Raw genomic sequence first — 144,179 nt, 5'->3', positions numbered from 1 at the left:
CTGTTGATAAGCGACTGCTTGCTAACGTTACAGTTCGTGTTAGGGTTAGAATAAGAGTTCAAATCAAATCAAATCAAATCAAATTTTATTAGTCACATACACATGGTTAGCAGATGTTAATGCGAGTGTAGCGAAATGCTTGTGCTTCTAGTTCCGACAATGCAGTAATTACATTTACATTTAAGTCATTTAGCAGACGCTCTTATCCAGAGCGACTTACCCAACAAGTAATCTAACCTAACAATTCCACAACTACTACCTTATCCACACACAAGTGTAAAGGGATAAAGAATATGTACATAAAGATATATGAATGAGTGGTGGTACAGAACGGCATAGGCAAGATGCAGTAGATGGTATAGAGTACAGTATATACATATGAGATGAGTAATGTAGGGTATGTAAACATAAAGTGGCATAGTTTAAAGTGGCTAGTGGTACATGTATTACATAAAGATGGCAAGATGCAGTAGATGATATAGAGTACAGTATATACATATGAGATGGGTAATGTAGGGTATGTAAACATTATATTAAGTGGCATTGTTTAAAGTGGCTAGTGGTACATTTTTACATAATTTCCATCAATTCCCATTTTTAAAGTGGCTGGAGTTGAGTCAGTATGTTGGCAGCGGCCGCTAAATGTTAGTGGTGGCTGTTTAACAGTCTGATGGCCTTGAGATAGAAGCTGTTTTTCAGTCTCTCGGTCCCTGCTTTGATGCACCTGTACTGACCTCGCCTTCTGGATGATAGCGGGGTGAACAGGCAGTGGCTTGGGTGGTTGTTGTCCTTGATGATCTTTATGGCCTTCCTGTGACATCGGGTGGTGTAGGTGTCCTGGAGGGCAGGTAGTTTGCCCCCGGTGATGCGTTCTGCAGACCTCACTACCCTCTGGAGAGCCTTACGGTTGTGGGCGGAGCAGTTGCCGTACCAGGCGGTGATACAGCCCGACAGGATGCTCTCGATTGTGCATCTGTAGAAGTTTGTGAGTGCTTTTGGTGACAAGCCGAATTTCTTCAGCCTCCTGAGGTTGAAGAGGCGCTGCTGCGCCTTCTTCACGACGCTGTCTGTGTGGGTGGACCAATTCAGTTTGTCCGTGATGTGTACACCGAGGAACTTAAAACTTTCCACCTTCTCCACTACTGACCCGTCGATGTGGATAGGGGGGTGCTCCCTCTGCTGTTTCCTGAAGTCCACAATCATCTCCTTTGTTTTGTTGACGTTGAGTGTGAGGTTATTTTCCTGACACCACACTCCGAGGGCCCTCACCTCCTCCCTGTAGGCCGTCTCGTCGTTGTTGGTAATCAAGCCTACCACTGTAGTGTCATCCGCAAACTTGATGATTGAGTTGGAGGCGTGCATGGCCACGCAGTCGTGGGTGAACAGGGAGTACAGGAGAGGGCTCAGAACGCACCCTTGTGGGGCCCCAGTGTTGAGGATCAGCGGGGTGGAGATGTTGTTACCTACCCTCACCACCTGGGGGCGGCCCGTCAGGAAGTCCAGGACCCAGTTGCACAGGGCGGGGTCGAGACCCAGGGTCTCGAGCTTGATGACGAGTTTGGAGGGTACTATGGTGTTAAATGCTGAGCTGTAATCGATGAACAGCATTCTCACATGGGTATTCCTCTTGTCCAGATGGGTTAGGGCAGTGTGCAGTGTGGTTGCGATTGCGTCGTCTGTGGACCTATTGGGTCGGTAAGCAAATTGGAGTGGGTCTAGGGTGTCCGGTAGGGTGGAGGTGATATGGTCCTTGACTAGTCTCTCAAAGCACTTCATGATGACGGAAGTGAGTGCTACGGGGCGGTAGTCGTTTAGCTCAGTTACCTTAGCTTTCTTGGGAACAGGAACAATGGTGGCCCTCTTGAAGCATGTGGGAACAGCAGACTGGGATAAGGATTGATTGAATATGTCCGTAAACACACCAGCCAGCTGGTCTGCGCATGCTCTGAGGACGCGGCTGGGAATGCCGTCTGGGCCTGCAGCCTTGCGAGGGTTAACACGTTTAAATGTTTTACTCACCTCGGCTGCAGTGAAGGAGAGCCCGCAGGTTTTGGTAGGGGGCCGTGTCAGTGGCACTGTATTGTCCTCAAAGCGGGCAAAAAAGTTGTTTAGCCTGTCTGGGAGCAAGACATCCTGGTCCGCGACGGGGCTGGTTTTCTTTTTGTAATCCGTGATTGACTGTAGACCCTGCCACATACCTCTTGTGTCTGAGCTGTTGAATTGCGACTCGATTTTGTCTCTGTACTGGGACTTAGCCTGTTTGATTGCCTTGCGGAGAGAATAGCTACACTGTTTGTATTCGGTCATGCTTCCGATCACCTTGCCCTGGTTAAAAGCAGTGGTTCGCGCTTTCAGTTTCACGCGAATGCTGCCGTCAATCCACGGTTTCTGGTTTGGGAATGTTTTAATCGTTGCTGTGGGTACGACATCGTCAATGCACTTCCTAATGAACTCGCTCACCGAATCAGCATATTCGTCAATATTGTTGTTGGACGCAATGCGGAACATATTCCAATCCACGTGATCGAAGCAGTCTTGAAGCGTGGAATCAGATTGGTCGGACCAGCGTTGAACAGACCTGAGCGCGGGAGCTTGTTGTTTTAGTTTCTGTTTGTAGGCTGGAATCAACAAAATGGAGTCGTGGTCAGCTTTTCCGAAAGGGGGGCGGGGGAGGGCCTTATATGCGTCGCGGAAATTAGTATAACAATGATCTAGGGTTTTTCCAGCCCTGGTAGCACAATCGATATGCTGATAGAATTTAGGGAGTTTTGTTTTTAGATTAGCCTTGTTAAAATCCCCAGCTACGATGAATGCAGCCTCAGGGTGTGTGGTTTACAGTTTACAAAGAGTCAGATAAAGTTCGTTCAGGGCCATCGATGTGTCTGCTTGGGGGGGAATATATACGGCTGTGATTATGATTGAAGAGAATTCCCTTGGTAGATAATGCGGTCGACATTTTATTGTGAGGAGTTCTAGATCAGGTGAACAGAATGACTTGAGTTCCTGTGTGTTGTTATGATGATCACACCACGTCTCGTTAATCATAAGGCATACCCCCCCGCCCCTCTTCTTACCAGAAAGATGTTTGTTTCTGTCGGCGCGATGCATGAAGAAACCAGCTGGCTGCACCGACTCCGTTAGCGTCTCTTGAGTTAGCCATGTTTCCGTGAAGCAGAGCACGTTGCAATCCCTGATGTCTCTCTGGAATGCTACCCGTGCTCGGATTTCATCAACCTTATTGTCAAGAGACTGGACATTGGCGAGTAGTATGCTAGGGAGTGGAGCGCGATGTGCCCGTCTCCGAAGCCTGGCCAGGAGACCGCCTCGTTTGCCCCTTTTACGGCGTCGCACAGGGTCGCCGGCTGGGATCAGATCCATTGTATTGGGTGGAAGGCAAAACACTGGATCCGTTTCGGGAAAGTCATATTCCTGGTAGGAACGATGATGAGTTGACGTTAATCGTATATTCAGTAGTTCCTCCCGACTGTATGTAATGAAACCTAAGATTACCTGGGGTACCGATGTAAGAAATAACACATAAAAAAACAAAATACTGCATATTTTCCAAGGAACGCGAAGCGAGGCGGCCATCTCGTTTCGGCGCCGGATGTTTTTTTAGGGGACGGGGGGACGGGTTAAGTTTAGGGTTAGGATAAGGGCTAAGGTTAGGGCTAGGGCTAGGGTTAGTAGATCGTTAGTTGAAATGTTACTGATAGTCTGTAGAGCATCTTCAGATGGACTATCCAAATAAAGATTTACCAAACTGACACTTGAAGGCAACCAAACCACGGATGAATTATTTCTAGTGATATTATGCATATTTAGAATGTATCAAACTATTCAAGAGCAAATCCAACATGTTTCAGTAAAAAGATAATGATGCTAACAAGCTAACAGTGATAAGCTAACAGTGACAAGCTAACAGTGATACGCTAACAGTGATAAGCTAACAGTGACAAGCTAACAGTGACAAGCTAACAGTGACAAACTAACAGTGACAAGCTAACAGTGATAAGCTAACAGTGACAAGCTAACAGTGATAAGCTAACAGTGACAAGCTAACAGTGATAAGCTAACAGTGACAAGCTAACAGTGATAAGCTAACAGTGATAAGCTAACAGTGACAAGCTAACAGTGACAAGCTAACAGTGACAAGCTAACAGTGATAAGCTAACAGTGACAAGCTAACAGTGACAAACTAACAGTGACAAGCTAACAGTGACAAACTAACAGTGACAAGCTAACAGTGATAAGCTAACAGTGACAAGCTAACAGTGATAAGCTAACAGTAACAAGCTATCAGTGATAAGCTAACAGTGACAAGCTAACAGTGACAAGCTAACAGTGACAAGCTAACAGTAACAAGCTAACAGTGATAAGATAACAGTGATAAGCTAACAGTGACAAGCTAACAGTGAAAAGCTAACAGTGATAAGCTAACAGTGATAAGCTAACAGTGACAAGCTAACAGTGACAAGCTAACAGTGACAAGCTAACAGTGAAAAGCTAACAGTAACAAGCTAACAGTGACAAAATAACAGTGACAAGCTAACAGTGATAAGCTAACAGTAACAAGCTAACAGTGATAAGATAACAGTGATAAGATAACAGTGATAAGCTAACAGTGACAAGCTAACAGTGACAAGCTAACAGTAACAAGCTAACAGTGATAAGATAACAGTGATAAGCTAACAGTGACAAGCTAACAGTGATAAGCTAACAGTGATAAGCTAACAGTGACAAGCTAACAGCGATAAGCTAACAGTGATAAGCTACAGTGACAAGCTAACAGTGATAAGCTAACAGTGATAAGCTAACAGTGATAAGCTAACAGTGATAAGCTAACAGTGACAAGCTAACAGTGATAAGCTAACAGTGATAAACTAACATCATCAAGTTACACTGCCAGGCAGACTGACACATTTACATTACATTATCAAGTTACACTGCCAGACAGACTGACACATTTACATTACATCATCAAGTTACACTGCCAGACAGACTGACACATTTACATTACATCATCAAGTTACACTGCCAGACAGACTGACACATTTACATGACATCATCAAGTTACACTGCCAGACAGACTGACACATTTACATTACATCATCAAGTTACACTGCCAGACAGACTGACACATTTACATTACATCATCAAGTTACACTGCCAGGCGAACAGCTACAGGATCATATGTTTTTAGAGCACATCTAACTGTTACAGAGCTCTGATGTCTCCCCTTGATGGGTAGTATTTGGGCAAATGGAATGTTTCCCTCAGACATGGCTTTGGCTTGTATGTCATACAGAACCGTTTTAAAGCCCTCAAGATCTAGGGAGGGAGACTGGGAGTTGCTGCAGCTTTGATGCTGACCCAGAAGTTGAGTTAAGCTGCTCTAAAGTAATACCTCTCTGCCTCTACAGCCTTGGAACTTCTGACACCGAAGCTAATAATTACATTTATGTTGATTCAGGTCTACCACACAAATATGAGTTCCTTACAGAGAGAGAGATGGAGCAGGGAGGTTGGAGGGTCGGATTAGTTCCTTACAGAGAGAGAAAGAGAGAGGGGGGGGAGGTTGGAGGGTTGGGTTAGTTCCTCACACAGAGAGAGAGAGAGAGAGAGAGAGAGAGAGAGAGAGAGAGGGGGGAGGTTGGAGGGTTGGGTTAGTTCCTCACACAGAGAGAGAGAGAGAGAGAGAGAGAGGGGGGAGGTTGGAGGGTTGGGTTAGTTCCTTACAGAGAGAGAGAGAGAGAGAGAGAGAGAGAGGGGGGGAGGTTGGAGGGTTGGGTTAGTTCCTTACAGAGAGAGAGAGAGAGGGGGGGGGGGGGGTTGGAGGGTCGGATTAGTTCCTTACAGAGAGAGAGAGAGAGGGGGGGAGGTTGGAGGGTTGGGTTAGTTCCTTACAGAGAGAGAGAGAGAGAGAGAGAGAGAGAGAGGGGGGGGGGGGGTTGGAGGGTCGGATTAGTTCCTTACAGAGAGAGAGAGAGACAGAGAGGGGGAGGTTGGAGGATTGGGTTAGTTCCTCACACAGAGAGAGAGAGAGAGAGAGGGGGGGGGGGAGGTTGGAGGGTTGGGTTAGCTCCTCACACAGAGAGAGAGAGGGGCTCTGGGGGTTCTGATCAATATTAGTAGCCTATATAGGGAATAGGATGCTATTTCAGATGCACCTCTAGGAGTGTAGCATTTATGTAATGTAATGGATGTTCGAGCCTGTGACTTCATTCTGAGATATTTAGCTGGAGTTTAACATAAACTGTGCATGTTTCTTTAATGCCAAGGGGGAAAAACACCCAGACTGTAAAGTAATACCTCTCTACCTCTACAGCCTTGGTAATAATGAGATGTTTATTCAGGTCTACCACACAAATATTTGACTGAACACAGGAGGTCTTGCCAAATCAACCAAAGCGACCATGGAGCGTTAGTTCCTAGAGGGTTTCAGGAAGACTGACTGAACATAAAGCTAAACCTCAGTCCAGTCAGTCAGACACGCTTTAGGAATCATTTCCACTCAGCTGCAGGACCTGTAGCCTCCAGGGTGTGTCAGGTCTGAAGGGGGACCAATAAATCTACAATACCAGTCTCTAAAAGACCTCTCTTGTTTCCCTCCATACCGTTATAATGCTCCATTGACCATGTGGTATTTTGTACTAGCTCACTTCCACACAGACAGACAGACAGACAGACAGACAGACAGACAGACAGACAGACAGACAGACAAGACAGACAGACAGACAGACAGACAGACAGACAGACAGACAGACAGACAGACAGACAGACAGACAGACAGACAGACAAGACAGACAAGACAGACAAGACAGACAGACAGACAGACAGACAGACAGACAGACAGACAGACAGACAGACAGACAGACAAGACAGACAAGACAGACAGACAGACAGACAGACAGACAGACAGACAGACAGACAGACAGACAGACAGACAGACAGAGAAGTTGAAGGGTCAGGGGTGGGAGAGAGAGAGACTGTTGACAAACAGACCCTCAGAGCCCCAGGACAGCAACACAATTAGACCCAACCAAATCATGAGAAAACAAAAAAGATAATTACTTGACACATTATAAAGAACAGAAAAACTGAGTAAACGAGAATGCTATTTGGTCCTAAACAGAGAGTACACAGTGGCAGAATACCTGTCCCACTGTGACTGACCCAAAATTAAGGAAAGCTTTGACTATGTACAGACTCGGTGAGCATAGCCTTGCTACTAAGAAAGGCCGCCGTAGGCAGACATGGCTCTCAAGAGAAGACAGGCTATGTGCACACTGCCCACAACCTCCTGCCAAATGTATGACCATATTCAAGACACATATTTCCCTCAGATTACACAGACCTACAAAGAATTCGAAAACAAATCCAATTTTGATAAACTCCCATATCGATTGGGTGAAATATCACAGCGTGCCATCACAGCAGCAAGATTTGTGACCTGTTTGCCCCAAGAAAAGGGCAACCAGTGAAGAACAAACACCATTGTAAATACAACCCATATTTATGTTGATTTTTTTTCCTTTTTTTCCTTTAACTATTTGCACATCGTTACAACACTGTATATAGACATAATATGACATTCAAAATGTCTTTATTCTGTTGGAACTTGTGAGTGTGATGGATGTTGTAGCATGTGACTTAATTCTGAGATATTTAGCTGGTGTTTAACATAAACTGTGCAGGTTTCTTTAATGCCAAGGGGGAAAAATACCCAGACTTTGTAACAATGTAGCAATTACTCAGAAACAGTCGAACCCAGCAGGTATACAGGATGCTGCGTGGAGGGAGTCAGGTTAATACACTCCACCCGGTCCCACGTCTACCATCATCCCTTAGATTACACAGAGCTGTGGAATACTGCTAATTCAACTCATTCAGAAGCCACATCTTCAGGATAAGGACTACGGTGCACTGTTTGAGACCCAAGGTTCATTGTTGTAGGTGTGCTACAGTATATATCATTATTTATGTGAACTCAACCTTCCTGTCTATGTGTTATAGGGTGACTTTCTCTACCTTCCAGTCTATGTGTTCTAGAGTGGCCTTCTCTTCCTTCCTGTCTATGTGTTCTAGAGTGACCTTCTCTTCCTTCCTGTCTATGTGTTCTAGAGTGACCTTCTCTTCCTTCCTGTCTATGTGTTCTAGAGTGACCTTCTCTTCCTTCCTGTCTATGTGTTCTAGAGTGACCTTCTCTTCCTTTCTGTCTATGTGTTCTAGAGTGACCTTCTCTTCCTTCCTGTCTATGTGTTGTAGAGTGACCTTCTCTACCTTCCTGTCTATGTGTTCTAGAGTGACCTTCTCTTCCTTCCTGTCTATGTGTTCTAGAGTGACCTTCTCTTCCTTCCTGTCTATGTGTTCTAGAGTGACCTTCTCTTCCTTTCTGTCTATGTGTTCTAGAGTGACCTTCTCTTCCTTCCTGTCTATGTGTTCTAGAGTGCCTTCTCTTCCTTCCTGTCTATGTGTTCTAGAGTGCCTTCTCTTCCTTCCTGTCTATGTGTTCTAGAGTGACCTTCTCTTCCTTCCTGTCTATGTGTTGTAGAGTGACCTTCTCTTCCTTCCTGTCTATGTGTTCTAGAGTGACCTTCTCTTCTTACCTGTCTATGTGTTGTAGAGTGACCTTCTCTTCCTTCCTGTCTATGTGTTATAGGGTGACCTTCTCTTCCTTCCTGTCTATGTGTTCTAGAGTGACCTTCACTTCCTTCCTGTCTATGTGTTGTAGAGTGACCTTCTCTCCCTTCCTGTCTATGTGTTCTAGAGTGACCTTCTCTTCCTTCCTGTCTATGTGTTCTAGAGTGACCTTCTCTTCTTACCTGTCTATGTGTTGTAGAGTGACCTTCTCTTCATTTCTGTCTATGTGTTCTAGAGTGCCTTCTCTTCCTTCCTGTCTATGTGTTCTAGAGTGCCTTCTCTACCTTCCTGTCTATGTGTTGTAGAGTGACCTTCTCTTCCTTCCTGTCTATGTGTTGTAGAGTGACCTTCTCTTCCTTCCTGTCCATGTGTTCTAGAGTGACCTTCTCTTCCTTCCTGTCTATGTGTTGTTGAGTGACCTTCTCTACCTTCCCGTCTATGTGTTCTAGAGTGACCTTCTCTACCTTCCTGTCTATGTGTTGTAGAGTGACCTTCTCTTCCTTCCTGTCCATGTGTTCTAGAGTGACCTTCTCTTCCTTCCTGTCTTCTGTCCTCATGCTACTAGACCTTAGTGCTGCCTTTGATACCATCGATCACCACATTCTTTTGGAGAGATTGGAAACCCAAATTGGTCTACACGGACAAGTTCTGGCCTGGTTTAGATCTTATCTGTCGGAAAGATATCAGTTTGTCTCTGTGAATGGTTTGTCCTCTGACAAATCAACTGTACATTTCGGTGTTCCTCAAGGTTCCGTTTTAGGACCACTATTGTTTTCACTATATATTTTACCTCTTGGGGATGTAATTCGAAAACATAATGTTAACTTTCACTGCTATGCGGATGACACACAGCTGTACATTTCAATGAAACATGGTGAAGCCCCAAAATTGCCCTCGCTAGAAGCCTGTGTTTCAGACATAAGGAAGTGGATGGCTGAAAACTTTCTACTTTTAAACTCGGACAAAACAGAGATGCTTGTTCTAGGTCCCAAGAAACAAAGAGATCTTCTGTTAAATCTGACAATTAATCTTGATGGTTGTAAAGTCGTCTTAAACAAAACTGTGAAGGACCTCGGCGTTACTCTGGACCCTGATCTCTCTTTTGACGAACATATCAAGACTGTTTCAAGGACAGCTTATTTCCATCTACGTAACATTGCAAAAATGAGAAATTTTCTGTCCAAAAATGATGCAGAAAAATTTATCCATGCTTTTGTTACTTCTAGGTTAGACTACTGCAATGCTCTACTTTCCGGCTACCCGGATAAAGCACTAAATAAACTTCAGTTAGTGCTAAATACGGCTGCTAGAATCCTGACTAGAACCAAAAAATTTGATCATATTGTCACGCCCTGGCCTTAGTTATCTTTGTTTTCTTTATTATTTTAGTTAGGTCAGGGTGTGACATGGGGGATGTTTGTGTGTTTTTGTCTAGTCGGGGGTGTTTGTATTGTCTAGGGGGTTTTGGTAGAGTTTATGGGGTTGTGTTCAGTGTAGGTGTTTAGGTATGTCTATGGTTGCCTGAGTGGTTCTCAATCAGAGACAGCTGTCTATCGTTGTCTCTGATTGGGAGCCATATTTAAGGCAGCCATAGGCATTAGGCAGGTTGTGGGTAATTGTCTAGGTCTATGTTGCATGTGTGCACGTAGTTTGTATAGCTTCACGATCGTTTGTTGTTTTTGTATTAGTTTGTCAGTGTTCTTCAGTTGTCGTCTTCGTTATATTAAAAGAAGATGTATTCATATCACGCTGCGCCTTGGTCCACTCATTCACCTAAAGACGATCGTGACACATATTACTCCAGTGCTAGCTTCCCTACACTGGCTTCCTGTTAAGGCAAGGAATGATTTCAAGGTTTTACTGTTAACCTACAAAGCGTTACATGGGCTTGCTCCTACCTATCTTTCCGAGTTGGTCCTGCGGTACACGTACGCTACGGTCACAAGACGCAGGCCTCCTAATTGTCCCTAGAATTTCTAAGCAAACAGCTGGAGGCAGGGCTTTCTCCTATAGATCTCCATTTTTATGGAATGGTCTGCCTACCCATGTGAGAGACGCAGACTCGGTCTCATCTTTTAAGTCTTTACTGAAGACTCATCTCTTCAGTAGGTCATATGATTGAGTGTAGTCTGGCCCAGGAGTGTGAAGGTGAACGGAAAGGCTCTGGAGCAACGAACCGCCCTTGCTGTCTCTGCCTGGCCGGTTCCCCTCTCTCCACTGGGATTCTCTGCCTCTAACCCTATTACAGGGGCTGAGTCACTGGCTTACTGGTGCTCTTTCCTGCCGTCCCTAGGAGGGGTGCGTCACTTGAGTGGGTTGAGTCACTGATGTGATCTTCCTGTCTGGGTTGGAGCCCCCCCCCCCTTGGTTTGTGCCGTGGCGGAGATCTTTGTGGGCTATACTCGGCCTTGTCTCAGGATTGTAAGTTGGTGGTTGAAGATATCCCTCTAGTGGTGCGGGGGCTGTCTTTTGGTAAAAGTGGGTGGGGTTATATCCTTCCTGTTTGGCCCTGTCCGGGGGTATCATCGGATGGGGCCACAGTGTCTCCTGACCCCTCCTGTCTCAGCCTCCAGTATTTATGCTGCAGTAGTTTATTTGTCGGGGGGCTAGGGTCAGTTTGTTATATCTGGAGTACTTCTCCTGTCTTATCCGGTGTCCTGTGTGAATTTAAGCATGCTCTCTCTAATTCTCTCCTTCTCTCTTTCTTTCTCTCTCTCGGAGGACCTGAGCCCTAGGACCATGCGTCAGGACTACCGGGCATGATGACTCCTTGCTGTCCCCAGTCCACCTGGCCTTGCTGCTATTCCAGTTTCAACTGTTCTGCCTGCGGCTATGGAACCCTGACCTGTCCACCGGACGTGCTACCTGTCCCAGACCTGCTGTTTTCAACTCTCTAGAGAACGCAGGAGCGGTAGAGATACTCTTAATGATCGGCTATGAAAAGACAACTGACATTTACTCCTGAGGTGCTGACTTGCTACACCCTCGATAACTTCTGTGATTATTATTATTTGACCATGCTGGTCATTTATGAACATTTGAACATCTTGGCCATGTTCTGTTATAATCTCCACCCGGCACAGCCAGAAGAGGACTGGCCACCCCTCATAGCCTGGTTCCTCTCTAGGTTTCTTCCTAGGTTTTGGCATTTCTAGGGAGTTTTTCCTAGCCACCGTGCTTCTACACCTGCATTGCTTGCTGTTTGGGGTTTTAGGCTGGGTTTCTGTACAGCACTTCGAGATATTAGCTGATGTACGAAGGGCTATATAAAATAAATTTGATTTGATATGTGTTCTAGAGTGACCTTCTCTACCTTCCTGTCTATGTGTTGTAGAGTGGCTTTTTCTTAACCAAGCGTTTCCCATTAAATGTTTTTAACGTTTAATGACTTGCCTGGTATGTGTGCTGTCTACGTTTGTGGGGCTCAGTTTTTTTTACTGTCTGGTTTGTAGGAGGGGGAAAAACAAACATTCAAATTCTTTAAAAGGCATTTCTCAGGGAGGGGTGGGTCAGAGTAGAGGTGGACATCATCAGGGAAGACTGAAATGTTGTGATCCCCTGAGACCTGTACAGGCACACTGTTACCCTCCTCAAACAAACAGAGAATCACTACGTTTGTGTACAGTTATTTAGCTCATACTTTTTAAATAATGGACAGGAATCAAAGTATTTGATATGTCATTTCTCACATTTTCAAAGTGTAAGCTATATACACTGCTCAAAAAAATAAAGGGAACACTTAAACAACACAATGTAACTCCAAGTCAATCACACTTCTGTGAAATCAAACTGTCCACTTAGGAAGCAACACTGATTGACAATAAATTTCACATGCTGTTGTGCAAATGGAATAGACAAAAGGTGGAAATTATAGGCAATTAGCAAGACACCCCCAATAAAGAGTGGTTCTGCAGGTGGTGACCACAGACCACTTCTCAGTTCCTATGCTTCCTGGCTGATGTTTTGGTCACTTTTGAATGCTGGTGGTGCTTTCACTCTAGTGGTAGCATGAGACGGAGTCTGCAACCCAGACAAGTGGCTCAGGTAGTGCAGTTCATCCAGGATGGCACATCAATGCGAGCTGTGGCAAGAAGGTTTGCTGTGTCTGTCAGCGTAGTGTCCAGAGCATGGAGGCGCCACCAGGAGACAGGCCAGTACATCAGGAGACGTGGAGGAGGCCGTAGGAGGGCAACAACCCAGCAGCAGGACCGCTACCTCCGCCTTTGTGCAAGGAGGAGCACTGCCAGAGCCCTGCAAAATGACCTCCAGCAGGCCACAAATGTGCATGTGTCAGCATATGGTCTCACAAGGGGTCTGAGGATCTCATCTCGGTACCTAATGGCAGTCAGGCTACCTCTGGCGAGCACGTGGAGGGCTGTGCGGCCCCACAAAGAAATGCCACCCCACACCATGACTGACCCACCGCCAAACCGGTCATGCTGGAGGATGTTGCAGGCAGCAGAACGTTCTCCACGGCGTCTCCAGACTCTGTCACGTCTGTCACATGTGCTCATGTGCTCAGTGTGAACCTGCTTTCATCTGTGAAGAGCACAGGGCGCCAGTGGCGAATTTGCCAATCTTGGTGTTCTCTGGCAAATGCCAAACGTCCTGCACGGTGTTGGGCTGTAAGCACAACCCCCACCTGTGGACGTCGGGCCCTCATACCACCCTCATGGAGTCTGTTTCTGACCGTATGAGCAGACACATGCACATTTGTGGTAGATAGTGTGCTCTACAGATTATCATGAGATACTCTCCCTCGGGCGAGCACTAGCTCGAGACTTCTTTAGATATCGTGCACTAGCTGTTATTTACAAAAGTACAGAGTCCGCCGCTCCTTGTCTTACCAGACGCCACTGTTCTATCCTGCCGGAGCAGCATATGACCATCCAGCTGTATGTTGATAGTGTCGTCGTTCAGCCACGACTCCGTGAAGCATAAGATGTTACAGTTTTGAATGTCCCGTTGGTAGTTTAATCTTGCATGTAGGTTATCGATTTCATTCTCCAAAGATTGCACGTTTGCTAGCAGAATGGAAGGAAGTGGAGGTTTATTCGATCGCCTACGAATTCTCAGAAGGCAGCCCACCCTTTGGCTTCTTTTTCTCCGCCTCCTCTTCACGAAAACCACGGGGATCTGGGCCTGTTACGGAGAAACTGTTATATCGTTCACGTCGGGCTCGTCAGACTCGTTAAAGGGAAAAAAGGATTCTGCTAGTCCGTGGTGAGTAATCGCAGTCCTGATGTCCAGAAATTATTTTTGGTCATAAGATTATTATGTACATAATAAGTAAAAAAAGAAGTTACAAAAAACGCAAATAAACGAACAAAAAAGCACAATCGGTTGGGGACATTTAAAACGTCTGCCTTCTTCTCCGGCGCCATTCTTTTCAGCAATTCGACCATGAAGGCCTGATTCACACAGTCTCCTCTGAACACTTGATGTTTAGATGTGTTTGTTACTTGAACTCTGTGAAGCATTTCTTTGGGCTGCAATTTCTGAGGCTGGTAACTCTAAGGAACGTGTCCTCTGCGGCAGAGGTAACTCTGGGTTTTCCTTTCCTGTGGCGGTCCTCATGAGAACCAGTTTCATCATAGCACTTGATGGTTTTTGCGACTCCACTTGAAGAAACTTTAAAAGTTATTGAAATTTTCCAGATTGACTGACCTTCATGTCTTAAAGTAATGATGGACTGTCATTTCCCTTTGCTTATTTGAGCTGTTATTTTCATAATATGGACTTGATATTTTACTAAATAGGGCTATCTTCTGTATACCAACCCTAGCTTGTCACAACTGATTGGCTCAAACGCATTAAGAAGGAAAGAATTTCCACAAATTAACTTTTAAGAAGGCACACCTGTTAATTGAAATGCATTCCAGGTGACTACCTCATGAAGCTGGTTGAGAGAATGCCAAGAGTGTGCAAAGCTGTCCTCAAGGCAAAGGGTGTCAACATTGAAGAATCTCAAATATAAAATATATTTAGATTTGTTTAACACTTTTTTGGTTACTACATGATTCCATATATGTTATTTCATAGTGCTGATGTCTTCACTATTATTCTACAATGTAGAAAATAGTAAAAATAAAGAAATGCCCTTGAATGAGTAGGATCGTCCAAAATTTTAACTGATACTGTATATAAACTCTGCAAAAAAAGAAACGTACTCTCACTGTCAACTGCGTTTATTTTCAGCAAACTTAACATGTGTAAATATTTGTATGAACATAACAAGATTCAACAACTGAGTCATAAACTGAACAAGTTCCACAGACATGTGTCTAACAGAAATGGAATAATGTGTCCCTGAACAAAGGGGGGGGGGGTCAATATCAAAAGTAACAGTCAGTATCTGGTGTGGCCACCAGCTGCATTAAGTACTGCAGTGCATCTTCTCCTCATGGACTGCACCATATTTGCCAGTTCTTGCTGTGAGATGTTGCCCTACTCTTCCACCAAGGCACCTGCAAGTTCCTGGACATTTCTGGGGGGAGTGGCCCTAGCCCTCACCCTCCGACCCAACAGGTCCCAGATGTGCACAATGGGATTGAGATCTGGGCTCTTTGCTGGCCATGGCAGAACACTGAAATTCCTGTCTTGCAGGAAATCATGCACAGAACAAGCAGTATGCTGGTGGCATTGTCATGCTGGAGGGTCATGTCAGGATGAGCCTGCAGGAAGGGTACCACATGAGGGAGGAGGATGTCTTCCCTGTAACACACAGCGTTGAGATTGCCTGCAATGACAACAAGCTCAGTCTGATGATGATGTGACATACCGCCCCAGACCATGACAGACCCTCCACCTCCAAATCGATCCCGCTCCAGAGTACAGGCCTCGGTGTAACGCTCATTCCTTTGATGATAAACGCGAATCCAACTATCACCCCTGTTGAGACAAAACCACGACTCATCAGTGAAGAGCACTTTTTGCCAGTCCTGTCTGGTCCAGCGACGGTGGGTTTGTGCCCATAGGCGACGTTGTTGCCGGTGATGTCTGGTGAGGACCTGCCTTACAACAGGCCTACAAGCCCTCAGTCCAGCCTCTCTCAGCCTATTGCGGACAGTCTGAGCACTGATGGAGGGATTGTGCGTTCCTGGTGTAACTCGGGCAGTTGTTGTTGCCATCCTGTACCTGTCCCGCAGGTGTGATGTTCAGATGTACCGATCCTGTGCAGGTGCTGTTACACGTGGTTTGCCATTGCGAGGACGATCAGCTGTCCGTTCTGTCTCCCTGTAGTTTTGTCTTAGGTGTCGTGTCTTTGGCATCATTAAATTGAAGACTGTTATTTTATCAAATCAATTCTCTGTAATTATTATTACGTGATTAAACCAATCATGTAAATGTAATTAACTAGGAAGTCGGGGCACCAAGGAAAATCTTCAGATTACAAAGTTATAATTTTCCTAATATAACTCTTCAGATATTTTAATATCTGATCATTTAGTCTTCTAATTAATGAATTATTCTTTACCTCACGTTAGTCTCATTCCAAACGTCGTAAATTGTTGGTTATCTGCACAAACCCAGCCTTTACTATGAATCATCCATACACCAATTGTCTTAATAATTTATTTACTAACTTACTAAATAATCACAGAAATGCATAAACAAACAAACAGTAGATATGGCTAAAAGGAAATGATAGGGGAGGTTCCCTAGTGGGCTAAGCCGATATGACGGCTTGGTGGACAAAGGGAAGTGGGTGTGGACTGAGAAAGGCGGGAAAGACAAAAGAGTCACTACACAGTTGTTAATTATATTAACGGAAATGCTAATCCTTTGCACATGAACGCTCACTCTTTTGGGAATAATTGCAATCAATATATATTTACGCCCAGTGTGTCATCGTGATCTCTGTTGGAATCATCAGTACTTCTGTTGGAAAGTTCATCCGAGCGTCTCTCTGCTTCCCTGAAGTCTTTCGTGGTTAGATTGAAAACTTCAGAGTACCATTCAGAAATGTTCTCATAGAATAGATGTTTCGGCGGTTGTCGGTCTTCGCATCCCAGGTTAACAATTTCTAGCTGCAGACTAGTAATTAGTATCTAAGATATGCTCTTTTTCTGTCGGGATCAATAGTCTCAGACCTTAACCATTTCCATCCGTGTAGCCAATGCTCCACGTGGTATGGTTAGGAATTCAACAACCATTACAACCGTAGCTTATACTGCGTTTTTGTGGTCTCTACTCAAACCTTCGCCCCCTCAGCTGACTGAGGTACGCATGGTTTGAAGAGTATTTCTTCAGGTGGGGTTTTTATTCGTAACAGTAGAAAAGGGCTGTCCCATGAGCCAGATCATGTCTGTGCTCATGGAGGCGGGCCAATGACTTAGTTAAACTTTAAAGGGAATACAATTCTCTCACATTAACAGTTTAAACTCACATTACATCATTTCACAAATAGTTTAATCTTTACTCATTCATTTTATGCAATAATTAGACGCAAACCTCATAACGGAGGGTCCTGTATAAACAGAGTTATGGTAATGTGGCTGTATTGTCTCTCATGAGGTCACAAACATGAAACAAAACGGACCGAGTCGTAGCTGGCTTATCCACCGACCGTTTACACATTCTCCAAAACATGGATATTGTTCAGTTCTCAAGTTCTGTGATATAGAAGAAGTTCCTTTGTTCTACTGTGAAACTCTCTCTCTATATACTGCATCGCCAGGAGGAGAGAGTTTCCTCCAGGGATTTATGACCTGAGATAACAGAACCTGGGTGTAGGAGAGAGAGAGAGAGAGGAATGCCACGATCTATACCCAGAAAGGGCCACGTCATGACATAGGCGTCTCAGAGTACAGACATTGCAATATATTGCCCTGGCCACATCTGCAGTCCTCATGCCTCCTTGCAGCATGCTTAACGCACGTTCACGCAGATGAGCAGGGACCCTGGGCATCTTTCTTTTGGTGTTTTTCAGAGTCAGTAGAAAGGCCTCTTTAGTGTCCTAAGTTTTCATAACTGTGACCTTAATTGCCTACTGTCTGTACGCTGTTAGTGTCTTAACGACCGTTCCACAGGTGCATGTTCATTAATTGTTCATGGTTCATTGAACAAGCATGGGAAACAGTGTTTAAACCCTTTACAATGAAGATCTGTGAAGTTATTAGGCTATTGTTATCATATGGCAACTTAATTAGATATTGTACATAATATTAGCATCAACATACACTATTGTTTAATTTAATTTCACATATATATTTTATTGTTTCCAATTTATTTATTTTTTTGTGACATGTAATCTTTTGTTTCAACCATAATGCATAATAAGGATCATCAACAGGGGGAACATACTGGGTGTACGCTGATAAGCTAGAGAAAGAATATATTCATTTATAAGACGGGGTTATAAAGAGAAGAAAGAAAGAATTGTTCATATTCAGACCACTAGGGGGTCAATGTTTTTAGACAGGATATCCTGTAGGCCTCCCTCTGTAGTAGTAGGATCTCCATGTTACCTCCTCTCCTTTAGTAGAGCAACATGCACAATGCCTGTGTATTTGAGGGAGGAGATGGGATGGTTAGCTTCAACAAGGTGAGCTGCTACTGGATAGTCATTGTTCTTACACCTGATTGAGCTGCAGGGTTCAGCTATGTGTTGTTTTAACTGTCTTTTCAGTTTGTCCTACATAGGCTTTTCCACATGAACAGGTGATGAGATAGATGACTCACTTTGTCTTGCATGAGATGATATCCCTGACAGGGATTTTTCGACCTGTATGTGGGTGTCTGAAGAAGGATGTTTTCATAGTTCTATTTCACTGTGCGCATGAGCCACGTTTGTAGTTCCCATTTGGAATGGGTGTCTGAGTGAGCTCAGGGGGCAGGTCAGATCTCACCAAGCTATCTCCTATAGTATCTGACTGGGCTCAGGGGGCAGGTCAGATCTCACCAAGATATCTCCTATAGTGTCTGAGTGGGGTCAGGGGGCAGGTCAGATCTCACCAAGCTATCTCCTATAGTATCTGACTGGGCTCAGGGGGCAGGTCAGATCTCACCAAGCTATCTCCTATAGTGTCTGAGTGGGCTCAGGGGGCAGGTCAGATCTCACCAAGCTATCTCCTATAGTGTCTGAGTGGGCTCAGGGGGCAGGTCAGATCTCACCAAGCTATCTCCTATAGTGTCTGAGTGGGCTCAGGGGGCAGGTCAGATCTCACCAAGATATCTCCTATAGTGTCTGAGTGGGCTCAGGGGGCAGGTCAGATCTCACCAAGCTATCTCCTATAGTATCTGACTGGGCTCAGGGGGCAGGTCAGATCTCACCAAGATATCTCCTATAGTGTCTGAGTGGGGTCAGGGGGCAGGTCAGATCTCACCAAGCTATCTCCTATAGTATCTGACTGGGCTCAGGGGGCAGGTCAGATCTCACCAAGCTATCTCCTATAGTGTCTGAGTGGGCTCAGGGGGCAGGTCAGATCTCACCAAGCTATCTCCTATAGTGTCTGAGTGGGCTCAGGGGGCAGGTCAGATCTCACCAAGCTATCTCCTATAGTGTCTGAGTGGACTCAGGGGGCAGGTCAGATCTCACCAAGATATCTCCTATAGTGTCTGAGTGGGGTCAGGGGGCAGGTCAGATCTCACCAAGCTATCTCCTATAGTATCTGACTGGGCTCAGGGGGCAGGTCAGATCTCACCAAGCTATCTCCTATAGTGTCTGAGTGGGCTCAGGGGGCAGGTCAGATCTCACCAAGCTATCTCCTATAGTGTCTGAGTGGGCTCAGGGGGCAGGTCAGATCTCACCAAGCCGTCCCTAATATTGTGACCAAGCTAATAGATCATCAGTGGGGGTTCCTTGAAGAGGTGTGTAATTTTTGTTTGTCTGATTGCAGAATATGCCAGTGCTTTTTTCAGGATTGCTTTCATTTTCTCTGAACACTTGTTGTATTGTTGCGTTGTTTTTCTTCTTTGGTTTTAGTTTTTAGAAATTCCTCTCTTGAGTTTTTGAGACATTTTCATCATTTCAACATCAAGAGTTTTGTCCTTGTAGCCTCTCATTTTGAATGTATCTGTCATTTTTTTATAGCATTGCTGTCAAAATCTGACTGGTGAACACATAACTGACTGTATGGTAGACCATTCTTGAGGGGAAGGGGATGCACACTGTCCCTCATGTAAATGTACTGCGGTCTGTGGGCTTTGTGTATAAGTCTGTGTGTAACGCCTCGTTCTTTTTGATGATCCATAAATCCAGGTAGTTTATTTTTCTCTCATCAGTCTGCATGGTGAATTTGAGGTATTCAGAGTTCTCGTTTAGTAGAGTTTGGAATTCATTTTGTTCCTGCTGACTTCCTTCCCAGAGCACAAACATCTATGTATCTCTTCCATAGAAGGATTTTAGAAAGTAGGGGGGGTGTCTCTGTTTTGTAAATGAGTGCTTCCTCAAATTGTCCCACATACAGGTTCGCATATTTGCGGGAAAAGAGGGAGCCTATACGCTCCCCGAATTTGAAGGAAAAAGTCTGACTCAAAGACAAAGTAGTAATTGGATAATACCAGTTCATTGAGTTGCAAGATGCAATCATTTGATGGAGAAAGGGTAGGGTCTCTCTGCTGAAGGCGGTGTTGCAGCGCCTGCAAGCCTCCAGTGTGTGGGATGTTAGTGTACAGTACAAGCTCTCCACATCAAAAGTGGCCAGCAGGGTCACATTTTCAAAGTAGCACATACAGATGCATAGACACTGTACACAATCTTATCTGAGAGAGTAGTTGTTGGGATCGCATTTCTTCTGTAGTTATTGAAAGAAGACAGAGATGAAATATGACAGGTTACCTTGTGGACAGTCATCTGTTTCTTCTATCAGAGTTTTATGGCCATGTCCAACAGGAGTTACCATGGAGCCTAGAGCTGAAAAGTTAACTATACCGCTGCCCTGGGGCCTAGCTAGAGCTGAACAGTTAACTATACCGCTGCCATGGGGCCTAGAGCTGAACAGTTAACTATACCACTGCCATGGGGCCTAGAGCTGAACTTACTATCAACACAGAGAGAATCAAACAGAGCAATGGAATGATACACACTTTTCATTTAATTTGTTTATTTGCATAGGGACATACATTTCAAAGATTTTGAAACCTTCAATACACAAGTAAGTATGATTTTATCATCACATTTTAGTTTAGGTTCATGTCCAGTGCTTGTCCCTAGATGAGCTTACAAGTATATATCTCTTTCTAATCTATTTAACTGTTAATTTGAAGATGTTTTTTTTGGAAGTGAAACAGGATGAAAATGTGGTTTATTTTTCCCCAACTTGTATTAGTTCCGGCAACTTGTTCTACCTGAGGGAGGCCCAGTGGAAGTTGTATAGCCTCCCTCTATGTGGACCAAATACTTCTGAGTCAATCTGGGGCTTGAGATCAATGATTTGTCTGGTGTTACCTTCCTTCTCTTTTCTAGACTTCCTTCCTTCCTTCCTGACTGAACAAGCAGTGTGACCTTGCTGCTACCAACTTGCTCCGCTGACTTCCCGCCACCCTCTTCACCTTTAAATTTTTTTTTTTAAAGGAGAGGGAATCTCTCTGCTTTAAAGTTTGTCTGTCTGTTGCTACACGCCTGCAGCATGTTCCACACCAGTCACATTGTATCTGGGTTTTCTACTGAACAGCTGGGTTCAAATACTATTTGAAATCTTTAAAATATTTTAATAACTGGCTTTAGCATGTCTTGAGTTTCAGATGCCTGCCTGGAGGTTTGCAGTTTTTGGACTACTCTTTTGGTACCAGGGGAGGACCATCCTCCTCAGTGAATTTTAATAAAAATACAAATTGTGAAACATTAAAAAGGTTAGCTTTTTTAGGTTATTAAACTATATTAAATATATTCACGTCACCAAATAATTAATTAAAACACACTGTTTTGCAATGAAGGTCTACAGTAGCCTCAACAGCACTCTGTAGAGTAGCACCATGGTGTAGCCTGAGGACAGCTAGCTTCCGTCCTCCTCTGGGTGCATTGACTTCAATACAAAACCCCTTCCATAGACAGTAATTATGAAAACTTCCGGAGGACGTCCTCTAACCTATCCGAGCTCTTGCAGCATGAACTGACATATGTTGCCCACCCAATCAAAGGATCAGATAATTAATCTAATACTGAAAGCATAAACTAAAGCAAGCTGCAGTGCATAAAATGTGGTGAGTAGTTGATTGGAAGAGAGAGACAATAGTTTAACAGTTTTGAACAAATTAAATTCTTCAAAAATGAAGGAAGAGAGAGAGAGTTGTATTTTTTTCTCGCTTTCACTTACTTCGCTAGCGAATGCAGCTAGCTAGTTTACTCTACTCAAACACCCGGCGCAAACAGAGAGGGATGCTACGTTAGCTGGCTATGGTTATTTAACACTGGAACTCTTCCAAGTCAAGGTAAGCTTTTGGTTTTATAAATGTATTGCCACCGGGGCCCGCCGGTGTAACTGCTAAACTGCTTGCTGACTGTACACTGTACTGCATGATTGTAGCTAGCGGGTTCACTAACCTGTTAGTTCTAGTAGATATGTTGACTAGCTATAACGTTAGCAAATATGGTGACATTAACCATGCTGGCCTTGTGTAGCGGTTACCAGTTACGATATGGGGTTTTACGACTGGTCACAGACAGCTGATGTGTTGTGTGCACTGAAGTTCACAAGCGAATGGAAAAGGTGACAGGAGAGCGGGTAGGTGCAAAAAGGAATAATCCAACGATCAAAGGCATCATGCTGTTTGTATGTTGCTGCTATGAAAGTGAACTGTGTTTGCGTTTGATCAGAGGTGTATTCATTCCACCAATTCTGGTGAAAAACGTTTCTTAAATGGAAGCAAATTGAACTAAAAATGGGGATAAACATACCTGAATTTGTCCAGTAGAAACTCTTGTTTGCAACTGTTGGACTGATGATTACACCCTAGATCAGCTAGATGCAGGTAAGAGTGTGCAAGGTGGTATTGAATGTGTCACTGTCTGTCAACTTGATTTTTCACATTTCTCGACCTGTGTGCACCTACGTTGTAAACTTTCATTACATAGGCTAGGTTGTAGCAACCTCATGATGGATATAGGGAAAATTTGAGTATCATGTAGTAGCCTAAACCTATTGATGTTACATTGAGCTGGATGAATGGAAAATTAATTACAGTCATCCAATATGCTGTAATAGAAAGACATAAGGCCATGCTCATAAACAAAATTATCCCTCATCTTAAACGGCACCAACCGCCACTGACTGGTTCCATTAAACCAATCAACCACAGATTAAGTATTTGGAATAATGATTTTTTTAATAGTATCTGAACCCATGTGTGTTTGTGACTGTGTTTTCCCACTCTAAACCAGCAGCTGTAGAGAGAATAGTATTTGAACCCATGTAGCTGTGTTTTCCACTCTAAACCAGAATAGTATTTGAACCCATGTAGCTGTGTTTTTCCACTCTAAACCAGCAGCTTTAGAGAGAATAGTATTTGAACCCATGTAGCTGTGTTTTTCCACTCTAAACCAGCAGCTTTAGAGAGAATAGTATTTGAACCCATGTAGCTGTGTTTGTTTTCCCACTCTAAACCAGCAGCTTTAGATAATAGTATTTGAACCCATGTAGCTGTGTTTTCCCACTCTAAACCAGCAGCTGTAGAGAGAATACTATTTGAACCCATGTAGCTGTGTTTTTCCACTCTAAACCAGCAGCTGTAGAGAGAATAGTATTTGAACCCATGTAGCTGTGTTTTCCACTCTAAACCAGCAGCTTTAGAGAGAATAGTATTTGAACCCATGTAGCTGTGTTTTCCCACTCTAAACCAGCAGCTGTAGAGAATAGTATTTGAACACATGTAGCTGTGTTTTCCCACTCTAAACCAGCAGCTGTAGAGAATACTATTTGAACCCATGTAGCTGTGTTTTCCACTCTAAACCAGCAGCTTTAGAGAGAATAGTATTTGAACCCATGTAGCTATGTTTTCCCACTCTAAACCAGCAGCTGTAGAGAGAATAGTATTTGAACCCATGTAGCTGTGTTTTCCACTCTAAACCAGAATAGTATTTGAACCCATGTAGCTGTGTTTTCCCACTCTAAACCAGCAGCTGTAGAGAGAATAGTATTTGAACCCATGTAGCTGTGTTTTCCCACTCTAAACCAGCAGCTGTAGAGAGAATAGTATTTGAACCCATGTAGCTGTGTTTTCCACTCTAAACCAGAATAGTATTTGAACCCATGTAGCTGTGTTTTTCCACTCTAAACCAGCAGCTGTAGAGAATACTATTTGAACCCATGTAGCTGTGTTTTCCCACTCTAAACCAGCAGCTGTAGAGAGAATAGTATTTGAACCCATGTAGCTGTGTTTTCCCACTCTAAACCAGCAGCTGTAGAGAGAATACTATTTGAACCCATGTAGCTGTGTTTTTCCACTCTACACCAGCAGCTGTAGAGAGAAAGTGTTTTTCCTAGCTCCTCTCCTCAGGGTTAGGACAGGTCTCCTCACTGTCTGCCACTACTTCCTGTCTACCTCTTTGCCACACATGTTAAGGTTCACTTCAACTACAAAACAATCCGTGGTTGTCATGGGTACGGCACTAGCTGTAGACAAAACAAAACTTGGAACACAAGCCACCCCCCCCCCCTCCCCCATCCCCTGACTGTGCTCACGTCTCACCGTATCACTGTCCACCACACATTCTGCAACTACACCGACATGCAATGTACCCCCAAAGCTAATAACCGATTTAAGGAGAAAGAGGATCATGACAAGTTGGTCCAAAATGTAGATGTTTTCTTATGGAAAGATGTGTTTAATCACCCAGTAAAAGGTACAAAAGGACAGTTAATATAAGCGGGCATGCGTTGTGGTATTAGTGAAGGTGGTTTTGGCGAGTGGAAGCAATAGCTAGCGACTCAGCAAGAAAACATTCAGAACAACAACAATGGTTACTTTAAAAAAAAAAAACAGAGAGAGAGAGATCCTCAGTTCAGACAAAACAGGTGTCTTTGTGTATAAAGACAAAGATGATGTAGTGGTTACGTAAGTTCTTCAGAATCTCTCCTGTAAACATTCTCAGAGTCATACATCTGAGTCATAAGAGCCATCCAACCTCTTATACTCTACAAACCTTTTTGAAACAAAGTAGCCGGGACTAAATATTGGTCAATTGGTCACTCCAACCTCTTTAGGAATGGAATAAATAGTATAAATATTATTTTTAAGCTTTTTTTTCTCTAACACTTTTTTTTGTCTAGTGTTTAATCAGTTTGCCACTGTATCTCACTGGCAAAGAATGCATTAGACCTTCCATCAATCAAGGTCTCAGATGACGCAGGAGCGTTAAGAAGAACAGGTTGTGTAATCTGTTCCGTTTCAAAGTAGCATATGGTCATTTAGGTGAAACGGCTATCATACTAGTGTAGCTTTGTGCTTGTAGTTCGGGTCGTATTACCAGAGCAGATGTCTTGAAAGTGACAAGGGTCAGTGGCTCACAAAAGTGCTCTGAGCCATGTTTACTGCAAGCTCCCAATGAACTCCAATGACCTGTTGCCTACCTGTAGACTCACAAAGCCTGTGGCCTCCCGTAACTGTATTAAAGATGAACAGCCTTCCCTTTTAAAGGGAAACCATTTGTCCCCTGGAATCCAATATCATCAACCATTGAGGTTGTGGTCAGGTTTTGTTGTTAGGGCATTATCATCATCATCATCATCATCATCATCATCACTATTATCATTGTTATTATTATCATCATTACTATCATTATAGTCATTATCATATCCTCATTATTATCATTATTGACATCATTATCATCATCATTACCATCATTATTGTCATCGGTATCATCATTATCTGTCACACCCTGATCTGTTTCACCTGTCTTTATGCTTGTCTCCACCCCCTCCAGGTGTTGCCCATCTTCCCTATTATCCCCAGTGTATTTGTACCTTGTTCTCTGTTTTTCTGTTGCCAGTTCGTTTTGTTCCGTCAAGCCTACCAGCGTTTGTCCAGTGCTCCTGTCTTTTTCTAGTTCCTGTTTCTAGTTTTCCCGGTTTTGACCATGTGCCGTTCTGTACCTTGTCCCACCACCCTGGATTACTGACCTCTGCCTGTCCTGAGCCTGCCTGCCATTCTGTACCTTGTCACACCACCCTGGATTATTGACCTCTGCCTGCCCTGACCCTGAGACTGCCTGCTGTTCTGGACCTTATGGACTCTTGATCTGGATCTGCCTGCCATTGACCTGTCATTTTGCCTCCTCCTGTTCTAGTAATAAACTTTTGTTACTTCGACACTGTCTGCATCTGGGTCTTCTCCTGAAATGTGATAGTACGATCTGGCCATGATTGACCCAGCAGACTCGGACCATCTCCGCAGCACCATCTCCTCCCAAGGAGCCACCATTGGAAGGCACGAGGAGTTGCTTCATAGTCTTATGGAAGGGTTCCAGACCTTGGCCAAAGGCCATGACTGAGCGTTGAACACATTGCTGAGGCAATTCCACGGGTTGTCTGTTCGGCAGCCTACCATGACGGTAACCTCACAGCCCCTCAGTAACCCGGCTGTTAGCAGCGCCGCCTCCCTGGAACCCCACCTACCGCCCCCGGAACGCTTTGATGGAGAGTCTGGCGTTTCTCGCTCAGTGTTCCCTCATCATCGAGCTGCAGCCCTCCTCCTTCCCCTCGGACCGCTCTAAGATAGCGCACCTCATCACACTGATGTCTGGGAGGGTTCTCGCCTGGGCTACGGCAGTATGGGAACAACAGTCGGCCATATGCTTCAGTCTAGAGGAGTTCGTGGTGGAGGTGAAGACAGTTTTCGATGCTCCATTGTCCGGGAGAGAGGCTGCCCGGAAGTTACTGCAGCTTCGGCAAGACTCCCGCAGTGTGGCAGGCTATGCGATGGATTTCCTCACTTACGGCAGCTGACAGTGCCTGGAACACGGAAGCACTGTTCGACATGTTCCTGTACGGAGTATCGGAGGAAGTAAAGGACGAGCTTGCAGCCCGGGAACTACCGACGGTTTTCGACTCGCTCATCGCCTTGACCATTCGGATCGATGGGCGACTACGGGAGCGAAGGAAGGAGAGGAGGTTCGATTTCCCTTGCACGCCTAAGGCTTCCACCTCGCCTCCGGGATGTCCCGGAGGTCCCCGACGGCTCTGTTGCAGAGAGAACCCCAGAGAGAACCAGAGGCTACCCTCGAGAGTCTCCAAAGTCTGCCAATTCACCTCTTCCCGAGCCGATGCAACTAGGCAGAGCTAGGCTGTCCCCAGCTGAATGGCTATACAGGCTCCACACGAAGAGTTGCATGTATTGTGGAACTACTAGTCATTTTGTGGCCACCTGTCCACTAAAAGACCAGGCTCACCGGTAAGAGCGAGCACTCTGATGGGCCATACAGAGAACTTTTCCCCTACCCTTACTCGCACCCCTTTTCATGCCATTTTGCTGTGGGGGAATCAGTCGAAATCTCTCTGGGTACTCATCGACTATGGACACTACCCTGGCGTCCGAGCTGGGCATCCCCACTCAGCCCCTCTCCATTCCTATGGACGTTAGAGCGCTGGACAGGCGCTCTATTGACCGGGTCACTCACAATACCAGTCCCATCACCCTACGTGTGGCAGGGAACCACAGCAAGATGATCCTATTACTGCTTATTAAGTCTCCTCAGGTTCCCGTGGTATTGGGATGATCTTGGCTCCAGGGACACAATGCCCTTATTGACTGATCTGCTGGTGCCATCATGGGCTAGAGCCCATTCTGCCACGCTCATTGCCTGAAGTAAGCGCAGCCTGCCCCGGCACGTCTTCCTGGGGGCTCGGAAGTTGCCCCGGACCTCTCCGCCATTCCCGCGGACTACCAGGACCTGGTGTTCAGTAAAGCCCGGGCCACTTCGCTCCCGCCGCACCGACCCTATGACTGCGGGATTGACCTTCTCCCAGGCACCACTCCGCCCCGGGGATGACTGTAATCTCTGTCGGGTCCGGAGACCAAGGCTATGGAGACTTACATTGAGGACTCCCTAGCTGCAGTGTTCATCTGTCCTTCTGCCTCCCCCGCCAGGGCGCAGGGTTCTTCTTTGTGGAGAAGGACAAAACCCTGTGTCCATGCATCGGCTCCCGTGGCCTCAACAACATCACAGTGAAGAACCGCTATCCGCTACCACTCATCTCCTCAGCCTTCGAGCCACTCCAGGGGGCCACAGTGTTCTCCAAGCTTGACCTACGGAACGCCTACCATCTGGTGCGGATACGGGAAGTGGACGAATGAAAGACTGCCTTCAACATGGCCAGCGGTCACCACGAGTATCTGGTCAAGCCATTTGTCCACGCCCCTGCTTCAGGCTCTGGTGAATAATGTTCTCTGCGACATGTTGAACTGGTTCGTCTTCGTCTACCTCGACGACATCCTCGTTTTCTCCCGCTCCGTCCAAGAACACATGCTGGTTTACATCATCACTGCAGGGAGTGTACAGATGGATCCGGGAAGGTGAGAGCGCTGGTGGATTGGACCCAGCCTACGTCTTGGGATTCGCCAACTTCTATCGTCTCTTTATTCGGGGTTACCGCACCTTGGCTTCCCCACGTGTCTGCACTCACCTCTCCCAAGGTTCCGTTCATGTGGTCCCCAGCTGCTGACTGGGCGTTCAGGGATCGCAAACATTGTTCCACCACAGCTTCCATCTTGGTTCATCCTGACCCGTCCCTGAGGCCGATGCTTCAGATGTCGGAGTGGGGGCTGTCCTGTCCCAGCGTTCTGCCCTGTACCTCAAATTACATCCCTGCGCCTTCTTCTCCCATCACCACGGAGAGGAACTACGATGTGGGGAATCTTGAACTTTTCACAGTGAAGATGGCGTTGGAGGAGTGGAGGTACTGACTGGGGGGGGGCGGAACATCCGTTCATTGTGTGAACAGACCACAAGAACCTGGAATATCTCCGCACCACCAAGTGTCTCAATTCCAGGCAAAATAGGTGGGCCCTGCTTTTCACTCGGTTCAACTTCTCCCTCTCATACTGACCGGGATCTAAGAATGTCAGGCCGGATGCGCTGTCACACCACTATAGCCCCGCGGCTACACCTTCACAACCCAAGATCATCCTTCCCACTTCGCGCTTGGCAACGGCACTCAGCTGGAGAATAGGGTAGAAGGTTCGTGAGGCGCAGCGTTTCCAGCGAACCCCGGGGGGGGGGCCCAAATAACCGGCTGTTTATTCCTGACGCTGTCCGCTCATCTGTTCTGGAGTGGGCCCACTCCTCCAAGCTTGCCTGCCACCTGGGCTCCCATCGAACCATGGCCTTTGTGCGACAACGCTTTTGGTGGCCTACAATGGTTCCTGACATCTTCGCGTTCGTCGCTGCATGCACGATCTGTGCGCAGAACAAGACTCCCCGGCAAGCTCCAGCTGGTCTCTGCCTGTTCCTCAACCTCTGCCTGTTCCTCACCGTCCCTGGACTCATATATCCCTGGACTTTGTCACAGGTCTCCCCCCATCTGATGGCAACACCGCCATCCTGACAGTAGTGGAACAGTTTTCCAAAGCCGCCCACTTCATTCCACTCCCTAAGCTACCCTCTGCCAAAGAAGTGGCCCAGCTCATGGTGCATGCACGTCTTCTGGATCCATGGACTCCCAGTGGACATGGTCTCCGACTGGGGTCCTCAGTTCTCGTCCCAGTTCTGGAAGGCGTTCTGCACACTCATTGGGCCTGTCCTCCGGGTTCCACCCCAAGTCAAACGGCCAGTCGGAGCGAGCCAACCAAGACCTGGAGACAACTCTTCGCTGCCTGGTCCCAGCCAACCCCACCACCTGGAGCCAGCAACTTGTGTGGTTTGAATATGCCCGCAACACCCTTCCTTGCTCTGCCACAGGTCTCTCGCCCTTTGAGTGTTCCCTGGGTGATCAGCCCCTGCTCTTCCCAGAGCAGGAAGAAGAGGTCGGCATACCCTCGGCCCAGATGTTTGTCCGCCGCTGTCGCTGTACCTGGAAGAGAGCCCGGTCGGTTCTTCTCAAGACCACTTCCAGGTATCGACGACAAGCGGACCACCACCGGACTCCGGCTCCCTGTTATCGTCTCGGGCAGAGGGTATGGCTGTCCACCCGAGATCTGCCCCTCCGGGTGGAGTCCTGCAAACCTTCCCCCCCCGGTTTATTGGCCCTTTCCCAATCTCCAAGATCATTAGCCCCTCTGCTGTTCCTCTTCTGTTGCCCCGTACCCTCCGTATACATCCCACTTTTCATGTGTCTAGGATCAAACCCATGTCTCACAGCCCTTTGTCTCCTGTTTCCAGGCCCACCCCTCTTCCCCATCTCATCGACGGCCAACCGGCGTACACGGTGAGGTGTCTCCTGAAGGTTCGACCTCGGGGATTCCAGTACCTGGTTGACTGGGAGGGTTATGGCCCAGAGGAGAGGTGCTGGGTCACTGCTGTGGACATCCTGGACCCAGGCCTCGTCGCTGATTTCCAACGCCAGCACCCCGGTCAACCCAGCATTATTATCATCATCGTCATTATCATCATTATTATTATAATCATTATCATCATTATCACCATTATCACCATCATCATTATGATTATCATCATCATCATCATCATTATTATCACTATTATCATCATTGTCATTATACTCATCATTATCACCATCATTATTACCACTATTATCATTATCGCCGTCATTATTATCATCGTTATCATCATCATCATGATTGTTCTTCAGCTGGATGAGTGCCCTCTCATGGTAGGATGTCTCCTGAAAACGATTGTTCATACTTTCTGTAACATTTCAGGTGGCCACTAGTGGTTGTGCCAATGCAAAGCTGAAATAAAACCTTAAAAACACATCTAAAATCACAGTACAACAATTTAGGCTATTTTACAAAATATATAATATGCCTAATCTGTTGTAGCCTAAACCATTGTTGTTATTTACAGTAACTCATTAGTGCGCAGAGTGATGCGTTTAGATATGCAAAATGAATCAAATGTGATTATAAAGTGATTACAAATGTTTTTATAGTGTTATTACAACTTTATTACAGGTTGTTGGATAAATTGCAGCGCTTTTTCACCTGCCCTCACCAGCAGACAATTAGATCAAAGAAACACAGACGGAACGGAAAAAAATCTCCTCTAGTCTACATCATAAATCATGACACCTGATCTTGTTCATCTGTCAGTCTGACTGAATACTCGCCATGTTGTCTAGGACTACCGCACCTGAAATCGGGATATCGGTAACGTGACGCCTCTATCTATTTACCGTGCTCCACCACTATGACGACGTTAGGGGGTGAGAGCGTCAGGGGACATTAGTACGAAGTAGGTGCACCTGCTGAAAGTAAGTGCCAGTATCAACAGAACTCCGGACAAAAGTCCTCGTCAATTAGTCATAGCTCTACCATTAAATTCGCTTCTACTTGTTATTGGGAATTCAACTGAATTTCCCCTGGAAAGCACTTTGTGCTGACATCTACCATCACCATCAAACTCAGCATTGCAGTGGGAGTTAACAGAGATAAAGGAAGAAGGGGATTACCACTTTCTCTGTCTGTCGTCAATCTCCTACTGATATATTTGAACCACATCACAAGTAGGGTACAGGAAGATGCCCGTTCAGATTCCAGACGATACAGACTTTACCTCTTTCAAGGAACAATGTGAAAACCACGAAGGATGGACCGCGCGCTACAACAAGGGAAGCGTGACGGTGTGGTGCAGGGATGAAGAGTGTAAAACTATCCAGAAACTAAAGGCAAGTATGTCGCTACTACAGCATCCTTCTGATAGGTCTGGTGCAGTGCTTAAAGGGAAAGCACTGCACTGCGGAGAGGAGAGAAGACTGGAAGTGTGGAACTTGAGGTTTCCAAGAGAAACCCGACTACTGTAGCGCTTCTTAAGATGACAAAATATGATAATAACTGAACAGGTTCTAATCTAATGTGTGGAATCATAATGATACTTTAACCTAGTGTTTAAATCAACATAATCATCAATTAATACTGTATACAGCCTTATTCATGATATTGTGTCCAGAGTAGACTAGAGTAGCTAGACTTGAGATGTAGGTTTACCTTTGTGAAAATACCATGGCATTCAGTAATGACTAGGTAGGTCATTAATTACACCAGGGTTTAGGCTTTGTAATGCACTGGTGACTGTTAACATAGTCAACCATGAGTTATTATAATGTGTGCTGGTCTCTTAACCATATTAGTGGCACATAATGACAAATACTGTCAGTGTCCCTCCATCACTTGGGATGCATCTCAATAGTCTACAGTAGACTTAGAGACCCCTGGGGCATTCTATTACCCATACTGCTGTGTTTGAGACCCCTGTAGCATTCTATTACCCATACTGCTGTGTTTGAGACCCCTGTAGCATTCTATTACCCATACTGCTGTGTTTGAGACCCCTGTAGCATTCTATTACCCATACTGCTGTGTTTGAGACCCCTGTAGCATTCTATTACCCATACTGCTGTGTTTGAGACCCCTGTAGCATTCTATTACCCATACTGCTGTGTTTCTCTTCTGTCCCCCCCCCCCCCCTTAGACACCCCTGGAGCATTCTATTACCCATACTGCTGTGTTTCTCTTCTGTCCCCCCCCCCTTAGAGTCCCCTGTAGCATTCCATTACCCATACTGCTGTGTTTCTCTTCTGTCCCCCCCCCCTTAGACACCCCTGGAGCATTCTATTACCCATACTGCTGTGTTTCTCTTCTGTCCTCCCCCTAGAGACCCCTGGAGCATTCCATTACCCATACTGCTGTGTTTCTCTTCTGTCCTCCCCCTTAGAGACCCCTGGAGCATTCCATTACCCATACTGCTGTGTTTCTCTTCTGTCCTCCCCCTTAGAGACCCCTGTAGCATTCCATTACCCATACTGCTGTGTTTCTCTTCTGTCCTCCCCCTAGAGACCCCTGTAGCATTCTATTACCCATACTGCTGTGTTTCTCTTCTGCCCCCCCCCCCCCCTTAGAGACCCCTGAAGCATTCTATTACCCATACTGCTGTGTTTCTCTTCTGTCCTCCCCCTAGAGACCCCTGGAGCATTCTATTACCCATACTGCTGTGTTTCTCTTCTGCCCCCCCCCCCCCTTAGAGACCCCTGGAGCATTCCATTACCCATACTGCTGTGTTTCTCTTCTGTCCCCCCCCCCTTAGACACCCCTGGAGCATTCTATTACCCATACTGCTGTGTTTCTCTTCTGTCCTCCCCCTAGAGACCCCTGGGGCATTCCATTACCCATACTGCTGTGTCTGCTCTAATACTCTCTCTCCTATACTGTAACACTCACTAGATAAATAACTGCAGAGGTTCCTCATCTTGCAGCAAATGCTTGTTGATACGAGAGCGTTTATTCAGTCTGAGTTTTATGTCTCATTGGGTGTTTAGTGAATAGGGCTATATATATATATAAATATATATATATATAAATGAGAGAGAGAGAGAGACACAGAGACACATAGAGAGAGAGAGAGACACACAGAGAGAGAGAGACACACAGAGAGAGAGAGACAGAGTGAGAGAGAGAGACAGAGTGAGACAGAGAGACAGAGTGAGAGAGAGAGACACAGAGAGAGAGAGAAAATACAAAGTTATTAGCAGGAGAGCTTCCTCTCATTTATGATCGTTTAGGACAGCAACATTATGCAGTGAAATGTTGCTCTCCTTTACCAAGAATTCAGAGGTTTCCCAAAACATAGCCTACTCATGTCCTAGAATCCTCATCAGTTCCAGAGGATGAATTCATATTTCATGGAAGGTTTGGGATTGCATCAATGGATAGGAATTCAGGTGGCTCCTAATTCTGCACTAGAGTATAGCAGGGTAGCAGTATAGCATGGCAGTATTATAGCAGTATAGCGGTATAGTAGCAGAGCATGGTAGTAGTATAGTATTATAGCAGTGTGGTATAGTAGTATAGCAGGGTAGTTGTATAGCAGGATAGCGGTATAGTAGCAGAGCATGGTAGTAGTATAGCAGTATGGTATAGCAGTATGGTATAGCGGTATAGTAGCAGAGCATGATAGTAGTATAGCAGTATGGTATAGTAGTATAGCAGGATATTTGTATAGTAGGATAGTTGTATAGCAGGGTGGTGGTATAGTATAGTGGGGTAGTAGTATAGTAGCATAGTATAGTAGGGTAATATTGTACAGTAGTATAGCAGTAGAATAGTATAGAAGGGTAGTAGTATAGTAGCATAGCAGGGTGGTGGTATAGTATAGCGGGGCAGTAGTATAGTAGCATAGTATAGTAGTATAGCAGGGTAGCAGTATAGCAGCGCGCTAGTATAGTAGTATTGCTGTAGTACAGTATGGTATAGTATAGCAGTATTGTAGTATAGTATAGCAGTATATTAAAGCGGTATAGTAGTATAGCAGTATAGCGGCACAGTATAGTAGTATAGCAGTGTAGTATCAAATCAAATTTTATTTGTCACATACACATGGTTAGCAGATGTTAATGCGAGTGTAGCGAAATTCTTGTGTTTCTAGTTCCGACCATGCAGTAATATCTAACAAGTAATCTAACCTAACAATTTCACAACAACTACCTAATACACACAAGTGTAAAGGAATGAATAAGAATATGTACATAAAAATATATGAATGAGTGATGACCGAACGGCATAGGCAAGATAGTATAGCAGCATAGTAGTATAGTATAGCAGTATTGGGTTTGTGTCGTGGGGGATGTCTTCATGGGCTAAACTCTGCCTGTTCTCAGAGTAGTAAGTTGGTGGTTGAAGATATCCTTCTAGTGGTATGAGGGCTGTGCCTTGGCAAAGTGAGTGGGGTTATATCCTGCCTGTTTGGCCCTGTCCAGGGGTATCGTCGGACAGGGCCACAGTGTCTCCCGACCCCTCCTGTCTCAGCCTCCAGTATTTATGCTGCAATAGTTTGTGTCGGGGGGCTAGGGCCAGTCTGTTATATCTGGAGTATTTCTCCTGTCTTATCCGGTGTCCTGTGTGAATTTAAGTATTCTCCCTCTCTTTCTCGCTCTCTTTCTCGGAGGTCCTGAGCCCTAGGACGATGCCTCAGGACTACCTGGCTTGATGACTCCTTGCTGTCCCCAGTCCACCTGGTCATGCTGCTGCTCTAGTTTCAACTGTTCTGCCTGCGGCTATGGAACCCTGACCTGTTTACTGGACGTGCTACCTTGTCCCGGACCTGCTGTTTTCGTCTCTCTCTCTACCGCACCTGCTGTTTCTAACGGCTATGAAAAGCCAACAGACATTTACTCCTGAGGTGCTGACCTGTTGCACCCTCGACAACTTCCGGCGCCGAACAGGATGGCTGCCTCGCTTCGCGTTCCTTGGAAAATATGCAGTATTTTGTTTTTCTATGTGTTATTTCTTACATTGGTACCCCGGGTGATCTTAAGTTTCATTACATACAGCCGGGAGGAACTACTGAATATACGATTAACGTCAACTAACCACCCTTCCTACCAGGAATATGACTTTCCCGAAACGGATCCAGTGTCTTGCCTTCCACCCAATACAATGGACCTGATCCCAGCCGGCGAAGCTACACGACGCCGAAAAAGGGGCAAACGTAGCGGTCTCCTGGTCAGGCTTCGGAGACGAGCACATCGCGCTCCACTCCCTAGCATACTACTCGCCAATGTCCAGTCTCTTGAGAATAAGGTCGATGAAATCCGAGCACGGGTAACATTCGAGAGAGACATCAGGGATTGCAACGTGCTCTGCTTCACGGAAACATGGCTAACTGAAAAGACGCTAACGGAGTCGGTGCAGCCAGCTGGTTTCTTCACGCATCGCGCAGACAGAAACATACATCTTTCTGGTAAGAAGAGGGGCGGGGGGGTATGCCTCATGATTAACGAGACGTGGTGTGACCATCATAACAACACTCAGGAACTAAAGTCATTCTGTTCACCTGATCTAGAACTCCTCACAATCAAATGTAGACCGCATTATCTACCAAGGGAATTCACTTCGGTCATAATCACAGCCGTATATATTCCCCCCCAAGCAGACACATCGATGGCCCTGAACGAACTCTATCTGACTCTCTGTAAACTGGAAACCACACACCCTGAGGCTGCATTCATCGTAGCTGGGGATTTTAACAAGGCTAATCTAAAAACAAAACTCCCTAAATTCTATCAGCACATCGATTGTCCGACCAGGGCTGGCAGAACTCTGGACCATTGTTATACTAACTTCCGCGACGCATATAAGGCCCTCCCCCGCCCTCCTTTCGGAAAAGCTGACCACGACTCCATTTTGTTGATTCCAGCCTACAAACAGAAATTAAAACTACAAGCTCCCGCGCTCAGGTCTGTTCAACGCTGGTCCGACCAATCTGAATCCACGCTTCAAGACTGCTTTGATCACGCGGATTGGAATATGTTCCGCACGGCGTCCAACAACAACAATGATGAATATGCAGATTCGGTGAGCGAGTTCATTAGGAAGTGCATTGACGATGTCGTACCCAGAGCAACGATTAAAACATTCCCAAACCAGAAACCGTGGATTAACGGCAGCATTCGCGTGAAACTGAAAGCGCGAACCACTGCTTTTAACCAGGGCAAGGTGACCGGAAACATGACCGAATACACACAGTGTAGCTATTCTCTCCGCAAGGCTATCAAACAGGCTAAGTCCCAGTACAGAGACAAAATTGAATCGCAATTCAACAGCTCAGACACAAGGGGTATGTGGCAGGGTCTACAGTCTATCACGGATTACAAAAAGAAAAGCAGCCCCGTCGCGGATCAGGATGTCTTGCTCCCAGACAGGCTAAATACCTTTTTTGCCCGCTTTGAGGATAATACAGTGCCACTGACACGGCCCACTACCAAAACCTGCGGGCTCTCCTTCACTGCAGCCGAGGTGAGTAAAACATTTAAACGTGTTAACCCTCGCAAGGCTGCAGGCCCAGACGGCATTCCCAGCCGCGTCCTCAGAGCATGCGCAGACCAGCTGGCTGGTGTGTTTACGGACATATTCAATCAATCCTTAGCCCAGTCTGCTGTTCCCACATGCTTCAAGAGGGCCACCATTGTTCCTGTTCCCAAGAAAGCTAAGGTAACTGAGCTAAACGACTACCGCCCCGTAGCACTCACTTCCGTCATCATGAAGTGCTTTGAGAGACTAGTCAAGGACCATATCACCTCCACCCTACCGGACACCCTAGACCCACTCCAATTTGCTTACCGACCCAATAGGTCCACAGACGACGCAATCGCAACCACACTGCACACTGCCCTAACCCATCTGGACAAGAGGAATACCTATGTGAGAATGCTGTTCATCGACTACAGCTCAGCATTTAACACCATAGTACCCTCCAAACTCGTCATCAAGCTCGAGACCCTGGGCCTCGACCCCGCCCTGTGCAACTGGGTCCTGGACTTCCTGACGGGCCGCCCCCAGGTGGTGAGGGTAGGTAACAACATCTCCACCCCGCTGATCCTCAACACTGGGGCCCCACAAGGGTGCGTTCTGAGCCCTCTCCTGTACTCCCTGTTCACCCACGACTGCGTGGCCATGCACGCCTCCAACTCAATCATCAAGTTTGCGGACGACACTACAGTGGTAGGCTTGATTACCAACAACGACGAGACGGCCTACAGGGAGGAGGTGAGGGCCCTCGGAGTGTGGTGTCAGGAAAATAACCTCACACTCAACGTCAACAAAACAAAGGAGATGATTGTGGACTTCAGGAAACAGCAGAGGGAGCTCCCCCCTATCCACATCGACGGGTCAGTAGTGGAGAAGGTGGAAAGTTTTAAGTTCCTCGGTGTACACATCACGGACAAACTGAATTGGTCCACCCACACAGACAGCGTTGTGAAGAAGGCGCAGCAGCGCCTCTTCAACCTCAGGAGGCTGAAGAAATTCGGCTTGTCACCAAAAGCACTCACAAACTTCTACAGATGCACAATCGAGAGCATCCTGTCGGGCTGTATCACCGCCTGGTACGGCAACTGCTCCGCACACAACCGTAAGGCTCTCCAGAGGGTAGTGAGGTCGGCAGAACGCATCACCCGGGGCAAACTACCTGCCCTCCAGGACACCTACACCACCCGATGTCACAGGAAGGCCATAAAGATCATCAAGGACAACAACCACCCAAGCCACTACCTGTTCACCCCGCTATCATCCAGAAGGCGAGGTCAGTACAGGTGCATCCAAGCAGGGACCGAGAGACTGAAAAACAGCTTCTATCTCAAGGCCATCAGACTGTTAAACAGCCACCACTAACATTTAGCGGCCGCTGCCAACAAACTGACTCAGCTCCAGCCACCTTAAAAATGGGAATTGATGGAAATTATGTAAAAATGCACCACCAGCCACTTTAAACAATGCCACCTAATATAATGTTTACATACCCTACATTACACATCTCTTATGTATATGTATATACTGTACTCTATATCATCTACTGCATCTTGCCATCTTATGTAATACATGGACCACTAGCCACTTTAAACTATGCCACTTTATGTTTACATACCCTACAGTACTCATCTCATAGGTATATACCGTACTCTATACCATCTACTGCACCTTGCCTATGCCGTCTGTACCATCACTCATTCATATATCTTTATGTACATATTCTTTATCCCTTTACACTTGCGTGTATAAGGTAGTAGTTGCGGAATTGTTAGGTTAGATTACTTGTTGTTATTACTGCATTGTCGGAACTAGAAGCACAAGCATTTCGCTACACTCGCATTAACATCTGCTAACCATGTGTATGTGACTAATAAATTTGATTTGATTTGATTTGACAACCACTGTGATTATTATTAGTTGACCATGCTGGTCATCTATGAACATGTGAACATCTTGGCCATGTTCTGTTATAATCTCCACCCGGCACAGCCAGAACAGGACTGGCCACCCCTTGGAGCCTGGTTCCTCTCTCGGTTTCTTCCTAGGTTCCTGCCTTTCTAGGGAGTTTTTCCTAGCCACCGTGCTTCTACATCTGCATTGCTTGCTGTTTGGGGTTTTAGGCTGGGTATCTGTACAGCACGTTGTGACATCGGCTGATGTAAAAAGGGCTTTATAAATACATTTGATTGATTGATTAGAATAGTAGTGTAGTTGAATAGCAGGGTAGAATTATAGCAGTATACAAGGGTAGTAGTATAGCAGGGTAGCAGCATAGTACTATAGCAGGGTAGTAGTATAGTGGCATAGTAGCACGACAGTACATCAGGGTAGCAGTATTGTGGTATAGTAGTATAGTATGGTATAGCAGTATAGTATGGTAGCATAGCAGTATAGCAGTATATCAGGGTAGCAGTATAGCAGGGTAGCAGTATAGCAGGGTAGTAGTATAGCAGGGAGTAGTATAGCAGGGTAGAAGTATAGCAGGGTAGAGGGGTAGTAGTATATCAGGGTGGTAGTATAGCAGGGTAGTAGTATAGCAGGGAGTAGTATAGCAGTGTAGAAGTATAGCAGGGTAGAAGTATAGCAGGGTAGTAGTATAGCAGTGTAGAAGTATAGCAGGGTAGTAGTATAGCAGTGTAGAAGTATAGCAGGGTAGTAGTATAGTAGTATAGCGGGATAGTAGTATAGCAGGGTAGTAGTATAGCAGGGTAGAAGTATAGCAGGGTAGAGGGGTAGTAGTATAGCAGGGTAGTGGTATAGCAGGGTAGTAGTATAGCAGGGTAGTAGTATGGCAGTATAGTAGTGTAGCAGGGTAGTGGTATAGCAGGGTAGTAGTATAGCAGGGTAGTGGTATAGCAGGGTAGTAGTATAGCAGGGTAGTAGTATAGCAGGGTAGTACTACAGCAGTATAGCAGGGTAGTAGTATAGCAGGGTAGTAGTATAGCAGGGTAGTAGTATAGCAGGGTAGTAGTACAGCAGTATAGCAGGGTAGTAGTATAGCAGGGTAGTAGTATAGCAGGGTAGTAGTATAGCAGGGTACTAGTATGGCAGTATAGTAGTACGGCAGTATAGCAGGGTAGTTGTATAGTACTATAGCAGGGCATCAGTATAGCAGGGTAGCATTATAGCAGGGTAGAATTATAGCAGGGTAGCAGTAGAGCAGGGTAGAAATATAGCAGTATAGCAGGGTAGTAGTATAGCAGGGTAGTATTATAGCAGGGTAGTGGTATAGCAGTATAGCAGGGTAGTAGTATAGCAGGGTAGTAGTATAGCAGTATAGTAGTTTAGCAGGGTAGTAGTATAGCAGGGTAGTAGTATAGCAGGGTAATAATATAGCAGGGTAGTAGTATGGCAGTATAGCAGGGTAGAATTATAGCAGGGTAGTGGTATAGTATTATAGCAGGGTAGAATTATAGCAGGGTAGTGGTATAGCAGTATAGCAGGGTAGTATTATAGCAGGGTAGTGGTATAGTATTATAGCAGGGTAGAATTATAGCAGGGTAGTGGTATAGTAGTATAGCAGGGTAGTGGTATAGTAGTATAGCAGGGTAGTACTATAGCAGGGTAGTAGTATGGCAGTATAGCAGTATAGCAGGGTAGATTTACAGCAGGGTAGAAATATAGCAGGGTAGCAATATAGCAGGGTAGCAGGGTAGTAGTATAGCATGCTAGTACTATATCAGTATAGCAGGTTAGCATTATAGCAGGGTAGCAGTATAGCAGGGTAGTAGTATAGCAGGGTAGCAATATAGCAGTATAGCCTATGTAGATGCATACTGTAACAAAGTAGGGTCTAAACAAGTCATTCAGAAACAGAACCCTCAACACACTAGACGACATTACGGCCCACTTGTCTGTGAAGACTAGGTGATCTGTCCATGCCTCTGTAGAAGCCAGCTGTACTGTAGTCCTAGGTAAGACTAGGTGATCTGTCCATGCCTCTGTAGAAGCCAGCTGTACTGTAGTCCTAGGTAAGACTAGGTGATCTGTCCATGCCTCTGTAGAAGCCAGCTGTTCTGTAGTCCTAGGTAAGACTAGGTGATCTGTCCATGCCTCTGTAGAAGCCAGCTGTACTGTAGTCCTAGGTAAGACTAGGTGATCTGTCCATGCCTCTGTAGAAGCCAGCTGTACTGTAGTCCTAGGTAAGACTAGGTGATCTGTCCATGCCTCTGTAGAAGCCAGCTGTACTGTAGTCCTAGGTAAGACTAGGTGATCTGTCCATGCCTCTGTAGAAGCCAGCTGTACTGTAGTCCTAGGTAAGACTAGGTGATCTGTCCATGCCTCTGTAGAAGCCAGCTGTTCTGTAGTCCTAGGTAAGACTAGGTGATCTGTCCATGCCTCTGTAGAAGCCAGCTGTTCTGTAGTCCTAGGTAAGACTAGGTGATCTGTCCATGCCTCTGTAGAAGCCAGCTGTTCTGTAGTCCTAGGTAAGACTAGGTGATCTGTCCATGCCTCTGTAGAAGCCAGCTGTACTGTAGTCCTAGGTAAGACTAGGTGATCTGTCCATGCCTCTGTAGAAGCCAGCTGTACTGTAGTCCTAGGTAAGACTAGGTGATCTGTCCATGCCTCTGTAGAAGCCAGCTGTACTGTAGTCCTAGGTAAGACTAGGTGATCTGTCCATGCCTCTGTAGAAGCCAGCTGTACTGTAGTCCTAGGTAAGACTAGGTGATCTGTCCATGCCTCTGTAGAAGCCAGCTGTTCTGTAGTCCTAGGTAAGACTAGGTGATCTGTCCATGCCTCTGTAGAAGCCAGCTGTTCTGTAGTCCTAGGTAAGACTAGGTGATCTGTCCATGCCTCTGTAGAAGCCAGCTGTTCTGTAGTCCTAGGTAAGACTAGGTGATCTGTCCATGCCTCTGTAGAAGCCAGCTGTACTGTAGTCCTAGGTAAGACTAGGTGATCTGTCCATGCCTCTGTAGAAGCCAGCTGTACTGTAGTCCTAGGTAAGACTAGGTGATCTGTCCATGCCTCTGTAGAAGCCAGCTGTACTGTAGTCCTAGGTAAGACTAGGTGATCTGTCCATGCCTCTGTAGAAGCCAGCTGTACTGTAGTCCTAGGTAAGACTAGGTGATCTGTCCATGCCTCTGTAGAAGCCAGCTGTACTGTAGTCCTAGGTAAGACTAGGTGATCTGTCCATGCCTCTGTAGAAGCCAGCTGTTCTGTAGTCCTAGGTAAGACTAGGTGATCTGTCCATGCCTCTGTAGAAGCCAGCTGTACTGTAGTCCTAGGTAAGACTAGGTGATCTGTCCATGCCTCTGTAGAAGCCAGCTGTACTGTAGTCCTAGGTAAGACTAGGTGATCTGTCCATGCCTCTGTAGAAGCCAGCTGTACTGTAGTCCTAGGTAAGACTAGGTGATCTGTCCATGCCTCTGTAGAAGCCAGCTGTACTGTAGTCCTAGGTAAGACTAGGTGATCTGTCCATGCCTCTGTAGAAGCCAGCTGTACTGTAGTCCTAGGTAAGACTAGGTGATCTGTCCATGCCTCTGTAGAAGCCAGCTGTTCTGTAGTCCTAGGTAAGACTAGGTGATCTGTCCATGCCTCTGTAGAAGCCAGCTGTACTGTAGTCCTAGGTAAGACTAGGTGATCTGTCCATGCCTCTGTAGAAGCCAGCTGTACTGTAGTCCTAGGTAAGACTAGGTGATCTGTCCATGCCTCTGTAGAAGCCAGCTGTACTGTAGTCCTAGGTAAGACTAGGTGATCTGTCCATGCCTCTGTAGAAGCCAGCTGTACTGTAGTCCTAGGTAAGACTAGGTGATCTGTCCATGCCTCTGTAGAAGCCAGCTGTACTGTAGTCCTAGGTAAGACTAGGTGATCTGTCCATGCCTCTGTAGAAGCCAGCTGTACTGTAGTCCTAGGTAAGACTAGGTGATCTGTCCATGCCTCTGTAGAAGCCAGCTGTACTGTAGTCCTAGGTAAGACTAGGTGATCTGTCCATGCCTCTGTAGAAGCCAGCTGTACTGTAGTCCTAGGTAAGACTAGGTGATCTGTCCATGCCTCTGTAGAAGCCAGCTGTACTGTAGTCCTAGGTAAGACTAGGTGATCTGTCCATGCCTCTGTAGAAGCCAGCTGTACTGTAGTCCTAGGTAAGACTAGGTGATCTGTCCATGCCTCTGTAGAAGCCAGCTGTACTGTAGTCCTAGGTAAGACTAGGTGATCTGTCCATGCCTCTGTAGAAGCCAGCTGTACTGTAGTCCTAGGTAAGACTAGGTGATCTGTCCATGCCTCTGTAGAAGCCAGCTGTACTGTAGTCCTAGGTAAGACTAGGTGATCTGTCCATGCCTCTGTAGAAGCCAGCTGTACTGTAGTCCTAGGTAAGACTAGGTGATCTGTCCATGCCTCTGTAGAAGCCAGCTGTACTGTAGTCCTAGGTAAGACTAGGTGATCTGTCCATGCCTCTGTAGAAGCCAGCTGTACTGTAGTCCTAGGTAAGACTAGGTGATCTGTCCATGCCTCTGTAGAAGCCAGCTGTACTGTAGTCCTAGGTAAGACTAGGTGATCTGTCCATGCCTCTGTAGAAGCCAGCTGTTCTGTAGTCCTAGGTAAGACTAGGTGATCTGTCCATGCCTCTGTAGAAGCCAGCTGTACTGTAGTCCTAGGTAAGACTAGGTGATCTGTCCATGCCTCTGTAGAAGCCAGCTGTACTGTAGTCCTAGGTAAGACTAGGTGATCTGTCCATGCCTCTGTAGAAGCCAGCTGTTCTGTAGTCCTAGGTAAGACTAGGTGATCTGTCCATGCCTCTGTAGAAGCCAGCTGTACTGTAGTCCTAGGTAAGACTAGGTGATCTGTCCATGCCTCTGTAGAAGCCAGCTGTACTGTAGTCCTAGGTAAGACTAGGTGATCTGTCCATGCCTCTGTAGAAGCCAGCTGTACTGTAGTCCTAGGTAAGACTAGGTGATCTGTCCATGCCTCTGTAGAAGCCAGCTGTACTGTAGTCCTAGGTAAGACTAGGTGATCTGTCCATGCCTCTGTAGAAGCCAGCTGTTCTGTAGTCCTAGGTAAGACTAGGTGATCTGTCCATGCCTCTGTAGAAGCCAGCTGTTCTGTAGTCCTAGGTAAGACTAAATGTATTTATAAAGCCCTTTTTACATCAGTAGATGTCACAAAGTGCTGTACAGAAACCCAGCCTAAAACCCCAAACAGTAAGCAATGCAGGTGTAGAAGCACGGTGGCTAGGAAAAACTCCCTAGAAAGGAAGGAACCTAGGAAGAAACCTAGAGAGGAACCAGGCACTGAGAGGTGTGCCGGGTGGAGATCATAAGAGACCTGGCCATTAAGGTCAGATTGTTGAGGGTGCAACAGGTCAGTATGTCGTAGTAAATGTCAGTTTTCTTTTCATAGCCGAGCATTCAGAGGTCAAGACTGTGTGTGTGTGTGTGTGTGTGTGTGTGTGTGTGTGTGTGTGTGTGTGTGTGTGTGTGTGTGTGTGTGTGTGTGTGTGTGTGTGTGTGTGTGTGTGTGTGTGTGTGTGTGTGTGTGTGTGTGTGTGTGTGTGTGTGTGTGTGTGTGTGAGAGAGAGAAGGTCCGGGACAAGGTAGAATATCCGGTGAACAGGTCAGGGTTCCACCCAGACCAGGTGGACTGGGGACAGCCAGGACTCATCAGGCCAGGTAGTCCTGCGGGAGGGAGAGAGAGAATTAGAGGGAGCATAGTTAAATTCACACAGGACATTAGATAAGACAGGAGAATTACACCAGATATAACAGACTGACCCTAGCCCCCCAGCACATAGACTATTGCAGCATAGATACTGGAGGCTGCGACAGTGAGGGTCGGGGGACACTGTGGCCCCGTCCGACGATACCCCCGGATAGGGCCAACCAGGAAGGATATAACCTCAGCCACTTTGCCAAAGCACAGCCCCCACACCACTAGAGGGATATCAACAGACCCTGAGACAAGGCTGAGTATAGCCCACGAAGATCTCCTCCACCGCACGAGCCCGAGGGGGGCGCAAAACCGGACAGGAAGATCCCGTCAGTGACTCAACCCACTCAAGTGACTCACCCCTCCTAGGGACGGCATGGAAGAGCACAAGTAAGCCAGTGACTCAGCCCCCGTAATAGGGTCAGAGGCAGAGAATCCCAGTGGAGAGAGGGGAGCCGGCCAGGCAGACAGCACCTTGCCGTTCACCTTCGCGCCCCTGTGTCAGACTACACTCAATCATAGGACCTACTGAAGAGATCAGTCTTCAGTAAAGACCATTCCATAAAAATTAACTTCTATAGCAGAAATCCCTGCCTCCTACTGTTTGCTTAGAAATTCTAGGGACAATAAGGAGGCCTGAGTCTTGTGAACGTAGCGTACGTGTAGGTATGTACGGCAGGACCAAATCGGAGAGATAAGTGGGACCAAGTAAATTTTAATGTGTTGTAGGTCAGCAGTAAAACCTTGAAATCAGCCCTAGCCTTAACAGGAAGCCAGTTTAGAGAGGCACTGGAGTAATATGATCAAATGTTTGGGTTCTAGTCAAGATAGTAGATGGTCTGACCATGCCTCTGTAGACCTCTGGTTTCTCTCTGTCAGAAAGGAAAGGCAGTCTGGGTCTCTGAGGTGACGTCCACCCAGGAGACATCCTGAAAAATTAACAGTGGAAAACTGTGGTAATGGCTAGCAGCTAGTAATGAGGAAACCTGATTCCCCCCTGCTGCCAGGCCAAGAGGGTAGCAGCCCTTACTGAAGGAACTCCAGCTGACCCGGTTGGGAACCCAGATGGTGTAAATAAAGAGGGAAAAAGAAGAAACGGTGTAGGAATGATGGATTGTTTAGAAGGATAAATGAGAGAATAATTTTCGACACCCAGCACACACGTCAACATAACAGGAGATGATGACTGGATAGACCTCTCTTTATAATGCATGAATCTTTCCGGGGCAGTGATGCACTTCTCGGCTCCTGAATAATAGAACATAGAGTTAGGTATTGACGACATTCCATTCAGAGGGACCTGACCTAAGGAGGCAACCCAGGCAGTGGAAATGAGGAGTGACTAAGCCTTCTGTTGCAGCCAGGCCTGGACCGAGGTTGGACAGGGGGGGGGGGATGTGATGGTGAATTATTAACTCAACGTTAGCTATCTACTGATTGAGTTACATGGAGCCGTTTGGTACGTTGACCCGACGCACAATATCTGATCGTGTTGCACCTGGCATGCTATATACAGTACTGTAGTCCCTACACACTGATCAACTAAAGTTATCCTGTAAGTTTTAGAATGGAAGGAAGTGGAATGCTTATTCCGGGCTAGGCCCAACCCCTCTTTACAATATTCCTATCCTGTACTTTATACCCCTATGACAATGGGTCACATTGAATTGAATGCATCATCTCTTTGTCCTGTAGTTTCCACATTCATCTTGAATCCTGTCTTTTCGTAACTCTTTAGTCACAAAGAGTCCAGTATTTGATCTGCCATATTGTTGTTACAGAAGCCAAATGACCAATGTTCCCCCACTGAAGATAACTGATTAGAATAAAGCTCATTGATCACAGAAGAGTCAAAATAAACATATTTACTACAGCTATGGAGAGCACCAGGAAAGTAAACTAAGTTGTGCATTATAATGCATTATACACAGCTAATAAGGTGTTATACGTGTGCTTATAATGCTTGATGAAGAGGGTATCCATTGGAAGTGTTAAGGGAAACTCCTGTTGCAGCCTCATGGCTGAATACAAACACTAAACTTCTGACCACCGACACCTCTCCTAGTCCTTCCTTCCTCTCCCAAACACAAACACAAGGAAAGGCTTGGGGCCGCCAACATTAGAAAAGATCTGATCAAATAAGATAAGGTACATTTATCTTGGACATAACAACACTCAAACACAAACAGAAGGAAAGGCTTGAAGGCCCCCAGCTATCCCATGATCCCATCCCACCCTGCTGCTGTGGCCCCCAGCTATCCCATTGTCCTATCCCACTCTGCTGCTGTGGCCCCCAGCTATCCCATGATCCTATCCCACTCTGCTGCTGTGGCCCCCAGCTATCCCATTATCCTATCCCACTCTGCTGCTGTGGCCCCCAGCTATCCCATTGTCCTATCCCACTCTGCTGCTGTGGCCCCCAGCTATCCCATGATCCTATCCCACCCTGCTGCTGTGGCCCCCAGCTATCCCATTATCCCATCCCACCCTGCTGCTGTGGCCCCCAGCTATCCCATGATCCTATCCCACTCTGCTGCTGTGGCCCCCAGCTATCCCATTATCCCATCCCACTCTGCTGCTGTGGCCCCCAGCTATCCCATTATCCCATCCCACTCTGCTGCTGTGGCCCCCAGCTATCCCATTATCCCATCCCACTCTGCTGCTGTGGCCCCCAGCTATCCCATTAGCCCATCCCACCCTGCTGCTGTGGCCCCCAGCTATCCCATTATCCTATCCCACTCTGCTGCTGTGGCCCCCAGCTATCCCATGATCCTATCCCACTCTGCTGCTGTGGCCCCCAGCTATCCCATTATCCTATCCCACTCTGCTGCTGTGGCCCCCAGCTATCCCATTGTCCCATCACACTCTGCTGCTGTGGTCCCCAGCTATCCCATTATCCTATCCACTCTGCTGCTGTGGCCCCCAGCTATCCCATCCCACCCTGCTGCTGTGGCCCCCAGCTATCCCATTATCCTATCCCACTCTGCTGCTGTGGCCCCCAGCTATCCCATCCCACCCTGCTGCTGTGGTCCCCAGCTATCCCATTATCCCATCCCACTCTGCTGCTGTGGCCCCCAGCTATCCCATGATCCCATCCCACTCTGCTGCTGCTGCCCCCAGCTATCCCATGATCCTATCCCACCCCGCTGCTGTGGCCCCCAGCTATCCCATTATCCTATCCCACTCTGCTGCTGTGGCCCCCAGCTATCCCATTATCCTATCCCACTCTGCTGCTGTGGCCCCCAGCTATCCCATTATCCTATCCCACTCTGCTGCTGTGGCCCCCAGCTATCCCATTATCCTATCCCACTCTACTGCCATGGCCCCCAGCTATCCCATTATCCTATCCCACTCTACTGCCGTGGCCCCCAGCTATCCCATTATCCTATCCCACTCTACTGCCGTGGCCCCCAGCTATCCCATTATCCTATCCCACTCTACTGCCGTGGCCCCCAGCTATCCCATTATCCTATCCCACTCTGCTGCTGTGGCCCCCAGCTATCCCATCCCACCCTGCTGCCGTGGCCCCCAGCTATCCCATGATCCTATTCCACTCTGCTGCTGTGATGCAGGCAGAATGGTATAATCATCAGCCACTGATGCATCAGAGATATGGTGGAAATCCATTTATTTGCTTGTTTACATTGTAATATAATACACTGTGCTTGGCTTGTAGCTAGGTCTACTGGAAACTGATGTACACTACACTGGATGGAGTTTAATATGATGTACACTACACTGGGTGGAGTTTAACATGATGTACACTACACTGGGTGGAGTTTAACATGATGTACACTACACTGGGTGGAGTTTAACATGATGTACACTACACTGGATAGAGTTTAACATGATGTACACTACACTGGATGGAGTTTAACATGATGTACACTACACTGGATAGAGTTTAATATGATGTACACTACACTGGATAGAGTTTAATATGATGTACACTACACTGGATGGAGTTTAACATGATGTACACTACACTGGGTGGAGTTTAACATGATGTACACTACACTGGATGGAGTTTAACATGATGTACACTACACTGGGTGGAGTTTAATATGATGTACACTACACTGGGTGGAGTTTAACATGATGTACACTACACTGGATGGAGTTTAACATGATGTACACTACACTGGATAGAGTTTAATATGATGTACACTACACTGGATGGAGTTTAATATGATGTACACTACACTGGATGGAGTTTAATATGATGTACACTACACTGGATGGAGTTTAACATGATGTACACTACACTGGATGGAGTTTAACATGAAGTACACTACACTGGATGGAGTTTAACATGATGTACACTACACTGGATGGAGTTTAACATGATGTACACTACACTGGATGGAGTTTAACATGATGTACACTACACTGGATAGAGTTTAATATGATGTACACTACACTGGATGGAGTTTAACATGATGTACACTACACTGGATGGAGTTTAACATGATGTACACTACACTGGATGGAGTTTAACATGATGTACACTATACTGGATAGAGTTTAATATGATGTACACTACACTGGATGGAGTTTAACATGATGTACACTACACTGGATGGAGTTTAACATGATGTACACTACACTGGATAGAGTTTAATATGATGTACACTACACTGGATGGAGTTTAACATGATGTACACTACACTGGATGGAGTTTAACATGATGTACACTACACTGGATGGAGTTTAACATGATGTACACTATACTGGATAGAGTTTAATATGATGTACACTACACTGGATGGAGTTTAACATGATGTACACTACACTGGATGGAGTTTAACATGATGTACACTACACTGGATAGAGTTTAATATGATGTACACTACACTGGATGGAGTTTAACATGATGTACACTACACTGGATAGAGTTTAATATGATGTACACTACACTGGATGGAGTTTAACATGATGTACACTACACTGGATGGAGTTTAATATGATGTACACTACACTGGATGGAGTTTAACATTATGTACACTACACTGGATAGAGTTTAATATGATGTACACTACACTGGATGGAGTTTAATATGATGTACACTACACTGGATGGAGTTTAACATGATGTACACTACACTGGATAGAGTTTAATATGATGTACACTACACTGGATAGAGTTTAATATGATGTACACTACACTGGATGGAGTTTAATATGATGTACACTACACTGGATGGAGTTTAATATGATGTACACTACACTGGATGGAGTTTAATATGATGTACACTACACTGGATGGAGTTTAACATTATGTACACTACACTGGATAGAGTTTAATATGATGTACACTACACTGGATGGAGTTTAACATGATGTACACTACACTGGATGGAGTTTAATATGATGTACACTACACTGGATGGAGTTTAATATGATGTACACTATCATGGAAACAGAGCGCATTAAGATGGTTGTAATCTTACGTAATATCTCCAAGGAAACACTTCATATAGTTTATTATTAATTCAACTAATATATCTCATATTGTAAATTAATACATTTAGGTAGGTTCTGGTATATTCCGTTGGTTCCATGTGGTCACGCAGATATTACAGCAATATAATATATTCGGCTTCCTCAACTTATAATGTTGTTGTTGTTATGGTGGTGTACTGTACCCTATTCTCACCTGGTTTTCTAAACAGTGTAATGATTTCTATAAAACACGGACTGATCAATGGGCAACATTCCAAATAACAAGGTGTTAACATCAACCCTTCTGGAAGAGAGACTCTAGCATCTTTTGTGTCAGATCTCTTGTTTACTTCATTGATACTAAAGACAGTTGCAGCTTCAGAGATCGCAGTCCAGGGAAGTGGAATCAGTCCCATGTTATTCACAGCTAACCCAGTCCTATGTAACTACACAGTAATAACTGTAGTGGCAACAAAGTCGGTACGTACTCATTTCTATGTAGTTAACGTGGTAACAGGGTTTATCGGTATAGGTTATTACATAATTGTATTTCTCAATTTTTGTGTCTTATTGTTTCAGATGAGGATAGTGTGCAAGGACGTGACTGCTGAGACCCTTTACGACGTCCTTCATGACACCAGCTACCGGAAGAAATGGGACGGCAACATGATCGACACCCACGATATCGGCAGACTTACTGTCAACGCAGATGTAGGATATTACTCCTGTGAGTTAGTGTCAGATGTAGGATATTACTCCTGTGAGTTAGTGTCAGATGTTGGATATTACTCCTGTGAGTTAGTGTCAGATGTAGGATATTACTCCTGTGAGTTAGTGTCAGATGTAGGATATTACTCCTGTGAGTTAGTCTCAGATGTAGGATATTACTCCTGTGAGTTAGTGTCAGATGTAGGATATTACTCCTGTGAGTTAGTCTCAGATGTAGGATATTACTCCTGTGAGTTAGTGTCAGATGTAGGATATTACTCCTGTGAGTTAGTGTCAGATGTTGGATATTACTCCTGTGAGTTAGTGTCAGATGTAGGATATTACTCCTGTGAGTTAGTGTCAGATGTAGGATATTACTCCTGTGAGTTAGTCTCAGATGTAGGATATTACTCCTGTGAGTTAGTGTCAGATGTAGGATATTACTCCTGTGAGTTAGTCTCAGATGTAGGATATTACTCCTGTGAGTTAGTCTCAGATGTTGGATATTACTCCTGTGAGTTAGTGTCAGATGTAGGATATTACTCCTGTGAGTTAGTCTCAGATGTAGGATATTACTCCTGTGAGTTAGTCTCAGATGTTGGATATTACTCCTGTGAGTTAGTGTCAGATGTAGGATATTACTCCTGTGAGTTAGTCTCAGATGTAGGATATTACTCCTGTGAGTTAGTGTCAGATGTTGGATATTACTCCTGTGAGTTAGTGTCACATTGTTTACTGATGATAAGCCTCCTGGTATTGAATCAGTATTCATGAGGCAGTGTGAGTCAATGTGCCAGTCAGTGCAAGTCAATATGCCAGTCAGTGTGAGTCAATGTGCCAGTCAGTGTGAGTCAATGTGAGTCAATATACCAGTCAATGTGAGTCAATGTGCCAGTCAGTGTGAGTCAATGTGCCGGTCAGTGTGAGTCAATGTGCCGGTCAGTGTGAGTCAATGTGCCAGTCAGTGTGAGTCAATATGCTAGTCAGTGTGAGTCAATGTGAGTCAATGTGCCAGTCAGTGTGAGTCAAAATGCAAGTCAGTGTGAGTCAATATGCCAGTCAGTGTGAGTCAATATGCCAGTCAGTGTGAGTCAATGTGCCAGTCAGTGTGAGTCAATGTGCCAGTCAGTGTGAGTCAATATGCCAGTCAGTGTGAGTCAATGTGCCGGTCAATGTGAGTCAATGTGAGTCAAAATGCCAGTCAGTGTGAGTCAAAATGCAAGTCAGTGTGAGTCAATATGCCAGTCAGTGTGAGTCAATATGCCAGTCAGTGCGAGTCAATATGCCAGTCAGTGTGAGTCAATGTGCCAGTCAGTGTGAGTCAATCTGCCAGTCAGTGTGAGTCAATATGCCAGTCAGTGCCAGTCAGTGTGAGTCAATGTGCCGGTCAATGTGAGTCAATGTGAGTCAAAATGCCAGTCAGTGTGAGTCAAAATGCCAGTCAGTGTGAGTCAATATGCCAGTCAGTGTGAGTCAATGTGCCAGTCAGTGAGTCAATGTGCCAGTCAGTGTGAGTCAATGTGCCAGTCAGTGAGTCAATGTGCCAGTCAGTGTGAGTCAATGTGCCAGTCAGTGAGTCAATGTGCCAGTCAGTGTGAGTCAATGTGCCAGTCAGTGTGAGTCAATGTGCCAGTCAGTGTGAGTCAATGTGCCAGTCAGTGTGAGTCAATGTTCCAGTCAGTGTGAGTCAATGTGCCAGTCAGTGTGAGTCAATGTGCCAGTCAGTGTGAGTCAATGTGCCAGTCAGTGTGAGTCAATGTGCCAGTCAGTGTGAGTCAATATGCCAGTCAGTGCCAGTCAGTGTGAGTCAATGTGCCGGTCAATGTGAGTCAATGTGAGTCAAAATGCCAGTCAGTGTGAGTCAATATGCCAGTCAGTGTGAGTCAATGTGCCAGTCAGTGTGAGTCAATGTGCCAGTCAGTGAGTCAATGTGCCAGTCAGTGTGAGTCAATGTGCAAGTCAGTGTGAGTCAATGTGCCAGTCAGTGTGAGTCAATGTGCCAGTCAGTGTGAGTCAATGTGCCAGTCAGTGTGAGTCAATGTGCCAGTCAGTGTGAGTCAATGTGCCAGTCAGTGTGAGTCAATGTGCCAGTCAGTGTGAGTCAATATGCCAGTCAGTGCGAGTCAATATGCCAGTCAGTGCGAGTCAATATGCCAGTCAGTGTGAGTCAATGTGCCGGTCAATGTGAGTCAATATGCCAGTCAGTGTGAGTCAATGTGCCAGTCAGTGTGAGTCAATGTGCCAGTCAGTGTGAGTCAATGTGCCAGTCAGTGTGAGTCAATGTGCCAGTCAGTGTGAGTCAATGTGCCGGTCAGTGTGAGTCAATGTGCCAGTCAGTGTGAGTCAATGTGCCAGTCAGTGTGAGTCAATATGCCAGTCAGTGTGAGTCAATGTGCCGGTCAGTGTGAGTCAATGTGCCGGTCAGTGTGAGTCAATGTGCCGGTCAGTGTGAGTCAATGTGCCGGTATGATTCAACAGATGTAGTAGACTAAAGAATATTTCTCAAAGTGAAAGGGGTTTCTATGACTAGGCCTACTGTAACCACATGTTGCAGATGAAAGGTACAGCAATCTAATCCGGCATAGAAATAGACTGAATAGACTGGGTTGTGAGGCAGTTCATCACTGAGAATCATTGAGAACTAGACTGCTACAATATGTGGACATTTGGACTCATTGAAACATCTTCCACTGAAGTCATGTTGTCATTGTGTTTTGTAGGGAAGTGCCCGAGCCCCCTGAAGAACAGGGACTTTGTTACCATGAGATCATGGCTTCCTCTGGGCAACGACTACCTGATCATCAACTACTCTGTCAAACACCCGGTATGTACCTTTATCTACACACAATGATGGATGGCTCGGAATACTGCACAATGAAAAACACAACCAGCACTCACAAAACACAATGTTGGATGGCTCGGAATACTGCACAATGGAAAACACAACCAGCACTCACAAAACACAATGTTGGATGGCTCGGCATACTGCACAATGAAAAACACAACCAGCACTCACAAAACACAGTGTTTTAAAAAAATCAGCTGTCACAATGGACGAGTGGCCCGTCGTCGTTTTCATACAAGTAGGATTACTTTTGTGCTACAACACCCAAAGATGAATTTACTTCTCTAAAGTTGAGCATGTCTTCTAGTGAATGTTGTACAATAGACAGATGCTATTAGTGCTGTTTGTCAGACTCAGTAAGAAAGCCTTGCCCTGTCTACTGTTGAAGTTGGGTCAACATCTCTTCATGCTTCTGTTGTGAAGTTTGGGTTGAAGTCTGGGTTGAAGTCTGGGTTGAAGTCTGGGTTGAAGTCTGGGTTGAAGTCTGGGTTGAAGTCTGGGTTGAAGTCTGGGTTGAAGTCTGGGTTGAAGTCTGGGTTGAAGTCTGGGTTGAAGTCTGGGTTAAAGTCTGGGTTGAAGTCTGGGTTGAAGTCTGGGTTGAAGTCTGGGTTGAAGTCTGGGTTGAAGTCTGGTTTGAAGTCTGGGTTGTTTAACAAACAAAAAACCTCTAAACATAATATGAACAGCTGACTGGTTAATAAAAAATAAAAAAAGGTAATTCATTAATGAATAATACTTTGATTTGATTGGTCTTATTTCAGCAATATCCGCCCAAGAAGGACTACGTGAGAGCGGTGTCTCTGCTGACAGGCTACCTGATTCAGTCCAACGGAGCCAGCTCCTCCACTCTCTATTACCTAACGCAGGTCGATCCCAAAGGTAAACCTTTGTAACCAGTTATATACAGTACTGTACATTCTAAATGATTTACATAACATCATGTTTCGGTGTTTACAGTACAGCTCTAGGCTGGTCAACACCAGATCTGGATACAGTGCATCGCTGTCATAGGGTGCTATGAGAAGACTGCTCTGTCTGTTTGTGTACGTAACACCATTCCTGTTAGCTGAAACTCCCCTAGCTTCACTCCACACTGAGAGAGTCCTGTTGAAATACCTCTGTGTACACAGACACAGGTCTTAGGGAGGAATCGGGCGAAGATCAAACGCAACAAGATTACGTTTCATAAGTCACTTTTTGAAACCTATTAGGCCAATGATGTGACCTGTGGCATATCCTTCCTATCCAAGATATTTAAGGTGCTTTTAACGACCGTGTTTTAAAGAAGGCCATTACTGACCCGAAAGCTTAACCATTAAATGCTGACATTGCATCTGATTAAAGTGTGGAGAGACCGTTTCACTATAGTATACAGTGTGTCTTCTCTTGCACCTTTTGTAAACCCAATGTCAGGGTGCAGCAGAACACCACATTGTCTACAACTACTCTGTGTGCTCCATTGTAATTTAACAACAGTCTAGCCTAATTTCTGTCCTTGAGTGTGAAGAGACTGTGTGTGTGTGTGTGTGTGTGCGTGCGTGCGTCCTTACTGTAAACCAGGGGTCCTGCATGAACTATATCTACTGTATACTGTCCTTACTGTAAACCAGGGGTCCTACATGAACTATATCTACTGTATACTGTCCTTACTGTAAACCAGGGGTCCTGCATGAACTATATCTACTGTATACTGTCCTTACTGTAAACCAGGGGTCCTGCATGAACTATATATACTGTATACTGTATACTGTCCTTACTGTAAACGTGTCATTTCAACGTGTAAAGGTGTCATGTAGGAACTATATCAAGACTTATGTACTGTATATTGTAAACCAGGGGTCGCACAGGAACTACTGTATAGCAACACTTCTGTTCTGTATACTGTAAACCAGGGGTCCTGCAGGAACGATATCAACAGGAAGCAAGCAGTGTGTTTTATTAAAGAGAGAAAAACACCTTTTTCATAGGCCTGCCTAATAGAAATACTTTTGCTCTATTGTATTGGTGTTCAACTTTCATCAGGGTTCTCACAAGGTGCTTGGCACTCTGAAATTCAAGTACTGGAATCAGACATTTTCTCAAGTTGGTACTTTAAAAGTATTTGAATTAAAATGAGAGGAGAAGAGATAATGATCAAATATTTTTATGAAAAAGATTATAAAAATATATTGGTCTTGCGAATTAATTTCCAGGTAGACTACCGAGTTTTATTTCCTGACGTTTTGTGCTGTGGTTGCCAGGCGTGGTGGTTGCCAGGCGAGCTCGCTCATTCCACCCACACTGCCACTCAGCCAAGCAGGTACAGAACTGGCTGATTAGGGCACGTCAGGCGTCACATTGATAGCTAAAATCCAGGGAAAATGTAGATTCAAGCCTGCCTTTCGTGTTTATGGAACATTTCAGTGATTTTTTTAAAATTTCAATTCATGAAAACATGACCCTGAGGAAGGCACGGTGATGCCGAAACGTTGGTAAATACCCATTAAATTGCTGGGAGTTTATACATGGAGGGTGCAACTTTCTTTATTGTGATAGTTTATTCGCCATTAGTCAGCACCTCCACACAAACAATTTTTTTCTGGGTGTGCGCCAGCTCATGTTTTTGAAAACATGGGACCAACACTTTACATGCGTTGCGTTTTATATTTTTGTTCAGTATAGTTTACCCACCATCCCGCTTTTACCACTACATCACTGGACCCAACCAACCCACACAGTGTATGTTGCAAAAAATGCGTCAGACTTTGACATTGCGAACATGGGTGAATCGGCCCTGAAGAGCCACATGATGGGGGGGGGGGGAAGACACAACGCTAATGCTGGCGCCAGTTCTACATTATATTACTTGTTCTCTGCAACAACCTCCAGAGCTGTTTTGCCAATCGCCTCGTTGACAGGTCGCCCGCGATATTCCCGTTTTATCAAGCGGCAGCCGTGCTCCTGCCGTTCTGGTGGCCGTTCATGTGCTGTTTTCCTCTCACAGCCCACCTGCCCTTCTCCCGCCTGGCGACACTCAGAGTTGCCAGTCGGAAGCAGGACGTTTTTAGCTATTAATTAGTAGATTCCCCATTGCCCAATAAAAACACAGTCATTCAGCTGGAATTGTGTAGTAATGTGAATAGGGAATGTTGGTTCACCAGTAGGCATGTCCCAAAACTCTGCTCATCACTACTCAAATTACAAAATCATCAGTACTGACTTACCACTTATGTAGTAAATAAGTAGTAAAACAACGTATTATTGAGTAGAATTTGTAAGGTAGTGATGAATACTAGGTGGGGGTTTTTTTTCATGAGGTTTTGGCGATATACTGCCATCGGGTGGCAACTAGAAACAATTGCATTATAAGAACTATTTACAAATTGATAGTCCTTGAAAATAAGTATTAGTGCTTGAAAAAGTACTTGAAATTTGACTTGCCACTGTCTGTACAGAAGCCTTTTTCATGTTTTTTGTTTGAACTGCAGGTTCCCTTCCAAAGTGGGTGGTGAATAGAGCTTCTCAGTTCGTAGCACCAAAGGTAATAGTATATTATTATTATTAATATTATTATTATTATCAATCTGTCTTGGTAATGTGCTATCTTGAAACCCGAGAAATAGAGAGAGTGTGCCTAACAAAGCACAAGGGTGGCCTATATTATTGAATACCTCTGTCTCCATCTAATGGTTTCAGGAAGTTTATGCACTTCCCAAAGATGTTTTGATTCCAAAATCACTATCAAGAATACCATGAAAGATAATACCATGGCGTTATAACTGTTTATTACACATTTATAAACTATTTATAAACGAATCAAAAGGTTTCTAGATCGAATCCCTGAGCTGACAAGGTAAATATCTGTCCTTCTGCCCCTGAACAAGACAGTTAGCCCACTGTTCCCCGGTAGGCCGTCATTGTAAATAAGAATTTTGTTCTTTACTTAACTAGGCAAGTCAGGTAAGGTTAAATAAAAAAGGCTTATCTGAGAGGCTAACTTAACTAACACATTCATTTAAAATCTGAATATTTGTGCTCCTTCCCCCCTAGGCCATGAAGAAGATCTACAAGGCCTGTCAGAAGTATCCAGAGTGGAAGAGGAAGCACAACCCTAACCTGAAGCCCTGGATTTATCCCGAGCAGAACACCTTACCGTGTATTAACGTGGCTGACCTCGTACTACAGAGAGCCGACTCACTGGAGAACATTGATGAGAGTCGCCTGACGGAGGAGAAACAAGCACAACGTCACAGCGATGACGAAGAGACCTAGTCTGAGTGAAGACACTGTTTGTATATAATTGTGTGGCTGTGTTTAAAATAGCACCCTATTCCCTATATAAGTGTATTACATTTGTGCAGGGGCCCATAAGGCTCTGGTCAAAAGAAGTGAACTATATAGGAAATAGGGTGCAATTTGGGACACACACTCTGTGTTGGGTTTGGTGTGTGTGTGTTTCCGTGTGAGTGTGTGTGTGTGTGTGTGTGTGTGTACAGTACAAATAATGTACATGTATGATTTACTATAATTTGGATCTGCAACTTTTGTCTTGTTGCATTTAGTTGGTAATTGATCTATAACTTATTGAATCAGAGGGGTTTAACAGGGTATTTTCATATAGAAAAAAAATGGACAACGTATACACGGTGCTATCCTTCAATTAAATGGTATAATATCGAATTTATGATAATACTGTAAAAATGTGTCTATTTCAAAACAAATTTCAAGATAATATTTAAATAGTTCAAGAGCCTAACATGTTTTTTTCATATTCATGTTTGATTTGACTCCAGCTGTCATTTGAAGTGTTATACAATAGCCATTGCCGATAGAGAAGATAGCCTATCATGCAGCCTACTTACTATACAGTATATTTCCGGGTATCTAGTGCCTCCCAGTGGCATTAATACGTTATAACATTTCCTCATCGCCCAGTGTTTGGAAAGTGTTTCCCGAACTCGGTGCACGTTTTGGTTTTTGTCCCTAGCGCTACACAGCTGATTCAAATAATCAACTAATCATCAAGCATTGATCGTTTGATTCACCTGTGTCGTGCTAGGGGCAAAAACCAAAACGTGCACCGAGTTCGGGAAACACTGGGTTTAGAACAATGGAATGTTGTCAGTTTGTTAGGAAGTGAATTAACATAATGCACCAAGACAAGTGTGCTTTTGTACAGTGTGGTCCACTGAGGCTACTAATGACAGTCACAGGGGAGGAGAGATGGCAGCATAACAATGCCTGAGTGAATACAAAACTCCTGTAAGAATCATTATAATCAGTCATAATCTGTTATAGCTTGTTATAACCGTAGGGGTCATGAAACGTGTTTAGCTGTTAAAAGGTCATTACCTCAGTTATACGTTGGTCTTGCCTGTCCTGACTGAATATCAAAGATTTTGGCTTTCTGCATAAAGTTTATTATTAGGCATGTGGTTTAATTGATTTCTAACTGTCTTTTGTTAGGATTTTCAGACATGTTTCCAAAATGGAGAGACATCATGTTCATAGCAACACACATGTTAAATAAAGAGAAGTTGTCTCCTGATTTTAAGACCTTCGCGGCTGATGCTCTTGATTCCTAATCTTCATTTCCAAGTACAATTTCCCATTTTAACTGCAATGTTTGTTTTTCTCTGTCGATAAGGAACGTTTATGTGTGACTGTATCCTTTTTCAGACTTAAAAATGCAGCTGGGGGCCAATCCTCAGAATCTGTATTGTCTCAGGCACTTCCTGTTTCCCCAAGGCTACTTCCTGTCCCATTTCCTGTCCGCATCAGTCAGATTGTTTTTGAGGGAAAGGAAACTCCACTGTTGTCTAGATTTCTCACACAACACAAAAGCTTCTCTTTGATTTTAGAACTCAAAGTTCATTGCTTTGTCTCGTATAAAAATGTCTTCCATTTTGAGTGATCTTTGAGAATTAAAGCGTGTGATGTTATTGCACTGTGCACTCATGATCTCCTAAGATCCATCCATTTATTATCCATAATCTAAGCTGCCTTTGATTTTTGAATAACAAAGTGTGTGATTCATGTTAGCCCTGGAGCTTGAACTAATGTGAACAATGTGTCATATACGTGTGTGTCAGGCAAGGTGGGGAAATCCAGGACCAAATCTTGATTACACCTGAACATCCACTTTTTTTGTAGCTATTTAAAATTCTGATCTCTCATCAGGCTGTTTGGCTCTATTGTATCAGTAGTCCTATTGAAGCCCACATCACAGGGTCTATTGTATCAGTAGTCCTATTGAAGCCCACATCACATGGTCTATTGTATCAGTAGTCCTATTGAAGCCCACATCACAGAGTCTATTGTATCAGTAGTCCTATTGAAGCCCACATCACAGGGTCTATTGTATCAGTAGTCCTATTGAAGCCCACATCACATGGTCTATTGTATCAGTAGTCCTATTGAAGCCCACATTATAGTACCTTTTTCCACCCATGCACCTAACCTAACTAAAGCTACCCTAACTTAACATAACCTAACCTAACTAAAGCTACCCTAACCAACCTAACCTAACTAAATGCACCGTAAACTGTAGCCTACACATTGCACATACTGTGTTGTTTTTTTTGTTATTTTGTAGGCAATAGGGAATGTTTTTAAAACAAGTGCATAAGTATAATTAAATAAAATGTTCTGATTGCAAGGTGTCCATTCTTTAACAGTAGGCCTATTCCGTTTCTTAAATGTCTTCCTCAAAGCAATGTAGTGTAGTCAAAATATTACATTTATGTCTGTGAATTACCAGTATGTGCAACTTTGAAGTGGACGGATAATGAGTTTGAACAGGAAAAATGTCGGCTAAACATCACTGCCGCCCTCCCCTTTAATTTAGATCTCCTTGATACTTTGTGGCGTAAACTCACTCACCATTGCGAGAAAGTTTCCGACAAGGACAGGGCTTCCTCTGCTGCTCAAGTCCGGAGCGGTCCCCGTGACAACTGAAAAACCCGAAGGATTCAAGTATTTAGATGTTGCATTGAGATAACAACCTACGCACATCGAAACACAGCAAAAGGTAAAACATGATTATTATAATATTTAGACGAATAGATTCCAACGTTCCAGTGGATCATCTGTAGCTCGCGCTGTGTATCGGCGACATCAGGAGATTTGATGGAGCGCACTTCTTCAATACTATAGGCCTAATATTGTCTTTTTCACAGTAACTGGGTGAATAAATTTAGAGAATTTCATTATATTTTACTTGTAGAGTTGTGTGTTGGCCCGACCGCATAATAATTAATTCGATTCTGTGTAATGATTTATTTTACATTTTAAATATATATATATTACCATGTTTAAAGAGTAGCCAATCTTATAACACCGCATGGGCTTGGAATGTGAGCCTATTGTAACATTTCACCCATTATACTATCACCTGTCTGTTTTGCTGTAAACTATGGTTTTACAGACACCCCACCCCGTTATAGATTTGCTAGGGGCACATCGCACCCTCCTCTTCGCATTGAGTGGGTTTTGGGGTCTTGGAAATCTGTCTGTTTTAGCGTTTCACAGCTGAAACCTGATTTGAATCAAGAGCAGAACACATCTTCAGTAAGTTATGTGTTAGATAGTGCAGCACCGGAGGACAGGGAAACATAATAACACGTTTTTTAAAATAATCACTGGAATTTCTCATTTTAAAATGCTTCCCGATTTTAGCTCTGTTTTTTTAGGATTGTGGAGAGTGAGATTATTCATTTACATGAAACGGCTGAACGTTATGTTGTTCGGTGTCGGTGTCGGTGCCACTTGCAGCAAGGCCCAGATGATAGGTCCTCTACAGTCCTACTGTATAAAGTGTCTCAGTGTTTGGTCATTAGATGTTTTGTGTGATGCACAACGTTACACTGTCCAGAAACATTGACCTTCAGAGGCCTCTCTATCTGTCTATAGATGAAGACCACAGCCATCGTTATCTGTGAGCCTCCTTTTAGGTTTTTATATGTGACGCAGTATTAAAGTAGCATAGATTTGTAACAGAGTTTCACATGTAATTCACACTACGGATCAACAATGTACTACTGTAGCTCCAATTACGTTTAGTATTCAACATGTTTACAACCCCAGAATTGACTTAAAACCACCTGAGTTCATGTTAAATTCACTTTGCTTTTCTGTCTAAAATCCAAATGAAACATAGACAGCCTATTTACTTGTGTTGTGTTTCAGTGATGTCATTTGCATTGTGTTAAGCGACCATAATGTTTTTACAGTGATTTATAATAACACCCATGTTGCTGGGATTATACCCTCATTTTGAGGATCATTTCACCAACTCATTTTGGGAAGGATACACAGACAGACAGTAAAGAAAAGTACTGTACAGTAAAGTTTCAGTACAGTAGAGCACACTAAAGTACAGTATAATGTATTGTACTGAACATATCTACTTTAGTGTAGTGTCCTGAACATATGTACTTTACTGTACTGTAGTGTCCTGAACATATGTACTTTACTGTACTGAACATATCTACTTTACTGATCTCCACTTTTAATGTCCAAACTTGTGAAACATCGATGTCTATGATTGGTTCAGATTTGGTCTGGTCCGGACCAGTCAAACGTGTTCTTGTTTGGGGGCGGAGCTCATTAGAATAATAGTCAGTGTGTAGAATAATACCCAAATATGCAAAATAAGGATATTGCATATTTCTATCTTTGTGTACTTTATTCAGGATATATCACCCTGAAGATAATCATATTCATAATTATGCATTTCTGTATAATACAGATCAAGGACCCATGATGTAATTCTGTTACCGTAATTCCATTACCGGATGTAAAATCCACTTCACTTACTGTAGTTCAACAACAAAAATATCTCTATATTTTTTAACTCGAGGTGTCATGTCATAGCTGACACCCCATTGTTTCTGCAGACATCTTTGAATCTTAATTCGGAGAAGTTATTTAAGAGGTTTTGGAAAACGTGGTCACAAAAAAACTGAGGGAGATTTTACTGTAATTCTGTTACCAAACTTTGCATCTGCACTGTTCTTCCAGTAACTGTTTTTGTGACAATTGTGTAAATTATTCTAAGTAGTCCTTGTGTATAAATGTTGAAATCAATATTTTTTGGGTTTGGCATACACTACCGTTCAAAAGTTTGGGGTCATTTAGAAAATACCTTGTTTTTGAAAGAAAAGCACCCCCCCCCCCCTCCCCACATTTAAAATAACATCAAATTGGTCAGAAATACAGTGTAGACATTTTTAATGTTGTAAATTACTTTTGTAACTGGCAATGGCAGATCTTTTTCATGGAATATCTACATAGGTGTACAGAGGCCCATTTATCAGCAACCATCACTCCTTGGTTCCAATGGCACGTTGTGTTAGCTAATCCAAGTTTATAATTTTAAAAGGATAATTGATCATTAGAAAACCCTTTTGCAATTATGTTAGCACAGCTGAAAACTGTTGTACTGATTTAAAGAAGCAATAAAACTGTCATTCTTTAGACTAGTTGAGTATCTGGAGCATCAGCATTTGTAGGTTCGATTACAGGCTCAAAATGGCCAGAAACAAAGACCTTTCTTCTGAAACTCGTCAGTCTATTCTTGTTCTGAGAAATGAAGGCTATTCCATGCGAGAAATTGCCAAGAAACTGAAGATCTTGTACAACGCTGTGTACTACTCCCTTCACAGAACAGCGCAAACTGGCTCTAACCAGAATAGAAAGAGGAGTGGGAGGCCCCGGTGCACAACTGAGCAAGAGGACAAGTACATTCGTGTCTAGTTTGAGAAACAGACGCATCACAAATCCTCAACTGGCAGCTTCATTAAATAGTACCAGCAAAACACCAGTCTCAATGTCAACAGTGAAGAGGTGACGCCGGGATGCTGGCCTTCTAGGGGCAGAGTTTCAAAGAAAAAGTCATATGTCAGACTAGCCAATAAATAGAAAAGATTAAGATGGGCAAAAGAACAGACACTGGACAGAGGAAGATTGGAAAAAAAGTGTTATGGACCGACGAATATGAGTTTGAGGTGTTCGGATCACAAAGAAGAACATTCGTGAGACGCAGAAAAAATTAAAAGATGCTGGAGGAGTGCTTGACGCCATCTGTCAAGCATGGTGGAGGCAATGTGATGGTCTGGGGGTGCTTTGGTGGTGGTAAAGTGGGAGATTTGTACAGGGTAAAAGGGATTTTGAAGAAGGAAGGCTATCACTCTATTTTGCAACGCCATGCCATACCCTGTGGACGGCGCTTAATTGGAGCCAATTTCCTCCTACAACAGGACAATGACCCAAAGCACAGCTCCAAACTATGCAAGAACTATTTAGGGAAGAAGCAGTCAGCTGGTATTCTGTCTATAATGGAGTGGCCAGCACAGTCACCGGATCTCAACCCTATTGAGCTGTTGTGGGAGCAGCTTGACCGTATGGTACATAAGAAGTGACCATCAAAGGTACATTAGAGTATGGGTGTTAAAGTCATTCTGCCCTGTAGGGGCACATTCTAATAATTAGAGGGAGAGAACAGGGGGATTTTTAGATCTTTGGATTGATTGTCATGTATCCTCAACATCATTATCCTAAAGATCAAATGAATGATTGTCATGTATCCACTGTATGTACTATATAGTACGATTGGTGTATGGGGGTCTGCGTCTGAAAGGGATACTTAGGCCTGTCCTAACAAAGGATAAAGTCATCCAGGTGTACAGATCTATGTCTCGTACTGCCGTCTCTCCTCCTTCGTAGAGGGACAGGGAGGACACAGATTAACTCTTGATTTATGTAACTCTGTAATGACTTTCTGGCAGTTCCTCTGTTTTTTTTTACTTCTCTAAGTGGTGTTCGGATCATGTGTGGGCGTGTACAGAAGATGCTCCTTTCACACTGTCTGAATGTTGTTTCTCCCAAAGAAGAGGGACAGTGTGTGCTTGACTAAAACACTCTCAGTCCGAGAGAGAGAGAAGCACAAAATGGGACTGCCTGTACTGTCATCCAGGCAGCGTGGCGGCCATAGCTAGCCTAGCGCAGAACAATGACATAATGTGTCTCACAATAGTGCTTCACTGTTATTTATATATACAGCCTACCCAGAACCCGCCCAGCCAGCATCCTGTATGTATTCCAGAGGCCTGCGTGGGTTCTCCCTCCGTTTAGCAAATAACTTTTGATTTTACCACTTGTTCGCTTCCGCTAATTGTTTGACTTGAAGAACAAGTGGAGAGTTGAAGTTGGGGACATTACGTATCTGGAAGATCATGTTTTGAATGAGTGACTTCCAGATTAATTTACAGGCATATTGTATCTTTCATAATGTTGTTGAGTCCCTTTCCATGTAACTTCCTGTTTACCTAGGGGGATGTCCTCATGTAGACTAACTGTTAAGGGTTGTAGTACTGATGTTGTTGTTGTTGTTTACATTCAGACCTCTTGAACATACCAGTGAATCAATGACATCCTCCTCAGTCTGTTATTTTTGCCTCACCCACACTGCACTGAGACATGCTTGATTTTGCAAAATATTACTTAGTGGTAACATAATGAATTGAAGTCCATAAAAAAAAAAAATTGACTTCTGCCAATCTCTCTCTAATGTAAGTGTTGTCAGGGACTGGATTTGTGGTCAGAATTTATGGTGCCTAGCTGTTAACAATTAACAACAAATGAACCCAGTGAGTCTCACATTTAATTTGTGCAGATGCTTTTATGTAAAGCAATTACAGTTGTACGCGCTAATGTCAGACAGAGACACCAACAAGCTCTGAGAAACGATTGTTTATAGTACAGACTCAGAGTCCTAAACAGAACAACTTGCAATAGAATATTAGTTGTCAATTTTGCAAACTAAAAGTAACCACATGAAACTACTGTAAACAGGGAAGGACGAACTGTCAAGACCACGTCATGCAGACAGAAGGTCTCATTAATAAGACTGTTTTGTAGCTGCATGTTGTCTTGGGTGAGACGTTATGAGGTCTGTAACAATGAAAGAGGGAAGGAAGTTTAGATTTGTGTGAATGACCAAAGACGCTAGCCATCTGTCACTGTGTAAAATGAGAAGCTGATTCATTGCATAATGCGTGGTGAGTTTGTACTATATTTTAAAGCCACGCTCTGTGAAATGTGTCACCAGAAAAACGTAAACAGTGATTATGTTTGTTTTGAATGACATAATTTCTTGATAAAGCTCATGTGAAATAGTGGGAGGCCATTTTGTTTAATTTTTCTCTCTCCCTCTTTCAGTATAGTGGCCTGACAAATTGATTTTATGGGAAATGAAAATAATTCAGCTGTCACCGTTTAGTGTCACGCTAACCTCTCCTAGCCCACGACATTCCACCCAAATCCAGATAGCTGATGTTCTGAAAGAACTGCAAAATCTGGACCCCTACAAATCAGCTGGGCTAGACAATCTGGACCCTCTCTTTCTAAAATTGTCCACCGCAATTGTTGCAACCCCTATTACTAGCCTGTTCAACCTCTCTTTCGTATCGTCTGAGATCCCTAAAGATTGGAAAGCTGCCACGGTCATCCCCCTCTTCAAAGGGGGAGACACTCTAGACCCAAACTGTTACAGACCTATATCTATCCTACCCTGCCTTTCTAAAGTCTTCGAAAGCCAAGTTAACAAACAGATCACCGACCATTTCGAATCCCACCATACATTCTCCGCTATGCAATCTGGTCTCCGAGCTGGTCATGGGTGCACCGCAGCCACGCTCAAGGTCCTAAACGACATCATAACCGCCATCGATAAAAGACAGTACTGTGCAGCCGTCTTCATCGACCTGGCCAAGGCTTTCGACTCTGTCAATCACCCCATTCTTATTGGCAGACTGAACAGCCTTGGTTTCTCAAATGACTGCCTCGCCTGGTTCACCAACTACTTCTCAGAGTTCAATGTGTCAAATCAGAGGGCCTGTTGTCCGGACCTCTGGCAGTCTCTATGGGGGTGCTACAGGGTTCAATTCTTGGGCCGTCTCTTTTCTCTGTATACATCAATGATGTTGCTCTTGCTGCTGGTGATTCTCTGATCCACCTCTACGCAGACGACACCATTCTGTATACATCTGGCCCTTCTTTGGACACTATTAACAAACCTCCAGACGAGCTTCAATGCCATACAACACTCCTCCAACTGCTCTTAAATGCAAGTCAAACTAAATGCATGCTCTGCAATCGCTGCCCGCACCTGCCCACCTGTCTAGCATCACTAACCTGTACGGTTCTGACCTAGAATATGTGGACAACTACAAATACCTAGGTGTCTGGTTAGACTGTAAACTCTCCTTCCAGACTCACATTAAGCATCTCCAATCCAAAATTAAATCTAGAATCGGCTTCCTATTTCGCAACAAAGCCTTCTTCACTCATGCTGCCAAACATACCCTCGTAAAACTGACTATCCTACCGATCCTCGACTTCAGCGATGTCCTTTACAAAATAGCCTCCAACACTCTACTCAGACTGCATCCAATTTGCTATCACAGTGCCATCCATTTTCTCACCAAAGCCCCATATACTACCCGCCACTGCGACCTGTATGCTCTCGTTGGCTGGCCCTCGCTTCGTATTCGTCGCCAAACCCACTGGCTCCAGGTCATCTATAAGTCTTTGCTAGGTAAAGCCCCGCCTTATCTCAGCTCCACTGGTCACCATAGCAGCACCCACCCGTAGCACGCCCTCCAGCAGGTATATTTCACTGGTCATCCCCAAAGTCAACTCTTCTTTTGGCTGCCTTTCCTTCCAGTTCTCTGCTGCCAGTGACTGGAACGAATTGCAAAAATCACTGAAGCTGGAGACATATCTCTCCCTCACTAACTTTAAGCATTAGCTGTCAGAGCAGTTGCACCTGTATCACCTGTCAGAGCAGTTGCACCTGTATCACCTGTCAGAGCAGTTGCACCTGTATCACCTGTCAGAGCAGTTGCACCTGTATCACCTGTCAGAGCAGTTGCACCTGTATCACCTGTCAGAGCAGTTGCACCTGTATCACCTGTCAGAGCAGTTGCACCTGTACATTGCCCATCTGTAAATAGCCCACCCAACTACCTCATCCCCATATTGTTATTTATTTTTTTGCTCCTTTGCACCCCAGTTTCTCTACTTGCACATCTAGCACTCCAGTGTTAATGCTAAATTGTAATTATTATTTCGCTACTATGGCCTATTTATTGCCTTACCTCCTTAATCTTACTACATTTGTACACACTGTATATAGACTTTTCTATTGTGTTATTGACTGTACGTTTGTTTATTCCATGTGTAACTCTGTTGTTTGTGTCGCACTGCTTTGCTCTGTCTTGGACAGGTCGCAGTTGTAAATGAGAACTTGTTCTCAACTGGCCTACCTACCTGTTAACTGTCCCACACTAACAGGTAGGGAGGACTGTCCCACACTAACCGGTAGGGAGGACTGTCCCACTAACAGGTAGGGAGGACCACTAACAGGTAGGGATGACTTGTTAAATAAAGTCATCCTACCACCACTCCTAGCCGCCCACGACACTCCACCGTCTTCACACTATCATGCGGACCCGAACCAAACATTTGCTGGCTCAGATATTTTATTTTCACTCAGAACAGCTTGGTTTGGTTCGGCTCAGTAGTGTGAAAAGGCCTCAACACTCCACTCATGCCTCTCCTCTCTTCTAGTGTCACAAGGCTTTGTTTATGGCCAGAGGAATTGTTTAGGGAGAGGAATGGGTGGAAGAGGAAAGCGATGAAGTTGGGTGAAGGGTGTGGTGCCTTTTAAAAAATTTTTTCTTTTTTTCTCCAGTGTTTAAGGGATAGCTGTATCCTGTGTTTTCTGTAGCTCTGACATAGCCCAGATCTCTAGCCCAGATAAAGACTATGGTTAGGGGAGAAGAGGAGAGAGATTACAGGACCCGCAGTATGCCGGACCCGCAGTATGCCGGACCCGCAGTATGCAGGACCCGCAGTATGCAGGACCCGCAGTATGCCGGACCCGCAGTATGCAGGACCCGCAGTATGCAGGACCCGCAGTATGCAGGACCCGCAGTATGCAGGACCCGCAGTATGCAGGACCCGCAGTATAGGTAACAGTTCACATGTTATTTGAAACTGAGTAGCCGCTGTAAACACTCCCTATGAAAAATATCTGGTGATGGAACAAAATGCTAAATGAGGTTTTTGGAGTCACCGCTCATGGTGATCTCAGTGATGACTTCAGATCTCTCCTCTCCTGCTGAAGAACACCAGTCTGAGAATGTCCATTTACCTCTGAGTGGTTTCATCTACAGTACCAGTCAAAAGTTTGGACACACCTACTCATTCAAGGGTTTTTCTTTATTTTTTACTATTTTCTACATTGTACAATAATAGTGAAGACATCAAAACTATGAAATAACACATATGGAATCATGTAGTAACCAAAAAAGTGTTAAACAAATCAAAATTATATTTTATATTCTTCAAAGTAGCCACCCTTTGCCTTGATGACAGCTTTGCACACTCTCGGCATTCTCTCATCCAGCTTCACCTGGAATGCTTTTCCAACAGTCTTGAAGGAGTTCCCACATGCTGAGCACTTGTTGGCTGTTTTTCCTTCACACTGCGGTCCAACTCATCCCAAACCATCTCAGTTGGTTTGAGGTCGGGTGATTGTGGAGGCCAGGTCATCTGATGCAGCAATCCATCACTCTCCTTCTTGGTCAAATAGCACTTACACAGCCTGGAGGTGTGTTTTGGGTCATTGTCCTGTTAGAAAAACAAATGATGGTCCCACTAAGCCCAAACCAGATGGGATGACGTATCTCTGCAGAATGCTGTGGTAGCCATGCTGTTTAAGTGTGACTTGAATTCTAAATAAATCACTGACAGTGTCACCAGCAAGCATCATCACACCTCTTCCTCCATGCTTCACGGTGGGAACCACACATGCAGAGATCATCCTTCCACCTACTCTGCGTCTCACAAAGACACGGCGGTTCGAGCCAAAAATCTCACATTTGGATTCATCAGACCAAAGGACAGATTTCCACCGGTGTAATGTCCATTGCTCGTGTTTCTTTGCCCTAGAAAGTCTCTTTCTCTTACTGGTGTCCTTTTGTAGTGGTTTCTTTGCAGCAATTTGACCATGAAGGCCTGATTCACACAGTCTCCTCTGAACAGTTGATGTCGAGATGTGTCTGTTACTTGAACGCGGTGAAACATTTATTTGGGCTGCAATTTCTGAGGCTGGTAATTCTAATGAACTTATCCTCTGCAGCAGAGGTAACTCTGGGTCTTCCTTTCCTGTGGTGGTCCTCATGAGAGCCAGTTTCATCATAGCGCTTGATGGTTTTTGCGACTGCACTTGAAGAAACTTTCAAAGTTCTTGAAATGATCAGATTGACTGACCTTCAAGTCTTAAAGTAATGATGGAATGTCTCTTTCTCTTTCATTAGTTGAGCTGTTCTTGCCATAATATGGACTTGATCTTTTACCAAATAGGGCTATACCACCCCTGCCTTGTCACAACACAACTGATAGGCTCAAACGACATAAAAAGGAAAGAAATTCCACAAATTAACTTTTAACAAGGTACACCTGTTAATTTAAATGATTTCCAGGTGACTACCTCATGAAGCTGGTTGAGAGAATGTCAAGAGTGTGCAAAGCTGTCATCAAGGCAAAGGGTGGCTACTTTGAAGAATCTCAAATATTAAATATATTTTGATTTGTTTTAACACTTTTTTGGGGTTACTACATGATTCCATATGTGTTATTTCATAGTTTTGATGTCTTCACTATTGTTGTACAATGTAGAAAATAGTAAAAAACAATGAAGAGATACCCTTGAATGAGTAGGTATGTCCAAACTTTTGACTGGTACTGTAATTCTACAACCCTTCCCCGGCCATCACCACTTTGGCCTTGCATGGAGGGGACTAGGAAGCAGTGTTGAAGTAATAAACTACATGTGGTTCAACTACTAATTAAGATGAATGTAGCAGTAGCTTGGTGGTAGTGGAACTAAAATGTAAATCTTGGTAGTGTTTTGAGTAGTTCATTAAATTGTTACCGTGTAGTTAACTATTGGAACTACACAACTTTTTTTTTTAGCAGAAAGAAAATGAAATATGAGTGAAGTAGGCAAGAATTTACTTTATTTGTCTATTATTTGCCCAATTCTCACTTAAAACTGTTTTTCTGCTTAATAGGCCAAGTTACACATTTTGTTAACATCTGACTACAGAGTGATCTGTTCTTGCAATTTGTAGTCTCTGACATTTTAGATGTTATATTTTTTCACGAAGTAGTTTGGATGTAGTGAACTACTGTTTCAAAGTAACTTTTTAGTTCTGTTTCTTTAGTGTAGCTGAACTTCTTCCAGTGTGAAGTAATTGGTAGCTTGGTAAACTAGATTTTAATACTGGTAGGAAGTCATACAAACACTGAGGAAGACAAGACAAAACCTTTGTGTATTGTGCTGTAGGACGTTTCACCCCGAAAATCCCTCATTGGTCTTGTGTAGAGGGAGGAGAACACACCATTGGTCTTGTGTAGAGGGAGGAGAACACACCATTGGTCTTGTGTAGAGGGAGGAGAACACACCATTGGTCTTGTGTAGAGGGAGGAGAACACACCATTGGTCTTGTGTAGAGGGAGGAGAACACACCATTGGTCTTGTGTAGAGGGAGGAGAACACACCATTGGTCTTGTGTAGAGGGAGGAGAACACACCATTGGCCTTGTGTAGAGTGAGGAGACACACCATTGGTCTTGTGTAGAGGGAGGAGACACACCATTGGTCTTGTGTAGAGGGAGGAGAACACACCATTGGTCTTGTGTAGAGGGAGGAGAACACCATTGGCCTTGTGTAGAGGGAGAAGAACACGCCATTGGCCTTGTGTAGAGGGAGGAGAACACGCTCACTTCATTGCTCATCTCTGAAGACCAACATCCTGTATTTATTATGGATCCCCATTTAGTTCCTGCCAAGGCAGCAGCTACTCTTCCTGGGGTTTATTATGGATCCCCATTAGTTCCTGCCAAGGCAGCAGCTACTCTTCCTGGGGTTTATTATGGATCCCCATTAGTTCCTGCCATGGCAGCAGCTACTCTTCCTGGGGTTTATTATGGATCCCCATTAGTTCCTGCCATGGCAGCAGCTACTCTTCCTGGGGTTTATTATGGATCCCCATTTAGTTCCTGCCAAGGCAGCAGCTACTCTTCCTGGGGTTTATTATGGATCCCCATTAGTTCCTGCTAAGGCAGCAGCTACTCTTCCTGGGGTTTATTATGGATCCCCATTAGTTCCTGCCATGGCAGCAGCTACTCTTCCTGGGGTTTATTATGGATCCCCATTAGTTCCTGCCAAGGCAGCAGCTACTCTTCCTGGGGTTTATTATGGATCCCCATTAGTTCCTGCCAAGGCAGCAGCTCCTCTTCCTGGGGTTTATTATGGATCCCCATTAGTTCCTGCCATGGCAGCAGCTACTCTTCCTGGGGTTTATTATGGATCCCCATTAGTTCCTGTAAAGGCAGCAGCTAATCTTCCTGGGGTTCATTATGGATCCCCATTAGTTCCTGCCAAGGCAGCAGCTACTCTTCCTGGGGTTTATTATGGATCCCCATTAGGTCCTGCCGAGGCAGCAGCTCCTCTTCCTGGGGTTTATTATGGATCCCCATTAGTTCCTGCCAAGGCAGCAGCTACTCTTCCTGGGGTTTATTATGGATCCCCATTAGTTCCTGCCAAGACAGCAGCTACTCTTCCTCGGTTCCAGCAAAATGAAGGCAGTTTATACAATTTTAAAAACATTACAATACATTCACAACACACTGTGTGCCCTCAAGGCCCCTACTACACCACTACCACATATCTACAGTACTAAATCCATGTGTGTATGTATACATGTGCCTATGTGTGTGTCTCTTCACAGTCCCCGCTGTTCCATAAGGTGTATTTTTATCTTTTTTTTTTTTTTTTTACAACTTACAACTTGCATCAGTTACTTGATGTGGAATAGAGTTCTATGTAGTACTGTGGTGCCTCCCCACAGTCTGTTGTGGACTTGGGGACTGTAAAGAGACCTCTTGTGGCATGTCTTGTGGGGTGTGCATGGGTGTCCTAGCTGTGCGCCAGCAGCTCAAACAGACAGCTTGGTTCAGTCAACACATCTCTTCCTCTGTTATAACTTGCATTCAGCAACCAAAGCAGAAGTTGTAGTCTTGGTGTTACGTTGGTATGTCACACATCCTTGTTGTTGTTGTTGGTAGTTTTAATGTGGTACAGTAGTTTCATCAGGTGAAATTGATAGATGCATCTACTGTATGTTAATAATGCTGTCAGGGTTGCCCACTTCAGTTCTGAAACAGACAGCATTTTGCCGTTCCATCCCGGGGCCAGGTATTCATCAGAATGCCTTCTGCAGTGGGACGTGAGATGGGAGCGACAATATCCTCTCACCCATCTCCCGCCCTCCCTCAGTTCACACGTTATCAGTCCTCTTCATATGCTTCCTGCCTCTCTGCGCTCAGCACCAGACCTGGGTTCAAGTACTATTTTCTTTTTTTTAATAATTTGAAATACTTCATCTGTGCTTTATTGAGATTGACTGGCTAAATGGACCAGGAAAACAGTCCCAAAACTGTAAACTCTGTCCATCTGGTTCTCGAAGCAGGCTAGAGAAAATGCTCGACGTAGTTAAAAGATTTCAAATAGTATTTGAACCCAGGTCTGCTCTCAGCACACAACCGGAGTCCTGTGTTTCTCTGTGTGTATCAGTGGGCTGGAGGCAAAGGTTAACCTACAGAGTGGAGACAGAGGAAGAGAAGGATGTGACTCAGCAGCTCTCCTCCCATTCCCCTGCTGCCTTCCTACAGGCTGAGGACTAGTTCTCATTCCTTACTGTTCAAGGGTTAGATAGCACCCTTTTTCACACTATTGTGTCAACCCAAACCTGACTGTGTGCATAACATGGCCAGCCGAGTACAGCTCTGCTCGTGCACGGCTTGGCTCAGTAGAGTGTAAAATGATACGAGTATGGCTGCCATCGGACTGCACTCTACTTGTTAAAATAGAACGTACACTTTAGTTGAAAGAGTTCCTACAGCCAACTGTAGCTCTGTAGGAAGACGTTACATTCTGATCTGGTGCCCATAACTAATTGAATAAGGATCTGTCTTAATCTGTCCAAGGCCTCATTAAAATAAAATTGTCTGTCCTAAACTGTGTGTGACGTGTTGTGCTGTGTGCCTCCCCCTCACGAGGCTGGCAAACTTCCCCAGTCAGCCTTGAGATTCTCTTTTAGTTCTGACTGGGTTCTCAAGCTGAGTCACCCACAGGGACACCCACTTCAAACCTGGGTTCAAATACTATTTTAAATCATCGCAAATACTTTATCTGTGCTTGATTGAGCATGTTTAGCGTAATAAACCAATAGAATAGTCCCATAACTGCAAACCCTGCCCATCTGGCACTCGAGGCAGGCTAGAGCAAACGGTCAAGGTATTTGAAGGATTTCAAATAGTATTTGAAACCAGGTCTAACACACACACCAGCCAGGGAAAAGTAGACATTAAAACTTAACGCATTCCAAGCTTTTTCAGGAAGTGTTTCTATCGAGGCTTTCATAGAGCCGTGCCCCCAACCCTGACATACCTCTCCCTAGCTGCAGGCTGTTGTATCCCTGGAGACTCTTTATTTCTCCATTCATTTGTACAACTTATTATTGAATTCATGTTGAATAAGTACACACTTGAAATGGTGCCTTGTCGTCAATTAAATGGTACACACCTTCAATAGAATTCAGAATTCATCAAATAATTGCAGTTTTCACATTTGTTACCTCATTCGATTTTCTCTCATGTCTCTGTGTTCTGTCTATTACCCTCTTGCATGCTTCTCCCTTCACTGGTCTGATGGTGTCGTATCCCCCTGCTTCTCCCTTCACTGGTCTGATGGTGTCGTATCCCCCTGCTTCTCCCTTCACTGGTCTGATGGTGTCGTATCCCCCTGCTTCTCCCTTCACTGGTCTGATGGTGTCGTATCCCCCTGCTTCTCCCTTCACTGGTCTGATGGTGTCGTATCCCCCTGCTTCTTCCTTCACTGGTCTGATGGCGTCGTATCCCCCTGCTTCTCCCTTCACTGGTCTGATGGTGTCGTATCCCCCTGCTTCTCCCTTCACTGGTCTGATGGTGTCGTATCCCCCTGCTTCTCCATTCACTGGTCTGATGGTGTCGTATCCCCCTGCTTCTCCCTTCACTGGTCTGATGGTGTCGTATCCCCCTGCTTCTTCCTTCACTGGTCTGATGGTGTCGTATCCCCCTGCTTCTCCCTTCACTGGTCTGATGGTGTCGTATCCCCCTGCTTCTCCATTCACTGGTCTGATGGTGTCGTATCCCCCTGCTTCTCCCTTCACTGGTCTGATGGTGTCGTATCCCCCTGCTTCTCTCTTCACTGGTCTGATGGCGTCGTATCCCCCTGCTTCTCCCTTCACTGGTCTGATGGCGTCGTATCCCCCTGCTTCTCCCTTCACTGGTCTGATGGCGTCGTATCCCCCTGCTTCTCCCTTCACTGGTCTGATGGTGTCGTATCCCCCTGCTTCTCCCTTCACTGGTCTGATGGTGTCGTATCCCCCTGCTTCTTCCTTCACTGGTCTGCTTACCAAGTGGTCATACATGTGTCAATGAACCAAATGTGATCAATGTAGCCACATACACTCATTTATATATATATACACACACTGCTGGATGTTTACATGCTATTAATAGCAGTTCAGTTATATGTTTACTGTGTTACTCTGCATGTTACATGTTCAGTATTGTTAGGTTATGAACAAACTGAGTAAAAACTCAAACGAACAACTAGAAAAAGCTCAAACCAAGTTTATTCACCCACTGGTTCATACAGCTGCAAAGACAAAAGACATGATGACACAAGCGCATGTATTTATACCCTCTACTGGGCAGAGTCAACTCCTTTACACATCTAGACAACCAATACATCTCTGTTGCTAGGTAGGAATTGAGTTGGTTCCTCTCGCCTGGTGTAGTCACCGCCCTGCCTGTTACTGTAACCGTTGTGGGCGTGGACTGTATGTGTGGGAGAGTACTACAGTAGGAGAGACATTGTGGTGGGCCTCTCTGGCCCCCCTCCCCAGAGGTTTCTTCTCACTTCATCTGTTGATTTGACCTCGAGACGCACTCCTCCCCAGTTCTGCAGCTGTCCTGCCGTATCAGAGACTAACAATTTCCTTTCACCTCTCTCCTCAGAAACATGGAGCAGAATATGAAGCTTCTGCTCACTGTAATTTTCCATATTCCTAGTTCCCATCTACCCTTCATTGACCCCAACACGTACATTCCTTTTACATGTAAAGTAATTAATGACTTCAGAACAATGGACCAGATGGAACAGTAACTCAACATGAATTATATTATTATCTAGTTCTTAATAATGTGTTAATTTCAGATGGAGTGGAGTCTCCCTGTGTAGGTCCATGATGGCCGTCGTCTTGACCACAGCAGCTGAAGGCCCCCTCCAAGCCCATGTATGTACGTTGTTATGGCAACAGTAGATGGAAACACAGACGTTGAGACCCTGTTGGCTGCGATCCACCTGGAGCGATACCTGAAGACCTTCCGCCAGTCTGGCTTCCTCTTGGCCAGGGACATCAGCCACCTAGACAATGGAGCTCTTATCCAGCTGGGTGTAACTGCCACCGGGCACAGGAAGAGAATTCTGAGACTGGTCCAGCACATTCAGAGGGCTACCAATCCGAATCAGTCGACATCAGAGCCCTTGGAGCCCTTATTGGACCGTTGTCAGTCTGAGTCTGACATTAATTCCACACCCATCCAATCAGGAGGGCCGAGGTCTGACCAAGGGGGCGGTTCAGGGGCCATTCCGTTTGAAGCATTCCGGAATAGTTCTGTTCCTAACATTCCATCCATGTTGATGAACTCCGGGTCAGAACAACAGCAGCAGTACAATGGGAATGTTGTCATAAAACCGGTTCCAAAACCTAGAACGGTGTTTTACAGACACAAAACAGAACCCGCCCGGTTTCTATCCTGTCCCATACCACCGACACCACCAGATCCTCATGTTCTAACCCTAACCAGGAAACCATCTCAGGAATCTCTCTGTTTTACCATATTGGAAGGTTTGGCTTCAGGTGAATTTAACACTGACACAGTGATGGTGGGGCCTACCCCTAACCCTACCCATAACCCTATCCCTAACCCTGCCCCTAACCCTACCCCTACCCTGAGACACAGCCTAAGCCTGAGAGAGAGGAGGCTGAGTAACTCCTCAGACTCTGGAGGTCCCCAGCCCCCTGTTCCCCCTCGGCTGAACCGAGGTACCCCTCCAGCCATGTTTAGGGGACCTACATCCACACCACCGTCATCTGGTAGAAGGACTGAACAAAACCAGGACCAGTGCACGACAACCCCACCTCCCTCATCCTCCTATGATAACACTGGATTCCCCTCTCTGGCCACTTCCCCTCCTGGCTCCCCGATGGAGATGGTCTCCAATGAGATCTACTGTGGCACTTCACCTGGCACGGCAGCTAGTAGTGGACGGATTCCCTGCAACGCTCCTCAAACACCACCACGGCCAGAGATCCACACCACTCCTGAAAGAATTAGGTAGGTCAACGTCTGACTTTAATATCATATACCTATATGGTAGAAATATAGGCCTATGTCGAAAGAGAGTATTGTTTTGTGTATCTAATGTTTTGTTTTGTGTGTCTGCAGCACTTTAAGTAACAACTCTTGTGAATCGTCCCACGGCGGTAAGTGCACCCATCACTTTCTGAAAGTAACCTTACAGATGGTTTAGTTAGACCTTATAACTGTGTACCCTTTAGCCCTATAAATGACCCTTGACCTGTTTTTAAATCAAGGTCATTCAAGAAATTGTTAACACTTCGCATCGCTGTCACGATCGTCTTGCGGTGAGAGATTGGACCAAGGCGCAGCGTGTGAAAAATACATCTTCTTTTATTAGAGAGAAAAGAGAGAAAAACATGAAACGAACACTATACACAAACTAACAAAATAACAAACAGACGACCGTGAAGCTATATAGAAAAATAGTGCTGACACAAACACTACACATAGACAATTACCCACAAATGCATGATGCCCATGGCTGCCTTAAATATGGCTCCCAATCAGAGACAAATGAAAGACATCTGTCTCTGATTGAGAACCACTCAGGCAACCATAGACATACCTAGAAACATATACTCAACCATAGACATACCTAGAAACATTCACTCAACACAAACCCATACACTAAACCCAACACCCTCTTTACCATATAACCACCCAAAACACAAACATTCCCCATGTCACACCCTGACCTAACTAAAATAATAAAGAAAACAAAGAATAGTAAGGCCAGGGCGTGACAATCGCTCAAACTTTACTTTTCGATTACACTATAGAATCCAGTTAAAATTCTTTACAGCAGGTTGAAAAAGAGTATGGTGGTCTCCAATAGAGGTGCAGATATAACTGTCAAGGCGTCCCTGTAAGAGGACGGAAATGACCAGTAGGAGACAGGGATACAAGTCACACTTTTATGGCCACACACACAAGACTGGCACACACACACACACACTGCAAACAGGAAGTGGACTAGGTGGAAGTGTTTTAGTGGTTTTGTTGGTCAGTGGTGTCCTAACTCTAGGGTGTGTTGGGAGAGTCCAGGGCTGCAGGACAAATGGTCCATAGGTTGTGACCCAGCTGTTGATGTGCCTGACAGAGGTTTATGCTCCTCACTCTGCCACTGCTTGCTGAAAACTGAGCACTAGGCTGAACTGTGCTTCTATACTTGTTCCGGTCCCATCTGCCTATTGGACAGATCCCCTGAGGAGATGCAGGTGGGCGTGGTGAATGTGCGGTCAAATGTCCCAATCAGAGGTCACTGTGTGTAGCATGTAATTGTAGCGCTCCAGAGGTGTAAACAGAGGAGCCTGTAAACAATTGGGACCAATCCCCTGCCTCTGCAGGGTCAGGGGGTCAGGCAGAGTTGGGGGGCAGGTAGGCTACTTGTTTCCATAGTTACAGAGGGGTGTGAGTTAGTGTTCCGGAGAGGGACTGTACTGGTATTTCTACACAACACTGTTTTCTATACTATAAGCATGTATGAACTTTTTATTTTTATAGTATCTTATAACAAAGCTTATAATATGCCATGTCATTTCTTCCTCCACCGCAGTCCCCATGGAGGACCCAGAGGAGGAGATCAGTCCCTATTGTGAAACGGTCTTCCAGACCAGACGACCACTGCAGCACTCTGAGGTGAGACTGGGACTCTTGAGTATGTGTACCAAATGGCACCCTATTCCCTATGTAGTGCACTACTTTAGACCAGAACCCTATAGGCATTCCAGGAAACATCAAATGGTGTCTGAAATGGCACTATGGGCCCTAGTAGTGCACCATATAGAGAATAGGGTGCCGTATAGAGAATATGGGGCCATTTGGGACCTGGGTCTGTTATCAGGTTACAAGAACCCATCAGAGTTATATTGTGTTTGTGGTCAATCTTGATCTCCTGACATTGATGAATGTGTTATCCATGTTGTCAAAGGCGGAAAGGACCAACAGTGAAGGAAAGACAGGAATGACAAGAGCAGAGGAAGAGAAACACGGAGAGGATCATGGGTAAGATTATTGTGTCTAGAGGAGTGGATAATGCTACTGGCTTGCCAATTCAACATCTTCTCACACAACTCTGACTACAGCCATAGAGAGAAAATAATCTGCTGTGGATTTAAAATGTTATTTGCGCTCCATCTTTTCAATCCAATGTTGGTACCTGCTGCCGTATTCTCACACTAGAGAAACCTAAAGCGGCTGGAGTCAAGGTTATTACAAATACATCAATCAGTTACAGAGACTGTTTTTACACTGCAGGACACCCAAACTCTCCTGGGCCAAACGTCTGTCTCACGCCCTCCACAGTGAGTCCCAGGGCTACAGCACAGTAGGAGAGGCAGCACCACCCCCTCGCTGCCTCTCCTTACCCCCCAACCTGTACCCCTCGGAGCCGGATGAGGACCAGACGATATCCCCCTACGCCAGCTACACCTCTCTCTCTGAGCAGACTGAACCCATCATCTGTGGCTGGCTGGATAAGCTATCACCACAAGGGTATGCCTGGTCCTGGTCCTCCTTGCCTCCCTCCGTCTTCTCCTCCCTTCTGAGGAACTGTCTCTGCCTCGTGCCTGTCCTCTCAAACCGGTGTGTCTCTCGCTTCTTCTTCCCCACTGTGTTTATCCAATCTTCTTGTGTTTCTTGCTAAATGCAAAAAAGTTCATGTGCCTTCGGAAAGTATTCACAACTGATGTTTCTCTTAATAAATTAAAATCATCACTGAGCACATTTCTGGTCTGCTGAGCACAAACTTGAACGTTGTGAAAATTCTGTGCAACTTCCTGCGCACGTTTACTGTGAACACTGAGGCTGTGCCTACTTTAAGTTACAGTTTTAACAGTGGTCAAGTAGGCTACTGTGTCCATTTGATTATAATGTAGACCTACCAGAGTGGCCTACCATCAAAAACAAGGGAGAAAAATGCATCCCATAACATTTTAACATGGAAATAGCTGTTCTATCATTTAGACCACAGTAGCAGCCAATGTGTGGTTTTCAATTTCCTACATTCCATGAGACTTTTGAAATCAACATGCAGGGCTTGACATTAACCTGTTTATCCACTTGTCCTTCAGACAAGGAGGTGACTGAACATGTATAGTCTTAACTAATGGGGATAACTCTAGAAAGTTGAAGGAAGTTTAATGTCGTGTTTCTCTCTGCAAGGCTGATATTTCTTCAGTCCCAGTTTAGAGGGAAAGTTGCTCACACGCCTTTACATTTCTCCACATTTTGTTGTTGTTACAGTCTGAATTTTAAAATGTATTTAAATTGAGATTTTGTGTCACTGGCCTACACACAATACCTCATCGTGTCAAAGTGGAATTATGTTTTTAGAAATGTTTACTAGTTCATTAAAAATGAAAAGCTGAAATGTCTTGAGCCAATTAGTATTCAACCCCTTTGTTATATCAAGCCAAAATAAGTTCAGGATTAAAAATGTGCTTAACAAGTCACATAATAAGTTGCATGGACTCACTCTGTGTGCAATAATAGTGTTTAAAATGATTTTTGAATGACTACCTCATCTCTGTACCCCCACACATACAATTATCTGTAAGGTCCCTCAGTTGAGCGATGAATTTCAAACACAAATTCAACCAAAAAGACCAGGGAGGTTTTCCACTGCCTCGCTAAGAAGGGCACCTATTGGTAAAATGGCTCAAAATAAAAAATATATCCCTTTTGAGCATGGTGAAGTTAATTACACTTTGGATGATGTATCAATACACCCAGTCACTACAAAGATACAGGCGTCCTTCCTAACTCAGTTGCCGGAGAGGAAGGAAACTGCTCAAGGGATTTCACCATGAGGCCAATGGTGACATTTACAGAGTTTAATGGCTGTGATAGGAGAAAACTGAGGATGGATCAACAACATTGTAGTTACTCCACAATACTAACATAATTGACAGAGTGAAAGGAAGGAATCCTTTAAAGAATAAAAATATTCCAAAACATGCATCCTGTTTGCAATAAGGCACTTAAGTAAAAATGTGTAAAAAAAAAAATTTTAAACTTTGTCCTGAATACAAAGCGTTATGTTTGGGGCAAATCCTACACCAACAACACATCACTGAGTACCAATCTTCATATTGTCAAGCATAGTGGTGGCTGCATTACGTTATGGGTATGCTTGTAAGGACTAGGGAGTTTTTCAGGATGAATAAAGAAACAGAATAGAGCTAAACACAGGCAAAATCCTAGAGCCAAACCTGGTTGTCTGCTTACCACCAGACACTCGGAGACAAATTCACCTTTCAGCAGGACAATAACCTAAAACACAAGGCCAAATATACACTGGCGTTGTTTACCAAGACAACATTGAATGTTCCTGAGTGGCCTAGTTACAATTTTGACTTAAATCGTCTTGAAAATCTATGGCAAGACTTAAATGTCTGTCTAGCAATGATCAACAACCAGCTTGAAGAATTTAAAAAAGAATAGTGTGCAAATATTGTACAATCCAGGTATGCAAAGATCTTACATGCCAACCACACAGCTCACGTTAAGTGAGCGAGCGTTGCACAATACATTTACACATACATGTTATTAAATCATTGCATCCACACTGCCCGCCTGCGTCAACGAGCGCCTGCATAGCCAGGTGCTAAAATAGAACTTGTTTCTATTTGTGATGCTTGACGCACTGTAAGTACAATTTCTCCAACATCCTCATTGGTTTTTAGGAGCGTATACCCACGTGGGTGATTGAAAGATGAACTGAGGTACACTTTCCATTCCAGTTGGTGGTAGTAAAGCACCTTTAATGTTGGTTGCCAACCGCCATTATAAAGTCCGAAGAAGAAGAAGAAGCCTGAAGGAGGAGAGGTTACTAGAAACTAACAAGGTTTAGCTTTTTATCTGTGGATTAATTGTTGGAGTAGAGGACCTTGTGCATTTCAGGTAAAATAACAACCCAATGTTTATATCCCAGGACAAATTAGCTAGTAACAGTAAGCTAGCTAGCTAAATAAACATACAATGTTTAATGCTTTTCTACCTGTCCCCAAATTAATATAGTTGGTTCAGAGTTTGTTTTGATATTTCAACCTGATCGCGTCTGGTGTGGGTGGACAAAATCAACATGCGCGCATGCCTGGTGTAGTCAGCATGATACCCAGAAAGACTCACAGCTTTAATCGCTGGCAATGGTGCTTCTACAAAGTATTGACTCAGGGGTGTGACTACTTTCTGAAAGCACCGTCTCTGCTTTGTGTCTTTTTTTTCTTCCTTTTCCCACTGTGCTTCTCTGTTTTTGTGTTTCTTGTTAAATGATAAACAGTTACTATCTCGAAACTGAGCTTTGCTTATTATTTTATATATACAGTTGAAGTCGGAAGTTTACATACACTTAGGTTGGAGTCATTAAAACTCGTTTTTCAACCATTCCACAAATTTCTTGTTAAACTATAGTTTTGGCAAGTCGGTTAGGACTTTGTGCATGACACAAGTCATTTTTCCAACAATTGTTTACAGACAGATTATTTCACTGTATCACAATTCCAGTGGGTCAGAAGTTTACATACACTAAGTTGGCTGTGCCTTTAAACAGCTTGGAAAATTCCAGAAAATGATGTCATGGCTTTAGAAGCTTCTGATAGGCTAATTGACATAATTTGAGTCAATAGGTGTACCAGTGGGTTTATTTCAAGGCCTACCCCTAAACACAGTGCGTCTTTGCTTGACATCATGGGAAAATCAAAAGAAATCAGCCAAGACCTCAGAAAAAAAATTGTAGACCTCCAGAAGTCTGGTTCAGCAATTTCCAAATGCCTGAAGGTACCAGGTTCATCTGTACAAACAATCGTACGCAAGTATAAACACCATGGGACCACGCAGCCGTCATACCGCTCAGGAAGGAGACGCGTTCTGTCTCCTAGAGATGAACGTACTTTGGTGTGAAAAGTGCAAATCAATCCCAGAGCAACAGCAAAGGACCTTGTGAAGATGCAGTAAAACGGGGTGGCAGGGCAGCCTAGTGGTTAGATCGTTGGGCTAGTTACCGAAAGGTTGCAAGTTCAAATCCCCGAGCTGACAAGGTACAAATCTGTTGTTCTGCCCCTGAACAAGGCAGTTAACCCACTGTTCCTAGGCCGTCATTGAAAATAAGAATTTGTTCTTAACTGACTTGCCTAGTTAAATAAAGGTCAAACTAAAATGAAAAAACGAGTCCTATATCAACATAACCTGAAAGGCCGCTCAGCAAGGAGAAGCCACTGCTGCAAAACCGCCATTTAAAAAAAGCCAGACTATGGTTTGCAACTGCACATAGGGACAAAAGGAGAAATGTCCTCTGGTCTATAGAACTGTTTGGCCATAATGACCATCGTTATGTGAAGCACGGGGGTGGCAGCATCATGTTGTGGGGGTGCTTTGCTGCAGGAGGGACTGGTGCACTTCACAAAATAGATGGCATCATGAGGCAGGAAAATTATGTGGATATATTGAAGCAACATCTCAAGACATCAGTCAGGAAGTTAAAGCTTGGTCGCAAATGGGTCTTCCAAATGGACAATGACCCCAAGCATACTTCCAAAATGGCTTAAGGTATTGGAGTGGCCATCACAAAGCCCTGACCTCAATCCTATAAAACATTTGTGGGCTGAACTGAAAAAGCATGTGCGAGCAAGGAGGCCTACAAATCTAACTCGGTTACACCAGCTCTGTCAGGAGGAATGGGCCAAAATTCACCCAACTTATTGTGGGAAGCTTGTGGAAGGCTACCCGAAACGTTAGACCCAAGTTAAACGATTTAAAGGCAATGTTACCAAATACTAATTGAGTGTATGTAAACTTCTGACCCACTGGGAATGTGATGAAAGAAACAAAAGTTTAAATAAATTATTCTCTCTCCTGTTATGACATTTCACATTCTTAAAATGAAGTGGTGATCCTAACTTACCTACGACAGGAAATGTTAACTAGGATTAAATGTCAGAAATTGTGAAAAACTGAGTTTAAATGTATTTGGCTAAGGTGTATGTAAACTTCCAACTTTAACTGTGTGTGTGTGTATATATATATTTTAAGCAGTGGTATGACAGTCTGATAATTTTTGTATTTGTCATTCTAGGAACTATGTATTCCAGAAACGCTATGTGAAGTTTGATGGCAAAAATCTGCTGTACTTCGGCAGTGAAAAGGTAGGCCTTTTTTCCTGAATGATGGACTGTATCACATTGAGATAATCAGCATTTTTCATGACAATATTTGTCTCTTTACCAATATTTCTCCCTCTTTTACTATTCTCTCCAAGGACCCGTACCCCAAAGGAGTGATTCCTCTGGCTGCGATACAGATGGCCCGCATGGCCAAAGACAATAAATTTGAGATAGTGACAAGTCACAGGACGTTTGTCTTCCGGGCTGATAACGAAGGTAAACAAAGCACTTAACAAGCAACATAGCCTCTGTCATAATCTCATAGTAAAAACATCTCGTTTACAACTTTATTTTTAGCCTACTGATTCCTCTGGTATTTATCTTTTTAGGAAATTATTTGGTATCGAAAGATAGTTTCTGGTACAATTGGTAACTGACTGGTAGAAAAAGGATACTTGGTTTGAATCGAAACGACACAAACAATAAATTCACATATTGTTTTTGTGTAATTACCATATAATTTCATAGTAAATACCTGGTATTTTCTGTACCATTTTTATAAAAAAAAAAAAAAAATTGTAATACCAACCGACATCTTTCTACCTGTCCCCTCTCAGTGCAGAGACATCAGTGGTGCAGTATCCTACAGGGGAGGGTGAAGGAACAGCTTGTGTTCGGGCGCCCTCGCTTCGGTCCTGGCAGCCACTGTCAGAGGAGTGGTCCTCTGGAGCTCAAAGGGACCAAGTCAAAAGTCTACGTGGCCATCAACACAGAGCAGGTCTGGCTGTACAAGACTGAACAGTGTTTTAGGAATGGGATTGGAATTACGCTGATCGAGGCCAGAGGAGCTACGATTAGAGACGGCAAAGGAAAAAGCTTTGACCTCATCACTCCTTACAAAACATTCAGGTACGTTGTTTACTGACATGGTAATAACACTTATACACCTTTCTCTAGTTTTGTCAACAAATACATTCTGTTCATCATCACTCGGGACTCCCGAGTGGTGCAGCGGTCTAAGGCCCTGCATCTCAGTGCAAGAGGCGTCACTACAGTCCCTGATTCGAATCCAGGCTGAATCACTTCCCCCCGTGAGTTCCATAGGGCGGCGCACAATTGGCCCAGCGTCGTCCGGGTTAGGCCGTCATTGTAAATAAGAATTTGTTCTTAACTGACTTGCCTAGTTAAATAAAGTTCCTACACTGTTGTTTTTGAATCCCTGAAAACGGAGACAATTGTGTTTGATTGATTGAGCCAGAAGAGTTTTTGATTGATTGACGATTGATTGATTGATTGAGTGACTGATTGTCCCTGTAGTTTCACAGCTGAGTCTGAGCGGGATAAGAGGGACTGGATGGAAGCTGTACAGGAGTCCATAGCAGAGACCCTGTCTGACTACGAGGTGGCTGAGAAGATCTGGTCCAACAGGTTTAATAAGCTCTGTGCTGACTGCCAAGCAGTCAACCCAGACTGGGCCTCCATAAACCTCTGTGTTGTCATCTGTAAGAACTGTGCAGGTGAGACAGTGTTTCCCCTACTATTGTATAGGTGGGGCGGGCTCCCCCTCAGTTTGATGCCAGAGGGCCTAGCTGGGTTTTGGGTCCCATCTGGTGAGTGTGACTGATGAGATAACTAAGACACCTGGCCAACAGCTGCCAATGCTATCAGCCTATTGTCATGAGCCACAACCGTTTCATTCTCACCTGTGTTGTTTTTATCCCACCTGTGCCAGGTGAAGTGAAATGTTGCTATGGAAATGTTTCCAAATACACACATAATTTCTCTGTCTCGTGGTTCTCTCTAGCGAGGCAGCGCCCGAGTGTTCTGTTACAAACACAATACCACTGTCTAGTGCCAGGAGAGTGATTATGGAGGTCTTTTGTCCCTTTTCCTCTGCAGGTCAACACAGAGGTCTGGGGACTATGGTGTCTAAAGTACAGAGCCTGAAACTGGACACCAGCGTGTGGAGCAATGAGATCGTGCAGGTGAGAGGAACGAGAAGGCTTCTTCAGGGAAGGTGGAGGGAGAAAGTCGGGGGAAATGCTCACGTTTATTTTAGTTAAGTGTCAAAATATTTTCCGGGATACTGAAATGAGTTTGCTTTGTTGTGTATCAAGGACTTCTCACCATTTTCACCTCCAACAAATCCATTATATTGGAACAGAGTTGAAATATGTTTTGTACATTTTTAAGTTGACAGTCCGATGATAGACTGTGAATATAGTCAGGACCTCATGAGTTCTGATTATTCTGTGTTTTTTTGTGGAATCTGTTCTGCGTTTGTGTGTTCATCAGCTCTTCATAATGCTGGGGAACGACCGAGCCAATGAGTTCTGGGCGGCCAGGTTATCTCCAGCTGACGAGTTAGACCATGATGCCACACCGGACCAGCGGAGAGAGTTTATCATCCATAAGTACCGTGAGGGGCGCTACCGACTCCCCCACCCCAACTTCAACACACAGGAGGAGCTGCTCAAGGTACATGAACACATTGTATAGCTTTCAAATGTATAGCTGCTATAACAGGATCCAGGGGAAAGGGGGATACCTAGTCAGTTGTACAACTGAATGCATTCAACTGAAATGTGTCTTCCTGCGTTTAATCCAACCCCTCTGAATCAGAGAGGTGGGGGGGGGGGGGGGGGGCTGCCTTAATCGACATCCATGGCGCCCGAGGAACAGTGGGTTAACTGCCTTGCTCAGGGGCAGAACGACAGATTTTTACCTTCTTAGCGCGGGGATTTGATCCAGCAACCTTTCGGTTATTAGTCCAACGCTCCTACCCGCCAGGCTACCTGCCACCCCCATGTGGTGTGTTGTATAGGCTATATTCTTATCATAAACCCTTGTTATTAGTCTACAAGGTGTACGAATGGAGAACATTTCTAGTTTGTTATGAAATAATAACTAAATGACTATCTGTCTTGGCTGGCTGCTCTGTGTCTCTCAGTAAAAACACGCGGCTGGCTGCTCTGTGTCTCTCAGTAAAAACACGCGGCTGGCTGCTCTGTGTCTCTCAGTAAAAACACACGGCTGGCTGCTCTGTGTCTCTCAGTAAAAACACGCGGCTGGCTGCTCTGTGTCTCTCAGTAAAAACACACGGCTGGCTGGTCTGTGTCTCTCAGTAAAAACACACGGCTGGCTGCTCTGTGTCTCTCAGCAAAAACACACGGCTGGCTGCTCTGTGTCTCTCAGTAAAAACACGCGGCTAACTGCTCTGTGTCTCAGTAAAAACACGCGGCTGGCTGCTCTGTGTCTCTCAGTAAAAACACGCGGCTGGCTGCTCTGTGTCTCTCAGTAAAAACACGCGGCTAACTGCTCTGTGTCTCAGTAAAAACACGCGGCTGGCTGCTCTGTGTCTCTCAGTAAAAACACGCGGCTGGCTGCTCTGTGTCTCTCAGTAAAAACACACGGCTGGCTGCTCTGTGTCTCTCAGTAAAAACACACGGCTGGCTGCTCTGTGTCTCTCAGTAAAAACACGCGGCTGGCTGCTCTGTGTCTCAGTAAAAACACACGGCTGGCTGCTCTGTGTCTCTCAGTAAAAACACGCGGCTGACTGCTCTGTGTCTCTCAGTAAAAACACACGGCTGGCTGCTCTGTGTCTCTCAGTAAAAACACACGGCTGGCTGCTCTGTGTCTCTCAGTAAAAACACACGGCTGGCTGCTCTGTGTCTCTCAGTAAAAACACGCGGCTGGCTGCTCTGTGTCTCAGTAAAAACACACGGCTGGCTGCTCTGTGTCTCTCAGTAAAAACACGCGGCTGGCTGCTCTGTGTCTCTCAGTAAAAACACGCGGCTGGCTGCTGTGTCTCAGTAAAAACACATGGCTGGCTGCTCTGTGTCTCTCAGTAAAAACACACGGCTGGCTGCTCTGTGTCTCTCAGTAAAAACACGCGGCTGGCTGCTCTGTGTCTCTCAGTAAAAACACGCGGCTGGCTGCTCTGTGTGTCTCAGTAAAAACACACGGCTGGCTGCTCTGTGTCTCTCAGTAAAAACACACGGCTGACTGCTCTGTGTCTCTCAGTAAAAACACACGGCTGGCTGCTCTGTGTCTCTCAGTAAAAACACACGGCTGGCTGCTCTGTGTCTCACAGTAAAAACACACGGCTGGCTGCTCTGTGTCTCTCAGTAAAAACACGTGGCTGGCTGCTCTGTGTCTCACAGTAAAAACACACGGCTGGCTGCTCTGTGTCTCTCAGTAAAAACACGTGGCTGGCTGCTCTGTGTCTCTCAGTAAAAACACACGGCTGGCTGCTCTGTGTCTCACAGTAAAAACACACGGCTGGCTGCTCTGTGTCTCACAGTAAAAACACACGGCTGGCTGCTCTGTGTCTCACAGTAAAAACACACGGCTGGCTGCTCTGTGTCTCACAGTAAACACACACGGCTGACTGCTCTGTGTGTCTCAGTAAAAACACACGGCTGACTGCTCTGTGTGTCTCAGTAAAAACACACGGCTGGCTGCTCTGTGTCTCTCAGTAAAAACACACGGCTGGCTGCTCTGTGTCTCTCAGTAAAAACACGCGGCTGGCTGCTCTATGTCTCTCAGTAAAAACACACGGCTGGCTGCTCCGTGTGTCTCAGTAAAAAACACATTGTGGCACACTACCCTTACGGGAAGAACCACATGAATTTCACATGTGTTTTTCTGTAAGGGTACACATTTAGACGAGATGGTATCGGTGGTAGTTTTAGTACCTGTAAGCTATACTAGGGTTCTAGTTACAGCTGTAGCTGCCTGTAGCTAGCATGCTATACTAGGGTTCAAGTTACGGCTGTAGCTGCCTGTAGCTAGCATGCTATACTAGGGTTCAAGTTACGGCTGTAGCTGCCTGTAGCTAGCATGCTAAACTAGGGTTCAAGTTACGGCTGTAGCTGCCTGTAGCTAGCATGCTAAACTAGGGTTCAAGTTACGGCTGTAGCTGTCTGTAGCTAGCGTGCTATACTAGGGTTCAAGTTACGGCTGTAGCTGCCTGTAGCTAGCATGCTATACTAGGGTTCAAGTTACGGCTGTAGCTGCCTGTAGCTAGCATGCTATACTAGGGTTCAAGTTACGGCTGTAGCTGCCTGTTGCTAGCATGCTATACTAGGGTTCAAGTTACGGCTGTAGCTGCCTGTAGCTAGCATGCTATACTAGGGTTCAAGTTACGGCTGTAGCTGCCTGTAGCTAGCATGCTATACTAGGGTTCAAGTTACGGCTGTAGCTGCCTGTAGCTAGCATGCTATACTAGGGTTCAAGTTACGGCTGTAGCTGCCTGTAGCTAGCATGCTATACTAGGGTTCAAGTTACGGCTGTAGCTGCCTGTAGCTAGCATGCTAAACTAGGGTTCAAGTTACGGCTGTAGCTGCCTGTTGCTAGCATGCTATACTAGGGTTCAAGTTACGGCTGTAGCTGCCTGTAGCTAGCATGCTATACTAGGGTTCAAGTTACGGCTGTAGCTGCCTGTAGCTAGCATGCTATACTAGGGTTCAAGTTACGGCTGTAGCTGCCTGTAGCTAGCGTGCTATACTAGGGTTCAAGTTACGGCTGTAGCTGCCTGTAGCTAGCATGCTATACTAGGGTTCAAGTTACGGCTGTAGCTGCCTGTAGCTAGCATGCTATACTAGGGTTCAAGTTACAGCTGTAGCTCCCTGTAGCTAGCATGCTATACTAGGGTTCAAGTTACAGCTGTAGCTCCCTGTAGCTAGCATGCTATACTAGGGTTCAAGTTACGGCTGTAGCTGCCTGTTGCTAGCATGCTATACTAGGGTTCAAGTTACGGCTGTAGCTGCCTGTTGCTAGCATGCTATACTAGGGTTCAAGTTACGGCTGTAGCTGCCTGTTGCTAGCATGTAGCCAGACTTTTATCCCAACAACAAGGACATGGAATGTGCTTTTGAAACTAAAACAATTAGAGGGAGGAGATGAAAGGGAGCCAGTTGAATGGAGAGGGGACTTTTTGGACTATAGGCTGAATGTCTGTGGATGCTTTTAGTGGTACGTATGTGCTGTGTGTGTGTTGCGTCACCCTAATATATCCCCTAATGCTTCCCTCTCTCTCTCTACCCTGCAGGTTCTGTGTACTGCTGTGACCGAGCAAAACCTGCTGAAGACGGTCACCCAGATCTTCACCGAGGCAGAGGCTGTCCGATCCCGCCTCGCTGCCTCTAATGGATATGACAAGCATCTGTCTCAGGAATACTCCCTCCCGCAAGGCACCTCAGGTAAGACAGGGGACAGGCTTTATTTGCCTGCTGGACTTTTTATGCATTATGTGACTATTTTGCGACCGTGCAGTATAATGTAGTGTGCTCAGCAGCTCTCTGGAAAAAGCTTTCAAGTAATTACAGCATGGTTCATGGTTTGATAGACAACCCAGAGCCTTTGTGATGAAACAGTTTGGTCTTCCTCTGCATGTTTACCTCTAGTGTTGTAGGAGTAAAATATCTCTGTTGAAACAGCACAACTAGCTATCTCTGAAACAGCACAACTAGCTATCTCTGAAACAGCACAACTAGCTATCTCTGTTGAAACGGCACAACTAGCTATCTCTGAAACAGCACAACTAGCTATCTCTGTTGAAACGGCACAACTAGAACACTGGAGGGAAAACTTATTTAGAAACTTCAACTACATTACAATTCATAACCGTTTATCTGATCATTTATAATCTTGTAAATGCATTTATTATGGCTTATTCATGAAACTCTTTATGAAGTATGACTTAATGTTTTGTCCTGTTTGCCTAGAACCCAACTCATGTTATTATTTTTTTTGCAGTGTCAAAAACAGTTTTTTGTTTGTCTGTTCCTCCCTGTTTTCTCAGACCCCAGTGTGTATGATGAGATCATGCAGGCTGTGCTGCACTCCGGCTACCTCTACAAGTCAGCCTCAACGAACAAAGGGACATTATCCAGGAAAACCAGAGAAGGTAGGCGTGCGTGCGTGTGCGCGCGCGCGCACGTGTGTGTGTGTGTGTTGGCAGGTGCTAACAGCACACCACTTGGCACAGATTGAATAGAGAAATACTGCCTCCTCAGTAACATCGGCATAAAGGCCTGTAGAGAACAAAGCACGTTATACAACCAAATACTGACTGGGCCAATACTGTTCTGTTAGGAAATACACTACTCACTGTTAGTGGCTGGAGTCTCTAGAGTAAAACAGAGTTTTGTGATTTAGAAGTTACTCATAGTTACTTGTAGTTTATTTCTCTCTAAAAACACAGCCCATCATAAAAATTCCAAAAGTTTTAATTTTAAAGGGACCACGATTTCCAGGCTTCTTCACGTTTGTTCTCTCTAATCGCCGAGGGATGAGCGGGATTCTGAAGTACGGCAACGCTATTTTAGAAAGTAACAGCTTATATTTTTGCTGTTATTTGCCCACCAGATTTCCAGAAGTACTGGTGCACGGTGGAGAGGTCTCTTCTGTTCTATGAGTCTGACCGATGTCCTGATCCGAGCATGAAGATCAACGTCAAAGACATCGTCTGTCTGGGGGTCAGCAGGCCGGACTCCTGCAACAACAACGGCTTCATTGACAGGTTAGAGGACCAATCATGGCACAGTAACTAATGTAGGCGGCCAATCATACTGTCCATTTCAAACACGCACGTGGAGAAAATGTACATTTAGCATGAAATGGTTATATCACTGCCACTCAATGTACAGGTATCTACCAACTAGTGTTGATCTAATGCCCTTCACTTATGTTCCTGTGTCTTGTTGTAGGTTTCTCTATACGTTTCAACTGTACTTGTCCTCAGAGAAGCTCTATCAGTTTGGATTGGAAACTCCTGATGCACTGCAATGTTGGGTCAAGGCCATTGGAAAGGTATGAGATGACTTTCTATCCCAAAAGAGTGCAATGCCTGCACACTGATGTTGCCAATTCTCAGCTTTACTGACGTAGTTACCGCTCTTCCAGCTCAGAACGTTGTAATGTCCCTATGTGTGCATAATGGGGGGGTTACAGTGAAGTGTTCCCTCCTTTCTAACTAACACTGTCTATGTCCTGTACTAGCCTGGGATGTGTCTGTTCAGTGTTCCCTCCTGTACTTGAACCACTTCCTGTGTTGTCTTCCTCAGGCCGCCACACCTTTAAGCTGCCACTGCCTGCTAGCGAGGGAGTTTGAGCGGGTGGGAGTGCTGCGTTACAAGGCCATGCGAGACCCTTCTCAGTGGAAAGAGGGATATTTTGTCCTTCAGAAGTCTAACCTCTTCATCTGCCCAGGGAACGACGGAGCAGCTGAGGACATTATCAACCTTAAACGTCTGCAAGAGCTCAGTGAGTCTCCTGTCCTGACCAAAGCTTTACTGGCACTGTGTGGTAATGTAGTTCCTCAAATAACGTTTTGGTAACTCCTCACTGAGACATTTTATGCCCTAACTATGGATTGTAATAAACTGCCAATAAAGGGGGTACTATAGTCATTCAAAACCCGTCCGACTATAAAGAAAAAGCCTACTGCCAGCTTGATCGTGGACATTTCTCTGCCTTAACTACCCCAAGCACCGTTTCTTTGAGCAACTGTCTGCTGATGAATGATGTAGTCCGTCTTCCATTTGTTCTGTGTTTTGTCTCCTAGGTATAGTAACTGAGAACCAAAACCATGAGAAGAAGGAAATTCTGGTTTTGGTTGAAAAAGGAAGGTTGGTTTTCAGTCTCTCTGCCTTTCTCTTTTTGTCATTATACAAGTATGTCAACATATCGTGGCTAGTTTGGTGCCTAAAAACGAATTTACATGGTCAAATTATTTTCACTCTGGAAATTCCATTCCCCACCAATTCTGCCCCCAGCTAGGGGGGAATTTCCAGAATGAAAATAATTTGACCATGTAAATTCGTTTTTTGGAGCCAGATTCAGAGTGAGTTTATTTTCTCTGAACCTTCACCTCTGAGTATCGACGTGTCCCCCCCCCCCCCCCCCCCAGGACGCTGCACCTCCAGGGGATGGGTCGGTTAGACTTCTCCCTGTGGTACGCAGACATCCAGAGAGCTGCTGGAGGGAAGGGCAACACCCTGAGAGAACAGCAGCTCAGCAGGAATGATATCCCCATCATCGTAGACAGCTGCATCGCCTTCATCACACAGTATGGTAAGGGAGGAGTCTGGATATTCTATTCCGTTACACAGTATGGTAAAGGAGGAGTCTGGATATTCTATTCCGTTACACAGTATGGTAAAGGAGGAGTCTGGATATTCTATTCCGTTACACAGTATAGTAAAGGAGGAGTCTGGATATTCTATTCCGTTACACAGTATGGTAAGGGAGGAGTCTGGATATTCTATTCCGTTACACAGTATGGTAAGGGAGGAGTCTGGATATTCTATTCCGTTACACAGTATAGTAAGGGAGGAGTCTGGATATTCTATTCCGTTACACAGTATGGTAAGGGAGGAGTCTGGATATTCTATTCCGTTACACAGTATGGTAAGGGAGGAGTCTGGATATTCTATTCCGTTACACAGTATGGTGAGGGAGGAGTCTGGATATTCTATTCCGTTACACAGTATGGTAAAGGAGGAGTCTGGATATTCTATTCCTTTACACAGTATGGTAAAGGAGGAGTCTGGATATTCTATTCCGTTACACAGTATGGTAAAGGAGGAGTCTGGATATTCTATTCCGTTACACAGTATGGTAAGGGAGGAGTCTGGATATTCTATTCCGTTACACAGTATGGTAAGGGAGGAGTCTGGATATTCTATTCCGTTACACAGTATAGTAAAGGAGGAGTCTGGATATTCTATTCCGTTACACAGTATGGTAAGGGAGGAGTCTGGATATTCTATTCCGTTACACAGTATGGTAAAGGAGGAGTCTGGATATTCTATTCCGTTACACAGTATGGTAAAGGAGGAGTCTGGATATTCTATTCCGTTACACAGTATGGTAAGGGAGGAGTCTGGATATTCTATTCCGTTACACAGTATGGTAAGGGAGGAGTCTGGATATTCTATTCCGTTACACAGTATGGTAAGGGAGGAGTCTGGATATTCTATTCCGTTACACAGTATGGTAAAGGAGGAGTCTGGATATTCTATTCCGTTACACAGTTGGTAAGGGAGGAGTCTGGATATTCTATTCCGTTACACAGTATAGTAAAGGAGGAGTCTGGATATTCTATTCCGTTACACAGTATGGTAAGGGAGGAGTCTGGATATTCTATTCCGTTACACAGTATGGTAAAGGAGGAGTCTGGATATTCTATTCCGTTACACAGTTGGTAAGGGAGGAGTCTGGATATTCTATTCCGTTACACAGTATAGTAAAGGAGGAGTCTGGATATTCTATTCCGTTACACAGTATGGTAAGGGAGGAGTCTGGATATTCTATTCCGTTACACAGTATGGTAAAGGAGGAGTCTGGATATTCTATTCCGTTACACAGTTGGTAAGGGAGGAGTCTGGATATTCTATTCCGTTACACAGTATAGTAAAGGAGGTGTCTGGATATTCTATTCCGTTACACAGTATGGTAAGGGATAGAGTATTCTGCATTATCAACAACTAAAGGGCACGTTTTCCAGGCATCTTGTGGATCCGTGATAGAATCCATAGCATTTGATGCATTTTCAGTGGAGGTAATCCTTTTATATTAAAGTATACATTGGTATTGTATACCTTAAAGGGGTTTATAAATAGTTCATCCATTCATTATAACTCTGCATTGGCCTGTGTACTGTAGGGTTTCTTTTCACAGTTTAGCTGTACTTTACACCAGCCAGAGACAGGAGATACTAGCTGATGACTGATGTACTGGATCTGATGTGTGATCTGCTCGTCAGGTCTGGGTCATGAGGGGATCTATAGGAAGAACGGAGCCACGTCCAGGATCAAGCTACTGATGGAGGAGTTCAGGAATGATGCTCGGAACGTCAAGCTCCGGATCGGGGATAACTTCATAGAGGATGTGACTGACGTGTTGAAGAGGTTCTTCAGGGAGATGGACGACCCCATCTTCATGGCTGACCTGCATCAGCTATGGAAGGAGGCTGTCAGTAAGTACAAGTGTCTCTGGCAAAAGAGATTTTAAGTTATCATCACAGATACACATGAAGCTACTATTTTGTTGTGTTTTCTAAGTTGTGTCTCTGACTTAATCACTTGACCTTAGTTCTCTTGGTCCCCTTAGAATTATAGGGCTTCCATCAAGCTGTCACTGTTGCTGGTCAGGATGTACCACAATGTATCTTTTTGAAATCTAACTGCTTCCTGTTTGTGCCTTTTTATAGGAACAGCCAAGGATAAGAACCAGCGTCTGGACAGATACAAGGAGATCATCCGTAGTTTACCTAAAATCAACAGGACTACCCTGGCTGCTCTCATCAGCCACCTCTACAGGTTAGTATGGCCTCAGGGTTAACAGGACTCTCATCAGCCACCTCTACAGGTTAGTATGGCCTCAGGGTTAACAGGACTCTCATCAGCCACCTCTACAGGTTAGTATGGCCTCAGGGTTAACAGGACTCTCATCAGCCACCTCTACAGGTTAGTATGGCCTCAGGGTTAACAGGACTCTCATCAGCCACCTCTACAGGTTAGTATGGCCTCAGGGTTAACAGGACTCTCATCAGCCACCTCTACAGGTTAGTATAGCCTCAGGGTTAACAGGACTCTCATCAGCCACCTCTACAGGTTAGTATGGCCTCAGGGTTAACAGGACTCTCATCAGCCACCTCTACAGGTTAGTATAGCCTCAGGGTTAACAGGACTCTCATCAGCCACCTCTACAGGTTAGTATAGCCTCAGGGTTAACAGGACTCTCATCAGCCACCTCTACAGGTTAGTATGGCCTCAGGGTTAACAGGACTCTCATCAGCCACCTTTACAGGTTAGTATGGCCTCAGGGTTAACAGGACTCTCATCAGCCACCTTTACAGGTCAGTATAGCCTCAAACTGGACCAGGTTTAAAGTTGAGCAACTAAGCAGAGTTACTTCCTGTAGTCAAATGGAATTGACCCCAAACCTAAACAGGATAATTTTTCATACTTAGACAGCCTCACTGGCAAGTTGGCAACTGTCAACTTTTTACCGTTATTTGTTCTCTCTCTCTCGGTTCCAGGGTTCAGAAGTGTTCTCTCTCTCTCTCTCTCTCTCTCTCTCTCTCTCTCTCTCTCTCTCTCTCTCTCTCTCTCTCTCTCTCTCTCTCTCTCTCTCTCTCTCTCTCTCTCTCTCTCTCTCTCTCTCTCTCTCTCTCTCTCTCTCTCTCTCTCGGTCCCAGGGTTCAGAAGTGTTCTCTCTCTCTCGCTCTCTCTCTCTCGCTCTCTCTCTCTCGCTCTCTCTCTCTCGCTCTCTCTCTCTCGCTCTCTCTCTCTCTCTATTGGTCCCAGGGTTCAGAAGTGTTCTCTCTCTTGGTCCCAGGGTTCAGAAGTGTTCTCTCTCTCTCTCTCTCTCTCTCTCTCTCTCTCTCTCTCTCTCTCTCTCTCTCTCTCTCTCTCTCTCTCTCAATTCAATTCAATTCAATTCAAGGGGCTTTATTGGCATGGGAAACATGTGTTAACATTGCCAAAGCAAGTGAGGTAGGTAATATACAAAAGTCAAATAAACAATAAAAATGAACAGTAAACATTACACATACAGAAGTTTCAAAACAATAAAGACATTACAAATGTCATATTATATATATGCAGTGTTGTAACAATGTACAAATGGTTAAAGCACACAAGTTAAAATAAATAAACATAAATATGGGTTGTATTTACAGTGGTGTTTGTTCTTCACTGGTTGCCCTTTTCTTGTGGCAACAGGTCACAAATCTTGCTGCTGTGATGGCACACTGTGGAATTTCACCCAGTAGATATGGGAGTTTATCAAAATTGGATTTGTTTTCGAATTCTTTGTGGATCTGTGTAATCTGAGGGAAATATGTCTCTCTAATATGGTCATACATTGGGCAGGAGGTTAGGAAGTGCAGCTCAGTTTCCACCTCATTTTGTGGGCAGTGTGCACATAGCCTGTCTTCTCTTGAGAGCCATGTCTGCCTACGGCGGCCTTTCTCAATAGCAAGGCTATGCTCACTGAGTCTGTACATAGTCAAAGCTTTCCTTAAGTTTGGGTCAGTCACAGTGGTCAGGTATTCTGCCACTGTGTACTCTCTGTTTAGGGCCAAATAGCATTCTAGTTTGCTCTGTTTTTTTGTTAATTCTTTCCAATGTGTCAAGTAATTATCTTTTTGTTTTCTCATGATTTGGTTGGGTCTAATTGTGCTGTTGTCCTGGGGCTCTGTGGGGTGTGTTTGTGTTTGTGAACAGAGCCCTAGGACCAGCTTGCTTAGGGGACTCTTCTCCAGGTTCATCTCTCTGTAGGTGATGGCTTTGTTATGGAAGGTTTGGGAATCGCTTCCTTTTAGGTGGTTGTAGAATTTAACGGCTCTTTTCTGGATTTTGATAATTAGTGGGTATCGGCCTAATTCTGCTCTGCATGCATTATTTGGTGTTCTACGTTGTACACGGAGGATATTTTTGCAGAATTCTGCATGCAGAGTCTCAATTTGGTGTTTGTCCCATCTCTCTCTCTCTCTCTCTCTCTCTCTCTCTCTCTCTCTCTCTCTCTCTCTCTCTCGGTCCCAGGGTTCAGAAGTGTTCTCTCTCTCTCTCTCGGTCCCAGGGTCCAGAAGTGTTCTCTCTCTCTCTCTCTCTGTCCCAGGGGTCAGAAGTGTTCTCTCTCTCTCTCTCTCTCTCTCTCTCTCTCTCTCTCTCTCTCTCTCTCTCTCTCTCTCTCGGTCCCAGGGGTCAGAAGTGTTCTCTCTCTCTCTCTCGGTCCCAGGGTCCAGAAGTGTTCTCTCTCTCTCTCTCGGTCCCAGGGTCCAGAAGTGTTCTCTCTCTCTCTCTCGGTCCCAGGGTTCAGAAGTGTTCTCTCTCTCTCTCTCGGTCCCAGGGTTCAGAAGTGTTCTCTCTCTCTCTCTCGGTCCCAGGGTCCAGAAGTGTTCTCTCTCTCTCTCGGTCCCAGGGTCCAGAAGTGTTCTCTCTCTCTCTCTCTCGGTCCCAGGGTTCAGAAGTGTTCTCTCTCTCTCTCTCGGTCCCAGGGTTCAGAAGTGTTCTCTCTCTCTCTCTCGGTCCCAGGGTCCAGAAGTGTTCTCTCTCTCTCTCTCTCTCGGTCCCAGGGTCCAGAAGTGTTCTCTCTCTCTCTCTCTCTCTCTCTCGGTCCCAGTGGTCAGAAGTGTTCTCTCTCTCTCTCTTGGTCCCAGGGTTCAGAAGTGTTCTCTCTCTCTCTCTCTCGGTCCCAGGGGTCAGAAGTGTTCTCTCTCTCTCTCTCTCTCTCTCTCTCGGTCCCAGGGTCCAGAAGTGTTCTCTCTCTCTCTCTCTCTCTCTCTCTCTCTCTCTCTCTCTCGGTCCCAGGGTCCAGAAGTGTTCTCTCTCTGTCTCTCTCTCTCTCTCTCTCTCTCGGTCCCAGTGGTCAGAAGTGTTCTCTCTCTCTCTCTCTCGGTCCCAGGGTTCAGAAGTGTGCAGACCTGAACCAGATGTGTACCAAGAACCTGTCGCTGCTGTTCGCCCCCAGCCTCTTCCAGACAGACGGAAAAGGAGAACACGAGGTGAAGATCGTTGAAGACCTCATAGACAACTACCTGTATGTCTTTGATGTGAGTAGTGTCTCATAGACAACTACCTGTCTGTCTTTGATGTGAGTAGTGTCTCATAGACAACTACCTGTCTGTCTTTGATGTGAGTAGTGTCTCATAGACAACTACCTGTCTGTCTTTGATGTGAGTAGTGTCTCATAGACAACTACCTGTCTGTCTTTGATGTGAGTAGTGTCTCATAGACAACTACCTGTCTGTCTTTGATGTGAGTAGTGTCTCATAGACAACTACCTGTCTGTCTTTGATGTGAGTAGTGTCTCATAGACAACTACCTGTCTGTCTTTGATGTGAGTAGTGTCTCATAGACAACTACCTGTCTGTCTTTGATGTGAGTAGTGTCTCATAGACAACTACCTGTCTGTCTTTGATGTGAGTAGTGTCTCATAGACAACTACCTGTCTGTCTTTGATGTGAGTAGTGTCTCATAGACAACTACCTGTCTGTCTTTGATGTGAGTAGTGTCTCATAGACAACTACCTGTCTGTCTTTGATGTGAGTAGTGTCTCATAGACAACTACCTGTCTGTCTTTGATGTGAGTAGTGTCTCATAGACAACTACCTGTCTGTCTTTGATGTGAGTATAGTCGAACCAGAGAGGGTCTAAGCTCAAACTCATCACTTAGAAATCAGGGCTGTGTTCCATAGGTAGAAAGCATTTTGAATGGATTGAAACTGGTACTATCTACCTGAACTTGTCCAATCAGAACACAGATGTTCACATTCTATTGCAAATTGTTTTGCTACAGTGTGCCCTACTGAACATGCCCCAGGTCAATCTGTTCTGTATAATCTAATGACTAATCAGTAAATGTTTAATTGTGTTTGTTCAGATTGATGAGGAGCAGCGGACCCAGATAGAACTGGAGCTCAGCCTCATCACCACCTGGAAGGACACACAGGTATACTTTATGAAGGATTCATAAAGGGTTATAACACATTGTTTTTTTTCCCTGGTTGTCTGTAATAATTGTCCTGTCTGTGCAGCTGTCCCAAGCAGGTGATCTGATCATAGAAGTGTACCTGGAGAAGAAGATGGCAGACTGCTGCATCACTCTCAAGGTAAGTGGAGACAGGTTGTCTCCTGACTTTATGTCATGTAAGGTGCTTTTATTATTTAGCCACATGGTGGCGCCTCTCCACCCTCCACTAGTCTCTCTAGAACAGGGGTTTCCAACAGGAGCTCGCAGCCCACCTAGGAGTAGCTCTCGCAGCCCAACTTTCAGTAGCTCTCGCAGCCCACCTAGGAGTAGCTCTCGCAGCCCACCTAGGAGTAGCTCTCGCAGCCCACCTAGGAGTAGCTCTCAGCCCACCTAGGAGTAGCTCTCGCAGCCCACCTAGGAGTAGCTCTCGCAGCCCACCTAGGAGTAGCTCTCGCAGCCCACCTAGGAGTAGCTCTCGCAGCCCACCTAGGAGTAGCTCTCGCAGCCCACCTAGGAGTAGCTCTCGCAGCCCACCTAGGAGTAGCTCTCGCAGCCCACCTAGGAGTAGCTCGCAGCCCACCTAGGAGTAGCTCTCGCAGCCCACCTAGGAGTAGCTCTCGCAGCCCACCTAGGAGTAGCTCGCAGCCCAACTTTCAGTAGCTCTCGCAGCCCACCTAGGAGTAGCTCTCGCAGCCCACCTAGGAGTAGCTCGCAGCCCACATAGGAGTAGCTCGTGATCAATTCTGGAAGTACATGCATTTTTTTATGTGTTCCATGCAAACCGTCATTAACCTCTCTTGGGTACGTGAGACGGTAGCGTCCCACCTCTTCAACAGCCAGTGAAACTGCTGGGCGCCAAATTCAAATACAGAAATACTCATTATAAAAATTCAGAAAACAAAACATATTTTACATAGGTTTAAAGATGAACTTCTTGTGAATCCAACCACGGTGTCAGATTTTTAAAATGCTTTACGGCGAAAGCATACCTTACGATTATTTTTAACATAAAGCTCCCGGCTACTATCCAATCAAATCCACATTGCCATTATCCCAACCCTGGTTAGAAACTATTGGTTTAAAAAGCCAAATTTAATACAATATCTGCCAATTAATTTCCAGAAATATTGCCCCTGTCTGTCTGTCTGGTGCGTGTTTGTCTATCACTCTGTATGTAGCCAGTTAGCGATGCTGATGATAACCGTCTTGTTAACAGAAAGACCATCCCCCAAAAACCTTCTCAATTAAATGCAAAGTAGGTTTATCTTACAGAACTATGTCAGGATTATGTGTATCAATTGGGTGGAGATTGTTTAGAGACCTCTGCCATGACACGTTCTGCAGCTGTAGACCTGATGACAGAAACATCGCTAGATTAACATATTCCTCTTTTGCTCGATGCGCAATTAAATGGAAATTACCCTCAAAAAATGTTTGGTTTGTTTTTCTATCCAGAACTAAAAAAAAATGTCTTCTGATGTGATTTAATCATTGACATGGACTCAGAACATACAGTTCTGTTGTTTCTCTGAATAATTGTAATATTGAGAGGAAAAAAACAGAAGGAAAAAACAACAGAGAACTGAATTCAGGAAAATACTAAATATGATTTTTATGTGGCCCCCTTTTAGAGTTGTTTACTAACCTTTTATTTACTAGTTATATTGACAGAAAACACATATCTTGTACACCAAGGACCTGGGGAAGAGATGCAGGGTAGAGAAGAAACAAACTAATGTACCTATTTGAAAGCTATAAAAACAAGAAAAATATAGCTCACAACATGTAAAAAAAAATTTAAAGTAGCTCATGCTACCAAAAGGTTGGAGACTTCCTGCTTTAGACAGACAGGTGGGCTTCCACAATGTACCAATGTTGACCTAGGTCTGGGATTTCTAATGATAACCATCTACCATCCTCTATTCTATACATGCTGGACATGAGCATCTATAGAAGAGCTAGGAAGCTCTGGTCTGGTTCTCTGTCGCTATCTCTCTATGGTCTGGTTCTCTGTCGGTATCTCTCTATGGTCTGGTTCTCTGTCGCTATCTCTCTATGGTCTGGTTCTCTGTCGGTATCTCTCTATGGTCTGGTTCTCTGTCGGTATCTCTCTGTGGTCTGGTTCTCTGTCGGTATCTCTCTATGGTCTGGTTCTCTGTCGCTATCTCTCTGTGGTCTGGTTCTCTGTAGGTATCTCTCTATGGTCTGGTTCTCTGAAGCTATCTCTCTATGGTCTGGTTCTCTGTCGCTATCTCTCTATGGTCTGGTTCTCTGTAGGTATCTCTCTATGGTCTGGTTCTCTGTCGCTATCTCTCTATGGTCTGGTTCTCTGTCGGTATCTCTCTGTGGTCTGGTTCTCTGTCGGTATCTCTCTGTGGTCTGGTTCTCTGTCACTATCTCTCTATGGTCTGGTTCTCTGTCGCTATCTCTCTGTGGTCTGGTTCTCTGTAGGTATCTCTCTATGGTCTGGTTCTCTGTCGCTATCTCTCTGTGGTCTGGTTGGTTCTCTGTAGGTATCTCTCTATGGTCTGGTTCTCTGTCGCTATCTCTCTATGGTCTGGTTGGTTCTCTGTAGGTATCTCTCTATGGTCTGGTTCTCTGTCGCTATCTCTCTATGGTCTGGTTGGTTCTCTGTAGGTATCTCTCTATGGTCTGGTTCTCTGTCGCTATCTCTCTATGGTCTGGTTCTCTGTAGCTATCTCTCTATGGTCTGGTTCTCTGTCGCTATCTCTCTATGGTCTGGTTCTCTGTAGGTATCTCTCTGTGGTCTGGTTGGTTCTCTGTAGGTATCTCTCTATGGTCTGGTTCTCTGTCGCTATCTCTCTATGGTCTGGTTCTCTGTCGCTATCTCTCTATGGTCTGGTTCTCTGTAGGTATCTCTCTGTGGTCTGGTTCTCTGTAGGTATCTCTCTATGGTCTGGTTCTCTGTCGCTATCTCTCTGTGGTCTGGTTCTCTGTAGGTATCTCTCTATGGTCTGGTTCTCTGTCGGTATCTCTCTGTGGTCTGGTTCTCTGTCGGTATCTCTCTATGGTCTGGTTCTCTGTCGGTATCTCTCTGTGGTCTGGTTCTCTGTCGGTATCTCTCTATGGTCTGGTTCTCTGTAGGTATCTCTCTATGGTCTGGTTCTCTGTCGCTATCTCTCTATGGTCTGGTTCTCTGTCGCTATCTCTCTATGGTCTGGTTCTCTGTAGCTATCTCTCTATGGTCTGGTTCTCTGTCACTATCTCTCTATGGTCTGGTTCTCTGTAGGTATCTCTCTATGGTCTGGTTCTCTGTCACTATCTCTCTGTGGTCTGGTTCTCTGTAGGTATCTCTCTGTGGTCTGGTTCTCTGTAGGTATCTCTCTATGGTCTGGTTCTCTGTCGCTATCTCTCTGTGGTCTGGTTCTCTGTCGCTATCTCTCTATGGTCTGGTTCTCTGTAGCTATCTCTCTATGGTCTGGTTCTCTGTAGCTATCTCTCTATGGTCTGGTTCTCTGTAGGTATCTCTCTGTGGTCTGGTTCTCTGTAGGTATCTCTCTGTGGTCTGGTTCTCTGTCACTATCTCTCTATGGTCTGGTTCTCTGTAGGTATCTCTCTATGGTCTGGTTCTCTGTCACTATCTCTCTGTGGTCTGGTTCTTTGTAGGTATCTCTCTGTGGTCTGGTTCTTTGTAGGTATCTCTCTGTGGTCTGGTTCTCTGTAGGTATCTCTCTGTGGTCTGGTTCTCTGTCACTATCTCTCTATGGTCTGGTTCTCTGTCACTATCTCTCTATGGTCTGGTTCTCTGTCGCTATCTCTCTGTGGTCTGGTTCTCTGTAGGTATCTCTCTATGGTCTGGTTCTCTGTCGCTATCTCTCTGTGGTCTGGTTGGTTCTCTGTAGGTATCTCTCTATGGTCTGGTTCTCTGTCGCTATCTCTCTATGGTCTGGTTGGTTCTCTGTAGGTATCTCTCTATGGTCTGGTTCTCTGTCGCTATCTCTCTATGGTCTGGTTGGTTCTCTGTAGGTATCTCTCTATGGTCTGGTTCTCTGTCGCTATCTCTCTATGGTCTGGTTCTCTGTAGCTATCTCTCTATGGTCTGGTTCTCTGTCGCTATCTCTCTATGGTCTGGTTCTCTGTAGGTATCTCTCTGTGGTCTGGTTGGTTCTCTGTAGGTATCTCTCTATGGTCTGGTTCTCTGTCGCTATCTCTCTATGGTCTGGTTCTCTGTCGCTATCTCTCTGTGGTCTGGTTCTCTGTAGGTATCTCTCTGTGGTCTGGTTCTCTGTAGGTATCTCTCTATGGTCTGGTTCTCTGTCGCTATCTCTCTGTGGTCTGGTTCTCTGTAGGTATCTCTCTATGGTCTGCTTCTCTGTCGGTATCTCTCTGTGGTCTGGTTCTCTGTCGGTATCTCTCTATGGTCTGGTTCTCTGTCGGTATCTCTCTGTGGTCTGGTTCTCTGTCGGTATCTCTCTATGGTCTGGTTCTCTGTAGGTATCTCTCTATGGTCTGGTTCTCTGTCGCTATCTCTCTATGGTCTGGTTCTCTGTCGCTATCTCTCTATGGTCTGGTTCTCTGTAGCTATCTCTCTATGGTCTGGTTCTCTGTCACTATCTCTCTATGGTCTGGTTCTCTGTAGGTATCTCTCTATGGTCTGGTTCTCTGTCACTATCTCTCTGTGGTCTGGTTCTCTGTAGGTATCTCTCTGTGGTCTGGTTCTCTGTAGGTATCTCTCTATGGTCTGGTTCTCTGTCGCTATCTCTCTGTCGTCTGGTTCTCTGTCGCTATCTCTCTATGGTCTGGTTCTCTGTAGCTATCTCTCTATGGTCTGGTTCTCTGTAGCTATCTCTCTATGGTCTGGTTCTCTGTAGGTATCTCTCTGTGGTCTGGTTCTCTGTAGGTATCTCTCTGTGGTCTGGTTCTCTGTCACTATCTCTCTATGGTCTGGTTCTCTGTAGGTATCTCTCTATGGTCTGGTTCTCTGTCACTATCTCTCTGTGGTCTGGTTCTTTGTAGGTATCTCTCTGTGGTCTGGTTCTTTGTAGGTATCTCTCTGTGGTCTGGTTCTCTGTAGGTATCTCTCTATGGTCTGGTTCTCTGTAGCTATCTCTCTATGGTCTGGTTCTCTGTAGCTATCTCTCTATGGTCTGGTTCTCTGTCGCTATCTCTCTATGGTCTGGTTCTCTGTCGCTATCTCTCTATGGTCTGGTTCTCTCTAGCTATCTCTCTATGGTCTGGTTCTCTGTAGCTATCTCTCTATGGTCTGGTTCTCTGTAGGTATCTCTCTGTGGTCTGGTTCTCTGTCACTATCTCTCTATGGTCTGGTTCTCTGTAGGTATCTCTCTATGGTCTGGTTCTCTGTCGCTATCTCTCTATGGTCTGGTTCTCTGTAGCTATCTCTCTATGGTCTGGTTCTCTGTCACTATCTCTCTGTGGTCTGGTTCTTTGTAGGTATCTCTCTGTGGTCTGGTTCTCTGTCGGTATCTCTCTGTGGTCTGGTTCTTTGTAGGTATCTCTCTGTGGTCTGGTTCTCTGTAGGTATCTCTCTGTGGTCTGGTTCTTTGTAGGTATCTCTCTGTGGTCTGGTTCTCTGTAGGTATCTCTCTGTGGTCTGGTTCTCTGTAGGTATCTCTCTGTGGTCTGGTTCTCTGTAGGTATCTCTCTGTGGTCTGGTTCTCTGTAGGTATCTCTCTGTGGTCTGGTTCTTTGTAGGTATCTCTCTGTGGTCTGGTTCTCTGTAGGTATCTCTCTGTGGTCTGGTTCTCTGTAGGTATCTCTCTGTGGTCTGGTTCTCTGTCGGTATCTCTCTGTGGTCTGGTTCTCTGTAGGTATCTCTCTATGGTCTGGTTCTCTGTAGCTATCTCTCTATGGTCTGGTTGGTTCTCTGTAGGTATCTCTCTGTGGTCTGGTTCTCTGTAGGTATCTCTCTACGTTCTGGTTGTCTGTAGGTATCTCTCTGGTCTGGTTCTCTGTAGGTATCTCCAACCATGGGTGCTGAGGAGTTGACTAACCAGGTCCTGTACATGAGGAACATCCCAGCAGGAGAGAAGGACGTGTGGCTGACGTTCGAGACCATAGAGGAAGGACAACTGGGTGAGGAGCATGATGTTACTATCTCTGACTGGGTGAGGAGCATGTTATTACTATCTCTGACTGGGTGAGGAGTATGATGTTACTATCTCTCTCTGACTGGGTGAGGAGCATGATGTTACTATCTCTGACTGGGTGAGGAGCATGATGTTACTATCTCTGACTGGGTGAGGAGCATGATGTTACTATCTCTGACTGGGTGAGGAGCATGTTATTACTATCTCTGACTGGGTGAGGGGCATGATGGTACTATCTCTCTCTGACTGGGTGAGGGGCATGATGGTACTATCTCTCTCTGACTGGGTGAGGGGCATGATGTTATTATCTCTCTCTGACTGGGTGAGGGGCATGATGGTACTATCTTTGTCTGACTGGGTGAGGGGCATGATGGTACTATCTCTCTCTGACTGGGTGAGGGGCATGATGGTACTATCTCTCTCTGACTGGGTGAGGGGAATGATGTTACTATCTCTCTCTGACTGGGTGAGGGGCATGATGGTACTATCTCTCTCTGACTGGGTGAGGGGCATGATGGTACTATCTCTCTCTGACTGGGTGAGGGACATGATGGTACTATCTCTCTCTGACTGGGTGAGGGGCATGTTATTACTATCTCTGACTGGGTGAGGGGCATGATGTTACTATCTCTGACTGGGTGAGGAGCATGATGTTATTATCTTTGACTGGGTGAGGGGCATGATGGTACTATCTCTGACTGGGAAATACTATAGAAAGTCTAAAAACAGCTCAAAATAGCACTTATCTGTAATGGTAAAACTACCACTGTAAAAAAACTGAAGTGAAACTATTCAGTATGATGTCCTGGACTGGCCTTCCCTGGAATACAACTGGACTGACCTTCTGTGGAATACAACTGGACCGACCTTCTGTGGAATACAAGTGGACTGACCTTCTGTGGAATACAACTGGACTGACCTTCTGTGGAATACAACTAGACTGACCTTCTGTGGAATACAACTAGACTGACCTTCTGTGGAATACAACTAGACTGACCTTCTGTGGAATACAACTGGACTGACCTTCTGTGGAATACAACTGGACTGACCTTCTGTGGAATACAACTGGACTGACCTTCTGTGGAATACAACTGGACTGACCTTCTGTGGAATACAACTAGACTGACCTTCTGTGGAATACAACTAGACTGACCTTCTGTGGAATACAAGTGGACTGAGAAAGTCTTCATGTTTCAAGGAGAAGCTATCCCAGAATAGTTGTTATATAATGTTCAAATGTTGTCTGTCTTCCACAGAGCGCCCCCTACACCCCAAAGAGAAGGTGCTGGAGCAGGCGCTACAGTGGTGTAAAATGGCTGATCCTAGTTCAGCTTACCTGGTGGTGAAGAGAGTTCCCAAAGGAGAGGGCATCAACATCCTCACTGGTGAATATGGCTCAGACCAGAGAAATAGCTCATGAGCTTGGGTCCATCCAAACAATCACAATCAAATGACCCTCTTTGATTTTTGATCGTCGATTTGTAATCAGCCCAATTTCTTGTTGCTCTTACGTTCATACGTGACATATTATTTGGAGACAGTATGATTGCAATTCAGATTTTTATTCACAGCCTACGAGAGTGAGATAATGAAGATGGGAGTTCTGAAGTGTCGTGAAGAGCCTCCCAAACTCCTCCACGGAAAAGTCTTTCAGGAACACACCTTTCAGATCAAAGACCACAAGCTGCTCCTGCTGAAGGACAAAAAGGTATTTCTACTCTCATGTCACGGTCACATCTTGAAGTTGGAACTCTGCGCTAATTTGGACCGATGTAGTTATTGCAGGTAGAGCTGTGATTGTCAGTTTTTCTTTCCTATAAATATTTTCTTACTGTATAACATGTCTGTCATTTCAGAGCGTCAAGCCTGAAAAGGAATGGCCTCTGAAGTCTATGAAGATCTACATGGGAATTCGAAAGAAGCTGAAACCCCCAACTCGATGGGGCTTTACTCTCATGATGGAGAAACAGCAACTGTAAGTGTTTTTAAACTCTTGTCTGGCAACGAAAGGAAATACCACTGTCTTGCTACACATTATTTGGGTCATTGCACAGGATGTCTGGAAATCTTGAATCCAACTTCTATTGGATAAGATTGAAAGGTGTTCCTGTAGGACATACACAATGTTTTCTCAACTATTTGAAATTCCTCTTAGCTTTCCTCATTTACTGTCGTGAATGATTTTGCATGACATCAGATGTTATGAAATTATGTAAGTGAACAACATTGTTTAAGGGAGGGAGGGTGGAATGTCTCGTTTTAGATCTGCCTCTCCCCTCCCCTTTAAATGAGATCTCCCTCCCCTTTTTAAGAGCTAATCACTGCTTTTGTGTTTTTGTGTCTCCCAGGTACCTTTGTTGCTTTTGTGAGTCCGACCTATGGGATTGGGTCACCAATTTCCTCAAAGCACAGGTATGTTGTGGAGCCTAGTTCCCCTCCCCCCCCTCCCCAACTGTATGGGTTGTGTTGCATCACTTTTAAATTATTCAGTTTGCTTTCCCCCATCTTTTTTTAGGTGTAACACCTACTCTTTAGATTTTTACTTCTGTCTGTTTCATTTTATCCATTCAATTCTATTTTGATTCATTTGGATTCACTTGTTTCCCCTCTAACAGAATGATGACCCCCGACCTCCGGTGTTGAGGCGTCACTCCTCCTCAGATATCTCCAAACAGAAGTTTGGGACCATGCCCCTAGTACCAATCAGAGGGGACGGACACGAGAGCAACTCTACCATGCTGTCAGCCAATCAGACTCTGGTATGTTTAAACTCAACCAATCAGACTTCAGGTGTGTGCCAACTCTACCATGCTGTCAGCCAATCAGACTCTGGTATGGTTTTGCAGGAAACCAGCCTCTCGCATGCTTCCCAGTTTGCTCATGTATTATGACAACATTTTGTGACGTTTTGATGTTAGGCCGGGGTTTTTTTCAGGTTGTTCGCGCACAATTTTTTTCTTGGGGCAAGTGGAGGTTTGTTAGTCGAAGTCTATGCCCCTTCGTCGTTGATTGGTCAACAGTACCACTCCTAGTAGCAGTGGGAACTATGGACGGGATTCTTCAATTAAGTGTTTGTTGTCGTTCAATGAGAGATGACTAGTTTTCATGCAAATTCTTTCACTTGAGAAATACTGCACCAAACATCTTAGATGTAAAATTGTGGAACTTAGGTTCAGTTGGCTAAAGGCTCCCCACACTAATCTATTACAGATTTCTTGATTTAATTTGGACTATATTGAGGAAGTGTATACTGATTATGTTGTTCCTACGGCATCTCAAGAGAGACAAACAGTAATATTCCTGCTTTTTTTTCTCGTTTTTCAAGCAAAGATATTTTAACTAACTGAACCTAGTGTAGGGAGCCTTTAGCCAACTGAACCTAGTGTGGGGAGCCTTTAGCCAGCTGAACCTAGTGTGGGGAGCCTTTAGCCAACTGAACCTAGTGTGGGGAGCCTTTAGCCAACTGAACCTAGTGTGGGGAGACTTTAGCCAACTGAACCTAATGTGGGGAGCCTTTAGCCAACTGAACCTAGTGTAGGGAGCCTTTAGCCAACTGAACCTAGTGTAGGGAGCCTTTAGCCAACTGAACCTAGTGTGGGGAGCCTTTAGTCAACTGAACCTAGTGTGGGGAGCCTTTAGCCAACTGAACCTAGTGTGGGGAGACTTTAGCCAACTGAACCTAATGTGGGGAGCCTTTAGCCAACTGAACCTAGTGTAGGGAGCCTTTAGCCAACTGAACCTAGTGTAGGGAGCCTTTAGCCAACTGAACCTAGTGTGGGGAGCCTTTAGTCAACTGAACCTAGTGTGGGGAGCCTTTAGCCAACTGAACCTAGTGTGGGGAGCCTTTAGCCAACTGAACCTAGTGTGGGGAGCCTTTAGCCAACTGAACCTAGTGTAGGGAGCCTTTAGCCAACTGAACCTAGTGTGGGGAGCCTTTAGCCAACTGAACCTAGTGTGGGGAGCCTTTAGCCAACTGAACCTAGTGTGGGGAGCCTTTAGCCAACTGAACCTAGTGTGGGGAGCCTTTAGCCAACTGAACCTAGTGTGGGGAGCCTTTAGCCAACTGAACCTAGTGTGGGGAGCCTTTAGCCAACTGAACCTAGTATGGGGAGCCTTTAGCCAACTGAACCTAGTATGGGGAGCCTTTAGCCAACTGAACCTAGTGTGGGGAGCCTTTAGCCAACTGAACCTAGTGTGGGGAGCCTTTAGCCAACTGAACCTAGTATGGGGAGCCTTTAGCCAACTGAACCTAGTATGGGGAGCCTTTAGCCAACTGAACCTAGTATGGGGAGCCTTTAGCCAACTGAACCTAGTATGGGGAGCCTTTAGCCAACTGAACCTAGTATGGGGAGCCTTTAGCCAACTGAACCTAGTATGGGGAGCCTTTAGCCAACTGAACCTAGTGTGGGGAGCCTTTAGCCAACTGAACCTAGTGTGGGGAGCCTTTAGCCAACTGAACCTAGTATGGGGAGCCTTTAGCCAACTGAACCTAGTATGGGGAGCCTTTAGCCAACTGAACCTAGTATGGGGAGCCTTTAGCCAACTGAACCTAGTGTGGGGAGCCTTTAGCCAACTGAACCTAGTATGGGGAGCCTTTAGCCAACTGAACCTAGTATGGGGAGCCTTTAGCCAACTGAACCTAGTATGGGGAGCCTTTAGCCAACTGAACCTAGTGTGGGGAGCCTTTAGCCAACTGAACCTAGTGTGGGGAGCCTTTAGCCAACTGAACCTAGTGTGGGGAGCCTTTAGCCAACTGAACCTAGTATGGGGAGCCTTTAGCCAACTGAACCTAGTATGGGGAGCCTTTAGCCAACTGAACCTAGTATGGGGAGCCTTTAGCCAGCTGAACCTAGTATGGGGAGCCTTTAGCCAACTGAACCTAGTATGGGGAGCCTGCACACTTGGATTGACGTTTTAAACTTTGAGAAGATTCCATTAGCCCAAGTTGTTTACTTCACACACAAAGCTTGTTTTTTGTATCAGTATCGCTCCTTTCTGTCTCCCCTTTCTGTCTCCCCTTTCTGTCTCCCCTTTCTGTCTCCCCTTTCTGTCTCCCCTTTCTGTCTCCCCTTTCTGTCTCCCCTTTCTGTCTCCCCTTTCTGTCTCCCCTTTCTGTCTCCCCTTTCTGTCTCCCCTTTCTGTCTCCCCTTTCTGTAACCCTTTCTGTCTCCCCTTTCTGTCTCGCCTTTCTGTCTCCCCTTTCTGTCTCCCCTTTCTGTCTCCCCTTTCTGTCTCCCCTTTCTGTCTCCCCTTTCTGTCTCCCCTTTCTGTCTCCCCTTTCTGTCTCCCCTTTCTGTCTCCCCTTTCTGTAACCCTTTCTGTCTCCCCTTTCTGTCTCCCCTTTCTGTCTCCCCTTTGGTGTCTAGTATTTTTACTATTCCATATCCTTCAGTATCCCTCAAATACTATCAGTATACTGTATAGAATTCACTATGGGCCAGTTTCCCTGACCCCGATTTAAGACTACTTATGGGCGCAAAGCACCTCTTTTTTTTGACCAGCGATAGATTTAATCTGGGTCAGGGAAACGTCTCTGTTTATACAACGGGTGGTCTAATCCTGGACGCTGATTGGTTAGAACATCATTCCAGCCTGTGTCTATTCCACAAATTACCACCGGCTAAAACTATGATGTTGAAATGCCTATTTACTCTGTTTCATCTCACTACGCAATCCATTGTCTCCTCAGCCCAGACAGACAATTTTTTTACTTGTTCTCCACTATAAAAAGCATCTATCTCTCATTTCTTTTAGACTAGGATTTTGTTTTCAATAGCCGGAGATTTTATAAAATTTCATGTCTGTCTCTGACATTTGCAACATTATTTCAATATTGAAGTTAGTTCCCCAGCTGTCCTGTAGTAAATGAATGTGTCTGGAGTCCGGAAGAGAGGCAGCTTTTCTCAACCAGTCAAAATCATGAATCGGCATCATTTTTATGGACATATACAAAAAAATGTCAGTGGAAAACAGGTCAAACGAAACAAAAAGCAGCTAATTTGCAGTCTTTCCAGCTTCAATTTGAAGTGATTGTGTTAGCTGTGTTGTTGGCTAGCTCCTCTGAACAACAGTGTCCTGGCTAAAGCGCACATTTCCAATGCCAGGTGAAATCGTGCATCATTAGCTCATTCTTATGAATGAATGTATCCAAATGGCTTGGGTAGCAACCCTAGATTTGTGTTGGGACTATATCTTGTAGAAGGATTAAATAGTATGAATATATTAATAAAATGTATGTTTTTTTTGTGAAAATACGTGACTCATCATTTGAATATGTTGGTAAACGTTGTATAAAAGTGATAATGCCCTAGAAGCCGGTGATTGGAGGATATGTTGGCACGGTTTGCAGCCCTCGACTTAGTCTCGTGCCCAACAAAACCCGTGCCAATATATCCTCAAACCACCGGCTTCTCTAAACATCATCACTTAAATGACTGTATTTCACGGGGTACACTGGTATCTTTTGTCTTTCTCTGCAGCGAAAGCTTCACGCTAGAAGGACTCTCTCCATGTTCTTTGTAAGTATCCCCACCCTGGTGCTCGGTCATTTCAATGTTGCACGCTTGCTTTGCGTGCCATTTTGAATCTTCATACTTATCTTCATCCCGAGGGCTCAGTTGGTAGAGCATAGCGCTTGCAATACCAGGGTTGTGGGTTTGATTCCCACTGGGGACCAGTATGGGAAGTGAGGAACTGCATGCACTCACTACTGTAACTCGCTCTGGAGTGTCTGATAAACAACTAAAATGTCAAATGTATTATTTTTGTTTACTTCTCCTCTCGTCTAACAAGAAGTTAAGGATGAGAATAGAACATAATGTTTATTTTGAAGGTTACTTTTGGACTTGTTTAACGCTCTCCTAACTTGCATAACTAACATTTCTCCAAAGCCTCTCTCTCTCTCTCTCTCTCTGTCTGTGTATAGACATTCCCTTGGTTTATACAGGGACTATATCTGACTCAACCACGCCTCCACTTCCTGATGGAAGCCCTGACTTCCTGGTATTAGAGCATCAGGATGTTGATGTGGATTTCTGAAGTGTAGACAACAGGATGGACTGGGAAGGAGATATTGTTCTCCAGTATTGTTCAGGTTCTATGGCCCTTTGCCTTAATGGGGAGGTCTGGGAGGCTTAGTGAAGTGCCTTGTTCTGTAAAACACAAGACAGTCTGCTGTGGCTATTAGTCTACTGGTGTACCTACTAGAACTAACCCAACCCCAGTCCCAGATGTATTGACAAGGGAATTGTTTTACTTGTATTTTTCTGTTGTCTCTCTGCGTTTTGAGTGATTGTCTTGAGGTTGTTGCTGAGGCACTGGAACAATGGCCTTAATAAGAGGAAGTCTGTTGTTTTTAACGTTGTTGTCAAAGAAGGGTAACTCCCTACCATGTTTGTCCCATTTTAAATTAACCACACGTGTTTCTTTGTCACTGTAATGGCAGATCATCTCCTTAATTCTACCTAAAGTTCCTAACAGAAAGCTACATCTCAACCCCCTTTTATTATTACAAGAGTTAATAGAACCTTCCAGAGCTTTACATAGTGTATAATCACACATACCAAGAACTCAGGGTTTGGTTCAAATTCAGAGTGTTTCTTACCTCCCTCCGTTCTCCCTTCTCTCCCCTCTCTCCTCCTCTCCTCCTCTCCTCCTCTCCTCCTCTTCTCCTCTTCTCCTCTTCTCCTCTTCTCCTCTTCCCCTCTCCCCCTCTCCTCCACCCAGCCCATGAAGGTGCAGCAGGACTCGTTCGAGGAGCATCCAGAGCCAGAACCCCCAGAACCCCCAGAGCCCCTGTATGAGGAAGTAGGAGACTTCGGCCTGCAGGTCCTCAAGTCCCTGGAGACCAGCTTCCTCTCCAACAACACCTCAGAGACACAGGAGGTCCCTGACAAGCCCCTGAGCCTCATCCTGGGCCCTCGGAAGACAGGCTCCCTGGACCGCATGATCGGCCCCAACCCGGTTCACTCTCTGGGGCTGGGAGGAGAGGGTCTGCTGCCCCCTGCTGGTTCTCTGGATACCCTGGTCCTGGGTGGAGGAGGGGACCTCCAGGAGTCTCCCCAGCCAGCGCCGAGGAGGAGGCAGCAGCACAGGCCCTGTACCCCCTCTCAGGAGCTGCTCCTCCAGGAACTGTCCTCCGTCTTCACCAAGAAGACAGAGAATGAGTAGAAACTGCCGGGAGAGAAGAACGTCATCTGAGGAGAAGAAGAGATGCGTGCACTTGTATTGTAGACCCAGGCCAGACAGACGGAAGACTGTAACAGCATGGGAGTACGGACACAACCCATTTGTTTGGGTGGTGTGTCAAAAATACATAATCAGATAGGAATAAGCATTTACTTGTGTTTTATCCTACAAACTACTAACTGTTCTTCAATCACTGGTATGTACAGATCCGTTTTATATTGAACGATGCTTATTGGATTATAACATCCTTGCTAATTGCTTAAGCTATGAACTATGGGGGATACCTTTTTTTGTAGTTTTTTTCATAGTTTACTAAACCTCTTGAGTGAGAAGAGAAATGGATGCTTCTCTCATGTCTGGTGGTGATGCATTAGGCATTAAACTGTTTTTGTTTTGTTTTAAACAACTGGATTTTTAATAGAAATGTGTTACTGTCTCTATGTATTAATTTATTTTCAAGAATATTTTATCAACTTTGTTGTTTTTTAATTTTTATAAAAGCTGTGAAAGTAACAAAAGCAGAGTTTTACTTCAAGACAGCCCCAGATATACCAGAGTGTTGCGACACTGTCTGGCCAGAAGGTGGCAGTATGGACAAACTATCTTCTAACTAGACAGCCCCAGATATTCCAGAGTGTTGATACACTATCTGGCCAGAAGGTGGCAGTATGCCACACCGTCTTTTAGATAGTACAAATGGAATCTTAGTTTTATTCACCATGCACAACCACTGTATGATGTGAATACAGCCAAATATAATGATTGTTAGTGGCACTACATTTAAATATTCTGAATTGATGTTTGCACTACTAAGTCTATTGCTTTTACATTAATATGCCATATTCGAGATATCCTCCCTTTTTCATCAATCTAAATAGACAATAAGATATTCCAATTTGACTGCCTTTGCCAAGTGTCTATAGTGTGTTATAATGCATTTGCCTGCATTGTCGTCCATTCGTTTTATTCTTACTGTAAATATTGTACATTATTCTGTGTGCTTATACCCTTTCAATATTCATTATGCAGTATTTCACTTTGTTGTCGCTACATGAAGGTCTATATTAAATATGATATTTTTAGTTTTATGATGCGTCCAATCTCTTTAATTTTCTACAATTTTAGTATTGAGAATGATCATTTCAATGATTTATAATTTCACATTATTTGTATATGCAAGTAGAGTACGAAGCAGCACAGCACTCGTGTCTGAGTAAGTGATGTTTAAACGCAGAGTCATGGTTCTTTCATTACCTTTGTGGTCTTCGGTCTTCTTACTGTCTTGATGGTGACACCTCATGCTAAAGAATCACCATTCTCTGTATTTCTTCGTTGTCCAATCACATTCCTTTTTTAAAGTCAGCCTTGTGGTTAGTGGATTGATTTAATCTAGCATGGGGTTTATGATTAAAGAGAAACAAGTTATGATAAATTATTGAGGAGGATTCCAGGTCGGTAGAAGAGGAGATTTTAGTTAACAAGTGCCTTTTTGTCATCTGTACATTATCAGTTTGTTTCTACTGACCACTGAAATGAGAAGCCTTTTCAAACCTGAGACAGATCTATATTTAGAAAAAGGTTAAACAAATAACTAAACCAGGACGTGTAGAAGGCTTTCCTCATCAATTATCTTCCTCATGGTCAAAGACGGGTATAAATAATGAATGTTACACTTTATTACTTGTTGCCAAAGGTAATTTTCCTTTTTAAAATGTTTATTTCCAACTTCCATCCCTGATACCGGTTCAGATTTGTTCCAGCTCGAATGGATACAAATAAAAAGAACTGTATCCCTCCCTGATGCCGATGCTTCTACCACCCCCCCCCCCCCCCCCCCCTCCTCTCCTCTCCCCATCTCCAGGGGCGGACTTAATGATTTGGACGCCCCAGGCAGAGTCCAGTTTGAGCCCCTCCCCCCTCCTATGTGGGTGCACAATTTGTTTTAATGGGGTTTATAGGAAATTGAACTGTAAAAATGTCTTACCTTTTTTAATGTGCCATGAACACAACCAGTCATGATGTGTTTTCCATCTGATTGTCAAACAAAACTTTTATTTTTTATTTTTTTTAAGTAGGTTACTTTTGCACCTTCATCCGGAATAATTCCATAATTATTACCAACTTTCCTTGGTTTCAGCCACTTGTGAATTTATGTCACCAGAGAAAGCATCCGAGAGAGCGAAACCGAGCGAATCGGTCTTACTATTTGTAGCCTACGTATCTGATGACATCACTCTTTTTAGCCAGACAGCAGCAGCACATACATGTGTTCTGTTTCCACGACGATGGCAGTATTATCAGCAGCACCTGTCTTTATGACTAAAGAAATGCATTTAAGTCATTTTTTAGTTCAAATTAAATCGTCTTAATTTTTTTAAACATTTTCTCTGCCCACTCTAAAAGCACCTCATTGCTGCTTCGAATGGAGCATGGGGGGGGCCTCGAGTGGAGCATGGGGGGGCCTCGAGTGGAGCATGGGGGGGCCTCGAGTGGAGCATGGGGGGGCCTCGAGTGGAGCATGGGGGGGCCTCGAGTGGAGCATGGGGGGGCCTCGAGTGGAGCATGGGGGGGCCTCGAGTGGAGCATGGGGGGACCTCGAGTGGAGCATGGGGGGACCTCGAGTGGAGCATGGGGGGCCTCGAGTGGAGCATGGGGGACCTCGAGTGGAGCATGGGGGGCCTCAAACGGATAAATAAAATAAATTATTACTAGTATTATTATTTATTATTATGCCCAGTTGACGAGGCCCCTTGATGTGGGGCCTGAGGCAGTTGACTCTTCTGGCTGTAATGGCAGGTCCACCACTGCCCTTCTCTCCTCTTCTCACCCCTTCTCTCCCCTCCTCTCCTCTTCTCTCCCCATCTCTCCCCTTCTCTCCTCATCTCTCCCCTTCTCTCTTAACCAGTAGCTTTCAGATGCAAAATAAGCAGACATATGGAGAGGAGGGCTTTCTCCGGCCCTCCTAAAGTTTCAGATTGTATGACAAATCACGTCCCCCTACCCCCCCCCCCCCCAACCCCACACAGACTCAGCAGACAACAGCTTCATTAGAGTGAAAGAGGGAGTTTTTGCAGCTTTGTCGAGTCAAGCTCAGACCCTTTCCCCTTCTCAATTACTCCATTGTTGGCACCGGCTTCAAGTTATTGCACTCCAAACCATATGGCTCAGTCGAGACGCCACAAGTGATGCCATCTCTGCAACAGAACCTTACCAGAGAAGTCCAGTTCAGGGAACTAGAGAAGTCCAGTTCAGGGTACCAGAAAGGCAAGCACCAAGAGGTGTTGTATTGAAACTTTTATTGGGATATAGTCAACAGTCAACATACAGGAAACGGTTGAATGGAAAATATGGTTGAAACTCCAAAAATGTATTAGTATACTGTTATTACTATGTTATAACCACGATCAGTATTGTTATTCAGAAGAATCATATGAATCATATGAACAATAGTATGAATCATATGTAAAAGGTGATAACACACCATTCAATTCAGAATCCTAGCAAAATAAACTGCTGTTATATAATAGAAAGCCGTCTCCTGGGTGTGCAGCACATAGACATGGTGTTGCCAACAGCTCTAGGGACCACATCCCTTCCAGGGGCCTATGGCCATACGGTGGTGTTTACTCTGCTGATGAGGTCAGGTTCTACATCACAGTAAAGTATTGCTGTATATTTGTTCTTCTTTTAACACTGTTTAAACCTGCAGCAAACCGTTTCCTCAATCTGCTCAATCGTTGCCATGGATCTTTAGAATTAGAAGGCGTTTAGAGACACCATGCTCATTGTGGACCCTAATGCAGGGTAAACTAGAGGTAAATTATGCACTTGTGTAAATACATGAAGACAAGTGAATAGGACTTGTATTTAGACCAGAACATGTGATTGATAGCAGCAGGTTCACGAACTGCTGCAGTTTAGAAACCGCTTCACAATGAGGCCACGCCATTAGCATTCAGACTGCCCTTAATGAGATTCCATTACATTATAATAATAGCACCTGTTTGAAAATCTAATTGAGCTAAGATATTCCCAAATCAAAAAGACAGGTATCACAGATAGAAGCATGATTGGCTAACTTTCTCCCAAAACACAAACAAGCAGGTGTATGGTTAAAGATGGCTCCCGGGTGGAGCAGCGGTCTGATTCGGAGTCCCATAGGGCGGCGCACAATTGGCCCAGCGTCGTCCGGGTTTGGCCGTCAATGTAAATAAGAATTTGTTCTTAACTGACTTGCCTAGTTAAATAAAGATTAAATAAATAAAAACATTTAAAATAGAGGAAGGTGGGTGCATATGCATAGGCTACCCATAGGCAAACAACAACATCCGTCCACAGACAGCATGCCCATTTCAAGGTTTTGCCTCTGCAAAACAGTGTCGAGCGTCTTGCTTTGGTTTGGAGCTATATGTGCTTTCATATAGGCGAAAACAAATCAATATTTATTGAAAGACTATCAATTTGAATAAAATGTTTTTCACTATAATTTGGAAAATGTGCACACAAAAAAATACTATTAAACGTAACGTTTGAATGATTGTGTGGGTAAAGTAGCATCCCTTACAACAGAATAAAACACTTATAACAAAATAAGTAAATCTGACACATTTTTATTTTACCTTTATTTAACTAGGCAAGTCAGTTAAGAACAAATTCTCATTTAGAATGACGGCCTACCGGGGAATTGCCTTGTTCAGGGGCAGAACGACATATGTTTACCTTGTCAGCTCGGGGATTCGATCTAGCAACCTTTCAGTTACTGGCCCAAAGCTCTAACCACCAGCCGCCCCTAATTGACCAAAGTCAACTAATTATGTGTTCATTTGTGATGTGCACCAATTAACATTGGACCTGAAAAAATAACAAAATAAACATTCTTTAGAGTTTATTCTATAACATTCCTCTGTTCTCCAGACATGTTGCATGGAATATATCATTAATTTTAAGGTTAGGGGCATTTATCCAGCCTGGTCTTTGGAAGGGTAGGAATGCTGGATTTTTCTCCAGGAGAATATTACACATATTTATTTGTTTATTTAGAAATGAACACAGTGGGTGTAAAATGGAACTGAACTGTCCAAGAAACCGTGAATCCATAGAAAGATACCACAGTTTGCTACAAATAAGTTTGTTTCCATCACGATTGTAAGCAAGGGACTTGTTTTCTTGTTCTCTATTTCTGGCTAATGCCTTTACAAAGATGAAAGGGGAGCTTTGAGATGTGGAGAGTCGTATCTGGGTACAATTGAAGCACTGGACTAAGGAATGAATTACCATTGAAAAGTAATGGCCCTATTCTACCCTGCTTGAGTTTTTAACAAGAAGGGGAAAAAAACTCTGCTCGCCTGGGCTGCTGCCTGAACGCCAAGGGAAGGGATTAAACAGCGGATTAACATCTGAAAACTCCGTTCAGACTTTCTGACTCAAAGATCTTTTAGCAGACAGTAATCGCGTTAATACCCGGGGATTAATGCTTTTGCAAAAATACAAAATTGAATTTTAATTCAGGTTGTATAAATAGATATGAAATAAATGGAGGAATATGCCGCTAGAGAATGGAGAGAGTCTATCCCCCACACTTCCTTTGCTCTAGTGTCAATAGAGGTATTATGACCTCACCAGTATAACACCTTGCAAAATGCATTTATTTATTCCTAACCACGAGTTTAGCACCTGCCGTACAAATGTGATATTACAACCTACTCTACTTTAATAAATCAGCTTTGATTCAACATAATTCATGCTAAAATATTTCAAATCAAAACGAATAATTCAACAAATTGATCACAGGGGTGGTCTAATAACACAATTGAATAGATTTGATTTTCTGAATGGAATAACTTTTTCGTTCTTATTTGTTTCTATATTTTCTTGAGTTTGAGACCCTACTTTGGGTAATTCGGTTGTTTCACTTTCTCACGTGTTTCTGCTATTGAAATGTAATCACATCTCGTGCTCTTGTGCCTAATCCTGTCACAGCATCACCCAGGCAACCTCTCTCAAGTGTGGGCAGAAAACTCTGCTTTCTCTACCACCCAGACGACTTGTCCTATCCGCAAAACCAGCCTGGTCTCCACGCAGGCTCACACTTCTAGGGCAAACCAACTAAGTCATATTGTAAAAATGTTCACTTTTATCATTTTACAAGAGCAATAAAGCATGACTACCTACGAATGTCCAAACTAAAACAAAAATAGACCTTCAAGCTGTTCCTCGTCTTTGATGTTATTACTGACTGTATTGTAACAATAAAATCGATCCCAAGCCCAGTAGGTTGGCTCTTCTGAGCACAGCATTTGTCTGTAAGAGTTTAACAAGTTATTTTCCTCATAAACCGACTTCCGGCGTGTGGCAACATCATCAATAGTCTTTGTCACAACTTCGACTTTTTTACAAATGGAAATAATGATCATATAAGGCAAAATATATGACATTAACATGCCCCGAATTTAGACCAACAAATACGCTCAAATTATTTGAGATATAGAATCTAGGAGCATGCCTTAGAGCCGGGGTGTTTTGCTCCTGCTAAGACTATTTGAATAAGAATAACGCCAATAGAGTGTCTCAGGCTGAAAAAATGGGTGACAAAAGCCCAGAGGAGCCCGAATTTGGACGAGGGACAACGCGTATAAGGAGTGAAAAGAAGTGAGGGGCGACGCGTAACGCCTACAATTGGAACAATTCACCTTATAATCGCTTTGATATATTATACATGGCCGAAGACTCTAAACATTGTGTAATTATTTATAAATGACTGTCCCTCTACCCTCATTATACCGCCAGCAGAAAGGCACTGCAGGTCCCTGGCCAAACTATTTCTAAATAGTGCCCCCATCCACTTTTTCAAAGGAGAGGCGAGATCCTGGACATGGAATAAATAGAATAATTAATGGAAATTGGTATGCCTGTCTCATAAAGATGTCTTTAAAAACCCTTTAAAAAATGTGTCCAATCCATGCGCTAGACATTTTTACTGCTGTGCCCTTCATGTTTTGAATGTTAATTAGCCAGGGTTGACTGTAGATGTGTGGAGAAAGTTGTGAAGGCGAAGTAACCTGTCCTGTTTTAGATGCTAGATAGGCTATAGCCCTAAAATGCGAATATTTAAGCATGCATGCAACACTGTGCATCTATCCAATTTTTCTACAGCAACTTTTGTGTTTTGTTCGAAAACTTGGAAAACAGTCTCATTTTCCAACATTTTCAAAATCCAAATTTAATTTAATTTCGATATATAAGAAATGCCTTTTGCTTTTACATATTCGGTTCTATAGGTAATACCGAATCTTGGACAGAAGATAAACTAATTTATTTTTTGGAGCGTGCCCTTGCTTCGGGGGGCTAAGCGCTTCGTCATTTGCTCATCTTCTTCTTTCATTTAACTTTAAAGGTTTAACTTAAAGTGGGCTTGGTGTTTGGTCCAGGGATGGATAGCAACAGTGGTGCTCGCGTGGCTGGGCAGCGGTCCACTGCTCTCATTGGACGGTCGTGATTACAGGCACGCTTCGAAGCGCGAACAAATAACAGGCATACATTATGCTAATGAGATGGCAGTGCGGCACGGGGCAGACCCGATGCACCCCATTCATCCATCCTTCACACAAATGCCAGCGCGAGAGGTGTACGACCATTGTCTGACCAGGGTATATAAGGTATCTGAGGCCAGTCGTGTGCCAGGCTCATTCGCTCACACGAGCTGATTCAAGCGCAAGAGCAAGACGCGTGCCTTGTACTCTTCATTCCAACTACTTTTCGGACTTTGGCTCCTTGCAAGACAACTGATACTGTACCTTCTCCAACCAAATTACTAAGGTGGGTTTCGTTCTGCTCCCAGAGTCCTTCGCCATTGCCTTGACTAGGCCTGCTTTCCAAACTTGACCATGCGCTCTTGCATTTACAGTGTTTAACCCATTCCCTCTCCTCTTATTTCTGCAGGAAAAACATCATGTGCACCGCAATGGAGACCGTTTACTCTGACATGGACAGTTCGAGCTGCGACTACTTTATGCAAGATGACGAAGACTCGTGCAGCAGCATGCACGCTTCCTCCCCGTCATCCTCCATCGGCAAGCCCGCCTCCCCGGCCAGTGACAGCCAGGGCTCGTGCGCTACGGATCTGGGACAGAAGAAGAGACGCAGAGGCAGAGCGAGGAACGAAGCCACCGTTCACGTGGTAAAGAAGAACCGGCGCGTAAAGGCAAATGACCGCGAGAGGAACAGAATGCACAGCCTGAATGACGCTTTGGAGACCCTCCGGACCGTTCTACCGGCGTTCCCCGATGACAGCAAACTCACCAAGATCGAAACTCTGCGCTTCGCTCACAATTACATCTGGGCACTCTCCGAGACCATACGCATCGCGGATATTGAACAGCGTCAGAACAAGTCACGGGCTGATGCGCCTCTCTTGCTTCCCAACCTGCGCGTGATGGACACCCTGAGTCCGGCCAGCGATGCTTGCTCCTGGAGCTCCAGCGCGTCCTCCTCTTCCTCCTCTCCGTCTTATTGCACTTCAAGCCCCAGCAGCCCGGCCGTCCATGATGACTATGGGTGTTTCCAGACTGATGTTCGACAGTACAGCTACCACAACTTTGTACCAGGCATGTCCTACTAACTGAACTAAAGCCTTACCACAAACTTTTGTAGACTGCGAGATTGTTACAATAGAGTGATAGCAGAATAATGACTGAATGCATTCTTCAGTTAGTCTGTTGAAAGGGAAAAACGGAATGATATCACTGTTTGCCTTAACCCATGTCTCTGTGGGTGTGTTTTATACAGTTTATTTTGTTTTCCTATTTTTACATGATCTAATTTACATTCGGGGTGAACATTAATTTAATTTAGTCGACTTTTCTAAGTTGAGTATGATTGTTTTGTTAGACGTTTAATATTCCTCAAAAAACATTTGCACTTTTTTTTTTCTCCAGCGCATACGATTCCTATTAGAAGTCCACTTCACAGATCTTGACCTTAACCTCTATTAGACGAGTATTATCACTAAAAAGAAGAAGACAGATTTGCTTTTGTAGACTGAGGTGAAAAGTCAATTTTACAATTAGTAGAGCGATAATGCAGAAAAACGAGCGTGGAAATTCAGTTTCACCGCTCTGACAATAGAGCGAAAGGCCGTCAGAAGACAAGGAGCTGGCCTCATACATTATGGAGATTGACCCCCTGAAAACTGCAATCCTGTTCAATAGAAAGACTCAATCCCACGAAGGGTCTAGAGAGGACCCTTCTACGACGTTTTTTAAAGCATTTATTTATTCAAGTTTCGCCTGTCATAATGTATTTTGTATATAAATAGATTTCTATTCTATTTACATGAAAAGTGTGTGAACCATTTTTCTACAAATAAAAATATAACTTTAAAAAAATATATTTCTCAGTGTTTGGACTCTTCGAATGTTTCTTAGTTGCTGGGAGTAGAACACTCAACGCGTGCTGATTATCGCGCTGATAAAGCGCATCGCAAACCCCATAAACACAACAATCATTGTCATAATTATGAAATTAATTACAAGAGCAGTTAGTTTCCTCGCGTGGCCTGTTCATGAAACAAACGGGTGTGATTAATAAGATAACGGTTTTAGAGAGCGAGAGCACCGCAGGTGCATCCATCGGTTGAGGTTTTACAGCAGCTCATCACCCATGACCACCATCAGCACTGTTGAATGTATCTTCTTCTGGGACTTTCAACAGGCAAAATAGAAAATTCTAAGATTGTTAACGTGGCCAAATAAAATCTGATATATATATAAATTGTAGAAGGCAGATTAAAATAAATATTCAAATTGTTACACTTTACACTGATAAATTACATCGCATCCCGTTTGGAAAATGTATTGATGCCTTTGCATGTGTAGGACCAGTTTATGACATTTTCATTGGAAAGCTTCGATAGAATGTTCTTCTCCCAAACCAGATATGCATTTAAAGAGGTTTTCTTTAGAGTTTTTGTTGTTGTTGTTGTAATCATCCATCCCGCCCAGGAAATATGTTTTATTTCTAAAGAGATTCAGTTGAAATTCTCCAGTTGGAGGTTCGGCGGCGTGAGGTCCTGCCACGGCTCTTGTATCTATCTGCACGTGTCGGGGATAGACGAGCATAATAGGAATGCTGCCAGCCCTACCGGGACAAGCACGTGCCAATTTACATGAATAAAAACTAAAAAACAGAGAGGATGTCAGCCTGCCAAGGACCAAATAAAATCATCTGACTATTCACCTCTTCTGTTGGAGTTGTTGTCGGATGTACGTCTTTCACCAAGACACTATTAGGCGTCACATTCCCCCCAACTAACTTGAATTTAATTCAACAAAAGTTTTATACAAGTTTGAATAAACATCAAGTGGCCACGTTATTTTCTGGGGATTCGTGTGTAGTTCGTTGGACTACGGGATACTGTAATGCAATGCCACCTGTTTCCGGGTTGTGTTGTAGTAATGGGTTCATGCGTCTCATCAGTGGTGGCACGTTATTGTGTACACGCTATGTGAATATAACTCTTTGTTCATATGCAGGAGGTCATGAGCAATAGGACCACCAGGATTAACCGACGCAGAGCTCCTGCACCTGCAAGCTAATTATCACCAGTCGGCCCTACGCAGTCCAAAATACTTTTTAATTGGATTGGTAGGCTATTGAAATTATCATTATCGAACCAAAAACCAGCTTAGTATCCATCGGTATTACTAATACCCCTTACACAATATTAGTTTTTAACTGAATATGTTGTTCCATAATGTAGTAGAAGAAGAAGAGAAGGGCATCTGAATATGTTGTTCCATAATGTAGTAGAAGAAGAAGAGAAGGGCATCTGAATATGTTGTTCCATAATGTAGTAGAAGAAGAAGAGAAGAGCATCTGAATATGTTGTTCCATAATGTAGTAGAAGAAGAAGAGAAGGGCATCTGAATATGTTGTTCCATAATGTGGTACAAGAAGAAGAAGAGAAGGGCATCTGAATATGTTGTTCCATAATGTAGTAGAAGAAGAAGAGAAGGACATCTGAATATGTTGTTCCATAATGTAGTAGAAGAAGAAGAGAAGGGCATCTGAATATGTTGTTCCATAATGTAGTAGAAGAAGAAGAGAAGGGTATCTGAATATGTTGTTCCATAATGTGGTAGAAGAAGAAGATAAGGGCATCTGAATATGTTGTTCCATAATGTGGTAGAAGAAGAAGATAAGGGCATCTGAATATGTTGTTCCATAATGTGGTAGAAGAAGAAGATAAGGGCATCTGAATATGTTGTTCCATAATGTGGTAGAAGAAGAAGATAAGGGCATCTGAATATGTTGTTCCATAATGTAGTAGAAGAAGAAGAGAAGGGCATCTGAATATGTTGTTCCATAATGTGGTAGAAGATGTGGTAGAAGAAGAAGAGAGAAGGGTAACAGTTGAAAACTGTTTTCTGCCCCTCCCAAATGATAGAATTTGTAGATAATTGGCCCTCTTTCTGGGACTCACCCACAAACAGGACCAAGCCTGACCTGCTGAGGAGTGACGGACTCCATCCTAGCTGGAGGGGTGCTCTCATCTTATCTACTAACATAGATAGGGCTCTAACTCCTCTAGCTCCACAATGAAATAGGGTGCAGGCCAGGCAGCAGGCTGTTAGCCAACCTGCCAGCTTAGTGGAGTCTGCCAATAGCACAGTCAGTGTAGTCAGCTCAGCCATCCCCATTGAGACTGTGTCTGTGCCTCGACCTAGGTTGGGCAAAACTAAACATGGCGGTGTTCGCCTTAGCAATCTCACTAGGATAAAGACCTCCTCCATTCCTGCCATTATTGAAAGAGATCGTGATACCTCACACCTCACATCTCAAAATAGGGTTACTTAATGTTAGATCCCTCACTTCAAAGGCAGTTATAGTCAATGAACTAATCACTGATCATAATCTTGATGTGATTGGCCTGACTGAAACATGGCTTAAGCCTGATGAATTTACTGTGTTAAATGAGGCCTCACCTGGTTACACTAATGACCATATCCCCCGTGCATCCCGCAAAGGCGGAGGTGTTGCTAACATTTACGATAGCAAAAAAAAAATGACGTTTTCGTCTTTTGAGCTTCTAGTCATGAAATCTATGCAGCCTACTCAATCACTTTTTATAGCTACTGTTTATAGGCCTCCTGGGCCATATACAGCGTTCCTCTCTGAGTTCCCTGAATTCCTATCAGACCTTGTAGTCATAGCAGATCATATTTTAATTTTTGGTGATTTTAATATTCATATGGAGAAGTCCACAGACCCACTCCAAAAGTATTTCGGAGCCATCATCGACTCAGTGGGTTTTGTCCAACATGTCTCTGGACCTACTCACTGCCACAGTCATACTCTGGACCTAGTTTTGTCCCATGGAATAAATGTTGTAGATCTTAATGTTTTTCCTCATAATCCTGGACTGTCGGACCACCATTTTATTACGTTTGCAATCGCAACAAATAATCTGCTCAGACCCCAACCAAGGAGCATCAAAAGTCGTGCTATAAATTCTCAGACAACACAAAAATTCCTTGACGCCCTTCCAGACTCCTTCTGCCTACCCAAGGACGTCAGAGGACAAAAATCAGTTAACCACCTAACTGAGGAACTCAATTTAACCTTGCGCAATACCCTAGATGTAGTTGCACCCCTAAAAACGAAAAACATTTGTCATAAGAAACTAGCTCCCTGGTATACAGAAAATACCAGAGCTTTGAAGCAAGCTTCCAGAAAATTGGAACGGAAATGGCGCCACACCAAACTGGAAGTCTTCCGACTAGCTTGGAAAGACAGTACCGTGCAGTACCGAAGAGCCCTCACTGCTGCTCGATCATCCTACTTTTCCAACTTAATTGAGGAAAATAAGAACAATCCAAAATTTCTTTTTGATACTGTTGCAAAGCTAACTAAAAAGCAGCATTCCCCAAGAGAGGATGGCTTTCACTTCAGCAGTAATAAATTCATGAACTTCTTTGAGGAAAAAATCATGATCATTAGAAAGCAAATTACGGACTCCTCTTTAAATCTGCATATTCCTCCCGGGCTTAGCTGTCCTGGATCTGCACAGCTCTGCCAGGGCCTGGGATCGGCAGAGACACTTAAGTGTTTTAGTACTATATCTCTTGACACAATGATGAAAATAATCATGGCCTCTAAACCTTCAAGCTGCATACTGGATCCTATTCCTACTAAACTACTGAAAGAGCTGCTTCCTGTGCTTGGCCCTCCTATGTTGAACATAATAAACGGCTCTCTATCCACCGGATGTGTACCAAACTCACTAAAAGCGGCAGTAATAAAGCCTCTCTTGAAAAAGCCAAACCTTGACCCGGAAAATATAAAAAACTATCGGCCTATATCGAATCTTCCATTCCTCTCAAAAATTTTAGAAAAAGCTGTTGCGCAGCAACTCACTGCCTTCCTGAAGACAAACAATGTATACGAAATGCTTCAGTCTGGTTTTAGACCCCATCATAGCACTGAGACTGCACTTGTGAAGGTGGTAAATGACCTTTTAATGGCGTCAGACCGAGGCTCTGCATCTGTCCTCGTGCTACTAGACCTTAGTGCTGCCTTTGACACGATCGATCACCACATTCTTTTGCAGAGACTGGAAACCCAAATTGGTCTACACGGACAAGTTCTGGCCTGGTTTAGATCTTACCTGTCGGAAAGATATCAGTTTGTCTCTGTGAATGGTTTGTCCTCTGACAAATCAACTGTACATTTCGGTGTTCCACAAGGTTCCGTTTTAGGACCACTATTGTTTTCACTATATATTTTACCTCTTGGGGATGTTATTCGAAAACATAATGTTAACTTTCACTGCTATGCGGATGACACACAGCTGTACATTTCAATGAAACATGGTGAAGCCCCAAAATTGCCCTCGCTAGAAGCCTGTGTTTCAGACATAAGGAAGTGGATGGCTGCAAACTTTCTACTTTTAAACTCGGACAAAACAGAGATGCTTGTTCTAGGTCCCAAGAAACAAAGAGATCTTCTGTTAAATCTGACAATTAATCTTGATGGTTGTAAAGTCGTCTCAAATAAAACTGTGAAGGACCTCGGCGTTACTCTTGACCCTGATCTCTCTTTTGACGAACATATCAAGACTGTTTCAAGGACAGCTTTTTTCCATCTACGTAACATTGCAAAAATCAGAAATGTTCTGTCCAAAAATGATGCAGAAAAATTAATCCATGCATTTGTTACTTCTAGGTTAGACTACTGCAATGCTCTACTTTCCGGCTACCCGGATAAAGCACTAAATAAACTTCAGTTAGTGCTAAATACGGCTGCTAGAATCCTGACTAGAACCAAGAAATTTGATCATATTACTCCAGTGCTAGCTTCCCTACACTGGCATCCTGTTAAGGCAAGGGCTGATTTCAAGGTTTTACTGTTAACCTATAAAGCGTTACATGGGCTTGCTCCTACCTATCTTTCCGAGTTGGTCCTGCCGTACATACCTATACGTACGCTACGGTCACAAGACGCAGGCCTCCTAATTGTCCCTAGAATTTCTAAGCAAACAGCGGGAGGCAGGGCTTTCTCCTATAGATCTCCATTTTTATGGAACGGTCTGCCTACCCATGTGAGAGACGCAGACTCGGTCTCAACCTTTAAGTCTTTACTGAAGACTTATCTCTTCAGTAGGTCATATGATTGAGTGTAGTCTGGCCCAGGAGTGTGAAGGTGAACGGAAAGGCTCTGGAGCAACGAACCGCCCTTGCTGTCTCTGCCTGGCCGGTTCCCCTCTCTCCACTGGGATTCTCTGCCTCTAACCCTATTACAGGGGCTGAGTCACTGGCTTACTGGTGCTCTTTCATGCCGTCCCTGGGAGGGGTGCGTCACTTGAGTGGGTTGAGTTACTGACGTGATCTTCCTGTCTGGGTTGGCGCCCCCCCTTGGTTTGTGCTGTGGTGGAGATCTTTGTGGGCTATACTCGGCCTTGTCTCAGGATTGTAAGTTGGTGGTTGAAGATATCCCTCTAGTGGTGTGGGGGCTGTGCTTTGGCAAAGTGGGTGGGGTTATATCCTTCCTGTTTGGCCCTGTCCGGGGGTTTCTTCTGATGGGGCCACAGTGTCTCCTGACCCCTCCTGTCTCAGCCTCCAGTATTTATGCTGCAGTAGTTTATGTGTCGGGGGGCTAGGGTCAGTTGGTTATACCTGGAGTACTTCTCCTATCTTATCCAGTGTCCTGTGTGAATTTAAGTATGCTCTCTCTAATTCTCTCGTTCTCTCTTTCTTTCTCTCTCTCGGAGAACCTGAGCCCTAGGACCATACGTCACGGCAAACCGGGCATGATGACTCCTTGCTGTCCCCAGTCCGCCTGGCCTTGCTGCTATTCCAGTTTCAGCTGTTCTGGCTGCGGTTATGGAACCCCTACCTGTCCCAGACCTGCTGTTTTCAACTCTTAATGATCGGCTATGAAAAGCCAACTGATATTTATTCCTGATTATTATTTGACCATGCTTGTCATTTATGAACATTTTGAAAATCTTGGCTCTCTCTAATTCTCTCCTTCTCTCTTTCTTTCTTTCTCTCGGAGGACCTGAGCCCTAGGACCATACGTCACGGCAAACCGGGCATGATGACTCCTTGCTGTCCCCAGTCCGCCTGGCCTTGCTGCTATTCCAGTTTCAGCTGTTCTGCCTGCGGTTATGGAACCCCTACCTGTCCCAGACCTGCTGTTTTCAACTCTTAATGATCGGCTATGAAAAGCCAACTGATATTTATTCCTGATTATTATTTGACCATGCTTGTCATTTATGAACATTTTGAAAATCTTGGCTCTCTCTAATTCTCTCTTTCTTTCTCTCTCTCGGAGGACCTGAGCCCTAGGACCATACGTCAGGACTACCGGGCATGATGACTCCTTGCTGTCCCCAGTCCACCTGGCCTTGCTGCTATTCCAGTTTCAACTGTTCTGCCTGCGGTTATGGAACCGCCACCTGTCCCAGACCTGCTATTTTCAACTCTTAATGATCGGCTATGAAAAGCCAACTGAAAATTATTCATGATTATTATTTGACCATGCTTGTCACTTATGAATATTTTGAACATCTTGGCATAGTTCTGTTATAATCTCCACCCGGCACAGCCAGAAGAGGACTGGCCACCCCTCATAGCCTGGTTCCTCTCTAGGTTTCTTCCTAGGTTTTGGCCTTTCTAGGGAGTTTTTCCTAGCCACCGTGCTTCTACACCTGCATTGCTTGCTGTTTGGGGTTTTAGGCTGGGTTTCTGTACAGCACTTCGAGATATTAGCTGATGTACGAAGGGCTATATAAAATAAACTTGATTTGATTTGATTTGATTTGGGTATCTGAATATGTTGTTCCATAATGTAGTAGAAGAAGAAGAGAAGGGCATCTGAATATGTTGTTCCATAATGTGGTAGAAAAAGAAGAGAAGGGCATCTGAATATGTTGTTCCATAATGTAGTAGAAGAAGAAGAGAAGGGCATCTGAATATGTTGTTCCATAATGTAGTAGAAGAAGAAGAGAAGGGCATCTGAATATGTTGTTCCATAATGTAGTAGAAGAAGAAGAGAAGGACATCTGAATATGTTGTTCCATAATGTGGTAGAAGAAGAAGAGAAGGGCATCTGAATATGTTGTTCCATAATGTAGTAGAAGAAGAAGAGAAGGGCATCTGAATATGTTGTTCCATAATGTAGTAGAAGAAGAAGAGAAGGGCATCTGAATATGTTGTTCCATAATGTAGTAGAAGAAGAAGAGAAGGGCATCTGAATATGTTGTTCCATAATGTAGTAGAAGAAGAAGAGAAGGGCATCTGAATATGTTGTTCCATAATGTGGTAGAAGAAGAAGAGAAGGGCATCTGAATATGTTGTTCCATAATGTGGTACAAGAAGAAGAGAAGGACATTTGTCTGAATCATTTCCTCTCTAGTTTCCAGCTCATCCCAGACAGATTGAGTTGAAAACCTCCGCCTTCGAACACTCTTCTTCTTCTTCCCCCCTCCCTCCCTCCACCCCCCACACCTTCCTTCCTTCCTTCCTCCACCCTATTCCTTCCTCCCTCCCTCCCTCCCTCCACCCCCCACACCTTCCTTCCTTCCTTCCTCCACCCTCTTCCTCCCTCCCTCCCTCCACCCCCCAAACCTTCCTTCCTTCCTCCACCCTTCTCCCCCTCCACCCCCCCCCCCCCCTCCTCCCTCATCCCCCTCTATCTCTTTATTCATGTTTGGAGACAACAGAGGGACAGACATTTCTGGATGGCTTTAGGTCTTCTTAGAGGTACCTCCATTCTGTACATAATTTAACAGCGGCCATTAAACATCGATTGTGTCAAGATGGTAGTAGCAGCAAGTTGCCAACCCTCAAGGCTCATGTTCGCCCAGGAAAGGGCCTCTGGCTCAGGGCATTAAGGACTGTCACCCCAGGGAGGAGTGGAGAATTGGGCTCACGTGGGGCAGACAGGGAGAGATGAATGAACGGCAACTGGACACCTAGTGAGTCATAATGTTGCTGTGTAGATTGATTAAACAATAACATCCAGGTGTGTGAGGGGGGGGGGGGGTTTAGCATGACATTTACATTCACAAAAATTGAAGATATGTTAAATACAATTTATGAGGAATCAAAAAGTGATTATTGTGGACTCAGCACTTCAATTCAGTGCAGCAAATATTTTTGGTATATATCCAGGGAGCACAGAAACAGTTGAAAATACATGATTAAATACATAAATCCACACTAATAAGGTTGAATTGAACTCCAGATACACCTAATTTGTCCAACCCTCCTCCTCTGATTGATAATATGCCCAACCCTCCTCTGATTGATAATATGTCCAACCCTCCTCCTCTGATGGATAATTTGTCCAACCCTCCTCCTCTGATGGATAATTTGTCCAACCCTCCTCCTCTGATTGATAATATGTCCAACCCTCCTCCTCTGATGGATAATTTGTCCAACCCTCCTCCTCTGATTGATAATATGTCCAACCCTCCTCCTCTGATGGATAATTTGTCCAACCCTCCTCCTCTGATTGATAATATGTCCAACCCTCCTCCTCTGATTGATAATATGTCCAACCCTCCTCCTCTGATTGATAATTTGCCCAACCCTCCTCCTCTGATTGATAATATGTCCAACCCTCCTCCTCTGATGGATAATTTGTCCAACCCTCCTCCTCTGATTGATAATATGTCCAACCCTCCTCCTCTGATGGATAATTTGTCCAACCCTCCTCCTCTGATTGATAATATGTCCAACCCTCCTCCTCTGATGGATAATTTGTCCAACCCTCCTCCTCTGATTGATAATTTGCCCAACCCTCCTCCTCTGATTGATAATATGTCCAACCCTCCTCCTCTGATGGATAATATGTCCAACCCTCCTCCTCTGATTGATAATTTGTCCAACCCTCCTCCTCTGATTGATAATTTGTCCAACCCTCCTCCTCTGTTTGATAATATGTCCAACCCTCCTCCTCTGATTGATAATATGTCCAACCCTCCTCCTCTGATTGATAATATGTCCAACCCTCCTCCTCTGATTGATAATTTGCACAACCCTCCTCCCCTGATTGGTTGATTGTTTTGGGTTGTCAACTCTCTTTGAAGGTTAAGTCTATCAGCCGTCTCATCCCAAACACAGGGATTAGCTAAAACAACAACTCCCTCCACCTGCCCCCCACTACTCCTGCAGATACCCCCTGTCTGTCTCAACCCACACCACCTCAAGGTCAGGGAGGGGAATGATCCCCAGGTTGCAAGCCTCCCCTTAAGGACCCATCAGGACTCATCAGACAGACCCTAACCCCTCACACCTTGTCAGTGTGTCATCACCAGGATGGTTCCTGAAGATCTGAGGTTAGCTGGCAGCTTGGCTGGATGATTAGGAGGGTTAATGACTTGTTGGTAAAATAAAGGCTTATTTTCTGTCTAATTGGTGTTGTCACCAGGTCTAAGTATCACAAACTGCTTCTTAGCACCTAGTTGTCTTGACAGCATGCCATACTTAGCCAACAGGTTGACGGTATAAATAAATAATTATGGAGTCGTTAAGATAAGAACTAAAACATCCATTATGTCCCAATCAAATGAAAAATAACAATAGTACTACTCGCACGTTAAACTATTCCAGATTTATTATGGAGTCAAGAAGTACTCTAATAAAGACTACAGTCAGAAGAGCTGCTCGTATCAAGTAGTCTAATAAAGACTACAGTCAGAAGAGCTGCTCTTATCAAGTAGTCTAATAAAGACTACAGTCAGAAGAGCTGCTCGTATCAAGTAGTCTAATAAAGACTACAGTCAGAAGAGCTGCTCGTATCAAGTAGTCTAATAAAGACTACAGTCAGAAGAGCTGCTCGTATCAAGTAGTCTAATAAAGACTACAGTCAGAAGAGCTGCGCGTATCAAGACATTTGTCTGATTAAGAAGTGCTGTGCTTGAACAGAATAGTATTGATCTCATTGTCAATTCCTTAACATTGTTCTCAATTTAAAACCCACTTTTATGTCCTTTGTCTGATGAAACCAAAGGCACTACAGTGCAACTCTCTCTTACTGCCAGTTTTACATAGGGGTGACATCTTTTTGGATTCCCCTTGTTTCAGTTTATCAACCACACAGTGTGAGGGAGAGAGAGGGATTTGTCAACAGAAGCCTAAAGCTATTTCCTTTTGGCCCCTGAGGAAAAAAGTAAGCTGGCTTCCTTTCTATCACATAAGCATTATGTCGCAGGCTCTGCTCTGAGCTACTGTATTGACTGTGTTCCTCCAAGCACTCTGACTAGCTGTTCTCAGACAGACCTCTCACTGTTTACGGCAGGGGATATAGGTCAATGACGGTCTTATACCAGTTGAGATGGATATAAAGACTAGCAGTGAGTCAAGTGATGGAGGGCACTGTTACACCGAGTTATAATGTCATAACATAGGTTATAACATGAACTCTTCATAAGGATTTTATACTGTCAGTGCATAGGTTATAACATGAGCTCTTCATAAGGATCTTATAATGTCAGTGCATAGGTTATAACATTAACTATTCATAAGGATGTTATAATGTCATAACATAGGTTATAACATGAGCTCTTCATAAGGATCTTATAATGTCAGTGCATAGGTTATAACATTAACTATTCATAAGGACGTTATAATGTCAGAACATAGGTTATAACATGAATTCTTCATAAGGACGTTTTCTCAAATGAGCACACAGTATCACTGAGCATACTGGTCCGTTGACGTGGATGCTACGCTACAGGATTGTTTTGCTAACACAGACTGGAATATGTTCCGTGATTCATCTAATGGCATTGAAGAGTATACCACCTCAGTCACCGGCTTCATCAATAAGTGCATTGAGGACGTCGTCCCCACAGTGACTGTACGTACATATCCCAACCAGAATCCATGGATTACAGGCAACATCCGCACCGAGCTAAAGGGTAGAGCTGCCGCTTTCAAGGAGCGGGACACTAATCCGGACGCTTATAAGAAATCCTGCAATGCCCTCAGACGAACCATCAAACAGGCAAAGCGTCAACATCACATTTCAGGTAAGACCCAGATGCAGACAGTGTCGAAGTAACAAAAGTTCATTACTAATACAGGGGCAGGCAGAGGTCAGTAATCCAGATAGGGTGCAAAAGGTCCAGAACAGCAGGCAGTCTCGGGGTCAGAGCAGGCAGGGGTCAATAATCCAGATCAGAGTCCATAAGGTACAGAACAGCAGGCAGTCTCGGGGTCAGAGCAGGCAGGGGTCAATAATCCAGATCAGAGTCCATAAGGTACAGAACGGCAGGCAGGCTCAGGGTCAGAGCAGGCAGAATGGTCAAAACCGCAAAAAACAAGAAAACAGGAACTAGAACAGACAGGAGCAAGGGGAAAAAACGCTGGTAGGTTTCACGAAACAAAATTAACTGGCAACAGACAAACAAAGAACACAGGTATAAATACACTGGGGATAATGGGGAATATGGGCGACACCTGCAGGGGAGTGGAGACAATCACAAAGACAGGTGAAACAGATCAGGGTGTGACAGTCAATACAGGACTAAGGATGAATCCTACTACACCATCTCTGACATTCTTTGGATGTGGCAGTGCTTGCAATCTATTACAGACTACAAAGGGAAACCCAGCCATGAGCTGCCCAGTGACGCGAGCCTACTAGACAAGCTAAATGCCTTTTATGCTCGCTTCGAGACAAGCAACACTGAAGCACGCATGAGAGCACCAGCTGTACCGGAAGACTGTGTGATCACGCTCTCCTTAGCCGATGTGAGCAAGACCTTTAAACAGGTCAACATTCACAAGGCCGCAGGGCTAGACGGATTAACAGGGTGTGTACTCAGAGCATGCGCGGACCAACTGGCAAGTGTCTAAACTGACATTTTCAACCTCATTTTCAACCTCTCCCTGACGGAGTCTGTAATACCCACGTTTCAAGCAGACCACCATAGTCCCTGTGCCCAAGAATGCAAAGGTAACCTGCCTAAATGATACCGCCCCATAGCACTCACGTCTGTAGCCATGACGTGCTTTGAAAGGCTGGTCATGGCTCACATCAACACCATCATCCCGGGCCGCCCTAGAAGGCCTGCATCCCTGAGTCGCCTCTTCACTGTTGACATTGAGACTGGTGGTTTGCGGGTACTATTTAATGAAGCTGCCAGTTGAGGACTTGTGAGGCGTCTGTTTCTCAAACTAGACACTCTAATGTACTTGTCCTCTTGCTCAGTTGTGCACCGGGCCTCCCACTTCTCTTTCTATTCTGGTTAGGGCCAGTTTGCTCTGTTCTGTGAAGGGAGTCGTACAGAGCGTTGTACAAGATCTTCAGTTTCTTGACAATTTCTCGCATGGAATAGCCTTCATTTCTCAGAACAAGAATAGACTGCCGAGTTTCAGAAGAAAGTTATTTGTTTCTGGCCATTTTGAGCCTGTAATCGAATCTGGAGCTGATGCTCCAGATACTCACCTAGTTTTCAGCTGTGCTAACATAATTGCAAAAGGGTTTTCTAATGATCAATTAGCCTTTTAAAATTATCAACTTGGACTAGCTAACACAACGTGCCATTGGAACACAGGAGTGATGGTTGCTTATAATGGGCCTCTGCACGCCTATGTAGATATTCCATAAAATATCTTCTGTTTCCAGCTACAATAGTAATTTACAACATTAACAATGTCTACACTGTATTTCTGATCAATTTGATGTTATTTTAATGGACAAGAAATGTGCTTTTCTTTCAATAACAAGGACATTTCTAAGTGACCCCAAACTTTTGAACGGTAGTGTATATTCCAGGCGGTGTCAGAGGAAGGCCCAAAGAATTGTCAAAGACTCCGGTCACTCAAGTCATGGACTGTTCTCTCTGCTACCGCACGGAAAGCGGTACCAGAGCTCCAAGTCTAGGTCCAAGAGGCTAAGGAACAGCTTCTACACCCAAGCTATAGGACTGCTGAACAATTAATCAAATGGACACCCGGACTATTTACATTGAACCCATTCCCCCCTCGTTTTTACACATCTGCTACTTGCTGTTTATCATCTATGCATAGTCACTTAACCCCTACCTACATGTGCAAATTACCGCGACTAACCTCTACCCCTGCACATTGACTCGGTATATAGCCTCGTTATTGTTATGTAATTCTACTGTGTTACTTTTTATTTTTACTTTATTTAGTAAATATTTTCTAAACTCTATTTCTTGAACTGCATTGTTGGTTAAGGGCTTGTAAGTAAGCATTTCACGGTAATATTGTATTCGGCGCATGTGACAAATAAAATTGTATTTCATTTGATATCAATATGCTTTTATTTCCCACATCTGGAAATTGTATATTGATCAGAGTGTTATCTTTCATAATGCAGAAACTGCACGGACTAATAAAATAACCCTGTTCCACAGAAAATCTTTTTTATTAAGAAGACAGCAACTCATTTTGTGGGATGCCATAATGCCATAATGCCTTGTCCCTGTAGTTACACTGATGTCCTGGTTATTTGAGATGGACCACATGTAGCTGTAGTGAAAGACATACTGTGAGTACAGATGTTCACCATGTTAGATTAGGCATCTGCCACCCATAACCCGAGGTAGAGACAGGCCAACCTCATTTAGGGGGAGAATGTTCACTTTAGAAGAGGGAGGAAACAATGACACAGAGGGTTCTAGCCCCAGGCCCTGGCTGTTCCAACTGACTGCTCTCAGTACAGAAAGATATCATGTCATAATTTGTCATAGAAAGACCCAAACGCATACCTACAGCCATATGCCCCTCCCACTAAACACACACCTACAGCCATATGCCCCTCCCACTAAACACACACCTACAGCCATATGCCCCTCCCACTAAACACACACCTACAGCCATATGCCCCTCCCACTAAACACACACCTACAGCCATATGCCCCTCCCACTAAACACACACCTACAGCCATATGCCCCTCCCATCGAACACACACCTACAGCCATATGCCCCTCCCACTAAACACACACCTACAGCCATATGCCCCTCCCACTAAACACACACCTACAGCCATATGCCCCTCCCACCAAACACACACCTACAGCCATATGCCCCTCCCACTAAACATACACCTACAGCCATATGCCCCTCCCACTAAACAGACACCTACAGCCATATGCCCCTCCCACTAAACACACACCTACAGCCATATGCCCCTCCCACCGAACACACACCTACAGCCATATGCCCCTCCCACCGAACACACACCTACAGCCATATGCCCCTCCCACCAAACACACACCTACAGCCATATGCCCCTCCCACCAAACACACACCTACAGCCATATGCCCCTCCCACTAAACACACACCTACAGCCATATGCCCCTCCCACTAAACACACACCTACAGCCATATGTGGTCCCGTGTGGCTCAGTTGGTAGAGCATGGCGCTTGCAACGCCAGGGTTGTGGGTTCATTCCCCACGGGGGGACCAGGATGAATATGTATGAACTTTCCAATTTGTAAGTCGCTCTGGATAAGAGCATCTGCTAAATGACTTAAATGTAAATGTAAATATGCCCCTCCCACCAAACACACACCTACAGCCATATGCCCCTCCCACTAAACACACACCTACAGCCATATGCCCCTCCCACTAAACACACACCTACAACCATATGCCCCTCCCACTAAACACACACCTACAGCCATATGCCCCTCCCACTAAACACACACCTACAGCCATATGCCCCTCCCACCAAACAGACACCTACAACCATATGCCCCTCCCACTAAACACACACCTACAGCCATATGCCCCTCCCACTAAACACCCACCTACAGCCATATGCCCCTCCCACTAAACACACACCTACAGCCATATGCCCCTCCCACTGAACACACACCTACAGCCATATGCCCCTCCCACTAAACACACACCTACAGCCATATGCCCCTCCCACTGAACACACACCTACAGCACACACACACGTAGGCATACAGACGAACACACACATGCCTGCATTTATTATATGCATTTTTTACAGTACTCTCTTCTCTTTCGTGTAAAATATACTTAGCTGAGAAAATCAAATTTCCTTTTCAGTCACAGAAGGAGTACTGTAATATAATGTAGTACTGTAATATAATGTAGTACTGTAATGTAGTACTGTAATGTAATGTAGTACTTTAATGTAATGTAGTACTTTAATGTAATGTAGTACTGTAATATAATGTAGTACTGTAATGTTGTACTGTAATGTAATGTAGTACTTTAATGTAATGCAGTACTGTAATATAACGTAATACTGTAATATAATGTAGTACTGTAATATAATGTAGTACTTTAATGTAATGTAGTACTGAAATATAATATAGTACTGTAATATAATGTAGTACTGTAATATAATGTAGTATTGTAATATAATGGAGCACTGTAATATAATGTAGTACTGTAATATAATGTAGTATTGTAATATAATGTAGTATTGTAATATAATGTAGCACTATAATATAATGTAGTACTGTAATATAAGGTAGTACTGTAATATAATGTAGTACTGTAATATAATGTAGTACTATAATATAATGTAGTATTGTACTATAATGGAGTACTGTAATATAATGTAGCACTATAATATGATGTAGTACTGTAATATAATGGGGTACTGTAATATAATGGGGTACTGTAATGTAATGTAGCACTGTAATATAATGGGGTACTGTAATATAATGTAGTACTGTAATATAATGGGGTACTGTAATATAATGTAGTACTGTAATATAATGGGGTACTGTAATATAATGTAGCACTGTAATATAATGGGGTACTGTAATATAATGTAGTACTGTAATATAATGGGGTACTGTAATATAATGCAGCACTGTAATATAATGGGGTACTGTAATATAATGGGGTACTGTAATATAATGTAGCACTGTAATATAATGGGGTACTGTAATATAATGTAGTATTGTATTATAATGTAGCACTGTAATATAATGTAGTACTGTAATATAATGGGGTACTGTAATATAATGTAGCACTGTAATATAATGTAGTACTGTAATATAATGGGGTACTGTAATATAATGTAGTACTGTAATATAATGGGGTACTGTAATATAATGGAGTACTGTAATATAATGTAGTACTGTAATATAATGGAGTACTGTAATATAATGGAGTACTGTAATATAATGGGGTACTGTAATATAATGTAGCACTGTAATATAATGTAGCACTGTAATATAATGGGGTACTGTAATATAATGTAGTACTGTAATATAATGGGGCACTGTAATATAATGTAGCACTGTAATATAATGTAGTACTGTAATGTAGTACTGTAGTGTAGTACTGTAATATAATGGAGTACTGTAATATAATGGAGTACTGTAATACTTCAAAGTCATTGAAATCAATTGAAGATATTTTTCTTGTCATTTTATTATGCTCAGGAATAATACATGGTCAGAATTCAACTTGTTAAGGAACACACTAGCGAGACGCTTGAAGGTAAGTGTGTAGCAATGTAGGTAAGTGTATAGCATTGAAGGTAAGTGTGTGTGTCAGGCAAGGCAGCAGGTTACAAGTACTCTTGACCATGATAAGTGCTACCTAATTAGTCTGGAGTGGCTGGAGAGACAGAGAGAGAAAGAGAGGGAGAGCTACCAAGAGAGAGAGAGAGAGAGAGAGAGAGAGAGAGAGAGAGAGAGATAGAGAGTGGGAAAGCGATAGAGGGGTGGAGGAACACCTACCTGAATGGATACGCACTGTCACCTACGCCCGCAAAGCGAGCGACCCTACTCCACCCCACCCCATCCCGCTTCCACCTCCCTGAAACAATACTTTTCTCTTCAGGCAAATGGAGGGCGACCAGGTGTCCACAGAGCCACAGGAAATTGTCAATCAAGAGGTTAGCCATCCAGCTAGCTGCCCATATTCAGTTTGATTCCTCTCCAAAATAGAGGTGTGTCTAACCTAACCCCCTGCCCTGCCCCACTCTGAGAGGAGAGGAGGTCCTCAGAGACCAGAGAGATAAACATCAGAGAAACCAGATCTCCATTCAGTACTCAGGATAAACAGATGGGATGTTTCTTCTCAAATCACGAGAAGATAACCTCTACTCCTCTCCTCCCATCTTTTACTGTCGGCGCTTACACCTGTACCCACGCCTCAAGCGCCAGATTGTAGAAGATCATTCTAGTTGCACTACGCTGATTCAATCTCTATATTTGTTTAATCATTTATTAATTCCACTGTGGATGTTAGAATTGATTATACACCAGAAAAGGGGTATTCTGAATATATAAATCTCATTTTTGCTAGTGAATATACTGTATTTTATTAGATATGTAATACCTATACAATTCAGTTATATAAATCTATTTACAAATGCAAAACGTATATTTGCTTTCTCTCAAGTCAAAGTGAGAATAGAGAAAACACTGGTGCCCTGTGACCTGAGGTGACCTGTGACCCTGAGGTGGCCTGTAACCTGAGGTGGCCTGTAACCTGACGTGGCCTGTGGTCTGAGGTGGACTGTGGTTTGAGGTAGACTGTGACCTGAGGTGGACTGTGGTCTGAGGTGGCCTGTAACCTGAGGTGGCCTGTGACCATGAGGTGGCCTGTAACCTGAAGTGGTCTGTGGCCTGAGGTGGTCTGAGGTGGACTGTGGTCTGAGGTTGACTGTGGCCTGAGGTTGACTGTGGTCTGAGGTGGACTGTGGCCTGAGGTTGACTGTGGTCTGAGGTTGACTGTGGTCTGAGGTGGACTGTGGTCTGAGGTTGACTGTGGTCTGAGGTTGACTGTGGTCTGAGGTGGACTGTGACCTGAGGTGGACTGTGACCTGAGGTGGACTGTGGTCTGAAGTGGACTGTGGTCTGAGGTGGACTGTGGCCTGAGGTGGACTGTGGTCTGAGGTTGACTGTGGCCTGAGGTTGACTGTGGCCTGAGGTTGACTGTGGTCTGAGGTGGACTGTGGTCTGAGGTTGACTGTGGCCTGTCGGGGCGGTATATAGCCTGTGCTTGTTCCTGAAGCCCTAGGAAGATCCATCTATTTCTATTGTGTGTTTTACTGTCTGGGATGGGGCCATTACTGAGGTCAGGCTGTGAGGGTTTTATGAGAACTTAATCAGGGCTGAGGAAGGCAGGCCCCCCTCCTTGTCTTCAACAATTACCATGAAATTCTAAATGTCCACACAGCCCACAGAAACCCCACGTTTCACAAGTGTCAAGCAGAGGGCGAGGACTCTGGCTGTGTGTGCCCCCACCCCTCTCCTACCCCCTTACATTTCTCTCCTACCAACCCTCCTGAGCTGAGCTGAACTAGGACACCACTACAGCGTAGGGATATTTAGGGTGATGAGTTCAGTGGGGCTGAGCTGAACTAGGACACCACTACAGCGTAGGGATATTTAGGGTGATGAGTTCAGTGGGGCTGAGCTGAACTAGAACACCACTACAGCGTAGGGATATTTAGGGTGATGAGTTCAGTGGGGCTGAGCTGAACTAGGACACCACTACAGCGTAGGGATATTTAGGGTGATGAGTTCAGTGGGGCTGAGCTGAACTAGGACACCACTACAGCGTAGGGATATTTAGGGTGATGAGTTCAGTGGGGCTGAGCTGAACTAGGACACCACTACAGCGTAGGGATATTTAGGGTGCTGCGTTCAGTGGGGCTGAGCTGAACTAGGACACCACTACAGCGTAGGGATATTTAGGGTGCTGCGTTCAGTGGGGCTGAGCTGAACTAGGACACCACTACAGCGTAGGGATATTTAGGGTGCTGCGTTCAGTGGGGCTGAGCTGAACTAGGACACCACTACAGCGTAGGGATATTTAGGGTGCTGCGTTCAGTGGGGCTGAGCTGAACTAGGACACCACTACAGCGTAGGGATATTTAGGGTGCTGCGTTCAGTGGGGCTGAGCTGAACTAGGACACCACTACAGCGTAGGGATATTTAGGGTGCTGCGTTCAGTGGGGCTGAGCTGAACTAGGACACCACTACAGCGTAGGGATATTTAGGGTGATGAGTTCAGTGGGGCTGAGCTGAACTAGGACACCACTACAGCGTAGGGATATTTAGGGTGATGAGTTCAGTGGGGCTGAGCTGAACTAGGACACCACTACAGCGTAGGGATATTTAGGGTGATGAGTTCAGTGGGGCTGAGCTGAACTAGGACACCACTACAGCGTAGGGATATTTAGGGTGATGAGTTCAGTGGGGCTGAGCTGAACTAGGACACCACTACAGCGTAGGGATATTTAGGGTGATGAGTTCAGTGGGGCTGAGCTGAACTAGGACACCACTACAGCGTAGGGATATTTAGGGTGATGAGTTCAGTGGGGCTGAGCTGAACTAGGACACCACTACAGCGTAGGGATATTTAGGGTGCTGCGTTCAGTGGGGCTGAGCTGAACTAGGACACCACTACAGCGTAGGGATATTTAGGGTGCTGCGTTCAGTGGGGCTGCAGCTGAACCCCTGACCTCTGTAGTTTGAAGAGAAGAGGCAATTTAGAGGGCAATAAACAGTACCATGGCAACAGCTACCCCAATAGCAACCCGTCCAGAATGCGACTTTTGAATATATCTCGTGTTGTGTGGACGTTGACTATCTATCCATAATCAGTGGGATATTTAAATGTATTTAGTCTTCAGATGTAGTGTTTACCAATATAAGAATAAATTAAGCGAAGTAGAGCAGTCATCTATCTCTATGGGTCATGTTGCCTTTCCGGAATTATTATATATATATATTTTTTAAGAATATAATATTTTCATACATTTCAAAGAATAACAATTTTAAAGTTGAAATGTTGTCTAAAAATCATGTATCAATTTCAGCAGCATTGCAGTATAATACACTTTCTACAGTCCCTGGCTCCCTGTTGCTGGTTGAATGAGGAGGCCCGTTTTCCAACTCATACAATACAGCTGAATCCTCCATTCATTTGGATCTCTCTTTTAGTTTTGAAAAGTTTAAATTCACCATGAAGAAAAGTATAAATCAGACATTTAAGTTGGGTCTACTGCACGGTGGGGCCAAACAATGCTGCTGAAAGAAGAGAAAATGAAGGCTAACGCCATAATGTAAAATAGTTAAAAGCTTATTAGAGCCATTGAAGGGCGGCCTGATTTCCACTTTGTTTCGGAACACCCTGAGCTCGGCCTTTCAAGTGATTGTGAAGGGAGCAATTCAAATCTCTTTGGGCCCATATGAATGAAGGCCTCTTAAAGCTCTTTTATAAGCCAGCAAATTCCCCACAGGCGTATGCCCTTTAGGTCCATTACTGATTTACCCAGAGCATTCATCTCAGGCCTTCTGCTTCTCACAGACCCATTGTTCTCCCCTTGCCACCCCAGCACCTGACAACTCTAGAACCAGGCTTCTCAACGGCTGCCTAAAATGTGAAGGCCCAAAATAATCGTACAATATTGCTATATATATTTATTTTTTCTACCTCCTTTCTCTTATCTTAAATTTTTAAGAGTAAAAAAATGGAATGTAAAAATAAAAAATGGATTGACATATTTTCCTACTCCTCACCCATGGGGTAGACAGAGCTAGCTTAGCGGTGGGTAGTGTAGATTTTTTCCTTCCTCACCCATGGGGTAGACAGAGCTAGCTTAGCAATTGGTAGTGTAGATGTTTTCCTTCCTCACCCATGGGGTAGACAGAGCTAGCTTAGCGATTGGTAGTGTAGATGTTTTCCATCCTCACCCATGGGGTAGACAGAGCTAGCTTAGCGGTGGGTAGTGTAGATTTTTTCCTTCCTCACCCATGGGGTAGACAGAGCTAGCTTAGCGATTGGTAGTGTAGATGTTTTCCTTCCTCACCCATGGGGTAGACAGAGCTAGCTTAGCGATTGGTAGTGTAGATGTTTTCCATCCTCACCCATGGGGTAGACAGAGCTAGCTTAGCGGTGGGTAGTGTAGATTTTTTCCTTCCTCACCCATGGGGTAGACAGAGCTAGCTTAGCGATTGGTAGTGTAGATGTTTTCCTTCCTCACCCATGGGGTAGACAGAGCTAGCTTAGCGGTGGGTAGTGTAGATTTTTTCCTTCCTCACCCATGGGGTAGACAGAGCTAGCTTAGCGATTGGTAGTGTAGATTTTTTCCTTCCTCACCCATGGGGTAGAAAGAGCTAGCTTAGC

General features: G+C 44.6%; 3 protein-coding genes across 4 annotated transcripts; all 3 read left to right on the top strand.

The window, feature by feature from the left end:
* Nucleotides 1-30,894: 30,894 nt before the first annotated feature.
* On the top strand, nt 30,895-57,865 carry LOC139581755 (START domain-containing protein 10-like). Its single transcript, XM_071411855.1, has 6 exons — nt 30,895-31,361; nt 50,157-50,304; nt 53,006-53,109; nt 53,892-54,009; nt 56,598-56,650; nt 57,160-57,865. The coding sequence occupies exons 1-6, from the start codon at nt 31,215-31,217 to the stop codon at nt 57,379-57,381; spliced, it is 792 nt and encodes a 263-aa protein (XP_071267956.1). The 5' UTR covers nt 30,895-31,214; the 3' UTR covers nt 57,382-57,865.
* Nucleotides 57,866-59,980: 2,115 nt separating this feature from the next.
* On the top strand, nt 59,981-114,644 carry LOC139581753 (arf-GAP with Rho-GAP domain, ANK repeat and PH domain-containing protein 3-like). Of its 2 annotated transcripts, none has more exons than XM_071411853.1 (32): nt 59,981-60,139; nt 75,505-76,688; nt 76,800-76,837; nt 78,271-78,353; nt 78,646-78,719; nt 78,972-79,208; nt 83,788-83,857; nt 83,971-84,091; nt 84,433-84,724; nt 85,133-85,332; nt 85,715-85,800; nt 86,111-86,293; nt 89,868-90,018; nt 90,621-90,725; nt 91,187-91,340; nt 91,528-91,630; nt 91,885-92,083; nt 92,385-92,448; nt 92,730-92,893; nt 94,587-94,799; nt 95,034-95,142; nt 98,234-98,381; nt 99,212-99,280; nt 99,366-99,440; nt 105,238-105,355; nt 106,626-106,754; nt 106,941-107,077; nt 107,226-107,344; nt 107,718-107,781; nt 107,985-108,128; nt 111,849-111,887; nt 113,095-114,644. In XM_071411853.1, the coding sequence occupies exons 2-32, from the start codon at nt 75,586-75,588 to the stop codon at nt 113,536-113,538; spliced, it is 5,235 nt and encodes a 1,744-aa protein (XP_071267954.1). In that variant the 5' UTR covers nt 59,981-60,139; nt 75,505-75,585; the 3' UTR covers nt 113,539-114,644. The 2 variants fall into 2 exon arrangements, with proteins under 2 accessions (XP_071267954.1, XP_071267953.1); XM_071411852.1 differs by having other exon boundaries at nt 78,972-79,298.
* A 6,506-nt stretch (nt 114,645-121,150) lies between these two features.
* LOC139581752 (neurogenin-1-like) lies at nt 121,151-122,943 on the top strand. The gene is made up of 2 exons (XM_071411851.1): nt 121,151-121,371; nt 121,495-122,943. Exon 2 carries the CDS (start codon nt 121,505-121,507, stop codon nt 122,171-122,173), a length of 669 nt encoding a protein of 222 aa, XP_071267952.1. The 5' UTR covers nt 121,151-121,371; nt 121,495-121,504; the 3' UTR covers nt 122,174-122,943.
* Nucleotides 122,944-144,179: the final 21,236 nt, after the last annotated feature.

Source organism: Salvelinus alpinus, chromosome 7, assembly GCF_045679555.1.
Source record: "Salvelinus alpinus chromosome 7, SLU_Salpinus.1, whole genome shotgun sequence".
NCBI lineage: Eukaryota > Metazoa > Chordata > Actinopteri > Salmoniformes > Salmonidae > Salvelinus > Salvelinus alpinus.
This window is presented reverse-complemented; position numbering and strand designations above follow the sequence as displayed.

What these genes read in the sequence shown, in the direction of transcription:
- LOC139581755 (XM_071411855.1), top strand. Translation starts at nt 31,215, where the DNA reads ATGCCCGTTCAGATTCCAGACGATACAGACTTTACCTCTTTCAAGGAA. An exon ending in AACGCAGGTCGATCCCAAAG is followed by an intron (nt 54,010 to 56,597) that starts GTAAACCTTTGT and finishes TTTGAACTGCAG; the next exon opens with GTTCCCTTCCAAAGTGGGTG. An exon ending in CTCAGTTCGTAGCACCAAAG is followed by an intron (nt 56,651 to 57,159) that starts GTAATAGTATAT and finishes CTTCCCCCCTAG; the next exon opens with GCCATGAAGAAGATCTACAA.
- LOC139581753 (XM_071411852.1), top strand. Translation starts at nt 75,586, where the DNA reads ATGTACGTTGTTATGGCAACAGTAGATGGAAACACAGACGTTGAGACC. An exon ending in GTGCCTGTCCTCTCAAACCG is followed by an intron (nt 79,299 to 83,787) that starts GTGTGTCTCTCG and finishes TTGTCATTCTAG; the next exon opens with GAACTATGTATTCCAGAAAC. An exon ending in ACTGCTGCATCACTCTCAAG is followed by an intron (nt 99,441 to 105,237) that starts GTAAGTGGAGAC and finishes GGTTCTCTGTAG; the next exon opens with GTATCTCCAACCATGGGTGC.
- LOC139581752 (XM_071411851.1), top strand. Translation starts at nt 121,505, where the DNA reads ATGTGCACCGCAATGGAGACCGTTTACTCTGACATGGACAGTTCGAGC.